A 120,294-nucleotide genomic window follows, 5' to 3' on the forward strand; every position below is an offset into this window, starting at 1 on the left:
GGGATGCTTTGATGAATGTTATGGGTTGAATCATGTCCCCTAGGGTGTAAGTGGAAGCTGTAACCCCCAGGACCTCGGAGTATGACTTGGTTTGGAAATAAGGTCATTGCAGATGTCTTCGAGTAAAGATGCAGTTATATAAAAGTAGGGTGGCGTTTAATCAATATGACTAGTCTCCTTATTAGAAGGAGCGTGGCCATGTGAAGACACAGATGCCTAGAGAGGGCCATGCGACCAGAGAGGCAGGGAGGGGAGCGAGGGATTTTCAAGACACTGAGGATGGCTGGCAACCACCAGAAGCTTAGGGAGAGGCGAGGGGGTTCTTCTCCCCTACAGGTTTCGGAGGAAACACACCCCACTGAGCCCTTGATTTCTGACTTGGGGCCTCCGGAGCTGTAGACCACCCAGCTTTGGCGGTCGGTGGTACTTTGTGACGGCAGAAGCGGGTACAGCGGGTGACGTGGTCCCGGGCGGCCGGACTTCTGGAGCAGCAAAGGGAGACAAGCCCCATGAAGCGAGTTAACAAATGAATATATAGTCACAAGACATGGCAACTCCGGAAATAGTAGCTGGCCTTTTATTCAGTGTGTGCTACCTGCCTGGCACTGTTCCAGGCCTTTTTATATATCTCTTTTCATCCCCGTACCGAGTCTGTGAAGCGGCTCTCCTGATGTCTGTCTCACAGACGAGGAAACGCAGACAGGAAGGTTGAGCAACCTGCTCGAGGTCGCGCAGCAGGAATCTGGCAGGGAGGGAGTTTGAACCGGCCGGTTTGGCCTCGGATCCCACAGGCTCAGCCGCCGCTCTGCGCTTGGATGAAGGAAGCAAACAGGAAAATAAAGGATCGGGGTGGGGGGCATCTAGAAAGAGAACGAAGGATACTTTAAATACACATGGGACCAGGTCCTTGTCCTCTCATGGGACCTTCAGTCTATCCGGTTTTCGAAGTCCAGGCCCCGCACTTGGCTCACCACCCATCCTCCCCATGGTGGAAAGCGGACGCCCGCGGAGGCTCAGAGCCCCAACCCGGGAGGGAGGCTGACCGGAGCGGGAATCCGAACCCAGCTCTGCTGCTCACTAGGGCTCGGACTTCAGAGTCTTGGCCCCTTCTCCTGGGAAGTGGGACTGGGAAGACAATCCCAAGGTTGCTGGAGGGGCTCATGAAATAGAGCGAAAGACAGCCCCGCACCCTGAGCCCTCAACGGCCCCTCACCGGGCCCTCAGCTCCCCCTCACTGCACCCCGCCCCCAGCCCCTCACTGGATGTTGCAGCAAAACTGACGCCGCCAGCTGCCAGCTCCCCATGCCTTTGCTCATGCTGTCCCCTTTGGGAAGCCTTTCTCTCCCTCCTGGGCTTCCTTCAACTTGAAACATGCCCTGCTCTGCTCTCTACCCTCCCCTCCCCCGGAGTTAGCTGTTCCCCACCAGGGCCTCTCAGAGAGCCCGGAGACCCATCGCCGAGAGAAGTCATCCCTGAAGCAGGAATCGAACTTGGTCTTGCCTCCGCTGACCCATCCTGGAAGTGCTGCGGCGCCCGGCGTCCTCGCTCTGCCTCTGGTCTCCACGGTCTTCTCCCACTTGTCCATTTGCCTCCAGCTGTCCCCCGTCACCCTTCCCTCACCGGCTGTCCTGACATCACCCCCGCCCCCCTGCCCAGTGTCAGCCGCCGCCGGGGTCCGGGGTAGCGAACAGGGGCCTCTCCTCTCTCCCGCTGACGTGCAGATTATACGGCTGTCTTTCCCAGGAGAGAGTGGGTGACAAGAGTAATTAGCCGCCTGCCAGCTAGCCACTCTGAGGAACCAGCTCTGCCCCAGAGTTGGTGACAGTAGGGAAGGCCTCTTTCACCTCCCACTATGGTCAATGCCTCCCTTCCTCCTGAAGAATTCTGGATGCCGGAGATTTGGGAGTCCCCGGCTCTGAGCTCCTCTCAAGGGGGCTTCTCAATCAAGAAGTCCCATCGTGTTACAGAGGCAGTGAGAAAAGTTCTGCCTGTGGTCTTAGAAGGCCTGGGCTCCAGTCCACCCCTTTTTGGCTATGTGACCTTGGGCAAGTCAATTCGCCTCTCTAAACCTGATAAGCACGAGGTGCCTGGGTGGCTCAATTAGTTACCCATCTGCCTGCAGCTCAGGTTGTGACCCCCGGGGTCCTGAGATCGAGCCCCACGTCAGGCTCCTTGCCCAGCGGGGAGCCTGCTTCTCCTCTCTCTGCCTGCCTCTCCCCCTACTTGTGCTCTCTCTCTCTTTCTCTCTGTCAAACAAAATCTTTTTAAAAATACAAAAAGAAATTATAAAGAGAAGGGTCATATTAAATGTAGTTGTATTTTGTCTCTTCATTTTGAACAATAGTTTTGACTTTTTTTTTTTTGAAGATTTTATTTATTTGAGAGAGAGCACGAGCAAGGGGAGAGGCAGAGGGAGAGCGAGACTCTGGCTGCCCCCCCCAAGCAGAGAGCCCTCTGTGGGGCTCGATCTCAGGACCCTGAGATCACGACCCGAGCTGAAGGCAGACGCCTAACTGACTGAGCCACCGAGGTGCCCTTAATTTGGACTATTTTAGAAAAACATCTTTTTGAAAAATATTTTTAAAATTTTACAGTCACCATAATTGATCTTTTGGATGAAAACTGTATTTTATTTCTTTAGTCTTTCTAGATTACACCTATTACTGGAACACGAATTAGTAATTTTGGTGAAATGAAGGCATGAACATTTTTATGGAACAAAACCATAATAATTTATGAATTATGTATATCTTTATTTTGCTGCTTGTCCAAACACAGCCGGTCCATCAACAGAACACCCAAACATACCAGCTTTCGAGCGTATAAAAACCAGAGCTTTATACACACTTTCAGCTTCACCATTGCGGAGGTATATTTGTCAAGGTAAGAGACAGGAACATATTTTAGTTCCACGGCTTGTTTGCTTCATTTTTGAATATTTAGGCATATGGTATGTGGGTCTTCATTTGTGTTCCTGCAAATATTAGAAGCAGATATGTCTTTTAAAATAAAATCTTTATTGATCAATAGTTCTTATACCATAAATCTCACCCTTTTAGGGCCACGCGGGTGGCTCAGTCGGATAAGCGTCTGCCTTCAGTTCAAGTCATGATTCCAGGGTCCTGGGATCGAGTCCTGGGCTCTCTGCTCAGTGGGGAGCCTGTGTCTCCCACTGCCCCTCCTCCCACTCATTCTCTCTCTCTCTCTAAAATAAATTTAAAAAATTTTTTTGAAGCTCACTCTTTTAAGATGGGCACCTCGTGGGGCACCCGGTTGGCACAACGGATTGAGCCTCTGCCTTCAGCTCAGGTCATGGTCTCAGGGTCCTGGGATCGAGCCCCGCATCAGGCTCTCTGCTCAGTGGGGAGCCTGCTTCCTCCTCTCTCTCTGCCTGCCTCTCTACCTACTTGTGATCTCTGTCAAATAAATAAATTAAATATATATTTTTAAAATGGTGGGCAAGTCATTGGGTTTTAGTGTGTGGATAAAATGATACATCTACTACCACCACCTCATTCTAGAACATTCACATCACCCTCTCCTGCCATGAAACCCTGTTCCCATTAGCTGCCACTCCCCACCCTCCCCTCTTCCCAGCCCCTGGAAATCACTAGTCTACTTCCTGATTCTATAAACTTGCCGATTCTGGATACTTCATATACACAGAGTCGTATAAGGTGCAGCCTTTCATGTCTGCCTCATTTCATCTGCCGTCCTGTCTGCAAGGCTCACCCATGCCGTAGCAGGTGTCAGGGCAGCATCCTTTGCAAAAGCTGAATAGTGTTCCCTACTACGGATAGACCCCCGCATTTACCCCTTCATCAGCAGACGTGGATTTAGATCGCTTGCGCTTTTTGGCTCTTGTGAATCGTGCCGCTGTGAACATTTGTGTGTAATTTTTGTGTGTACATCTGTTTTCGGTTCGCCTGGTCACATACCTAGGAATGGAATTGCTGGGCCATATGGTGACTCCCTGTTTAACTTTCCGAGGAACTGTCAAAATGTTTTGCGAAGCGGCTGCCCCATTTTGCATTCCCACCAGCGCGGCACGAGGGGTCTGATGTCTTCACATCCTTGTCAGCACTTGCTATTGTCTGTCTGTCTGATTATAACCATCCTCGTGGGTGTGAAGCCGTAGCTCAGGGAGGCTTTGATTTGCATTTCCCTGATGACTAATGGTGCTGGGTATCTTTCATGGGCTTCTGGGCCATTTGCATATCTTCTTGGGAGAAATGCTTATTCACGTCCGTGCCCACTTTTTAACTGGGTGATTCAGGTCTGGTTTGGACGTGGAGAGGGCTAGGGCGACAATCAGGACGACCCCAGGACAGAAGCCTCAAGCTTGCTTCTGCACCAGGCTTCTGTCTTTGCAAAGGCTGTTCTTATTTCCTAGGATGCCTCCTCTTTTCGGCTCTACAGCAAAGCCTCCCTGGTAATCCTTCTTTGGGTGCAGAGTGATGACAAGCGACAGCCCTTGGCTAGGGACATGGGCTCGGGAGCTGGGCTGCCGGGTTCATGCCCAGACTCTGCCATGCCTCCGCTGGGCAGACCTGAGCTGTGGACTGCTGGGTTTCCTCCTCTCTAAAACAGGCGATATCATGCCTTCCTTAGAAAGTTCTTAGAAGGATTGCTGAGAACACCCATGCAAAGCCTATGGTGTACTGTCTGCCCCCTCCCCACCCCTGCCCCGGGCAGAGCCCTTCCCATGACGTGGGGGTCACTACTTTGAGGACAGGACTTTTCATTTATGGGTGATGTTCATTGGAGTGAGCCCCTGGGATGTTTGGCTGAAAATCGCCTCCCAGGGTCCCAGGGCAGGGATGATACTCAGGCCAACCCAACCCTGTGCCTTGAGCTCTGGAGTCTGGGGTGAAGGCTGTGGGCTCCCCCTCCTCCTCCGGCCCTGAGGGTCCACCCCCTCCTCCCCACGCCTCCCCTCTGTGTCACCCATGCTTCCTCCCTCCTTCCCGAGTGGCGTGTGACTGCCCAGAGGACGTGAGAAGCAGCTGGAAAGTGATACAACACCCCTTAATTACCTTTGTTCCTTCTATATCCCAGTGCCTAAATTTAGCCAGCGGAGCCTGGGCACTGGGGACCCAGCTTCTTCCCCCACCAACCCCCCATCCTCAGCAGAAGCAGGAGTATGAGTCCCAGGATGGGACTTCTCCCCTAGCACCTGTCCCTTACCGCCCTGGGGGTGGGTCAGGGACATCTCCGGGAGGCCCAGGGACGGGGGGAACACTAGACTCCGGGAGGGACCCTTCCTTCTGCAGCTGCCAGTTGGAGCTACAAGTCATGATGCAGAAGAATGATACTTGCCCGCCCTCTGCCCTTTCTAATGATGGGGCAGCCTGCAGGGGGAGGGGCAGAGAAAGTGGCCAGAATGTTAGGGACACAGGCTCCGAGGTCAGACAAGCCTGGGTTCTCAGTTTTCACTCCACCACCTGCCAGCACTGGGCAAGTCAGCCAGCCTCCCTGGGTGTTTTCTCATCTGGAACATGCGGACAATCCTAGGATGTCCCAAGTCAGGTGGTCAGGAGATCGGAATGAGATGAAAGGAACCAAGCACAGAGCATCAGGCGCGAGCCCAGCAGACTCGGCCGTGGCTGGCATCGAAGCTGCTGGACGTGTCGAGTGGCCCCCACACCTCTGGCCTTGCCCTGTTCCTCCTTCATGTCCACCTGCCTCTGCTTCAGAGGACACGGAGGCCGAGAGAAGTGAGTTGCCAGGCCCCAGGGCAAACTCAGCTTACTGACTACAGGGCTGGGACTTGAACCCAGACCTGCCAGCACCAGAGCCCGCAGCAGCTACGCCTTCCCGTGCGTTGCTTTGGCAGGGGGCCTCACCTCGTCAAAGCTCGTCCCAAGGCCCACTCCTTCCAGGAAGTCCTCCTGGTTGGCTTTAATGCAGGTCCCTCCTTGTTCTCTACGGGCAGAGCATGTCTGGGGCCGACCATGACCCTGTCCCAGGCTTCAGGACAAGTTCTAGAAGAGGAGGGCTTGCTTGTTGCCTCCTTGAGTCTTCGAGGTTGCAGGACAGAGCCGGCGTGAACTATGAGTCTCTGCTCTTTAGGGTAAAGAGACAAAGGGGGAAGCAGCAGGTGGGAAGAGAAATGGAGCTGGAGCAGAATCAGGTGTGGGAAAGTACCCCTGAGACGGGTGACGGGGGCTTCACCCCAGAGCCAGGAGGCCAGGTGGTCCTGGTCAGGGCTGGGGTCGGGGTCAGTCAAGCCTGGGATCTATACCCTCATTTCTGGGTCTCTGGGCCTCAGTTTCTCATCTGTAGAATGGGGCAGTAAATGCGGGCCTCGTAGGAGTGAAGAGGGGATGAAGAGATGGGACTGTGTCCCAGTGCTGTGTCCCTCGTGGCCTTTAGCCCCCTGTCACAGCTAGACAGAGCCTGAACCTCTCCTTTTGCCTGAGGTAGCCACTCAGGTATGGCCTCTCTGCTTGAGCAGCTCTCTCCCTCTCTCTCTCTCTGTCTCTCTCTCTCTCACACACACACACTCACACACACTGTCCCCACTTCTTAGCCATGCTGGATCTCACAGGCACAATCCCTCAGGGACGCCGGATGGGGGGTGGCACAGGGCCACCGTCTCACCTCTCCTGCACCGATATGGTCTCCCCGTGGCCTCTCAGTGTCAGGCTGTCATCAGGCTCACTAGTCTCATTCCCTCACTGATAGGGCCCTTTCCTCATCCCAGGCCACAGGTGAGGACACCCCGGCACAGAGAGGTTAAGGAATGTTCCAGAAGGACCGAAGTTAAATTCCGACCCAGGCAGTCTGGTTCCAGAGTCTGTGCAGGAAACCACAACCCTCCTCTGCCTCCCCTGACGAGACTTTGTCCGGGATGGGCTGGAGTCATTAAAGACTTACAAGGTGGGAGGGCCCTGGGGCGTGCGCCGGGCGACAGCGTTTCTGAGGTAGCGCCTCGAAGGTTTGATTCTTCACTGGAAGCTCCTCTCACTGAGGGGGTTTGTTGACTTGGGTCTTCTCCCTTGTAATAATACCTCCCCCCAGTAGTAGTAGTAGTAATTACACAACCAGGACCTCATATTCTATTAGCCCCTTTTATGCATGAGGCCACGGTCCTAAAACTTGACACGCACTAAGTCACTTCATGTGTGTAGCAGCCCTGAGACAAACGTACTGTGAGTTTCCTCATCCGGATGAGGACACCCAGGCGCAGAGAGTTTAAGGTCTCAGGGGACCCCCAGAGCTGGGATCAAACCCAGGCAGCAGGCTCCCAACATTCCTCCACACGGCGCTTTCTGAACCTCGACCCTCTGCCTCCTTCGGCCGCCCCTGGTGCAGGCCCCCCCTTCTCCTCTGTCCCCACGCTGGGAACCCTTGTCCCCCACCCCCAGGGAGGCCTTCCCAGGATAAGGAGAAGTGGCGGAGGCAGCCCCCTCAGCGCGGGGAGGAGGGGTGGGTCTGGCCTCTGTCACAGCCCAGGATGGTCCTGGCAGACACCCCCAGCTGCCGCCCACCCCGTTCCCCAGTCCTCCCTCTGCAGGAGTGGCCTGGCCAGCTAGCTCCGGAAGCCCCACAAGCCTCTACTGAAAGCAAACAAACCCAGGGCTGAGAGACAGAATGGCCTGAGCTGAGCCCCCGGTGAGGAGGACTGAAATGTTTTTCTAGCTGCCTCCCTTTCTCGCCACGGCTCCCGCCCTGGATCCAGTAAGTGGCATGACCGCGCAGAGCAGTGCCCAGGCCCCGAAGGGCCCCTCGTTTATGCAAGGAGAGGCCGGTTCCCGTAAAGGGCTCCATTAAATCCTGAGCCACCAGCTGGATTCTCCTCTGTCTCTATGTCAGCCGAGGAGCAGAGAGGGGGCTTTTGTCCTGTCGCCTTGTGGAAGTGAACATGACAGGGTCTTCATTAAATGGCAACTTTAATAGTAGAATTATTATGTCCCAGAGACATGGCAGAGATGAGATCACACGACCTTGTGTATTGGGGAACGACCCATCTGGGAACGCCAAGGGGGTTAACTGAAGATTCTCTCACGAATACTATCTATGCCTCTAACAGTGAGGGGCTCATATCTCTTGTTCCTTTGTGAGCCCGTGGGTCTCAGGCCGGGGGACAGGGGCCTGAGTCATGGCATCCAGAACGCCAGGCATGTCTGGATAGGGGTCCTGGCAGAGTGAGCCAAGCTCTCTCACAGTGTTGTGTGTTATCTGCAACAAAAGCACCTTTTCTTCTTTCCTGCCTTCCTTCCTTTCTTCCAGCGCATCTCTAAACATCCTATTGAAACTGCGGGAAGAAGACTCTGGAAAGGGTCCGGTGAGCCTGCGGTGGAACTGTAGCACAGCTGAAGAGGTGTAAATACCCCTGGGGTTTTCCTTTTCTTATTTTCATTTATGGATGTCAGCGGCGGAACAATGGGGTGTAAGTGCTTTTGAGGTTCACTGCTGAACTGCAATGTTGTTTAGGCTTATATTCAGTTGAAGGAGATAGAAAAGTCCATCACACAATATAGAAGTTATCTTTTTCTCCCAGGTGAACAACATTTGGCTGAATCGAGTCTAAGACTGATATGGCAGCTCCACAGGTATCAGAACCCAGATCACTTCTTGGCTGCTCGGTACCTTATGATGCAAGATGGCTGCTCCAGCTCCAGCAATCACATACCTATTCCAGCCAGCAGAAAGGAAGACGAGGCATAAAGGGTGCAACTCAATGGAGAGGAATGGCCATGTGCTTTCTGTCCCTATGCCTCAGGTAACCTGGGACTGTCCTTGCCTTGTTACTGTTACTCTAGCTCCCAGTCACACAACCAGAACCACCCTGAAAGCAACAGCCCAAGACCTTATTCTGGCATTCAAGGCCGTTGGCCCTTGGGTTTCCTCATCTACCACGAATGCAACCTTTGCCCAACCACTCTTACCTGCCTTCTTAATTTCTCACTTCCCCAGATCGTGCCCTCTGCCTGAATGCCCCCTTCTGGACCTCCTCTGCCAGGGAACTTCTGTTCAGCCCCAAAGAGTCACCATGGAAATGTTGCTTTCTCAGGGCAGCCTCACAGCGCCCTTCTCAGGGGAACCAGAATCCCTTTCTCTAACCCTCCCTTGGGCTTCCGGAGCCTTCCGTCATCCCTCTATTTATAGCCTGTTCAAGTCAGGTGCCACTGGACACATTGCTGGGAGGGAGGGAGGGGCCCTAGGCTTGGAGAGCAGGTTCTGTGACCTGCCTGGGGGAAGGGCTGGGATTTTCCAGGACAGCTCCTCTGGCTTGAGGTCCCTTCATTCACAAAGCAACCTCACCACTGCTGACTGGGGGGGGGGGGGGGGGGCAGTTGTCCTGTGCCCTGGGGCCTAGGTGTGCCCATCCATGACTCCTAAACCCAGTCCTGGGCCTGACCCCGCCTCTGTCACCATCACCTGTACTGACCTGAGAATTGGCGGTGGGGTTAATGTCTCTGTGCTGGGGAGGGTCCTAGTCAGTCCATTTGGGTGAGGAGGCAGGGCTGGCTGTAACTTCGGGGAGTCAAGGGGTGCTCTCCGTGGACGTTCAGCTTCCCTCCTGCTTCCCTGGCAGGTCCAGACCACCTGCCGTGGATGGTGGAGAGGCATCGACCCTCCAGGAAGCCAAGCAGGGAGAGAAGGGCCCTGCAGCCCCACGCTCCATGTCACTGTCCTGCTTTCAGCCAGCTCAGCCCCTCCTGATTCCACAGTACCTCTTAACACCAACCCACACTGGATCCTTCAGCCTGTCCAGACCATCACCCCTCCCCATCCCCAGATCACAGGCTTCCTACCTTCATCCTTCAGGGACTCTCCCCACCCTGGTTCCCCAGTGGCTCTGCCCCCCTCCCCCAATACACTGACGAATCTGAGTTCTGAGTCAGAGTGACCCCTTCTGCCCCAGCCCCCACCTACACACCCACTTTCAGATAAAGACAGGGACGCCAATGCCAGGACCTGTCCCAGCTGCCAGCGGAGTGCCTCCCCCTTGCCCTTGCCCTTTCGTGAGCCCCCAAACCTGGCCCTGACCTCCTGGAGTGAGCCCTTGACCCTTGAGTGCCTGGAGAATCACTCTGTGGAAGACTCAGCCTCGTGGTCACCACGGAGGCTCACAGCCCAGCGGGCCAGGATCGTCCTCTTTGCGACAGGCCACGTGGCAGGCTGAGTCCCCGAACCTGCCCTGAGCCTCACCTGAACCAGGACCGGGATCCAGCATTTAGATCCGACAGGCCTCCTGTGTGAGCTTCGGCAAGCTGCTGACCCTCTCTGAGACTCTGATTCCGGTTTGGCACACGGGGCTCCCAAGGGACCAATGGGCCCGCACCTCCCTGGGGGTCTGAGACCCCTCTCTTCCCTCCCTCACCCTCGGACGAGCAGGGCAAGAGACTCCTTCCTTCATGGGGCTGGGGTAGAAGCAGGAGGGAGGACTAGTGTGCCTTCTAACCTTTCCCCAGGAGCTGGCCTCCAGCTCCACGGAGCTTAGAAACCACCAAGTGGGGTGGGGTTGACTACCTGGCTGGCCTGGGATCTAGGTGTTTGGTGCCAAGGAGGAGAAACAGTCTAGGGCGCCTCCTAGTGGACACCAGGAAAATGTCCACCCTGGTGGAGGGCAATTAAGAGTTTCAGGTCCAGCCCCTTAAGCAAAAACCACCCCCATCGGGGAACCTCAGTTTCCTCATCCACAAAACAGACGATAAGCATACCACCACCGCAGAGGACCACAGCGAGGCTCCTGTCGGGTGGCCGGGCAACGCCGCCTTGCACCCTATAATGTTTTCCAAGGTCTGGAGAGGCTGCTCTTGCTCTAAGGGCCGCAGTGAGCCGGTGGCTGAGCCAGGGTGAGGAGCCAGGGGCTCAGCCTCCTGGTCCAGCGATCCTTCCACTCCTGGGTGCTGTCCAATGTGACCTTGGACTCCCCGGGCCTATTAATTCCTCTTGGTGGCTCTGGGTGGTTTCTGATGTTTTAGCGCTATTAACACACCTGTCCCAGGAACTAGCTAGCTTATGACCGCATCCAATTAACCTGCCTGCCAACAGTGATGTCTTTTCTGGCGCCCGTTCCCATCTCTTTCCAAAAGACAGAAGTCTTTCGTGAGCCTGGAGGTGGATGTGATGTCCCTCCAGCGGGGGCCCCTCGAGTCCTCTGCCAGGAAGCAAGGCCGACCTGTTCGGCCAGCCCCCACGGCCCTGGTGTTGGGATCTTGCTGCAGCACCAGGTTGGAAACGGTGTGTGTGCATGTGCACGTGCGTGCGCGTGTGTGTTGTGGGGGGCACTGAGGGGAGAAGGGGGATGTAAAAGGGGAGCCCAGAGCTCCAGGCTCAGAGGGCCGTTCTATCTGATCTGTCATGGAGGGAGAGGGGCCCTAGGGAAAAACCACTCCCGCATCTCAGTTCCTTTTGGGTGTTGTTGGGGGCGAATCTGGGGCATGGAGAGACTGACTGTTGGGGAATTAGGCCAGCCAGGTGCGGTGGCCCAGCAGCTGTGCGCAGACCGAGCGGCTGGAGCTCTCCCAGCTCCCTTGTGCCGGGTCCCTCTCCGTGCTGCCCCGGAATCCTCTCTTATGTCCCTGGGAAGGCCCCAGGGCTCCCCGGAATCTGACGGGGCCCCACTCATCAACCCACACCTGCAGTGACACATCCAGCTTCTAAGAAACTTCCTCGAATACACAGACCCAAGGCAAAGACAGGGACTGCGTGACCACAAGACCCGGGAGACACTCGCACAGACTCGCAGCCACAAACCCACTCAGGCAAAAGGAAAGGGGAGGGTCTAAGGGGCAGGCAGGCCCTTGGGGAGTGGGCTGAGAGCTAGCTGTGTAGAGTGGGGGAGGCCATGGCGGTTTCAAGCAAAGGGAGCTCTGCCTGCTCCTGGCCAGGATCACCTTGTCCAAATCCCCACCACGAACCAGCTCAGCGGGCCTGAAGCTGGTAACCTGAGCCGAAGCCTGGACAGCCACATCCAGGAGGCCCTTGCCCCTGCCTCTCCTGGTACCCCAGCTCTAGGGGGCTTTACTTCCTCCCTGCTAACCCCTCACGCACTCTCTGGCTGCAGCTCTCATCGCCCACTCTTCCCCTCCGCTCCCCTCCCCCTCTCGGGGCCAATACCCTCCTTGCTTTGGTCACTTGTCCCTGGCCTGCCCTCTCCCGCTGTTTCCACTTTTGCCTTTATCCCTGTCTGTGACAAGCTGCCACTCATCCCCCAAGGCCCAACTTTGTGCCTCTGAGACGCTTTCCTGCCGCCCCTCCCGCTCTCCCGGAGACAAAGTCAATCTCTGCCTCCTGGGGCTCCAGGGGACACTTGCTCAGACCTCTGCCTTCACTCGGAAGGCTTCCTGATGTAATGTTCCGGGAATGCACCTGACTCCTGGCCCTGCGGAGAAGCTTGTCTTTTCTGGTGTGTACCGAGGGCACCAGGAAGCCTCGCAACACTTTTAACCGAGCTGAGCAAGGATGGGATTTGAGATTGAGAAAGGTCACCGGGGGTGGCTTTGGGGGAGAGCAGGCGACAGGGAGAGGGCGTGGAGGGGGCGGGCAGGTGGGGAAGCAGGCAGAGTCAAGATATTCAGGGTATAACCTCCCCATAGCCGGTGTTTCCCAAGCCTGGCTGTGCGCTGGATCCCTTGGGGGAAATTTAAAAAAAAAAAAAAAAATCCCTAAGCTCTACCCCAGTTACACCTAAATAGATTCCCAGGGGTCAGGCCCAGAATCTATTTTTTTTTTTAAGTAGTAAAAAAACAACATAAAAGTCTTGACCATTTTTAAGCGAACAGTTCAGTAGTGTTAAGCACATTCACCTCATTGCAAAACTAAGATCCAGAACTCTTTCCAGAAGCTCTACACTCGTTAGGCAGCTCCCTTCCAGGCCCCCCAGCTCCTGGCAACCTCCGTTCTCCTTCCTGGTCCTGTGAATGTCACCTCTTTAGATGGGTGAAATTATATAAGTGGAATTAACTGGTATTTGTCTTCTTGTGACTCAGAATCTATATTTTTTTCTCCAGGATCTGTATTTTCTAAGCTCCTCTAGCAGTTCAGATACAGCTGGTGTGAGGTCTGGAGTTTGGAAACCAATGTCCATGTTATGCAAGCTGGAAGGTGCCCACTCTGTCACGCTGCTCTTAGCAGCAAAAATAAGACCCTAGGACCTCTGACCTTGAGTACATGTTCCCTGTGACCGCAGGGGAGAATTTTCTTCCCTACAGGCCCTTGTCGTCTATGGAAGTCAGACCAGCTAATAAGCCAACACCCCCAAATGATTATTACTTTTCATGGCCTATTTTCTTTTAAAGATTTTACTTACTTATTTGACACAGAGAGAGATCACAAGTAGGCAGAGAGGCAGGCAGAGAGAGGAGGGAAGCAGGCTCCTCGCTGAGCAGAGAGCCCGATATGAGGCTCCATCCCAGGACCCTGAGATCAGGACCTGAGCCAAACGCAGAGGCTTAACCCACTGAGCCACGCAGGCGCCCCAATGCCCTATTTTATATAATGTATTGGATCGTGGCTACTCCAGTCTGGTACCAAACCAGCAGCATCAACACCCTTGGGAGCTGGTGAGAAATTTGGGTTCCCAGGCCCCTCCTGGCTGTGTGTACAGTGATTTTGGAAAGCCCAGTTTCGGGTTTATGGAGTGAGGTCTGCTGGGAGCTAGGGGAAGGAGGCTTGACCCCAGAGATCCCCCCAACCCGCCCACCCAAAGAGGGGTCGTTGACAGGCTAGGGACGTGGCCCAGACTGAAGGAGGCTTGTTTTTTTTCCCTGCCATCCCCTTCCACTGACCTTTGAATGAGGCTCTCTGTCCCTACATGCCTGGCAAAGGCCATCTGCCCCAGGGTAGCCCCCGCAGGCTTAGCCTCTGGCCCTCGATCATCTGCTCATGGTCAGCTCTCCCCAGCCTTGGCCACACATTCCTAGGCCTTCGGCGTCTGCCTGGGGAAACCGTTGTGTCCTTTGCAGCCCGGCTCAGGGAGAATGGCCCTGCACTTGGCCTGACCCAGACCCTTCCAGCAGGGTACCCACTTTCGCGACATGCCCCATCTGGTCCTCACGATGACCTAGAGAGGGCGCACTTACGTGATGGCTCCCTGAGTACCTATGAAGCAGCAGGCACTGGGGAGAGGACAGGTCCTCCCAGGACGCGGTGAGGATGCCATGGGGATGTTTCACATTCGGCAGGTGGGGTAATGGAGGCTCAGGAAGGTGAACTGATTTGTGCACTGCTCCATAACTACTAAGTGCCGGCATCAGGATCTGAATTTAAATCAGCCTGTCAGGTCTGAGTGCTTAACAGAGAGGTCTCTGTCCTTGATGTCCTTTTACAGAGGGAGACACTGAAATTCAGTTTTATAACCTGTCTGAGGTCTTATCTGCTAAGTGCTGGACCAGAGTCTGGAACTCAAGACTGTGTCTGCCAGGCCCTGAATTCTTAACTGGTGAGTCCTCTTTCTTCCTCCCTCTCTCCCTCCCCCTCCCTTTCTTCCTTCCTTCCTTCTTTTCTTTTTATTATTATTTATTTATTTGACAGAAAGAGAGAGAGAGAGCCAGACAGCACAAGCTGGGAGAGTTGCAGAGGGGGAGGAAGAAAGAAGAGCAGGCCCCCCGCTGAGCAGGGGGCCCGACACGGGGCTCGATCCCAGGGTCCTGGGATCGTGACCCAAGCTGAAGGCAGATGGCCTAACCGACTGAGCCCCCCAGGCGCCCCAAGCCTGCTTTCTTCACCCCATCATACAGACGTGGGAGCCGAGACTCCGAAGCTGAGGCGTGTGACTCTCCCGGGCACTGGTCTGTCTACGCTGTTTCCTGCTGCCTGTGCTCATCCCTGGCATCGGGCCCCTCCATCCGGGCTGTCATCTCAGCAGTCATGACGCTGACAGTCAGGGCACCCCTGAGCCACAGCTGTAGCCCAGAATGCGTGGGGGGAGCTCAGCACCTTGGGGAGGAATGGAAGGGAAAGGGACACTTCCCAGCCCCACGGCTGGGCACTCGAGAGGGGGAGAAGATCGCACACCTGGGCTCCGGAGGTGGCCGCAGACAGCCACTGTTGGGGGATCAGGAAGCAGCGGAGGCGAAGATGGAAACTGACAGCCACTGCTGGGCACCCAGCACAGTGGGGTGGAGGCTGGGGCGGGACTGTGGAGCTCCTGGGGCCACCCCCTGGCTGGCCAGGCAGGAAGGGTACAGCGGCTTCGAGCAGGCTCCCCATAAGAGGGCAGGGTGTGTGGGAGCTACAGCATGATTCCGAGAGCCGCGGGACCCCTTGCTGGGTGAGTTGCTTGACCTCTCTGGGCCTCAGCTCCTCATTTATGAACTGTGGACGGTAACAGCATCTCTGGAAGGCAGAGAGCCTTAAGAGCGTATATCCGGAGCCCAGAACCCAGTACATATCACCACGGGGGCTGCCCGAGGCAATTTGCACCTGGCTGCTGTGAGGGGACAGACAAATTATAAATAGGAAAAGCATGGAGGGCCTGACATGCAGCAAGCTCCATGTCACTAATAGGTATCATTACCAGGAGCAGGGCTGGCTGTGTAATTTGCAGAGCCCAGTGCAAAATAAAAATGGGCGGGGGGCTTTTAAAGCAATTATTAAGAATTGCAAGACAGCAACAGCAGAGCAGCGAACCAAGCATGTAGCCCTGTGTGACTATCCAGTTGCACTGGGGAGCTGGCCCTGACTGGGGCCCAGGACACGTGGGGGTCCTTATAGCTGCACAGCCATCTGCTCTGGGGAAGGCTACCCACCTGCTCAGTGCTGGAGCTGGGCGGTGGTTTCTCCACTCCTGCCTCTGCTGGTCTCCAGATTATTCCAAGAAGCCCCTCCTTGCGGCAGGTGAGCTCCTGAGAGCCCCCTCTCAGTAGCCCAGCCCCAGATTCACTTGTCCTGCATGATCGAAGCACTTGAGTCTACCCTGGGCTTGGAAGCCTTCCCAACAGCCCCCAGAGTCTTTGCGTGTCTGGGTCTTTGGAGATCATTTCCATGTGCACCGCACCCCCCCCCCCCCGGGGGGATGAGAAGGCTTTGCCCAAGGAAGCACAGTACATGGTACACAGCAGGGGACTGCAGGGGACACAGCAGGTTCTGTGGTGGGAGAAGTGTGGGCTAAGAGGGGACATCAACCCATAGGTCAGCCTGCGCTGTCCCCGGAGGTGGGCACGAGGGGGTTTCCATTCGCTTGGCTTCTCTGTGTTTTCTGCAATTGCTTTTGTACAAATTGCTTTTGTAATAACAGGGGGAAAAATCATAACTGAACCTTCATTTGAGGAAAAGCAGCATTATCACAGGACCCAAGAAGACAAGGCTTTGCTACAAAGTGTATTCAGAAGGAAGACAATTAAGAATACAGAGATGGTGAGATTAGAACAACCAAGGTTGTGATAAGTCCTGCGGCTCAGCCCTCACCCCTCAGCCCTGAGGGGCTCTGAGATTGCAGCTGGGGGATGGCATGCGTGCGTGTGTGCGCGCGCACGCGCACGCACCAGTGCGTGTGTATGGTGTGAATGCGGGAGTGTGCCAGTGAAGCCATCCCAAGGTGGGAACCCCAGCCCCGCCAATGGCCCTGCTGCGTCTCCCTGTTGGAGCTGGTTTCTTCTGTATTAAACCAGAGGAAACAAGGTTTGCTTCACAGCCTGTAGTGGTGGGGATTAAAGAAAAGAAACCTGCACAAAGAGCACACAGTAGGTGTTCAGCCACTCGCAACCGCCCCCTCCCTCCCCCAAACAATGACATAATGCCTGACAGTTTCAGAAGCCGGTCCTTACTGTGGTCTGTGGCCTGACCCCAGCGGGGAGCCGGTGGCATCCGCAGGCGAGGCCAGGGCGTTCTGGCCCGTCACCATCCAGCCGGGCCCTCTTCCTCTCGGTCCTCTCCCTCCCCCTCCTCCAAGTTCACCGCGGCCAGCCAGAGCCCTTGGAAGGACCCTGGAGCCGCCATTTGGCGGAGCGCGGAGACCCCTAGTGGCCTCATGGGGGATTGCACCTCTCCGTGTGACACCTCCCACCGGGAGGGGGGCGCCTCTCCCCACCTGGGTCTTCCCTCAACCGCTCTCAGCAAACGTTTCTTGAGCCCCTGCTAAGTGACAGGGCTCATGCTAGGTGCTGCGGTGGCAAAGAGGACGTGATTCTCACCCCAGAGGAGCCCACCTCCTCCAGAGCTGCTGAGGCTGGGCTACCCCACTCCTACCCCCACGTACAGTCACAAAGAAGTCAGGAATCAGCGCGGAGCCTTTTGGCAAGACACAGCATCTCCGTTTCTTGCTCTCCACATCTGCCTCGTGGGAGTGGTGTCCCACACAGCCCCTGGAATGAGCAAGAGTTTAAAAATGATTATGATATTGGGACACCTGGGTGGCTCAGTCAGTAAGCATCTGCCTTTGGCTCAGGTCATGATCCACGGGTCCTGGGATGGATCCCCACACTAGGCTCCCTGCTTGGCGGGAAGCCTGCTTCTCCCTCTCCCTCTCTCCTCCTGCTTGTGTTCCCCCTCTCTCTGTCAAATTAAATTAAATTAAATTAAATAACTATGATACTAAAAGCACAAAAAAGGACAGATGAATTGAGCTGGGGGTCACACCCCTTTGCTCCCCTTGAAGCATGTTGCAAACTGCTAGATACTTGCTTGAAACTGTGCTCGTGATGTGCCAGGCACTGGAAGAAGCCCTTTGCAGGCGGCATCTCACTGATCTCCAGCCCGTGGATACAGTAAGCCGATGCTCAGGGAGGTTCAGGTGAGTAGGCACAGTGGGGATGTGAACCTAATCTACCTGGTCCCACAGCCCATGCTCTGGGGCAATAAGGCTGTCCATCTGCCTAGAGGCTGCCTGTGACTTGCCAAGCAAATTTACTCACCTCTCTGGGCTTCAGAGCTCTCCTGGGTCAGGCCAGATGTTTCGCAGTGTTTGTTGGTTGTGGGTGTTGGGTTTATTTGCTCCGAGTACATCCCAGGCCCTGGGATTTTTAAACTTCCCAGGTCGTTCTCATGGGCATCGAGGGTGGAGGAGGACCTTCCAGGCCCAGGTATAGCGACTGGACTTCCTTCTGCTAGGTGTGAAGCCTGTGGAGCTTTCCGCCCTCCCCCTGGGCTCAGGTCTTCTCAATTACCTTCCACTCCTTATTTATTACATAAGATTTTCTCCTTTAAAGTGTACAGTTCAGCTATAGTATGTTCACATGGTTGTGCAACCATCCCTTACTACATTGAAATCACCCGAAAAAGTCCCTAGGCTGGGCTCATTATCCCTCCATCCAGCCCCTCGCAATTATTGATCTATTTTACGACCCTACAGATTGACCCTATTCTGAACAATTTACATAAATGGAATCATACAGTCATATATGGCCTTTTGTGTCCCGCTTCTTTTGATTACCATCCTTTCTTGTTTTGTTTTGTTTTTTTTTTAAGTCATCTCTACACCCAACATGGGGCTCAAACTCATGAGTCACACGCTCTTTTGCTTCTGCCACTCAGGCTCCCTACACTGTATTTTCAAGGTTCATCCATGTCCCACTACTTTATTCCGTTTTATGGACAGATAATATTCTCTTGTCTGGATGTACCACACCTGAAAATCCATTCGTCACTTAATGGATGATTTTAAGGCTCTCATATTCTCTTGGCCAAGAGAGGTGACTTGATTTACCCAGGTGGGCGGGGGGGGCAAGAGAGGCACCAGGGAGTCAGGACACTGCCTCTGGAGCCTGTATGAAGGAAAATCCAGTGGGGAAGGGTTGTGAAAATCAACCCCAAAGACCTCCCAGGGGCACAGTGGGCACCCCTGAGCACCTCTGTCCCTCCACGTCTTTCAGAGAAAATCAGCAGGGACCTAGGCAAAGCTGCATTGTCAAGGCATGGCCGAACAATGGAAAACAGAGGTCACTGCAGTGTCTGACCATATCATTTGTCACGCAATCCAAGGGAATACTATGGAGTCAAAAATGACGCATTCTCAGCCAACTTCTATTACCCTTATGACACCAAGACCGTGTGCGCATGTCACCCGTGCAGACTCACCCAACCCTTAGAGCCACCCCGTGAGGCAGATGCTCTTAGGAGTCCCATTTTAAAATATTTTATTTATTTATTTGACAGACAGAGATCACAAGTAGGCAGAGAGAGAGGAGGAAGCAGGTTCCCTACAGAGCAGAGAGCCCGATGTGGGGCTCGATCCCAGGACCCTGCGATCATGACCTGAGCCAAAGGCAGAGGCTTTAACCCACTGAGCCACCCAGGTGCCCCAGGAGTCCCATTTTAAAGGAGGACACAGAAGCAGGGACCGGCTAAGGAAGGCGCGCGTTCGCTGTCCAGCAGCTAGAATGCAGTGGCGCTGAGATTTGAACCACCATCCACATGCTTAACATCTCTGTTCTACCCCCTCTCTGAGGGTGGGCAAAATGTTTACCAAGGGGAGAAACCATTCACAGAATATTGGCTCGGCCAAGGAATCGGGTTAGGGCAGAGTACGTGAAGTGTGAATCAAGACTCGAAGGAAATACCCCCCACGGCAAATAGAGAAGGAAGCTCTCTACCCCTTTGCAGTGGGGATCATTTTTGCTTTCTGCTTTGTGATTGTTTTCCCAATTTTCTACAAAGGAGCGTGTTTTTGTTCTCAGGAAGAGAAGTATTTTATTTGGCTCCCTTTAAAAAAATAAACAGCTTGCCTATTTTGCTGGCGGGGATCAACCCGGGGTACCCCCAGTTGAGGGCAATTTTGCAGGATTTCTCGAAGCTGCAGATGCCGTTGTCTGTTGACTCAGCAATCTTGAGTCTACATTTCATCCTACAGGTCGAGCTGCTTGGATGCTGTATGAGGTTACTCACTGCAGCGTTGTTGATGGCAGCAAAAGAGCGGAAACCACCTCAGCACGCCTTTTAAAGAGATTTTGGTTGGATAAACTCTGGAAGGAATAATATACAACTGTTAAAAAAAAAAAAAAAAAGACCAAGGAAGCGTCCTAGACTACTAGGGAAGGAGCACTGAAATATTTTTAATGAAAAGGGCATGATTCAGAATGGTGTTTTCACAATGTTACTTCTGTGTCAGAAAGAAGGGAAGGGAGAAAGAATATTTTGTATCTGCTTGTACTTTATCCAAGAGGTGCTGGACAGCAGGGCGAGAATCGAGAATCGAAATATCTCCCATCCAGTCCAGTAGAGAATAGGCTACAGCTGAGACACCCAAGAAACGGAAGAAGGGCTGCCCGTAGAGACAGAAGAACAGGGTGAACAGGACAGGGGTGGGAAGGAGGCTCTGCCTTTTTTGACTGTTTTCATTTTTCAACCATAGGATCATATTGCCTGGTTAAAAAAAAAAAAAAAAAAAGGATAGTTTTTAAAGAGACCACATCCAAGGTGGTGGCTTCCAGTTCCCGCTCCCTCCACCAAATCCCCCCACCCGGGGGAGCATGGGGACAGCTTGGGGAGGAGAGGGTTTGGGGGATTGTGGCGAGCTCTGGTTGTTGGGGACAACCCCCTTGGGGCTGTACCATCAGTCTCTCTGTCTGGCGCTTCAGCTCAGGGGTAAAGCCTCAGACCTTCTCGGGGGCATTACCTCCGTTGTATTGGCTCAGGTATGCAGAAGAGGGCAAATTGTAAGGGCGAGGGTGCTCTTCTACTCCTCAAAGACCGCTTAAGCTTTCTATTGGGAACCAAGGGCCTGGGGCTTCCTCAGTTGTCTTGGCGTGGCATAGTGCTGGCACGTAGTAGGTATGCATTGGGTAGGCATTTGCTTAATTAATTGCTCTCTCGCTGGCCTGATTAGCTCACCCTTGGGGTGGTAAGCCTCTTACTCACCCAGATCTGCCCCAGCGGCTTAAGCCATTCAGTTGCTGGTACGTGGGGCCATATTACTTTAATCAGATAATCAGATTACTCCCTTCCCTTGCATCTGGCCGAGACCGGGCACTACAGAAAGGGAAAGGAAAGCCTGAAGTTTCCATCCCACTGGGTAGACATTTATCCCATTCCTGCCATACGCAGGCCCCAGGCCTAGATGCAGCAAGGCGGCATCATGTTGGACTTCCTCTCCTGGGGCATCCATTCTCTACAGCCCCTCTGCCGGGGTGATTTGCCGTTGCTAACATTTATGAAGCAGGCACACATGTAAATCTCTGTGCTGAGCCCTCTTTGGCATGCAGCATCTCTCTTGCATGGAAAAGTGCTTTCATTATTCAAGGCCTATAGGCCCAAGCGACACGAACCTAACTCAAACTCACTGAAGCAAGAGGAGATTTTATTGGCCCACACCAACTGAAGGTCAGTAAGGCTTCAGGTATGGTGTGATCAAGGCTCTGGCTATTTCCCCATCTTCTTCTGTATCCTCTTCGTGCTCATGCTGGGTTCCCTCATGGCTGAGATATAGCCACATAACAGCAGGGTCAGTATGTTTCCTTGTCTGTGTCCAGCCGAAGAGAGACTAAGCTTCCTGGGGCTCTGTCTCAAGAATAAGGAAGAGTCTGGGGCACCTGGGTGGCTCAGTGGGTTAAAGCTTCTGCCTCTGGCACATGTCGTGATCCCAGGGTCCTGGGATTGAGCCCTGCATCAGGCTCTCTGCTCAGCAGGGAGCCTGCTTCCTTCCCCCTCCCCCACCTACTCGTGATCTCTGTCAAATAAATAAATAAAATCTTAAACAAACAAACAAAAAGAATAAGGAAGAGTCTTTCCCAAAAGCTATAAGCGAGCCTCACCTCCCATCTCCTTAGCAGAAACTGGCTTACACCTGTCCATCCCACAATCTGGCAGTTCTCGAAACTAGGGCTGCACAGCATAATCACACAGGAAGTGTTTTGAAAAATTACCTGGGGTGCCTGGGTGTTTCAGTCATTAAGTGTCTGCCTTCAGCCCAGGTCATGATCCCAGAGTCCTGGGATCGAACCCCACATCAGGCTTCCTGCTTGGCAGGAAGCATGCTTCTCCCTCTCCCACTCCTCCTGCTTGTTTTCCCTCTTTTGCTGTGGCTCTCACTGTCAAATAAATAAATAAAAATATTAAAAAAAAAAAAAAAGAAACGAAAAAGAAAAATGATCTGGTGCCCAGACACTACCCCAGTTCTGTTAAGTCAGAAACTTTGTGGGTAGGACCCAAGGATCAGCATTTTACAAAAGCTTCTTAGGTATTCCTAATGCATGGTAAGGACCTCAAGGTCAGGCTTTCGGCATCGTCTCCCAAGGAAATCATCTGTCCAGTGACAGAGAGTTGGCCAGACTGAACCAGGAAAGTTCCCACCTGCACCAGGGTGGCTGGACCCCACCCGCTGCCCACAGTATAGCAGCAATTAATAATTTTAATAAGTCCTATAATTTTCTTGTGAATAGCATAATTATATTGCTTGGCACTTTGTGTGTGTGCTAAAAGCATTAATTTGTTCAATGTAAACATCTAAAATATGCCACGATTATTGTAAGCCTTTTTAGCCTGTCTTTGGTTTTTTTATTCAAGCTGGGAGCTTCCCAAACTGGAATCGGCCCAGACCCCTCTCTGCTTCTGCAAGATTCCCAGCCCAATGTCCGGCCACGGGCCAGCTTACCCAGTTCTGGACCCTTCCCGGTGCGGAAAGTTGTGTTTTTGACCCCAGCTCTTCATCGTCCCATAGTTGCATTATGCATTATTAGCCTGTTACCGTGGCCTCGTGGTGCCTGGATGGACTCAGTGCTCTTGACGTTGAGCTTGATCATGTGAACTGCTTTGGCCAGCGGGCTATGAGCTGAGTAGAGGCTGGAAAAGTGCTTTTATGGCTGAGCTTGTCCCTTTGCACATCTGCCACAGGTGCTGGAAGAACATGTCCCAGATGCTTGCTGACCCTTCAGTCTGGGCTCCAGGATGAGCCAGGCATCTGGGCTCGCCACTTAGCCAAACCCAACCAAGCTGTGACCCATGAGCAGGAGAATACGCGACTGTCTTTTTTAAAATCCCTGCGTCCTGGGGTGTTTTGTTGTGCAACAGTATTGCCATCTGCATTGCCTGCTACACTTTGCAGACTGTGCTGTGGGCAGACATACCAGCCCCAGAGGACATTAGGGGCCCAGCACAATGGCAGGAGTGTCTAAATGAAGGATGTTCCCCTCCTGGGACCCAATGATAGCATCTAGGGTTTATGAGGGTTGGGGTCAAGCCTCAGTTGAAGCACAGTGATTACAATCATAGGTTCATTTGGAGTCAGACTGCCCACTGGGTTTGAAACCCAGCTCTGCCACTTATGTGCTGTGTGACCTTGAACAAGTCCCTAAACTTCTCTGCGTCTGGGGAACCCCATCTGTAAAATGAGGGTCAGAACAATACTACCTACCTCTCTCACACAGATTAAGCAAGTTAGCTTGTGGAAAATGTATGGCATGTGCTTGACACATAGTAGCAAACACAATGTAAGTGTGAGCTCTTAATTATTAAGTATTCTCTGTGTTTTCCATTCTCGCAACAAGGAGCCAGAGAGCCTTATCGTTGTTCCGTGGCTAAGGGACTGAGGTTAAGAGACGTCAGCTGGCTTGTCCAGGATTACACAGCGCGTGAGTCACTGAGCCAAGGTATGAAAGCAATTCCATCTGATTCCAAAACACTTTTTGGTCTCCATATTGCCCGCATTTCGTGTGACCTTGGTGCACATTAGGCCACGATAAATGCCGGCAAATGAATGAACAGCACAGTGGAAAGCAGGCTGGACAGTGATTAAGACTCCTTATCCAGGGCTCTCTTTACTTCCTCTGGCTTTTAACTGGGCTGGGGACTGGCTGGTGAGTGGGGACCTCCACTGGAATGGTTTGTGGGGAGTGGGGTGTGATGGCAGCCTCGCTGGGTTGGGAGGCAGGGTCCTGCATTCAAGTCTTGACTCTGCCACATCTGGCTGTGTGTCCCAGGGCCAGCTAATTTCCAAACACCTGAGACTCAGTTTCCTCCCGAGTCAAAGCAGGGTCCAGCAGGAAGGAGGGTCAGGGAGCAGCAGGACAGCAAAGCCAGGACAGCCTTCCGAGCCCCAGAGCCTCACCTCTGTCCTCTGCCACCTGCAGAAAGACTCCCTCCTTCCCAGAGGGAAATCTGAGCCCAGCTGAGCTGGCACATTCCGGGCTCCAGATCTCTGTGTCCCCTCTGCCTCCCAGCCCAGAGCGAAGGCCTGTCCATCCAAAAGGCAAGGAAAGGGGCCAGGCCTCCTCAGGGCAGCAGCATGCCCTGGGTTTGACCCACAGGCTGGGCCCAGAGGGCTCCAGGGCCAGATATGACCAGGCCTTTCCCATTGGAGAAGGGCAGGCAGAGCCTAGGGAAAGAGAAAGGACCCAGAGGCAGGGATCAGGTCCCCGCTCTGGCTGCTTAGCCCCACAAATCCTAGTTTCTTTGAAATGGAATCGTAATTCCTACATCTCAGAGCTGTGCAGAATCTCCAAGGGAGGTCCCCGGAGGGAGTAGCCCTCTGCTCCAAATACACAAAGGTGACAATGTTCACACCTCGACTTAAAACCCCCTCTGTGGCCCCAGGTGTCCTGTGGCTCAAGTCTGAACCCCTCAGCCTGGCCCGCAGAGCCCCACAGTGAGCCTCATCTTAGCCCCCACTGCCAGGGCTAGTGCTCCAGGACTCAGTTTCCACGTTTGAAATGAGAACAAGGAGCTCAAAGCATTCTTCAAGCAGGGAAGCACTCCAGCCCAGCCCCGTAAGAAATTGTCACCCCAACTCAGCATCACGCATGTTGGGGGGTTTCTATGTGATGCACCATGAAGGGCCAGCATCACCCACGATCTGGGCCCCATCATCTGAGTCCAGCAATTCTACTGGAAATACAGGACAAGAAGGAACGCACTTAACAAGACAAGAGCAGAAGGGCACCTGGGTGGCTCAGTTGTTGAGCATCTCCATTTGGCTCAGGTCATGATTCCAGTGTCATGGGATCGGGCTTCCTGCTCTGCGGGAAGACTGCTTCTCCCTCTCCCTCTCTCTCTGTGTCTCATTCTGTCAAATAAATAAATAAAATCTTAAAAAAAAAAAAAAGACAAGGGGGACACAAGGAGACAAATCCTGATGGTGGTCCATTTTGCAAAGCAAGAGGTCCAGTCTTCCCGTGTCATTGTCGTAAGAAAGGGGTCTTCCAGACCACATGGTCCTGACTGCACCCTTGCTCCCACGAGTCAGCCTAAAGGACAGTTAGGGGACGGTGAGGGCATTTGAATACGGCTGTGCACAGACAAATAAAAACGTCTTGACAGGGGAGAGGTTGAGATAAAAACCAAAAAGCTGATTGCAATGCTTTTTAATGCTTTAGCTGATTGCAATGCAACACAGACACTATGATCTCGTTTTGATAAGAAAAAAAAAAGTTACATATGCATAAAAAAAATCTGGGAGGACAGAGGCTAAGATGGTCGATGGTACAGCCCAGATGGTAGGAATAGAGGGGATGTGTTTTCTTACGTTTGCTCATCGGTGTGCTCCAACTTCCTACCATATACGACACAGCTTTGGTGATTTTCAAAAGTTATTTCAAGGTAGAGACGTGCTCTGCTCTGTCCCTGTTCTGCCGGTTTCCTCTGGCCTCAGCCGCATCTCCCAGCTCCCGCCCCATCTGGGACACCATTCGCAAGACCTGAGGGCTGTCGTCTGGGGCCCTAGTCCCCTTCCCTCCCTCCCTCCCATCATGTGTCCTTACAGCGGAGCGTTCCCTGAATTACAGGAACCCTCAGGCCCCTCGCCCTCCTCCTCCCTTGCAAAGAAGCGACTTACTAGATGGCCCAGGTTGGGAGGAGCTCTTTTAGAAGCCCTTACTGGTCTGCTCCTGCTGGGCAGTCGGGAGCCTCCTGCATCTCCACTTTGAGCCAGGGTCTGGGTGGTTTCCGTGAGGGAATGTCATGTTCAAAGTTGAGAGGGTAGGAAGCCCCTTGGCCACAAATCTGAAGTCACAGCCATAGGGAAAAAAAAAAAAAATATATATATATATATATATATATATATATATATATATATATATATTAATTTCCTTTCAGCATAACAGTATTCATTGTTTTTGCACCACACCCAGTGCTCCATGCAAACCGTGCCCTCTCTAGTACCCACCACCTGGTTCCCCCAACCTTCCACTCCCCACCCCTTCAAAACCCTCAGATTGTTTTTCAGAGTCCATAGTCTCTCATGAAATACTTTGATCTTTATCTGTCTGGCTGTTGTGTGTCTGTCTCTCTCAGGTGGTTCCAAACTTGGATGGAGAAGAGGAGTGTCCTTTTTAGGATTCTCTTAAACCCACCATGCTGCTCTCCCGCTGTGGTCCCCAAGCCCCCAGCTCACCTCTAGGATCTGGTGGAAGCCGATCCCTTAGAGACATCGTCTAGAGGTGGAACCTCAGAATTAAATCTCTACTGAAGAGGAGAAGAGTAGGAAGCCCCTGGGTACAGCCAGAAGTGGAGGTACGGACAGTAGGGACAGCACATCCAGGCAGAGGAGACTTGGGGGGACAAAGGCAGAGGCTGGTGACCCAATGGGATAGAATGAGGAGCTGAGAAAAGACTGTGCCTTGTGCATGGCTCACGGGGGGCTCTGTGGGCCAGGCTGAGGGGCTTAGACTTGAGCCACGGGGCACCCGGGGCCACAGAAGGGTTTTAAGTTGAGATGTAACACTGTCACCTTCGTATACTTGGAAGATCTCTTAGGGCCTCTCTCTCAGGACAGATCCAGGAGCAGGGAGAGCCACAGTGGGATCGTTACCTCTGAACGTTTACAGAGAAGAGGAAACAGAGTCATTTAAAAGCATGAACGACAGCAGCCTCCACATTCAGGCGAATGGAGAACTTTGTCTCGGGAACAAATCACTCCTTGTTAGCAGGGGCTCCGAAGTGGGTTTCTTAAATTACGCCCGGGTTTGGGGGGGGGGGGGGGCTTGGGTAGTGGCTCTCAGCCCAGTCAGCCCCAAGCCCCCTTTGGATGAAAATATTTTGTAATGTGCCCTTCACCAAGCTGAAATGAAATTCATAAATAATCACACAAGCTTTAAAAAAAATCAATGTAATACTCTAACCATAATATGGAGGAGAAATAAAAGGAGAGTCATTTATAATAAAATAATTTCAGGATGAAAATGCACCAGCCGTCTACAGCAGGAGATAGGATGACGTGGCCCCAGGCTTGCTCCTAGAGGTGGGGCCACCGGGAACACCACGGCCACAGAGGCAGACGGACCCAGGTGGTTCCAGGGGTGACTCAGACCCCGTGAGCTGTGCTGTCGCTGCTGATGTGAAATGGGCAACAGGTCTTGGCAGAATTCCGAACAAAACAACGGAAAATCTTCTCTCTCTGTGTACATGAGAGTTGCATTCCAGGAAAAGTCTGTGTGTATTAAAAGCATGCAAAAATTATTTTGTGTTTTTATATAAGCAGGTTACACACACACACACACACACACACACACACACACACACTATGACAAAGGAAATGCTCTTACAGATTTCCCAAACTCCTCCTAAGGGGCTGTCTTGGCCTCCTTGAGCGTCATTGTCTTAGATATTGACAGTAATTGAGGCCAAAATGTATACACTCTGCAGACAACTTTGCCTCCTGGTGGTTGAGAGGCGGGTGGGGGGCTGTGGATCTGGGGAGGAAGGTCCAGAGAGGGGGCTGGTGAGCAGGGCCCCAGAAATGGCATCAGCCCTGAGCCAGAGGACGCGGCTGGCTGGGAAACCTTCTCTGTGATGGGGATGGCCATGTTGAATGGGGCAAGATCTGTGGTTTAGTTGTGAGTTGTTCTGATGCTGTAATCCCTACCCCTTCCCTCCCCAAACCTTCCATAAAGTCAGTTGCACACAGTGCTTGGTGGGGAATAAGTAAAAACGAGGGTTGGGGCGCCTGGGTAGCTCAGTGGGTTGAGCATCCATTTCTTGGTTTCAGCTCAGGTTGTGACTTCAGGGTTGTGGGATGGAGCAAGCCTCATGTCAAGCTTTGCACTCAGTGCAGAGTCTGCTGGAGAATCTTTCCCTCTCCTCTTCTGTCTCTTAGATAGATAGGTAATTCAATAAAATCTTAAGAAAAAAAAAAAAAAGAGGGCTCATTCACCCTAACTGCCAGGCCCTGGGGGCTTTTCCCACATCAACTCCTGGGATCTTCAGTTAGCCCAGAGAGGACAGGCCCCACTTGTCCCTGTTTTATAGGGAGAAAGCCCAAGCCAGAGAGAGAGAACACCTCACCCAAGGTCAGTCAGCCTGTCAATGGCAGAGCTGGACCTTGAACCCTGGCAGTCTGGCTCTTGGGGTCCTGCTCCATCGCCCCATCAACAAGGGTCTGGGCTGTGTTCTGGTGAGACACCATGGAGGCAAACAGCATCATGGAGCTGGGGAGGGGAGCAGAGAGCCCCACGAAACAGTAACAGGAGACTGATCACAAGCATCCCTGAGATGCTTGGAGACACAGAGAAGGATGCTGGATTTCCCCCGGTGCAAAGAAGAGGAACGCAAGCCATTCAACCGGGTCTTTCAGGGAGGGCTGACTCCAGGGAGACGGAAGAGCCAAGCGTTCCACCATGCCCTCCCCACCCCATTTTGAGACACCCCAAAGCACGGCAGCACGAGATTACACCCAGGGCCCATGTGAACATTTCTGTTTTCTACACACTAACCCATCTGCCATTTTACCTATTCCTGCCCCGTTTGCTAATGACTGTATTCTTATGTATCCACTGGCTGAGAAAATAGAACACAAAAGACCACTGTGAATTCAGAAAAGCTTTTAGTGAATTTGAACGTTATCAATCATGATGGTGTCCACATGCATTTGGAAAACATTACATACGTGGAAGACAAACGCTTTCCAGCTGCCGTGCTTGGGAAACCTACAGACACGGCTGGCTAAGTGCACAGGTGGGAACTCTGTCAGCCACTCAATCCCCCAGACCCCGGAGCACACCGCTGGGCAGGCTCTGGGTCACCGCGACAGTCCCCATATGTGATATGTCACCTCCTCCCTGCTGGTAGGTGCCTGGAAGACGGGCTTTGACTGGGTGATCTTGACCCCACACAACTTTGAGTTCCTGGGCCCAATTGGAATGTGTGGGGGAAGGGCGAGGGGCGTTCCCCACACCAACAAGCAATTCTACACCAGCGAGGTGTTCAAGAGTTCCACTCAGTTCTAACATGATCGACATGGAGGGAGCATCAGATTCCATGGAGGAAGGGCTCAGTCCCAGAAGACTAGGCTCCCCTGTGGGTGCCAACTCCAAGTCCACCGTGCTCCCTGTGCTTCTGACCAAAGGGCTATGTATCAGAGGTTCCCACAATGCCCCCACTTCTTGGGTTCCATGAGTTTGCTAGAGTGGCTCACAGAACTCAGGAAATGCATATGCTCACTAGATTACCCCTTGATTGCAAAGGATGTGAAAGACGCAAATCAGAAGTCAGATGAAGTGACACATAGGGAAAATTCTGTCCTTGTGGAATTTGGGGCCCAGTGTCATGGCACCCTGGAAGCATTCTGGTTCCCCAACCTTGAAGCTCTTCAAACTCCGATTTTGGGTTTTTATGGAGGCTTCTTGACGTAGGCGTGATTGATGAACTTGATGGTTACTGGTGATGGATTTGACCTCCGGCCCCTCTCCTCTTCCTGGAAATTAGGGGGTGGGTATGGTTGCCCTTAGGTGCTTTCTGAAAGTCACCTCATTATCATAAACACAGGTATGGTTGAAATGGGCTTGTTACGAATAACAGGACATCTATTTCACCTTTCAGGAACTAAGGACAAGAGGCCAAATATTACAACAAAAGATGTTCCCAAGGCTCTTTTGCTCAGGAAATTCCAAATGTTTTGAGAGCTGTGAGCCAGGAACTGCGGATGAAGACCAAACACCTATGAGAAACATATTCTGGTCATCTGGATGACTGAACATCTATTTCTCAGGACTCCCAACACCGCACACTCACTATGGAGCAGCTCAGTGGGGTGGAGCTTACACCAGCTCCCTCCAGGGGGTGAGCTGACCTGTCCAGCCCGTACACAACAGACTGGAGGCCAGGCCAGAGCAATCGGCTCTGACCAAGGGAGCCACTGCAGTGGATGGGGGAAGGGAACAAATTAGAGACCCATTCCTCAAAAGGGGGCTGGAAAGTTAGTTAAAACTGAAAGGAGTTGACCATACCAAATGCTGGCAAGAATGTGGAGCAACCAGAACTCTCACACTCCGTGAATGAGGGTGTAAATTGGCAAAATCATTTGCAAAACAGGAAGAACTGACCAAACCTAACAAACACATATCCTATAAACCAGCTATCTGTCCCCAGGAATGCACTCAACAGCAATGGGTGTGTGTGTAGGCTCACCAAGACGTATACCCAAATGTTCACAGCAGCAAATATCCATCAACCATAGAATGAATAAATATAAGGTTGAGCCTTGTGAAATGGCCTTTTTCATAGATAAGAAGGTTAGAGATTAGCAATTTCATTTGACTGAGCCTCATAGATTTGGCATATTTCTGCCGTGGAATACTACACAGCCATGAAAAAGAGTGAGCCATTGCTTCCTGGAATGCTATGACTGCAACTCACAGATTTAACAATGAATGAAAGAAACCAATCACAAAAATAAACATACTCTGTGGTTTCATTTCTTTGAAGTTCTAGAACAGGTTACATTATCCGTGGTGACAGAAGGTCATAATGGTGGTTTCCTTGACCTTTGGCTCAGGTCATGAGCCCAGCCAGGGTCCTGGGATTGAGCCCTGCATTGGGCTCTCTGCTCCAAGGAAAACCTGCTTCTCCCTCTCCCTCGGCAGCTCCCCCTGCTTATTCTCTCTATTTCTCTCTCTCTGTCGAATAAATAAATAAAACCTTAAAAAAACTAAACATGAAATTATCACAGGATTCAGCAATGCCATTTCTGAATATTAAAAACAAGACAAAAGGCCCCAAATGGAATAGCTTATGCTAAAGCCCCAACCACCAAACCGAGGCTTCGCTTCTTGACGGTTTTGGCTCTCCCAGAAATAAAATCTTAGGCCAGGAAATCAGGAATCACCTGATGGGTGATGAATCACTGGATTCTGCTTCTGAAACCAGGGCTGCACTGGATGTCCACTAACTTAAATTAAATTAAGGGGACAAAAAAAGGACTCACCTGGCCAGCCCTCGTTAGGAATCTGCCCCGTGCCATCCCCTAGAGGAAAGGAACTTAGCAGTAACCAATCCACTTTTCCTTGTTCACTCCTTTCTGCCTATAAACGTTTTTCATACATTTTAAAAAGATTTTATTTACTTATTTGACACAGAGAGAGTGCACACACAGGCAAAGTGGCAGGCAGAGGCAAAGAGAGAAGCAGGCTCCCTACTGAGCAGAAAGCCCAATGCAGGGCTTGATCCCAGGACCCTGAGATCATGACCTGAGCTGAAGGCAGACGCTTAACCCACTAAGTCATCCCGGTGCCCCAGAAGTCTTTCATTTTGGGCAGCTCCTCAGGCTCCTTTCTATCTGCTAGATTGGATGCTGCCAGATGCAAATCAATTTTTGTTCAAACTCTTAAAATTTTTAACATGCATCAGTTTCTCTTTTACCATAAATACATACCCCAAAGAGCTGTAAACAGGGACTTGACTAAATATTGGTACACCCATATTATATACTTCTTGTTGTTATTGCCAAAATGTATAAACAACCTAATGCCCACTGACACATGAAATGTGGCTTATAAATGCAATGGAAAATTACTCAGCCTTAAAAAGAGATGCAGTTCTTTTTCTTTTTAGAGTTTATGTATTTAAACAATTTCTACACCCAGTGTGAGGGTCAAACTCAGGACCCCTAGATCAAGAGCTGCGTGCTCTACCAACTGAGCCAGCCACCTGCTACCATAAGGATGACCTTGGGGCACCTGGGTGGCCCAGTCAGTGAAGCTCTTGATTTTGGCTCAGGTCATGATCTCAGGGTTGTGAGATCGAGCCCCGTGTCGGGCTCCTCACTGGCTGTGGACTCTGGTTAAGATTTTTCTCTTTCTCTCTGCCCCTGTCCACCCCTCGCTAAAAAACAAAAACAAAAACAAAACAAAACAAAACAAAAAAACCTTTAAAAAATAGGTATGACCTTGAAGACATTATACTAAGTGAAATGAACCAGTCACAAAAAAGACGAATCTTTTATGAGTCTACTGGTAGGAGGTCCCTAAAGCAGTTAAATCCATAGACACAGAAACCAGTGGTTGAATGGTGACTTGGGGCTTAATGGTTATAACGTTTCAGGATAGGATGATGAGAAAATTCTTGAAATGATTGCACGGCAGTGTGAATCCACTCAGTGCCCTGGAACTGTACACTTAAAATGCTTAAAATCATCCATTTTATGTTACGTACATTTTAGCATGCATGCACACGATTTTTTTTTAATGACTCAGAGGGGCCGGAGGGATGGGCAAAATGGGTGAGAGGGAGTGGAAGACACGGGCTTGCGGTTACGGACTGAGTAAGTGATGGGACTAGAAGGCACAGCATAGGGAACATAGTGATATTGTCACTGCATTGGATGGTGACAGATGACAGATGGCAGCAGCTAGACTTGGGGTGAGCACAGCGTAAAGTATAAACTTGTGAAATCACTATGTTGCACACCTGAAACTAATGTAACATTGTGTTGTGTGTTGGCTATACACAAATAATGGATTTTTTAAAAAAGATTTTATTTATTTATTTGATAGAGAGAGATCACAAGTAGGCAGAGAGGCAGGCAGAGAGAGAGAGAGAGAGGAGGAAGCAGGCTCCCTGCTGAGCAGAGAGCCCAATGTGGGACTCGATCCCAGGACCCTGAGATCATGACCTGAGCCGAAGGCAGCGGCTTAACCCACTGAGCCACCCAGGCGCCCCAAATAATGGATTTTTTGTTTTGTTTTGTTTTTTGAGAGAGGGAGAAACAGAAAGAAAGGCGGGGAAGGGCCGAGGAAGAGGGAGAAAGAGAATCTTAAGAAGCGGACTTCACGCCCAGCCCCGGGGTGGGGGCTCAATCTCAACGACCCTGAGATCATGACCTGAGCTGAAATCAAGAGTGGGATGCTTTAACCGACTGAGACACCCAGGTGCCCTTAAAAATTTGTTTTAAAAACTAAGAAGGAGAGGGGGTCTGCGATCCAAATCCAGCCCAGCAGTTTCCTCAATGGGCCCCAGAGGCTGTAGTCTGGCTGGTTCTGTCCCCAGGTTCTCTCTCCCAGGGAGACACATAGCAAACCTGCCTCCAGTGCCCTGTGGAGCAGAAGCTTGCCTACCCTCTGGACACCGACTTCAAAAGGCAGGGAAGTCTCTGAAAGTGACTTTGGAGCCCATTAGGAAGCCGCTGTCAGACGTAAATTTACCAAAGATTTACCAAAGATGTCACCTTCTGACTCATACCTCAGGAGGGGATGCGTGACATCAGTCTGTCTGATCTGGGGACCAGTGCGCAGTTTCAGCTAACTCTGTTCACGTTTGTCCCCGAGAGCCTGGTGCAAAGGGAAAGCCCCTTGGTTGAGCACCTACTATGTGCCGAGTGCACCGGGCCTGGAATCCTTATCGCTGCCTCCCCAGGGCAGTTCGATTAGACCCATTTTCCTGACTAGGAGGCTTGAGTCTCAAAGAGGGTCTCAACAGTCAGAAAAGTGGGAGCGGGGTTGGACTTTAGAGCCAGCTTTCTTGGCCCCCAAGCCTGCTTGCTGACCTTCCTGCTTCAGGACTGGCCTGGGAGAAGCAGGGAGCTTGTTAGCCAACCTGCACTTTCCCAGAGGAGGCAGGAGAGCGGGCAAAGTCCACGCTGGCAGGCCTGTCAAAATAGAAGTCCCGGCTCACCCTTCACCCTGCCTGGCTTCTTAGTCCAGAAGTCTGTCTGGCAGAGGTGGCTTCTGGCTAGAGGGACTTCCAGTATCTCCCACAGCAGGCTGAGGGGGGGTGGGGCAGGAGGGATGGGGGGCTGGGGGGGGCTAGTGGTACCAAGTACCCCAAATACAGGATGCCTGGTATTTGCATTTCAGATAAAAGGCAGTAATTCTGTATATGTCTGTGTGATATTTGTGGCATATTTGTCTTAAAAAAATTATTTGTTGCTCACCTGAAATTCAAATGTAATTGAGCATCTGGTTTTTCTATTTGCTAAATCTGGCCACCCCACCCCACCCCATCACCAACCCGTTTTGGATCTCTGCTCTGATTCTAACGTGTAGGGGAGGGGAGGCTTGGGCAAGTCACCGGCCTTCTTCTTCTCTGAGTCTTGGTCACCTCACCTACTTATAAATCCCTCCTGCCTCGGGGGCCAGGCCGACTGTTTCCAAGGCAGTGAGCATGAGTCACAGGTCCCTGGGAAGGCATCATCGAGCTGTCTTGTCTGTAAAGGGATACAGGGCCTTTCTCACAAAGAGATCATTTGATTATTCCCCTCCTGGGGGTCTGATCCGCATGAAAAGTGTTTCAAGAGTCTTCTTGCCCTGGGGTTACTGGCAACTGGACCATAGCAGAGGGCCGAACATGGGCCGGTGGTCTCCGAGGTGTATGCCTCTCTCTGTCTTCTGTCTTCTTGCCTCTCCCCTCCTCCTCCTCTCTGTCTTCCTCCCTGCACCTACTCTCCCTGCCTCTCAAACAGAAAGTGTTCATTCAACACTCAGCAGGTGGTTGCTGTGGGCCTACTATGCACCAGATGCGTGCTCTGGACACCGCGGTGACCCAGAGTCTGCCCACACCAAGGTTTGGGTTGGGGGGAGGAGGTGGCAAGACTTGATTACTTAAAGGAACGTGCCATGGCAAAAGAACACATCAATTAAGGAAACTGATCTCCCTCCTCGAGGACGTATTCTGGGCACTGGATCTAAGGAGTAGGGCCAGGGGGTGCACCCATCAGTGGGACAGGCACTTGCAGAGAGACCTCTGGGGAACAGCATGGCTGGTGTAGCTCATGTGGCCCGGAGAATGGAGGACAGAGCAGATAGTGGCTTGAGACGGGGGTGCACCTGCTGGCAGGACCAGACGTGCTGGGTGGTGGGGACCGTGAGAGGAATTGGAGTTGTTAGCCCATCCTAGAACCTAGCAATTCCACATCTGCGCAACCATCTGTAAGAATTTCCTATCACTGTGATAGCACATTGCCACAAATTTGGTGGGTTAAAGTAAAAACGAATCTACTACCTTATAGTTCTGAAGGTCAGAAGTCCAAAATGGGCCTCGCTGGGCTAAAATAGAGGTGCCAGCAGGGCTGGAAGCTCCAGGGGGGTGAAGATCCATTTCCTGGCCTTTCCCAGCTCTTAGAGGCCATCCTCATTCCTTGATTCATCTTCAAAGCCAGCAATGGCTCTTCAAGTCTTTCTCTTGCTGCCATCTCTCTGCTTCACTCATTGGACTTTCCTTTTCTACTTACAAGGACACCCTTATAATTACCAGTAGACTCACCCAGATAATCCAGGATCATCTCCCCATCTCAAGGTCAGCTGATTAGCAAACCTAATTCCATCCTCTGCCTTAATTCCCCCTTTGTCATGTAATCTAACTCATTCACAGCCTCTGGGAATTAGGATGTGATGTCACTGGAGGACCATAATTCAACCCATCACACTGTCCAAGAGAAATAAGCATCATGTCCACCAAAAGACTTGTACAAGAATATTCTTAGCAGCCTTATTCCTTAGAGCCCCAAACTGGAAGAGACCACATATCCATCAATTGCAGAAGAGAAAAAAAATCACAGGATAGTTACGCAATGAAATATTACACAGTAATAAAAAGAAAAAGAATGAGCTACTGATTCACAATAACATGGATTAATCTCACAGACTTAATGTTGAGCAGAAGAAGCCAGACAGAAAGGAGTATGTACTACTGATCTTCCTTGACTTACGGCGGGGTTATACCCAATAAACCCAACATAAACCGAAAATATCATTAACACTGACATTAGCTCCCATTTTGGGCAAAATCCTCTCATGCAAAGCCTATTTTGTAGTAAACTGTTGCCTTCCTCATGTAATTTATCGAATAGTCCCCAGCATCACAAGAGAGGGTTGCACTGCGTGTCGGTAGCTTAGGAAAATATCAAAATTGGAGACTTGAAGTATGGTTTCTACTGACTGTGTATTGCTTTTGCACTATCATAAAGTTGAATAATCTTAAATTGAACCATGGTAAGCTGAGGACCATCTGTATATGATTCCATTTGTAGTGGGGGCGCCTGGCTGGTGCGGTTAGTTGAGCACCCAACTCTTGGTTTTGGCTTGGGATTTCAGGTTAGTGGGACCAATCCTCATATCCAGGTCTAGGCTCAGCTTGGTGTCTGCTTGAAATTCTCTCTCCCTCTGCCCTCCCCGCCAAAATCTTTCACTCTCTGTCAAATAAATAAAGAACTTTTAAAAATTTTTTAAAGATTATTTTTTATTTACTTGACACAGACAGAGAGAGAGAGATAGAGAGAGGGAGAGAGTAAGCATAAGCAGGGGGACAGGCAGGCGGGGTAGAAGCTGGCTCCCTGCTGAGCAGGGAGCTCGATGCGGGGCTTGATCCCAGGACCCTGGGATCATGACCCAAGCCAAAGGCAGTTGCTTACTTAATTGACTGAGCCACCCAGGCACCCCATAAATAAGTCCCTTTAAAAAATGATTCCATTTGTAAGAATTCAGGAACAGACAAAACCAATCTATGACATAGAGGTCCGAATAGTGATTACTTCTGGGTGGCATGGGTGGGTATTGAGCACACCAGGAATTGGAAATGTTCTGCATCTTCTGCAAGCTATACATTTTGCTGTAAACTCCAAAAAAGGGGGGGGGTATATATTTTAAGAGCAATAGGAAACCACAGCAAGATTTTAAGAAATCACATGACATAGTCTGATGTCCATTTATAAAAGGTCACTCTATTTATTGGATAGAAAATAGATGAGCAGTCAGAGCAGAGAGGAACCTTTTGCAGCTGCCCTGAAGAGGGACAAACATGTCCTAGACTGGGTGGTAGAAATGGATAGAAGTGGGTAGTTTCAAACAGTTAGAAGGAGGAACCAAAAAGACCTGATTTAGGACATAGTTGGATAAATGGATGGGAGGATGTAGAAAAGGGCTGATGGAGAGCTGTGTGGATGGGTGGATGGGTGGAAGGATAGATGAGTAGATGGATTGTGTGGGTGGATAGAGGAGTGGGTGGTTGGATGGATGGATGGACGGCTGGATGGATGGATAGATGGATGGGTGGATGGATGGATGGATGGATGGACGGATGGACGGATGGATGGGGTGGATGGATAGATGGATGGATGGACGGGTGGGTGGATGGATGGATGGACGGCTGGATGGATGGATAGATGGATGGATGGATGGGTGGATGGATGGATGGATGGACGGGTGGATGGATGGACGGACGGCTGGCTGGCTGGATGGATGGATGGACGGGTGGATGAATGGATGGATGGATGGATGGATGGACGGATGGACGGATGGACGGGTGGATGGAGGGATGGATGGATGGACGGGTGGATGGATGGATGGATGGATGGATGGATGGATGGACGGACGGGTGGATGGATGGATGGATGGATGGACGGGTGGATGGATGGACGGGTGGATGGATGGACGGATGGACGGGTGGATGGATGGATGGATGGACGGGTGGATGGATGGATGGATGGATGGATGGATGGACGGGTGGATGGATGGACGGATGGACGGGTGTATGGATGGACGGATGGACGGGTGGATGGAGGGATGGATGGACGGCTGGCTGGCTGGATGGCTGGATGAGTGGATGGGTGGATGGATGGATGGATGAATGGGTGGAGGGATGGATGGATGGATGGATGGATGGGTGGATGGAGGGATGGATGGATGGACAGGTGGATGGATGGGTGGATGGATGGATGGATGGGTGGGTGGATGGATGGATGGGTGGACGGGTGGATGGATGGATGGATGGACGGCTGGATGGATGGACAGCTGGACGGCTGGCTGGCTGGATGGACGGGTGGATGGATGGGTGGGTAGGTAGGTGGTAATGGACAGACTAGGTGGAAGAGTGGGTGAGTGGATGAGTAGGTGAGTGGCAAGATGGACGGGTGAAGAGGCAGTTGGGAGAATGAGTTGCTGGGTGAGGGTGAGGACAGATTCTCTTCTATTGTTATTTGTGTCCAGAAAGTGCAGATGAGGTGCCCTAGTCAGTAAGCACGCAATCTTTCCCCTGAGATATCTGTTTACACTCCTGTAGTTCCCCAGTGCCCCAAGGAGAAAAACTAGTTACTACAATACCCATCAGGGAGCAGACACTTACAAACAGGCTGGTTTAATGAGATGCAAGGATCCCCCAATCCTCTGGGAATTACAGTCAAAATGCTGGTGATACCCACGTGAATGGAGGATGAGGCAAGAATAGAAAAGCCTCCTAGTACTTCCCCTTGGAAGCCATCAGTCCTCCTTTTCCTCCCTATCACCTTCACCCAAACCACCTTCACCATCACCTCCTTCAGCATCTCCACCCCTACTGTGTGGGTTTGTTGACACTGCAAACTGCGCTTGCTCAGGTAAAAGGTATGGACTTGTAGGCTCCGCTCTTCAGGAACAACTTTCTCCTCCTCCTCCTCCTTCTTCTTCTTCTTCTTCTTCTTCTTCTTCTTCTTCTTCTTCTTCTTCTTCTTCTTCTTCTCCTCCTCCTCCTCCTCCTCCTCCTCCTTCTGCTCCTTCTTTTACAAATTGCTTCTTGCACAGGACCTCAACACATCCCAGTGGTGGCTGGCCTTTTAATCCCTGGGTGGTTTAACCCCCACTTCCAGGCTATTTGCCCGCATGACCCATTCCTGTATCTCATAGCAGGACGAACAAGAAGGAAGGGAGAGCAGCAGTTTACAGAGGGAGCAAGGGCTGAAATCCTGCCAGTAGGGGCCCCAGATAATCCCAAACTGGGTCCAGGTGCCCTAAACCCCAATTCACATGCATTCCTTGGTCCTCACAACCAGCTCATTTCTCTCCCTGTGGGAGTCTGACAGCTCAGCCTCCCCAGAGCTTTTCTCTCACCTCCCCAGGCAGGCTGAGTTTGTGCTATTTGGGTAAACAATATTCCCCTTGGTTGTCAGCTGCAGGCTTATTTACCTGGTGATGGGACCAAGTGATTCCTTCCCACCCCAACACAAGTGCTGAGACTCGGGGGCGGGGGGGGGGGGAGGGGAGGGGATGGGGAGCCTCCGGGAAGGGGACTTGGCATCTCACAACGGCTATGGGGACAGTCACATTCACAACTACACTTAGGGGCCTCTCTGGACTTCTGTACCTGGGAACAAGCTAGAGCTAAAGTCACCATGCCCCCGAGCTGTGATTTCATCCAGTTATCCTATATCCTGCCTCTAAGCTAAAATAGAGTCATTGGATCTTTTGCAGCCATGAGCAGATACTCTATACTTTAAAACCCTGCATGCTTTGAGTCCCCCCAGCCTTAAGCCCATGTGCTGGCCCTCCCTCCCTCAGGCTGTGAGGAAAGGTGGTCACTGAGTCCCCCGTGCCATGGGACAGTGCATTCGGGGGCTTGCTGCCCAGCTCCAGAATGCTGCAGTTGTCTTCCTGCTGGCAGCTCTGCCCTGATGCAATCGCTGGCCCAGCCATCCCATTCTGCAGCTGCTGGGAGCTGAGAGTCTGGGGCAGGGCCCAGCTGTGCCAGCTGTCGGCGACAGATGACGCTGTGGAGCTCGGCCATGACTCACATTCCAGTACAGGGGAAATGTGCAAAAGTTATACGATGCCTTTGGGGTGCCAAAAATCATCTTGGTTTTGTCTTGCAAAATGTTCAGCTTGCAGAGCACAGGGCAGACGGAGGAAGGGGGTGGGAAGGAGGCGAGGGGAGCAGATCGGTCTCCAGTCGACGCTGCCTGTCACACACCCTCCGTGGCTCTAATAACAACACTCAGCATTTAATCAGCCCCTTTGTGGAAGCAGACGATGTCACACTCATTAATTAGTTAATCTGCACAGCCCCCCTGGGAGGAGGAGCCATGTTATTATCCCCACTGGGACCCAGAGGGAAACTGAGGCCAGAGTGGGAATTTGGCACCGAGCTGAGAGAACACAGGCTGGCAGCTGGACCAGGACCAGTCTGTGGCTTATGGCCCCTTCTGGCAGCCTCACTGTTGTCCTCCTGAAGGAAGGAACAGTTCTACCAGGAGGCACCATCATGGCTCCATTGAATTGGAAATTGAGACCGCCACCTGGCCATTTGGGGATCTTAATCAGACACACACACACACACACACACACACACACACACGGAGAGGGTGTAGGGGTGGAACCAAGGGACCCCAAGGAGCACCTCCTACATCATCCTGCCCAGTGGTAAATGTAGATGGAAGCATGTCGTGATGCTTTACTGCTGGGATCACCAATGGCTCCGGCCCCCAAGGATGAAGACAGGTCAGTCCACCAGGAGAAGAGCCCTGACTAAAGGAGACCCAGGCGGGAGGCCAGTGGAACGTGAAATAAGGAGTCAGAGGACAGAAGTCATAAACACCTTTTAGGAGTTTGCAACTGTTGCAAAAATAAAGAGTTCCGCCCCCTCCTTGGGTTTTCTTCCTGGTTACTAGAGTCGCTGAGGATGAAATCATTAAGCCCTCCCTCCATTTCTTTTTAAATAGGAATGATCGCAATTAAAAAAATATTTTTCATATCTTTCCTTTTCCTTCCCCCCAATATTTATAACAACAGTTAAGTCAAAGTTATATTTATATCAAACTTTAATGTACACACAAATTGCCTGGGGAGCTTAACCTGCTTAGATCCTTGAGCCTGAGAGTCTGCATTTCTAACACAGTCCAGATGGAGTCAATGATACACTTCAATCAGGAAAACTGAAAAAACAGGTTGTTGGTGGTTAAATGTACCCTTTAATTCAGTTGTGAGATGCCCAGACGGACTCACTTGAGGACAGTAGACTTGAGGAGAAACGGACATCGCCTAGAAAACCTTGGACTTGGATCTTAATCATGACCCTGACCATGGAATATTGGAGCTCGTTTGGATAAATGGAAGAAGGGTGTGTATGTGTGTGTGTGGATGCATGTGAATTTGTATGCACAGGGCAGCCAAGGGGTGGAGTGTAGTTACTACGATCGACAATGGTCCAAGGTGGACCAGTAGGATTCTTTCTTCTGGGAATCTAGAACTTGGAACCAAGACACAGTACATTTGGCAGTTTGGATTCTGATTAATTACAAGGTTCTGGTAAAGGTTCCTAAACCGTTGGTGATACAGTCAGTCCGTATAGCTGCCCTGATCCTTGCCCTTCCTGAGGCTGGGTGTCTTGTGTGTGTGTGTGTGTGTGTGTGTGTGTGTGCAACATTTCCTTGAGTCCTCTCAGGAACCCCACCCCAATATTTGTCCCCCCACCCATCCCATTCTCTCTTTCTTTCTTTCTTTACCTAAGCTAGAGTTTGCCTTCAGAATAACAAGTAACACAGAATTCCCTCTAGAAATAGCTTCTGCTCTGGACTCAGTCTTCAGACCTGAGTGTCCAGGTCATTTTCAGGCTGATTCTTCACATCAGACCCCCTTACAGCTGCTTCTTCTCCACTGTGGCTTTGCACTGAGCCACAGCCAATCATCCTGTTTTCCTGGGATGGGAAACACTTTCCAGGGCCCAGGAAACACTTTAGAGGCCTTTCCCCTGCAGAAACGCACTACTCCCCTTTCTGCCTCTGAAGAATTTCTACTGGACCTTTGAGACCCAATTGGGTCACCCAGTCCACAAGATCCAACTCCCTCCCCCGGGGCTTGCTTACGAGTGTCCCTTGTAAGGAGCCCTCTCTGCTTAGCTCCCACCCACAAACACCTGAACTGAGGCTGTCCCCCCTGTACACTGAGCTTCCTGAGGGCAGGGACTGGCTTCTGCTTCTCTCTGCCCCCTCCCTCTCCCCACTCCCCACCCTTATTAGCACGTTGGGGACCAAGAGTAGCTCTGAGGGAAGGTGTGTTAAGTAATTTACAGCTTGAATGAATGGGTATGTGTGTGTGTGAGGCCAAACAGGAGGGGAGATTTTCTTCATTTACCAGGAATTCACAATTGAGGAAAGGCCCCTTTGGATGCCAGGCAGGATGCTGGGCCCTGGGGGGATGAGGAATGGGGGAAGGACACAAGTGATGGAGTGTTCCGACCTCACACGGACCACTCAATCACCCCGAGGAGGTGGAACCCATCTCTCTCTTTCCTCCCCCTAAATGAACCAGTTCTCCAGTGATCCTACTTGCTTTTTTACCTCTCCCACGCTAAACCCGGTCACGCGGGGCCCGAAGGAGGTGGACCCAGGCGTTCCCTTCCCCGCGTGCTGCATGGCGGGTCCTGCCCCCTCTGGCCGCCTACGGAGCCCCAGCTGCAGTCCGAGCCCAGCGCCCACCGCCCCCACGCCCCGGGCCAGCGCCTGCGGAAGGGCTCGGCTCGCCCCGGCCTCGGCGCCGCTCCCCTCCCTGGCACCAGGGGGCGCTGCCGCCCCACGACCGTCGCCATGGTCACCGCTGGCGGCGGAGAGGGGTTTACGTAAAGGACGCAGCGTCCCCCGGGGGGCGGAGGCGGCCTTCGCGCCGGCGCCGGCGCCCTGCGGAAGCGGCGTTAGTGAATCGGGGCCTTGGGGAGCCCAGGATGGAGGTGGCGGTCGCGGCGGCGGCGGCGGGCCGAGCCCTGCGGAGGGCGGGAGGTAAGGGGGGCAGCGGGCACGGCACGGCGGGCCGGGCCCCGGGCGCGGGCGCGGTGCAAGCGGCGCGACGGTCTGGGCAGTGTCCAGGGCGCGCGGTGGCCGACCCGACGGGACAACCGGCAGAGGTGCGGCTGCCACGAGCGCCGGAGGCAGGTGTGAGATCCATGGAGCTCCTGGCACCGGTGCGGGGATGGTGACACCCGTGGCGCGGGCGTGGGCAGCGTGGGGCTGGCACAGGCAGCGTGGTTTCCCTGGCACGGGTGTCAGAAGACTCACCCCCATCCTGGTATGGTGGTGGCCGCCCAGGTGTAAGGCGGGTGCCGCCCTCCGTGCAGGTAGGTGGTGGGCACAGCACTAAGACTGATTCGGGGTGACAGTGGCCAGTTCGTAGGCGTTGTAGCGGTGCACCTGGGATGGGTGCTAGGGTGTTGAATGGTTCTGGCCTGACATGGTCTGGCGTGAGGGCACTTGGACTTGGAGAATTGGTGTCCTCAGCGTGACAGGAGTTCCTGGTGTGACTGTGAGAGATGGCCTTGGCACCCCATGGTGCCGGGAAACTCCGTGGCTCCCAGAGCCTGGTGGATGGGAAGGATAAATGTCCATCCTGCCACTTTAGTGATGATGAGGGGCATGGCCTCGGTCCACCGGACCCCGAGGAAGGAGAAAGGCTGGGAGAAGGTACTGGTGTCCTTTATAATGGATCTGAAAGAGAGATGCCAGGAGGTGCTTCTACCACGAGGAACCAACGGTGACCCAGATGGAAACCTGACCAGGTACTAGCATTGTCCTGGGCTCATGTGTTCATCTGGCTTCAGAGAAGGAGGAAGGGAGGGGATGGTTCTCAGCCATGATCACTATACTTGAACATGGGTCACGAGGAATGTGCAGGACTGAGCGGTGACCTGTGTCAGAGCACGGGGAAAGGTGGTACACCATCTGTCTGTCGTGTCTGGACCCGTCTTCACTTTGGGTTAATGGTTCGCTCCGGGGTATCTGAGAGTTGCCTCTCTTCTTTGATGCTTGGAAGCCTTTGGGTCCCGAGGATTGTTGCGGGGCTGGAGGTGGGGGGGTACTTGAAAGATGACACTGCACCCAGTGGGTGTGTGCCAGGATGCATCTGCTCCCACCGGTCTTTTGGGAAGCTTTGGGTGAGGGTCTCACTCAGCATCACGTGGTGTCTACCTCGTAGAGGGGCAATGTGCAGAGCTCCAGGGAAGTCTTTGGATGCGGGAGACATCTTTAGGACTTTGTGGCTCTCTGGGGGGCAGTGGAAACGGGGTAGAAGAATCCATGGGGTGAACTTGGGCCGGGCCTGGGGAAGGCCTTTAGGAGTCCAGAAGAACGATGCAGAGGGTGTGGGAGATTAGGGTGGTCTCGTTTGCTAAGGTGGGCGCTTGGAGACGTTGCTGAGATTCCTTAAAGCTGGTGTGTTGTCTGGTGCACATGGAGCCAGAGGACTGACACTCCTGTCTCAGCTGTGTGACCTTGGGCGGGTGACTTTACCTCTCAGATCCGTGTCACCAAGTGGTCGCGGAGGAGGAAAGGAGATGGTGCTCATGGAAACAGTGAAAAGCTGAGCAAAGGTCAAGGATCCTCACCAGGTAGGGTGACCAGGGTGGGAGGCGCTGGAAGCGGAGGCCTGGAATGTGACTGGGGAGGAAGGCAGCCGGAAGGTCCAGCGCCTGTCACAGGGAATTAGAGGCCCTGAGTGTAAAGGCTCCTGGTGGGGGAAAAGTGGGATCTGTTGACACTGTGAGTCAGCTGCTGAGCTGGAACCAGGCCCCAGGTCTCCCGAGGACGGTCCTGAGCGCGTGGCCGCAGCAGCGGTGCTGTCTGTCCTGCAGGAGCGGCCTGAGCAAGAGGAAGCCCTCGCTTGCGCTGCAGATGTACCTCGTGGCCGCATAGGGCCAGGACGTGTCTGTGGTTGACTGATCTGGGGGACCCGTGTGGCAGGGAGACTTGGAAATGTGTGTGTCCTCTCTTGAGAATTTCCTTTGGCTCCGGGTTCTGAGGATGGGGGCAGGGAGTGTCACATCAGCGTTCTGGGGGCTGTGGCCAGCAGAAAACAAAGGGGGGTCAGAGCCACAGAGTGGACACAAGGGCCGGGTGGGCCAGCCAGAGAGGCTGGGGCACTGGGGGGTGCCAGGGGACACGGGGACAAGGAGAAGGGGCATATGGGCACTCTCTGAGGGGTGTGGCACGGATTCCCCGGGACGTCTCACCCCACATGGCCCCACTTGTCTGAAGGGCCTTCCCACATGGAGAAGGTGAGGGAGGCTGCCGATTGCTTTGCCTCCTGCCTCCAGGGGCCTGGTTCCTGACAGCAGACCCCACGGGCTCAAGGCCCACTGCTCAAGCCCTCCACGCGAGGCACTGTGTTAGCCAGCAACCCAAGCTCCTGCTTGCTCCACGAGGCAGAAGGTTTTTGCCCCACGTCCAGGCTGCAGTGTCAAGCCTCATGGGTAGAAGGAGGCCACCGCTCCGCCAGACCTGGGATGGTGAGCTGCCTTTTCCACGCTGTGGGACTCACCCTGCCCGGTGGCTGCTGGGTGGACACAGGCCTTCCCAGGCTGGTGGGAGGGGTCCGAGGCCAGTCTCACAGGCTCCCTGCAGCGCCCTTGTCTGCCTCCCCTGGGAGTGGCCCACACTTCAGCTCCTGCCTGGGGAGCTTTCCACAGGGTAAGCCGGTGAGGAGGTATGCCTGGGGCCTCTCCGTTGTGAATATTCAGGTCCTCAGCTCGCCCTCCACGCCTCAGCCCAGCCCGTTTGCTTTGATTTGTGGCTCAGCCTTATGGTCTTGGGCTTTTGGAGCCCTTTGCAGCCGCCCCTTGCCATCTGCTTGCGGTGCTGGGACTCTGCACAGCGGAGCGGGGTGGTAGGAGGGGCAGCTAGGAGACAGGGAGGAGTTGGCGTCTATTCCCCAAAAGCAGAGCTGAGCTTTCTTCCGAGTCTTCAGGGTCCGAGCCTGTGGGGAGTCCAGCCAGGTCACCAGCCCTTGTCCTGGGGCACAGATGCTGCTTTTGAGCAGATCACAGCTGGGGCAGGGGGCCAGTCCCATAGGCACGGACCTCAAGGGCAAGCAGCTCTCAGGAGCTGCGACGTTTTCAACTCTGGTCCTCAGTGCTGTTTCCATTGCTTTGTCCATGTTTCTCCAAAAGTTGCTTAAGTCAGCTCCTGGCAGCCCTCGTTCCTCAGCTGCCTCATACATCGTGGTGCCCGGTTCCTCAGCTTCGGGGTGCCAGGGAATTGGGCATCTCTGGACAGAGGATTCTGGACCAGGGCTGAGAGTGCCAGGCCAGCCGGCCACGGCTAAAGGCACCGCCTGTCGCTGGAAGCCACTCCTCCCCCAACCCTCCTGCCAGGGACCCGAGGGGGGCCTCGGGCTGAATCACCTGTTGGCCCAGCGCCCCACCTGAGTGCAGCTTCCCCCTGGAACCGCTTTCCGTTACGCGCTAGTGGACTGAGCAAGGAGCGCTGGGGGAGACATCAATGAGCGTGTGGTCAGAGGAAGATAAATCTTTTAAAACCACCGAGCCAGCCTGGGACATTGCCGGATGTGGTTACCTCCCCAGCGGGCAAGGCTGAAAACCGTTCATCTTGATTTTCAAATTTCCTTTCTGATGCCGACTCTGACTGGGCTGGATCTCTCTGGGGCGGACTGGGGAGTGTGCGTGTAGGTTAGGAAGACCCAGGAGACGGCAGGCAGGACCCCTGGGGACCCTGGCCGTGGAGGTGGAGGGGAGTCTGTGGCCACAGGTGAGGGTGTTTGGCGGCACGCCCCAGCCCCGCCCCAGCCCCGCCCACAGCCGGGGCAGGTGGCTGAGAGGAGCAGGGGTGGGGCTGCCCGGGGACCGCACGTGTGTGGAGCCGCGTGTGTCCGTAGCTGTCTGTGGGAAGTGAGGGCTGAGGGGGTGTGGAGCTGTTGGTGTAGGAACTTGTGGGCTCCTGTGTCTGGCTGGCCCGGTGTCAGTGGGTGTGAGGAGCAGGGCGTAGCTGGTCTCCACGGAGCAGGAGAGAACAGTGGGAGCAGGGGTGGGGGTGCCTTCCAGCTGGGGGGTGGGTAACGTCTCCGGCTGTGATTCCTCCAGGAGGAGCCTTCTTGCTTCCTCCGTGTTCCTTAGAAGGAAGCCCAAGCTGGAGGTGTGGCTCTCCAGCGCCGGTATGGGCTCACTCACGCCCGCTCCCGGGCTCCCGCTCGAGCTGCCCTGGAAGGCAGTTGGGGATGGTTCGCTTGGGTGGCAGAAGAGAGCCTGGTAGCTCTGAGCATTAAGACTTGGGGCTCTGCAGTCAGCCAGAAACGGATTCGAATCCTGGTTCCTCTCTATACCTCAGTCTTGTCATCTAAGATGGGGACAATAAAACCTCCAACCAGGGTGGTTGGGAGAATTCCACAACCTAGTAATGTCTGGTGAGAGGAAAGATCATGCTGAAACAAGAACACACACACACACACACACACACAATGCTCTTATAGTCAGAATGTTTCCTACAGAAAAGCAGTTACATCATGATCTGCATATGTTGGTACCGAGGAAGATGTCGTAGGTCATGACCTTTTTCTTGATGAGAAGGTAGCTCCACCCAACCCTTGGCGTGGATAGAATCTTGCTTATCTGTCAATAGAATCCTGCACCAGAGTAATGTCAGGACCCCTGAGGACAGTTTCCACTTGGAATTCATCAGTAGTCCTCTCTCGAGCACCTGCCGTGAATCGGGTTCAGTGGGGCCACAGAGAAGAATTCGGCACCCCAGAGCCTGTAAGATACAGACTCTGCCTCCAGGCATTCAAAGCCTATTGAGAAGTTAGGGGGGTGAAGGTCTCTGTGGCAATTCCAGGAGAGGGGCCACTAGAGGTCAAAGGAGAGTGAGGAACTTGAACGAGGGAGGTCAGCAGAGACTTGGGTGGCGATGGCCTTTAATCTGGGCCATCCAGGTGATGGTGGAGGAAGTGGTAGCAATGGGAGACGTGGCTGGAAATGTGAGGCGCTGGCGGGCTGTGGTCTGGCCTGAGTGTAGGGCACACAATATGGAAGCAGGGGAGGCTAGGGTTGGCAAAGTGACTTGGAGCTGGGTCCCCGGGAGCGTGACAGCAGGGGTGTGGGTTGGGTCTGTGGAAGACATGGGGAGGCACCGAAGTGTTCTGAGGGAGAGGGTAGGGGCAGGTAGGTACCCCCCACTCTCCATAGATGTCTGGCAGCAGGTGCCGGGCGGAAGGAGGCCAGCTGGCGCTAGGACAGTTTCCAGGTATGGAGGGCCCTGCGGAGGAAAAGGGAAGGACCAGCCTCCCTGATTGTGGAGCGGAGATAGAAGCCGAGAGATCTGTCAGTTTGGTCAGTAAGGGTGGGCCCAGGGGGCCAGGCCGCGGATCAGAGCTGGGCCCCCGAGTCTTGGCCCAGGATGTGTTTCCCTACATGTGCCTTTCAGTTGTCTTGATTCCTGTCTGTTCCAGCCTGGGAGCAGGAGGAGAGGCTCTCAGGAACCCCTGTGAGGCTGGTTGTTCTGCCTGCAAGGCTGTTCTCATCCCTGAGGACCCATTGAGGGGGTTCCAGTGTTCCTGGCATTTATTTCCAAGTGTTTGATCATTTTCTCACCAAATTACCCCTTGAAATTTCGCCTGCCTGAGTTCAGCCCAGGAGGTTACTATTCTGGGAAGTTTCATCAAAACCCTTGCAGCGTTTGTGAGTTCTCTGAGCCGGGGGGCAGGTGGGAGGAGAGCGGGGCTTGCCTTCACCTGTGTTCTGGGGGCCGCCACTCCCAGCTCCCCGAGATGCTCCTGGCCGCAGGGCCTGCTCTGCCGGGGGCTGGGGAAGGGGAGGCAGGACAGCGGTTCTCATTCATCCCGAGAAAGCCCCTTGTCGTCGCCTCTCCTGAAGCCATTTAATTAATTTATGATTGATGTTCCTGGACTTACTGGAGGTTCATTTATTATTGATGTGCCTTCATTATACCCCATTCACTCTGTACTTTTGAGCACACGGCTGCTCCTGCTGGGCCGGCCACATGGTGGGCTGAGCGCTATGGGGCTGCTGCTCTGGTCCTCACGCCCTTCACCCCTAGGGACAGAGCCTGGCTTTTGTCAGACTCTCTCAGGTCTGGGGGTCCGAGCAGACCCCAGGGCTTCTGTGTCTGGGAGCCTTTGCTCAGCCACAACGTGGTAGTAATAATAATGGTTTTCATTTTAGGAACCTGGGGGACCGAACAGGGCATGGTGCGTTCTTGCACACTCTGCGCCTCTCTGGCTTACAGGAGGCTCAGGGAGGACACGTGGCAGGGAGACGGGGAACCAGGTGTGAGCCCAGGCCCCTCGCCTCCCCTCTCCAATCCCTGCCTCTCCTTTGGGCCCCACACGGGGCGTTCCCCTGCGAAGCCTTTCTTCTGCTCCCCTGAACTCCAGTGCCGGCCTAGCTAACAGTGGGGCCCGCCGCCCCCCCGAGAGTATGTGTTGTTAAATGTTGGTGGCTTGTCCCCCCTCCCTAGCCCATGGCCTCATTGAAGACTAACAATAAGGGCCAGATAGTGCTTCCTGAGCAAAGATGCCAGGCTGGCTGTGCTAAGCACTTGTCATGCATTAGCTCATTTAATCCTCATGACCGCCCCAAGGGGCAGGTGCTGTTAGCCCATTCTGTAAATGAGTTAGCAGCATGCTCTGGGCACTCAGCTAATAGGTGGCGGAACCAGGATTTGGGCCCCGGCAGCCTTGAGATCCAGGGCGCTAAGTGATTCTTCCCCTGCATTCCCTCTCTCTCCATCTCCTTGGGCCTGTTTGTTTGTCAGACGTCTGTATGTTTATCCAGTGACCACATCGTCCTCCCTCTCACGTCTGGCCTGACGTGTTGGCCTGCACGGGGGCCAACCCTCCCTTGCTTTGGAGACCAGGAGTGCCCACTCACGTGGGATGGGTGATTTTAGGGAGACAGCAAGGCGTGTGGAGGGCCCTGGGCGGGGATTCTGCTCCTGGCCCAGCTGGGCAACTTCGGGTGAGTCATTCAGCCCCTGAGCCTCAGTTGCCCTGTTTGCATCTTAGCAACGGTGGCATTTCTTCTCTCCCTCACTGGCTGTGCCCATGGTCAAAGGTGATGCGGGGTAGGAAAGATGCTGTAGGAATCAGGGGTTGGACTGCTTGTGCGTGAGTTCTGAGAGTCGGCACGAAGGCCAAGAATGCGTCAGGCTGGACGCAGAAACCCAGGCCAGGGGATCTGTACCCACCTTCTCAGCCACCCTGGGTGGGCTGATGCGCTCCATGGCTTGCCGGCTGGCAAGGACTTGCTCCAGGACCCCTGCATGGCTAAGAGCTGGGCGGGAGGTCCCTAGAGTGGGTGCCAGGCCGCAGTGTGGTGTCCCGGTTGGCTGAATAGTCCCTGGGTCCCTGGAGGTGGTCCCTTGAGCACTGGGTCCTTGGGCTGTGTACAAGTTCATGGGACTCTGCCGGCGGCTCTGGGCCCTCCTACCCCTCTCGTCTGGGTAGCCTGACTAGGCCAATTCAGGCTAGGTTGGGTGAGGAGGATAGATGCCAAGCAGCTGCTGGACTTCCCCTCACCCCTCAAAATATGCGGAAAGCCCGGTGAAGAGGTGAGCCCTGCGTCTGTTCCGGAAAGCGGTGAGGCTGGCTGCCTCCCCATGGCAGGGTTCCCAGGGCGTTGGCTAGGAGTCCGCTGCTTTCTCATCAGCCTGGGGAGCACGGCGCGGGCTGCCAGGGCCCCCAGGGCCTGGAGAGTCGGGCAGAGGTCTGAGACAGTAGGTGGGGGTAAGGCAGGCCTGGCATGGCTGTTGGAGTCTGTGGCCGGGCTCCTGGTGGGTGACGTCCCGCTGCACTTCCCGTTTGGGGGATTACATCAGGCTCCCCGGGCTCGCCCTTTGGCCAACTCCCACCTCATCCCGGCGCCCACGCGGCCCTGAGATAGCTGTCCGGCTGCAGCTTCGCGCCAGCCGCAGAATCTGCCAGCAGCCCTGGGCCCGGCAGCAGACGGGGCTGTCCGGGCCCGTCCCAGCTCAGCAGCGGGCACCGGTTACCCCGCAGGGGTGGCCTCCCAGTGCGCACCTGCCCGCAGCCACCCTTCGATTCCTTTCATTACCCATCTCTGACTCGTTCCCACTCTCTCTCTCTCTCTCAATTCAGCGTAGCAGAGGCCTGCAAGTGTGGACTTTAGCATAAAGATGGAGCTTTATTTGAGTCCACTACTGCTTGGGCAGGTCACTGGACCTCTGAGCCTCAGTTTCTTCATCTCGAAAATGGGAGCTCTCGTGGAATATGGCACACGGGGCCGCTGTCAGGCCCCAGTGAGCTACCACCTTGGAAGTTCTGCCCGGTGCCAAGAACATTGCATGGACTCAATAAATGTTACCTCCTGTCATTAATCACCACGACTGTTTCGGTGCTTCTCAGTCAACACAGGTGGGCGCGAAGCTGAGAGGACCCTCCCCTTGCTGAGGCTGTTCCCTTTCTCCTCTGCAGCCGGGCAACCCTAACACTGCTCCTACGATGCAGGCCGGCCCCCTGGGCTTCCGCCTCTCCCCTCCCGCTTCTGGGTCACTTCTCAGGGCTGGCAGTGTCCCACCTTCCCTCTGGCATCTTACCCTGTTCCCGCCCCAGTCCTCTTTTAGGCTGGCTCCCGTCTCCCCGCCCTCCCCCTTCCTTTGTTTCCTCTCCTGTTTGGTCTCCTTTCCCTTGGCACCTGTTCCTTCCGGCCGCTTTTCTTTGTACATCTTTTCCTCCCCCGAGGCCTCTGGGGGAAGCCCGTGTCTTTCCTCAGAGACCCTCCGACCCTCTTGTGCAGAGTGGCGGCCTCTGAAACCCCTCCAGTTGCATTCGGCTGTGGAAAGCTGGCCCGGGGGTCCGACTGTGCATCCTGAGGGTGGGGGTCGCGACTCTGCCCCCTCAGCCAAGAGAATTGGCAACCTCGACAAATCCAGACTCCCGTAGCGTCCACCTCCAGGCCTGGGAGCCTGCTGGGCAGACCGCCACTCCCGGGGCTGCAGGAGGTCCCTGCTGCCAAAGGGAGCGGATGGGAAGCCCTGGTGAGCCCACCGTATGGGGCCCCGAAGCCCCGACCGAGGCTGGAGTGGGTCCCAGCAAATCCTCTTCGGTTCTAAGGGCAGGAGGCCAGAGTCAACCCCCAGTTCCTGGAGCCAGAAAACCAGGCGCATCTGGAGTCTCTTTCCTTCTGGGAAGTCAAGGAATTTGTCTCGGGAGGTTGCTTTAGTTTCATACCTTTGACAAGAACTTGGTCTTCCTCCACCTCCTTCCCTGCGGCGGGGGCCACGCTGGGGAGAATGGTTTCCCCACTCTGTCCACCGGGGCCTCCTTGGGACATTTCTCAAGCACCTGCTGCAGGCTGAGCTCATGCCTGGAGCTGGGGGTAACAAGTTGTCGCCTCGTCCTCAGGGAGTTCCCAGGTTGGGGACTGAACTACAATAGGACAGAGGAATAAAAGCAACGTGAGCACACGTTTCCGGCCAGTCCTCTCCGCCGGGTGCCGTACTGAATGCTTTACGCCTAGTGGTTTGTCGAATGCAAAGACCATTGACAGCGGGCAGTGCCCACCGTCAGGAAGGAGGCCCTGGTATTTTGCAGGAGAGGGGCAGGCCAAGGACCTCAGCTTCCTCAGAGAATTGAAGGGACCCGCTAAGGGCTGTAAATTTGCCACTGGCAGACTGGGACTCAGACCCTCAAATGTCTGGGCTCATCTCGCATCGGTTTGGGGGATCCTCTGAGCCATGGGATGAGCGGGCTCCTACAAAAGGAAGGCTCTCTTTGGCCACCCTGTTGCTGGGAGAGCAGCCTCCCCCACTTCCAGGAAGCCCTGTTACTCCCCCTGTGTAGGCCATTGGGGGCTTGCAGCCACCTCCCCGTCGGACCACCCCTTACCCCTCTGGCCTTGGCAGGTGGCTTTGGCACACACAGGATTGTTCCACTCATCCCGCATGCCCCCTGCCAGTAAGGTTGAGCTGTCGCCGGTTGTTCTCCATGCTGCCTGCCTGCCCTACTGTACCATCTGATAAATGGGCTAATAGAGGGCCCCTGTTCTCTGGAGCGGCCTTCCCCACTTCTTGGCCCCTTTGGAGAGCCCGACTCCCTCCCTCCCCCGGGTGAACCCTATTCAGCAGGCTTCCAGGCAGCGGGTCACTAAGCCGGCGCCCAGCCCACCACCTGCTCAGTACTTTATAAAAGTTTAACCTTAATGGTGTAACGAACTCCCATCATAAAGCAGCTGGAGCAGTGCATCCTGGGATGCATACATTATAGGAGCCCTCTGAAGTTGTAATTGGAAATGGCAGCAACTGGAAGGTTGAAAGAGGCCGGCCTCGTTGGGCTGCGCCCAGCTGTTCTCTGCTTCCTTTCAAAAGGCACACAGGACTGAGTCTGGCTGTGAAAAAAGAACGTCCTCAGACCAAACCGAGTTCCTGGTTCCTCCGCCCCACTTCCCATTTCCTGCCCCCCGACTGTGTCTGCAGAGCCTGTGGGCTTCGGAGGTGGGACCCCCACACAGGCCCTGCGCTCTGGCTCGGTGCCGGTGTGGTGCAGAGGGAACAGAGCTCGACACACGGCACACACTCGGTGGAGGATGGGGTGGTGCTCAGGTTTACTGTGTCCCAGGCGGAGCTACCGAGCGACTTCCCCAGTCTTCCAGGTCCCTTCCATAGAGTGGAGAGTTCGAGCCCACCTGGGTGGTGAGATTTCAGCCAGGAACCACCCCCCCCCCCCCCCCGGGACTGCTGGGAGGCAGGGTTAGGAGCTCAGGCTCTGAAGCTGGGCCATCTCTTTTGCTGCGTGGCTTGTGGTACCTGAGACCATAACCCAGTCATTGGACCTCTCAGCTGCACCTGTAAGATCAGGGAATCACTGACCTACTTCTGGGGACTGTCAGGAGGCTGGTGTGGGATGCCGCTTGTTAACGGCTCAGCGTGACGCTGCCTTAATGGGGGCACACAGATCACCTGGGGAGCTTGCAAACGCAGGCTGGCTGGGGTCCCAGATCTGCTCCAGGGATGCGGCTCATGGACCACACCTTGAGTGTCTGGGACATGGTGTTTGACCCATCGAAGAGCTCCGTGAGAGCTAGCTGGGAGTATCCCCCAGGCGAAGCGCCCCACCGCCTCTACCTGCTGCCCTCTTGGCTTTAGTTCGGTGCTCCTGAGTGTGGCCCGTGGGCCGCCAGCAGCAGCATCTGGGAGCAAGTTAGCGACACAGAATCTATGTTCCCGGGGACCCGTGGTTCAATCAGCTCCTGGGTGCTCCTCTTGTTTGCTGTGGTCAGGGAGGCACTGCTGGGCCTCAGTCTCAAGGTCAGGGCTTTTCGGAGTGCGGGCTGGTTCACCCGAGCCTTGGAACGGCCTGGAGTCAGCCATGGTGGGGCTTACTCCAAATATAGATCCCTAGGCCCTACCCCAGACCAGTCGATTCAGAATTGCTGGGTGGGGCCTGGGAATATGCATTTATCCATGTCCTCACTGGCGTTCCAGGTGAGAGTCCCTGGGACTCGCTGGCTGCCTGACAGTCACTGGGAGTCACCGTGGAGAAGAGCAGGGCCCCCTCCTGCCCCACCCCTCCACTTTGTACAGGAGGCTTTGCCTCTGCTTGGGGGGTGGAGAAGGAGTGCGAGCTGGGGGCCAGGAGCCTGTCCCACCTTGGGGGCTGGAGCTGCTCTGTTTTGGGCTCAGTGACGGGGTGTTTGCACAGTAAGAAGAGGGGAGCAGCCACTGGTGGGGAATTGGTCTAATGAACTCACATACGCTGGGCACATGGTGTAATCTACAACGATGAGGGGCGATGGGTCCAGGGCAATGTTTAATGAGGAGAAACGTTCACCTTCTCTACTCTGTGGGAGAAAGTGGCAGGTACAGAAGGATCCCATATTTGGACAGAGGAAAGATTAGACGGATGTTAATAGTTAATCATTTTCCTAGGAGGATCATGGTGACTTCTATTTCTCTCCTTCTATTTTTTTGTTTCTGTGTTCCACAGAGAACATGTATTTGATAATAAGAAGAAAGAAGTAGACACAGATAAGCGTGGGTGGCCCAGGGTCCTCGGGTCACCTTTGCCAGTGACAGGCACAGACTGTCACGACAGTGCTTCTCCCACTGGAGCAACCTGCTGAGGCGACTTTCACCATGGTCCCCGTCACCTCCAGGCTGCGACCTCAGCACCCCTGCCCCATCGTTCCCAGTGTTTCTCCCACGTTTTTTTACTTCCTTTCTGCTTCGAGTCTTCCCTGGAAGTGGCAGGCATGGAGGGCCCTGCACGCAAGGGGAGCGGGGAGGGGAGTGCACAGGGGGAGCCCCCCCCCCCCCCGCCCCCAGCCTGCAAGCCTCTGGCAGAGTTCGCTTTTCATCAGGGGATCACCTAGGCAGGCAGAGTCTGGCACACAGGATGTGTTTGGGAAGTCGTGGTTGAATGGTGGTTTGGATGCGGGGCGGGGACTGGACAAGACGCATAGCACGCCCACAGTCTTCTCTGGGCTTAGGGTTTTTGTCTCTAAGATTTGTGGAGGCTTGAGCTCTGCTTCCCCCCAGGCCCTTCTGGTTCCAGCCTGTGGGGAGTCATGGACCTTCCCACTTCTGCCCCCCTGTGCCTGGTTTTCTAAGCAAGTTGTGCTGTCCAGGAAGACCCCACCTGTCTGTCCCAGCTGCCCCGTGAGAGTGTGTGCAGAAGCAGCTGCGCAGGGCCGGGCCTCCAGGACAGGGGCAGCGGCAGGGAGGGAACCCGTGGTGCTGGGAAACAGAGCAGGCCCCAGTACCAGGGGGCACCGGGCAGTCCGGAAGCTGATGGTGGTCTCTTGTGAGCCCCGGGTAGCCTCTGTGCTGCCTGTGGGTCTGGTGTTTGCTTTCCGGCTCCTTCTGGCCCGGGCTGCCTTGATCCCAGTGGCCACTGCCTGGCTTGGCGGCCGAGACCCACTTCCATCAGGCCCGGGCAGCGCCGAGTCTCTGGCCCTTTCAGCTGCTGTTTTCCAGTGAGTGGTTGGGGGGGGAGGGTGGGAGAAATCCATTCAAGCCATTTGTTTTAAAGACATTTAAGAAAACCCATGGGGTTTGTGTGGCCACATCTTTTCGTCTTCTTTCAAAGAAATGGATGGGTTTCTGGGCCTCTCCCACCACCGGCTTCCCTGCCTGGCGAGTGGAAGAGGCCCAAGCTTCAGAAGGAATGGTGGAGAGGGGAAGCCCTGCCAGTGTGGGAAGATCAAAGGGGTGGGGAGTGGAGAGGTAGGGGCAACCTGAACTTGAGCTTCATTTCCCCACCTGTGGAGGGTCACCTGTCCAGGTAACACCAAGGGTGCACCTGCCCTTCATGCCCTCCTCCTGAGTGTGTTTTTCCTGGCCCAGGGAGCTTGTAGAAATCAGCTTTGTCACCCAGCCAGAGGCAGGAGTTGGGAGCTAATGGTGGTGCTTAGCACACAACCCTGCCAAGGCAAAGGTGAGGGAGGCAGAGCTCTGTGCCCGGCTGGGGTCTGGCCCAGGAACAAGGTGCATTTGCTTCCGGGGTTCTGGGAGGCTTTCTATGGGACAAGAGAGAACAAGTGAGTCTTACTTTCCTGCCTTTTTCTTCCTGTTGGTGATCTGTTCAGCCCCCAGCCCCAGTGGGAAAGCCCTCTCTGTCCGGGGTCCCCAGCATCATAACTTCATGGCCTCTGGCCTGCGTGAGGGTGTCCTTGTGCACTGTGAGCTCCTTGGGAATAAGGCTTGTCACCTCTATGTTCTAATCTAATCTAATCTAATCTTTCTAATCTAATCTTTTAGATTTTTAATTTATTTATTTGAGAAAGAGCAAATGCATGAGTAGGGGGAGGAGCAGAGGGAGAGGGACAAGCAGACCCCGCACTGAGCACAGAGTCCACTGTGGGACTCCATCCCATGACCCCGAGATCTTGATGGGAGCCGAAACAAAGAGCTGGGCGCCTAACCCACTGAGCCCCCAGGCACCCCCCAGAATCTCCTTCTTAAGGTCCCGTTGAATGCATCTGAAGCCCCAGCTGGCGGTCCTAGGCCCTGGGTCTGTTCTCCTGCCCTGGTCTTGGAGCCCACTGAGGCAGTGGGGTAGGGGGAGGACATGCTTAGAACAGCCCGTGTCCCATGCCTCGGGCAGGAGTCCGACTGGAAGGGAATGAGGGAATGGGGTGGACAGCGAGGCACTGGTCAGAATGTGCCCGGGGACAGACCCAGCCCGAAGCTGTCCCAGGCGGGATCTCGCGGACCCCCTCCCCTGCGCTCAGACAGCCTGCAGCCGTGAAGTGGCTGCGAACACCAACCGGTCTGGCTGGTTTGTGGGGACCAGGTTTCTTGAGGGACAGGATGTCCTGCTGGGAGCAGCCTTTGTGCCTGTTCTTTCTGGCCTTCCCCTTTCAGGCTCTCGGGCTGGCCCTGTTCTGGCCTGTTCTCCTCCTTGCCCTCTTGGCCCTGCCCTCCTTGAGCTGTGGGGCAGCATGTGGTGGGGGTGCCTGGGCGGGCATCAGAAACCAGGGCCTCCCAGGCATGAGCGGTTGGGGTGGTGTCTGTGACCCAGGCGCAGTGAGACCCTGGGGGCGCCGAGACCCTGGCAGCAGGATACCCAGTGCCTAGGGGGACAGGTCCCAGGGCAGGATCCGGCAGGGGCGGTGGCAGTCACGCTTCCACCTCTTCCCCTCCCCCCGTGCAGAGGGTAAGGGCCCGGAGGCCTGAGGAGGCCTCCGAGCAACCGAGAGGACCAGGCTTTATGGCACGGCTCCTTGGCACTGTGACTCCTCCCTGCCACCGCCGCCGCCGCGAGGCTCCCCTCTCTGGGAACAGGAAATGGGGGTGGGGGAGCCCGGGTGTTCCTCTCGCCCTCCGCCGGGAGGGGCTGAGAGCCCCACTCCGTAGGTGTCGGCAGAACTGTCACCCGGCGGCGGCGGGCGCCCGGCTGGGATTTCCCCGGCTGACTCACCCCGGCCTGGCTGTGCCGCGGCCCAGGCAGGAGTGACTCGTGGAGGTGTCTGAGTAGCGGGGCGGGGTGGGGGGCGTCCTGGGAATAGGAGGGCCTGTCCCCCCAGGGAGCGGGAGACCCTAAGCTCTCCATTAAGCACAACGACCGCAACTCCTCCTGACCAGGGAGGACTGGTGAGGCATCTTGGGGTCTGAGCCCCAGCAGGGCTGCTCCCCGCCTCCCTGCAAGGGTCCTCCTCACCGCCCCCCCGGGGTGAAATGCCTTCCCTCCAGAGAAGAGAGAAGCCATTGATTCCCTCCAAACCCAGGCGCTTCACAGACAGGCGCCCAGGGGAAGAGGGGGACAGTGGGAGGCAGGAAGTCGGGCCAGCGCAGTGACCCAGCCAGGGGCCAAGGACCCTTGGAGAAAGGGAAGAAACTGTAGGCTGTCTCCCCCGCCTCCCACCAGAAGAATTCACAAAAGTCTGTGAGGCCCACAGATGCCCTGGAGCACATCTCGGGGCCCTCCTCGGCCCCAGCTGCTGGAGCCGCCCTCAGCTGAGAGCTGGCAGCGGGTTGGAGGTGTCACAGTTACGGTGTTGGGGGGGCCTGGGGGAGGACTGTGCAGGCAGACATGCGGAGCGTGCGCCTTGCGAGCAGGCCTGTGGGGGTGGCGGCAGCAGAGCCGCGTAGGGCAGGCTGGCTCCGGGCTGGGGTGGGAGGTACCGTTTGGAATGATTGCCCCAGAGTCCCTGCCTTCCTCTTGCTGATGGGTGGAGAGTCACCCCCTGATCTCTCGGGGCTGGACCCGCGGGGGCTGGGAGCCCCCAGGGGCTGAGCGGCCAGGGCTGAGGTTCACGGGGTGTCATTTGGGCCCCAGGCACAGCTCAGTCCCTGTGGACGAACTCCTCAGCCCCCTTCTCACTGCCTGGCCTGGTGAGAAGTTGAGCCATTTCTGCTGGCCAGGTGCCACAGGGCAGCCCCAGTGTGTCTGATGAACGGGCCACTTAAACCCCTGCAGGCACGTCCGGCCCCTTTGGCCACACTAATCCCTCCACGAGCAGTCACAGGGCAGGGTGGCCCAGGGAAGGAATGTGGCCTGTGGGCCCAGCCTCCTGAGTGACAGCCTCCTAGGGGCGCACCCAAGAGGGCAGGGCTGCAGTGAGTCTGACTGGCTGTGGTGTGGACAGGCAGAGTGCAGGGGAGGCCAGGCCTGAACCGCTGCGGGCCCTTAAGGCAGGCCCAGCCCTCTAAGGGCAGCATTCTCTGAAGGACACAGGACAGCCCTGCCCGGGAGCCTGCTAAGGACCCGGGAACTGGGCAGCGGGGCAGGGTTCCAGGTTGTGCTCCTGGCCTATGGCTGACCGCTGTGTTGCCTGGGGCAGGGGATCTGCGTCCTTGGCCCCCACCTTCCTTCCTAAAATGATTGTATGTGACTTGGGCTCAGAAGGTTCCTTCATACGCAGATGTTCTCCTGTCATTTACTAAGCCCCCCGCATTAGAGAACCAGGGAGGGCCCCAGGATCTTCTCCTGGCACCTAGATAGCCAGGTACTCACACAGTGAGGGGCAAGACAGGGATACCCCCACCCCCACCCCGGCCCCTTGGACTCTTTGTCTCCTTCTTCTTCTCTGGGGTGATGAGACAAGTGAGATGATGGCCCCGGGTTCCTGCAGATAGGTAGTCGGGCTGGAATTGTACTCTTGTCATCACCATTATTGTGGAGTCGCCTCCCTAGAGTCTGCAGGGGAGGCTCCCTGGAGGAGGCGGCATGGCTTGTGTCCTGGGCTGACTTCTTTGCCCCGTGGTCAGATTAACTAAGTGGCAAGAGGTCGGGGTGGGGGGGGGGCAGCCGGGGGCTCTGGGTGGGCAGGAGGGGGGCCCTGGCACCTCTTGGGCTTGGCCAAGCCGCCGGCTCCCATCTGCAGAGGGGCGGCCCACCCTTCATGAGTTGGCGGGGAGACCTCAGAACTGAGGAGTGCGTGTCCCCAAACATCTTGTTCACAGCAGATGGCAGCCGCGACTCCGTTTCTCCCTGCAGTGCCGGTTGCATTTCCCTTCCCTTTGCTCACCCCGCCTGTTAACTTTGGTGTCTGCTCTCCAAGTTGGGGAGGCAGCCCGCAAGTCCCCGGAGCCGCCTATGACTGTGGGTGCTCAGATCACGGACAGTCTCCACAGGAGAGGAGATCATAAGTCCGCATTGGCTTGTCAGGGAAGCCAGGCTTGCCCTATTTCACGTGTGCTGAGTCCCTTTGGCCCAGTGGGCAGCAGCAGGATCTCAGAGGAGAGAGGGAGCGGGCTGGGGGTCTGGCCTGACGTCTCGGGCAGCTGCTGAGCACCGGGCCCTGAGCCAGGTGCCGAGGACACAGGCGGAGGGTGCAGTCCTGCCCTCCAGGAGCTCCCAGCATAGTGAGGACCCAGGGTGCTCACAGGAGCAATGCAGGGACATGGATCAGGTCTGCTCTGGGCGTTGTAGGCTTCTGGAGGCTTCACAGAGGCTGTGGTGTTTGGGCTAAGCCCTGAAAGGCTGAGGAGTTCCCAGGCAAGCAGTATTAGAAAGGGGATTCTGTGCAAAGGCACAGAGGCATGACGAGCTCTGAGCCCGCAGAATGCTTGGCTGTGGCAAAAGGCCGAGCAGAGGAAGGGTGAGCTGCCTCCTCAGCAGGGGCTGTTCAGCCCCAGGGTGGGGTCTGCAAGGGGAAACCACTCTCCCCCAGCTGCTTGTTGGGTGGGGAGCCCTGTACGGGGAGCAGGGGTGGTGCAGGGACTCTGGGACCTGGCTTGCGGCCGTGCTGAGTGGGGGCCTGTGGGAGCAGCCGCATCCTGCTGGAGCAGCCGCCCCTGGACAAGTCTGCCTTGGAGGCTGAGGCCAGGGGATCACAGAGTGGCTGAGTGGGTATGCCCTTGGAGGCTGAGCTGCCCCGGCTTCCAGAGTGCCGCCCCCTGTTCTGGGACCTGCCCTGGCTCTACCCTACACCCGCGGGGCTCTGGACACAACCTCCCTGTGTTGAGACCCTCATCTGTGCCAAACTGCGCTCGACACGTTTCCCACATGGGCCTGTCCCATTTGCCCTTCCCGAGGGCAGCTCGGGCAGGCGCTGCTGGGCCGAGTCCCCCAGCCAGGCTGTGGCCAAGCAGAGGCTCCAGGCCCAGGCCAGTCTGACCCTCCCCAGCACACGTCCTTCTGGGTGATGGTCCCTGTCCCCTAGAGAAGGCTCACGGTACTTGGGGATTGGCGGCCAAGCGTGATAAGCCCGGTTTCCTGCGGACTTGTGCCCTGCCTGTTGGCCTCTGCTGCCACCTCCCCTCCCCTCACACTCAGGTTTCTCCCCGGGGGCCTGAGCAGCCGGTGGGGGCCATCCCGTTGGGCTGCAGGCCTGGCAGAGCGGGGGCCTGCGGTGTTTGCTTTGCCCAGCCCTGCACCTGCTGTGTCAGTTACACCTGGCTCCCTGTTTGTCCCTGGCTTTGCCCTCCAGGAGGATGGGGTGGAGTGAGGCTGGGTGAGAGTGGCAGGCAGGTGGTCCGCCACTTCTGGGCTCCCAGCTTTTCTGCCTGACCCAGGAGGGCTGCCCTCTCCGTAGGAGTCGCGCCCTCTGGGCCCGCTACTGCCCCAGCCAGGCCTGGCCTCGCCCGCGCGGAGCGTGTGACTTGGCCGGGCCAGGCCTGGCGTGCCTGGCGTGCCAGGACGGCAGTGGCAGCTGGACAGGCAGCAAGGAGCAGAAGAGGTCCCCAGAGCCCTTATGTGGGGCACTGGCCTCAGAGTGTGGGGGCGAGGGGTGGCGTCAATGGGACTTTTGTGTGCCTCGGGCAGGAACACGGGGCCCAGGCCAGGAGTATCCTGCACAGGCCATCTGCCCCCCTTCCTTCCTGGAGCTGCTCCTGCTCATCGGTCCCCACCCTTCCTCCCCGGGAGGAGAGCTTGCCTGGACTCAGCCAATCCCTGCCCTGCCCTGCCCTTTACCCCTTCTCGGATGAATCAGCCCCAGAAACTTGACCATTTCTTCCTGGGCCCTGGCCTGCCTCTCTGCCTGCCCTCTTGACAGCAGGCTTCCAGCATTGTGTCTCGGCTCTGACTGAGCTTTCTGCTCTGTGGGCAGTCACTGCCCACGGGACATGCTGCTGCCTCCTTGAGGCCACGGGCCTGATCCTTGCGGCCGATGGGAATAGATTAGGTAGATTGAGGCAGGGGGTGTCTGGCATCCCAGGGAAGAGGCCCTTTCTTTACTGCAGCTGGGGCCCCAGGGAGAGACTGGCCTTAGCTGGGTAGGAGGCTAGCACCTCCCTCCCGGCAGTCCTGCCTGCAGCCAGCCTACAGAGGGGCTCTGATCCTGCAGGGGTGCGGAACCTCGGCCTGCCATGGGGCACCTGCTTTGTGCAGTGACATTTAGCAGACCCACTGCTCTGGCCCATGGTCTCCCCACCACTTGACACCCGTTAGATGAGGGGCGCGGACAAGCAGGCTGTCACCAAGAGGCTGCGCGGCCCCCTCCATGGGCGAAAAGCTCCGTAAACAGAGAGCGGCCCAGAGCGTGTCATCTCTCAGGCTTGGGGACAGCCTTCCCAGGTGGGCACAGCTTGCTGGCTAGAGGTTGCCTGGTCACTCCCATCCTGGCCCTTGGGGAGCTGGCCGAGTGCATGTGGCTCCCAGCTGTGGGGAGCCCAGGGCCTTTTACGGCCACCTCTGAGCTGGGGAGGATGACCGACGCGGAGCAAGGGCTGTGACTTGTTTAAGTCACCGTAGCCCCCAGGCCCTGCATAGCCTTCCCTTCAGCAGGTCAGGGGTGGTGCTGCCCCAGGATGGACAGTCCTCATACACCACATGCTGTTCCTGCGACCACAGTAACAACCCCTGAAGTGTGTCATGCTGCGCACCTGACTGTCGCTCCTCCTGGCAACTCTGTGGGTCCCGTACCTGGCGACCCCGTTCCCGGGGAAGGAAACCCCGTCTGTGTCGTACTTGACCCCACATCGCTTAGACATCACTGATCCCCCTTTCACAGGAGCCGGGGTCCAAGGGGTGGCGACTTGCCCACATGTACTCATGGTTGGGCCCAGGACCAAGCCTGGGTTCTCAGACACCAGGCTCCATGCTTGTCCCACTCTGGCCCTTGCAGTAAATCGAAGTGTTAATAAACGAGCACATTGATACATAATTAATCCCACCTTGGATCCCTCTGTTCTTTTCTCTCTGGGGAGCTCTGAGCACTTCCCAGACGTGATCTCATGCATCCTCCCGAGGCCTAGAAGAGGTGGAAGGAGGTTCTGGGCAGAGGGGGGTGGCTGAGCTTGCCCAGGGGGCCATAGGTCAAGAAACCAGCCCCCTCACCATCCAGGCTGCCCCTGCCTCTGGTCCTTCTGGGGTTGTGCCTGCGTGAGCCAGGAGAGAATCTGGCATAAGGTCCCTGGGGGCAGGGATGTAGAGGCGCAGGGCTCTGTCTTTAAGCCCATTGCCGAGGCTTTTCCTAGAGTTTTCCTTCCAGGAAGCTCCCGCTACGTCCTGTTTGCTCTCACACTCCGAAGAAGTGGGCAGAGAGCAGACAAGGGTCATAGGGAGGGAAGCAGGATGAGGACCTCTAGGGCAGGCCCTTTACCAAGCCATCTGCTCCCCTGGTGGCCCGGGAGGCAGCCCCACTCTTCTCTGCGTTGTCTGGAGAGGAACCCAGGCGGAGAGACTTCCTGTGGTCGCTCGGTCACGGGCAAGTCAGCAACTGGTTAGGGTTTGCACTACGTTCTGGCTGACCTCCCAGGCTGGTACGCTGAAACCGCTGGGCTATAGTGTGGCCGTTCTGGCCCGTCTCCCTCCCGGGGCGCCGTGAGGGGCTGCAGTACGTCTGAGTCTTCCGAGGAGCTGCATTCCCAAGCCAGAGGCTTGAGAACTAAACAGGCAAGTCCTGGGGAGAGTGGAAATGCCCTTGTCACTCACCTTGTTTTTGGATGAAGATGCTGAGGCTCTTAGAGGGAAGCCAGAGCCCCCCTTTCCTTCTGGCTGACAGCAGGCAGTCTGGTTCCTCGACTGTAGGCCACAAGGGTCCCATGGGGAAGTCTGGTGCTGGGAGAGGGCTTGAGCACCCGTGGAGGTGCCACCTTCCTCCCCGCCGTGTGCTGTGAGGAATTGGGCACCATACAGAGGGGCAGACCCTGGTCATTGCTCTGCTGTGCTCTCTGTGTCCCTTGAGGATACCACCCAACACCCCCTTCTTGCCACAGTTTTCTACATCCGCAAAGTGAAGATGGTACCTTTCTCCCCTGTCTCACCCGCGGTGTGGTCATTGGCTGCCAGGGAGGCCCGGGCCCACCTGCTGCTGCTGGAGGGCCGTTCGGGATGGAGCTTGAGTCCGGCAGACGGGTCCAGTGGATGGGGTGGAGCGGGCCTGGGGCTGGAAGGCAGGAGCCCTGGGTTCCGGCCTGGGCTCTTCTCAGCTCCTCCTCTTCCAGCAGCAGGGACTCGGGGTGGGGGGGTCCTGCCTCCTGCAGGTCCCCTGCCCTGGGAGCCACACCTGTGGTGGGGGCAGGTAGTAAAGAGGCTGACAGACTGTAAGCCCGAGAGTGCTGGATGCTGGTGAGTGTCCAGAGCAAAATGCAGGAGGTGATAGAGAGGGGCAGGGATGGGCACACCTTAGCCGGGGCAGAGGAACGAGGTTGGAGCTAAGAACTGAGTGACAGGGGGCGCCTGGGTGGCTCAGTGGATTAAGCTGCTGCCTTCGGCTAAGGTCATGATCTCAGTGTCCTGGGATCGAGCCCTGCATCGGGCTCTCTGCTCGGCAGGAGCCTGCTTCCTCCTCTTTCTCTCTGCCTGCCTCTCTGCCTACTTGTGATCTCTCTCTGTCAAATAAATAAATAAAATCTTTAATATAAATAAATAAATAAATAAATAAAATCTTTAAAAAAAAAAAAAAAAAAGAACTGAGTGACAGGACAGAGCCAGCCACACAGACATGGCAGGGGGCAGGGGGGACGTCCAGGCAAGGAGAGGCCCGAGGGCCTGGTTGTTGAGACATGGCGCACTTGGCTGTGCAAGGGACAGAGAGAAGGCCCGATCGCGGGGGGTGATCTGCAAAGGCGGCCTAGGAAGAGGGGAGGGCCGGCAGGCCCGCGGGAGAATCCGTCTTCATTTCCTAAGTGGGGAGACTGGAAATGGTGGCGGTTATCCTCTCTCCGAGCCTCTGTTTCCCCTCTTTATGTGGGGTTGGCATCAGCTCTGCCATGGTCCCCACCTGGGTGAAGGCCCCTCTCCCCGTGGTCGTGTTTGTGGTCAGGGATTGGTGGCAGGAGGAGTAAGGAGTTGAAGGTTTCGGGGGAAATGCCTCCAAACTCTAGCTCAGTACCTGCCCCCTGAGCAGTGGGAGCAGAGCTAACGACCCCCCTTTGAGCAGGTGCGGGCTGGCGGGCACCTGGGCCTGGCGCCCACCTGGGGTTAGACCAGGCTGAACTGGAAGTCCAGGAGAGGACGTAGATGTTGGGGTGGGGAGGGCTGCCCCAGGCCCGAGTTCGCAGGGTGCTGCTCCGGAGTCCGGGAAAGCCAGAGGGCCATCCATCCTTCCCTGTGTGCAGGCCGAGAGGGGCCCCCCGGAGTCAGGGTCACCTGGTGTTTGTCCGGTTACACGGACCATCTGGCTGGGGCGTCCCTGACGGCACCCTCTCCCTTGCTGCCCCGTCCCATCTGTCACCACTGCCTGCTGGACCTCAGTGCAGGTCCCCACCTCTCTCCAGCCCCACGCCTGCTATGGCCCGTGGTTGCCTGCTGTTCTCTAAATGCAGCTCAGACCCACTGGGCCCACTGGCCTGTCCACCTCGGGCCTCCTTTTTGCTTCTGTCCCATTCATCTGGTCTCTGCTTCGTCCTTCCAGGTCCTCCTGCACGGGCCCTCCTGGGTCGCTCTCCCCTTGTGGCCTCTTCCCTCTGGCTTGTCCTGCAGACCTCAGCCCCTGCTCCCAATTCTTAAGGCAGCTGGTCCTCGCCTCCTCACTCAGGCTTTGACGGGTCGCCCCCTAGGAGCACGCGTCATGGAATTTTCCCCGGCTGTATATAAAGATTAGCTTCAGGTCTTTATTTTTTCTCTGGCCCATGGGCTCGGAGAAGCCTGGCCGCACGTCGTCAGCCCCGCCGTGTGGCAGGTACCCCGATGACTCGCGGGGTAGGTGGGGACCGGCTGCACGCACGCATTTCGTTTTAACGAGCTGTCCCCTGTGTTCGCGCTGCCCGGAGCCCACCCCGGAGCTCCTCCTGCTCCTTCTTCCTCTTCCATCCTCCCTGCCCCAAGCCAGGGAGCCTGGAACCAAACCCTGGCCATGTGGGAGGGTTGGGGGTCCTCCTAGCCGCTGGACCCCGGGGCCACCTCCTGTCCTATGCTCCTGGGGTGGGCAAGCCAGGGGCTTGGGGCCTGGGCCTGCCAGGGGTCTGTCACGGAGAAGAGGGCTCGCTCATGCCAGCGGCTGGAAGAACGAACAAGGGGCCACACTTTCTAGTAAAGCACTACGAGGGCGACTCCATGAGGCTTCCAGTGTGACGAGAAGTCGGAAACCAAGTGGAGTCTCGGTGTCACCGTGGGACCAAGGAAGTGGGGGAGGGGCCCCAGGGTCAGGTGATTTGGGAACCTTCTCTCCTGAGCTTGAGGCCAGAGGTGGGTGGCCTTGGGGCTGAGTCGGCAGCCTGGGGCACCGCATCTCCTTTGCCGGGCGGCCGAGACTTTGGTCTGCTGGGACCTCGTGTCCTACACTTGCCATAACATGGTAGAAATGGCGGCCATGGGAGGCTCGGGCCTGGAAGCCACAGCTGTCTCCCTCAGTGTTGGGGCTTTCCTGTTCCTGGCCAGGGCCCCGCTTCGTGTCGGCCGGCTCCCAGGCTGCAAGGATTTTCTAGTCAGACAGGCTCGGTCTAACTGGCAGGGAGGGGGTGCCCGGGAGGCCCCAGAGCCCACGATTCTAGGTCATCTCCTGCAACATCCAGAGGCAGGAATGATATTTATAGCAGCCCGTGGCCACCAAGGGTGGGGAAGTCAGCTGGAGCTGGGACGCGGGCCACCCCCTTCGGTCCCCTAGCTCTCCCTGGGTCCCTCACTGCCCACCCCCCACGCCGGAGCCTTTCTGGGACGAGCAGTGAAGGGCTGGGCCTCCTGTGAGCACAGACACGGTCACCCTGCATCCCCAAGCCCTGGAGGAGATGCGGTGCCACTTTCTGCCCGGCAGGAGCCCCGGCCTCTGCCCGTCTGGCCAGGACCTTGTCGGTCTCCACGGTCCCAGGTGGGCTTCCTGTTAGCACTCAGCGCCTGGCCCTGCTCTTCTCTCTCTGTGCTGTCAGCTCCTTGTTGAGAAGTTCCATCCTTGGAGCCACCAGCGGCTTTGCTGACCTTCCTGGAGCCAGCAGGGGTCAGTGAAAGGCCTGCCTCATCTCTCCCGGTAGCAGGCAGTTCAGGGGGCGGTGGATACCTGCCCCACGCTGGCTGGGAAGAGGCTCTCCGGATGCCCATTACCTCCCTGCTGTGTCCTTGTGAAGCAGGCTAGAAGGGCGGCGGTCCCAGCCCGGGGTCCCCAGCACTGTGCCGGGCACACAGCCCCAGCTTCCCCTCCTGCCACGCCCAGGGAGCAGGCCAGGAAGCAGAGGCCACCGAAGTGACAGCGTGACAGCGTTCAGGCCCCAGGCCCTGAGGGTGAGTCCTCTGGGAAAGAAAGTGACGCCAAACTCTGGAGTCCTGGGTCAAGCCAGCCAGGTCCCTGCTCTCTTGGAGCCTTTACCTACCCACGTACAAAGTGGGTCCTCTGGTCCTGCCCAGGGGTGAGCAGACAGAAGAAGGCTGATGCTTCTCAGCTGCCTGATGCGGTCACCCCCGTAGTGGGGGCCTGGGCTCCTCTCCCAGGCTTTCCTCATTTCCAGACTGTTGCCTGCAGCTTCCAGGCCCATCCCCCCCAGGCCAGGGGAGAGGCAGGGGCTGCTGTGGTTTCTCCCAGGGAGCCCCGGCATGAAGGAGAAGGTGCAGCAGACAAGACCAGGAGCCCATAGGAATGGGGGCCCAGGCTCCCCCAGCCCTGTCGTGGGCTGATCAAGCAGGGCAAGGGCCCTGAGCTTGCCTAGGGAGGGGCCCCTGAACTGAGGGGGGCCAGCTGGAGGGGAGGAAACCCCTGGACTTGCTCTGTTCCCAGCGGATGAGAGACAGAGTCAGGAGCAGGAAATGGGCTTGTCCGATGGGCAGAGACGGGCGGGGACAGGGGTTGGAGGGGGTGGGGGGGCGGTTGGTGGAGCTTTACAGCCAGTGGTGGCAGCTTTAATCTTATTTAAAGGGCATTTCAGAGCCATAAGATGCTTTTGAGGAGGGGGTTGATTTCATTAAAACTGTTAACTGTAGCTCATGCCAGCAAGCACCTCCTCTGGGACGGCCCCTGCTCTCAGCACTGCCCAGCTGTGTCCTCACAGCAGCCCTGGGGAGGCACTGTGAGCACCGTCCCCGTTCACAAAGGAGGAAGCAGAGGCTTCTGTAGTTGATTTGTCCTGGCAAGTGGTCCCTGAAGGTCACAGCTCAGTGGACATCTGAGTGAGTGGAGGACAAAAGCACGTCTCGCCCTTCCCTCCATCCAGGGGCAGAGGACCTTCTGAGCCCCTGCCCCTTCCTGGAGGCCCCAGAGGTAGCTGGGGCTTGGGTCCAGCTCTGTCATGGCATGGGAGCAGGGAGGGGTGTCTGCCAGGGAGCCAGTCAGCTGCAGGTCCCAGTCAGAGCTCCTGCCGCCGTGTTTCCTGTGACCCCCTTTTGCTCTCAGGGCTCAGGCCAGGCGGACTCTCGTTTGGGCTCCTGCCTGGAGCCCCAAGACCCTCTCCTTGGCGTTCTACATCCCAACCAGGTAGAATTCCAAAAGTCAAGGCCAGAGAGGACCTGAGAGGTCATCCTGTCCATTGCCTCTTGAATGTTTTTAAGCACCGAGACTGTTTTGTTCCAATAAAATGTTACGGGGAACCCCCACATGTAAAGCAGCTGACATCAACTCTGACTGACACAGCACGTCAGCCCCAGGAAGCCCCAGCCGTGCCTGTTTGGCCACTTCCCCTTATCTGGGGGTCCCTGAGGGTTTCCAGAGCCCCACTTGGAATAGTATGGACATCCCTTCATTGGACACAGGAGTGGAGGGCCCCCTAGGGGCGGGGCCCAGGCCTGGGCCTCTATGCTGTTGAAAGCCCCCCCACCCCATCCCTGCCATCCAGGTTCTTTGGGGCAGAAGACGTTGGCTCTTGCTGTCACATACGGGAACCCTGCAGATATCCTCCCCCGGGAAGGAGCTAGTATTACATTGTCACTCGATGCCTGCCTGCTTCCTTGATGCCCAGGGAATGGTAGAAGTGAAACCCAATCACCCAGATGACTGTCCTGTGCCCTAGATGGCCATGCCGCCCACAGAGGCGGCCCCGCCGTGGACCCATGGCCCGTGCAGACTCTGGGGGGCCTTGCCCCTAGTGCAGCCCCGACCCCAAGACCCAGCGCACAGCCTGAGGAGGCACAACAGGACGGTGCCACTTGGGGTTCGCTGGGCGTGGGGCAAGCTGTCGGGCTGGGTGTGGCCCACTGAGCAGTCTTATTAGCAGCCTCACAGGGAACCTCTAATGAATTAGAAGGTGCTAATTCCTCTCAGAGGTGTTGCCAGCACCCGGGACAGGGAATCATCTCTCTGTGAAGCTCTGAGAAGCCAGACCCGGGCATTGCGCTGAACTGTCTGGTAGAGGGTACGGTGGGGGGCGGGGGGCTCCCAGCAAGGGGCTTTCACGCAGGCTCTGTGGGAGACCAGACAGGGAGGGGCAGGGGGTGGCCGAGTGGGATGCTGCACTGAGCAGGGGGCCATGAAGAGTGGGCCTCTGCCCCTTGGGGTGTCCTGAGTTTGAGCAGTGGGACGTCCTGAAACCGCAGAGCTGCAGGGAGTTCTAGCAAGAGCACACAAGCACATCCTTGGCTCAGCCCCATGGTACAAGCTGATGGGATGGTGAGTCCCACCTCCCAGGCTCGTTTCTGGTTAAAGGAGGCGGGACCAGGGAAGCCTCAGGGGGAGCAGGTGGAGGTCGCAGGAGAGGGAGGCCAGGGCAACACGGAGGCTGGCAAGGGTGAGGGAGATGTGGGTCAGCCTGGGAGCCAGGGATAGAGCTGGGCCCCCTCTGTTTAGGGGGGTCGTCTTAGATGGCAGAGAAATTAGCACTCCTGCCCCACCTCAAGGAGCAGGGGCTCAGTGCAGGGAGGAAAAGGTCTGAGCACTCAGGAGACATGATGGATAGAGGACACGATGGCAACTGGCGCTGTCTAGGAGCGAGTGCTTTGTGTGTACTCCGTCACTTCCTCCTTGCGACCCGCTCCGACGCAGGCCACCTGCACCATCCCGTTCTGCAGATGGGAAGTCTGAGGCTCAGAGAAGTGACAGTCACAGACACCTGGAATTAGGATTCACTGCAGGGCTGGAGGGAAGGCAGCCGTGGGCTCCTTGGGGGACCATCCCCCTCCAGGTCCGAGCACTGGAGGGAGGGAGGGCTCCAGGGAAGCCGGGGAAAAGGCCTGTTTCAGCATGCGGGAGGACCAGGGGCAGTCGGGAAAGGCCTCCCACTGGGTGGAAACAAGCCTGGGGCCCAAGCCTGCCAGCCTGAGCCATCCCCCACCCCAGACACCCCAGTTCCCAGGAGGAACTGGCCCGGGGCTTGGAGACAGCCAGGCAGCGCCATCAGAAGGTGCAACCTGGGCCTCTCCAGGGTACCTTTGTGCCAGGCATAAGAATGAGTGTGGAACAAGGGCCCTTTCCTAATTTCAGTAAAATAAATAGCCTGAAGAAGAACTGAGAAACAGAACCTGGCCTGGCCAGAACCTGGAGGACCCCTTTCACTACTGGAAACGGGTCCTTTGGGCCCTGGCTTCACCTCTGGGAAGGAGGAGCAGGGGGAGGGCCGTGGGGTGAGAGGAGGGCCCGGGCCCTCCCTCCTCATTCCTCAGCAGCTAGTTCCCTCCCTGAGCAACTAGCAGGAGACCAAAGGCCCCAATTGATTCCCAGGGAGCCGGCTGGTGTCAGTGACAGGGCCGGTGGCAGATGGCAAGTCCTGTTTGTTGCAGAAGAGCAGAAAATAATTAGCGTCAGGATGAGAGCTGGAGCCTCTGTGATAAATGGAGCCCTGAGGGGGCTCCTCAAGAGGCCTGGGAGCACAGCCTGCGGCTTCCTGGCCTGGCTCGGCCGCTTCCTGAGTGAAGTTGGGCAAGTTGCTTAACTTCTCTGGGCCTGGGCTCCCTCATCCTTAAAATGGGGTAACATGAGCACTTACCTCATGGGCGTGTTAGAAAGATGGAGGAGGCAGTATTTGTGAACTCGCTGTCCTATCGGGCACGAATCAAGTGCTATATAAGGTTAAAAAAAAAATAAAATAAACAGGTGTTGGGGCGCATGGGTGACTCAGTCAGTTAAGTGTCCAACTCTTGGTTTCGGCTCAGGTCATGATCTCAGGATCCTCGCTCAGCCAGGCGTCTGCTTCAGAGCCTCTGCTCTCCCTCCTGGCCACCTCCACCACTCACATGCTCTCTCTCTCTGAAATAAATAAATCTTTAAGACAAACAAGCAAGTGTTAAAATACTTGTCGGGGCCACTTCTGGGCCCAGCCCAGGATGGCTAGCAGTCAAGGCCCCCAGCAGCGAGGGCTCCTCCTCTTCATTCTCCTCTCTGAGCCCTGTGCCCAGCCCCAGACCGCTTCTCCGTGGGAAGGGCTGTGGTCGGCAAGCAGGCGGATGTGGCTCAAAGCCTTACTTGGCTCCCGACTCCATGGATTATGTAATCTTCCTGAGGCTCCGTCTCCCCTCAGGTGACAGAACAGTCGCGCGCACCTGCAGAGCTGTAGTGCGGGGCAGAGGAGGCCATCCTGGTGGGGAGGGACGGGGAGGTGTTTGTTAGTCAAAGACTCTGGGGACAGAAGGGATGGGGCAGGGGCGTGCCCCTCCTGCGCCCCACCACACTAGGCACGCCGTGTTAGTCCCCGGGCCCATCGTGTGCTGAAACCCAGCCCCAGCCCTGGGCAGACTCGGCTCTGCCTTCTGCTCGGGCACAGCTGAGGCGTGAAAAGCAACAGCTTTTGGGCCCCTAACTTGGGTAGCACACACCCGGGCCCAGGCTGGTGGCGCACGCGGCCCCCAGCCCACGCGTGCTTGCTCTCTGTCGCCTCCTTTGGCTTCCTCCCCCTTCCCATGCCTTCCAGAGCCCTGCCTCCATGTGGGGCCGCAGACATGGCCAGGAGAAGGGGCATGGGGGGGCATGGAAGGACCGTGCAGGTCTCTGTGTCTGTGCATGGGAATAAGAAGTCGGACAGAAGGAGGAGGAGATTTTTTTTGTTTTTTGTTTTTTTTTTTTCCTTTCAAGTAACTCAAAGAGACTGCTTGAAATCCCAACTCCTTGTTGTGGGATCTTTGGGCAAATGTTGCACGTCCCCGAACCGTGGTTTCTTCATCTGTGAGGCTGGGGTAACAGCCTGGTGAGGCTGGAATGAGGCCACATTTACAGCGTTCACGCTGTGCTCTCTCCCGGCCCCACAGCCTGCTCACCTCCAGACAGGCCGTGGGGGCCCCCTGGGCTCACGCTGCCACGTCTGCGCAGTCGGCCAATACCCACTCTCCCACGCGGTGGTGGGACCGTGAGTCTGCAGCCACACAGGGACCTGGAGACTGCTCTGTGGTTTCCAGGGCCCTGCCACCTCACTCTGTGAGGGGGAGGTTGGAAGCCAGCTTGTGGGTTCAGAAGTGGGCATGTAGTCGAGGCCTGCTCCCCAGAAGCAGCATGGCATGGTTAAGACATGGGCCCTGGAATTAGGCTGTGTGACCCTGGGCAAGTCACTTCACCTCATCCGTAAACCACAGGTAGCAGCAGTACCCGCCTCCCGGAGTTGTTCTGAGGACTGAGTTATGGGTATGAAGGGCTTAGACCAGGCCCAAGACGTGGTAGGCTACTGACAAATGCTAGAGGAAGTGAACCAACTGGTTCCCCACCTTACGGGTAGGCCGTCTCCTCCCCATCAGCCTGATACACGGGAACCGGCCTGCAGATTCAGGAAATCAGAACCAGGTTACTGTGTGTCGACCCCCTGCCTCTGCAGGTGCTCTCGAGGACACCACATGAGTGAGCAGGAAGGTTAACTAGCTCTCTGACTAGCCACAGAGCTGATAAGGTGGCAGGGTTGGGGTCTGACCACCACCGAAGCCCATGCTCTGGTCACTGCTAAAGAGGGCATGGGCCATTGTGCCAGCACAGTTTGGCAAGGCGGTGGCCCATTAGTGAGCCCGTCCCAGCCAGGATGGAGCCTCTCGGGGCCACCAGTCACCTGGCATGGAAGGACCAGGTCAGTCCTCCCCAGGTCAGACACCCTTCCCCACCAAGACTAGAAGAGCTCCAGCCTCCCAATTCCGGAACAATCTGAATCGGACCCAGAGAGCCTGGAAGGCAGCAGGTGCCTGTCCCTCTCCCATTTGGAAGCACCTTCCCGTTTCAAAGCCCTTTCAAATGGGGAATCCCATTCATTGTTGGGTAGGGAGGGAGTCCTGGGCCCTCCCCTCAGGGAACCAAGGATCAACACACCCCGCAGAGCTCAAAGAGACCTTACAGACTACCCAGTTTCCTTTTTCTCTTCGGCCACCGGGAAGCATGGCTGGTGTCTAGTACTAGTTTTACACATGATTTCTATGAGACCCTTTATGTCTTCTTAGCTGTGTGCAACCAATTCCCCCCCACCTTCTGTTTTAATTGCCTTAGTTTTTGTGCTGAAGTTGGTTTGTTCTTAAGTTCATACCCCACCTCTTCACTGTTCCTGGTTCCTCTAAGGCACACGCAGCCATTTATTGTGAAATCGAGTAAACACCAATCTAAGTACAAAACCACACCCTGCCTATTGGTAGCCCAGGCTCCTCATTCTCCAGAAGAGGAAACTGAGGTCTGGGAGGGGGACAGTGACACTCTGGCCTGGAGACAGTGCTCTTGGTCAGAGCCTGGCAGCTCTAAACGTGGCTAGGCCTGGCCCCGTTGCCAGCCTCAGCAGGCAGGGGTAATTGGAGGGGCCCCAGGCAGGTGGGCTTGGGTCTGAGATCTCCTGTCTTTTGACTGCTGATTGGCAAGACTAGTGGGGCCCCTGCCACGGGAGGTGGAGAGCTAGCCATGGACGACTCTGTTTGAAACGGAACATGTGGGTGATGCCTTCTTGGGGACAGATCTCACGTGGACTGGCCAGCTTCCGACAGGGTCACGCGTCAGAGCGTGAAGGAGAGCTCTCTCGTGCGGAGCTGGAGTGGGCTGTACGTGAGGAAGAAGGGCGGGAGCCAGCTCCAGGAACCTGGGACTGTGTGTCCTCGTCGTGACACCATAGGGCAGGATGTATGGGGAAGTCGGGAACCCCAGGCGCCTTTCTGAACCTGCTTCCTCGCCCATGGAAGGGGGCGACAGGGCTGTTTCTGAACTCCTTCTACCTGACGTTGCTGCGCTGGATGTGAGTCGGGTGGCAGCAGGTATAGGCCTGTGCCTCTGGTGACAGGGCTCCTGCTCTTCAGGAGGTGGGGGGGTGGCCTCTGAGCCCAGGGCCTCCTTCTGGAGTAGTGCTGCTGGAGGAGCGCTGGCTGGCCACTTCCTGTGTGACCGCTGCTATCCTCAGCTCATCTAACCCTGTGACAGTTCTGAGATAAGTACTGTTCTTAGCCTGTCTTAGAAAGGAGGAGCTGAGGCACAGAGAGGTAAGTAACTTGTCTAAGGTCACACAGCCTGTCGATCCAGAGCCAGCACTCAGGCACAGTCTGTTTTTAGAGCCTGTGGACTGAGGGCCCTTGTCTTCCTGCCTCCCTGCATCCCGGCCGTGAGGGTGAAAGGTCATTAGTCCTGAACTCAGGGCACAGGAGGTGCTCACATGATGGTGGGACCCATGGCCCAGACCTGCTGGTTGTCCCTTTCTTCCAGCCCGCACCGTGCATCCTGTCTCCTGTGGGGGCTGGGCTCAGCCCGGCTCCAGTGACCTGGCCCTGCTCCCGTCTCCCAGCAGCCCTGGGCCATCCGCAGGGTAGATACAGCAGCCGTGCCCTCCTCCCTCAGCTGGGGGCTCTCGGCACCCTGCTGGTTAGTACCCCTGTGAAGGGGCTCTTCTCCCCAAAACGTACTCCCAGGGCCACCCCCCAGGGGACCTTAGGATCAGAGGGTGAGGCCCAGCCTGAGGTGCTTTAGCCAACCAACCCCCAAGGCCTGGGGTGAGGGCAGGTGAGCCCGGCCAGGCTTAAACCTGTTCAGTCCAGCCCTTCCCACCAGCTGGAGCCAGCCGTGGGAATCAGCAGCACCTGGCCAGCCCCCAGCCCCCAGTCACAGAGCACCTTGCCAACAAGTCCCCAGAGAGCCCCCCAGGAGCTCGACGATGACAGCCCTACGGATAGACTGTGTGACCCCAGGCAGTTCCCACTATGGCCCTCTGAGGGGGTGGTGTCATCCCCGGTTTGCAGACCAAGAAAGCAAAGCCCAGACTGTGAGATGGTGCTCAGGGGAGGCACTGGGGTGGGACATTTCCCAAAAAAGCCAAGCATATGTGGGAAGAGGTCTCTTGTGGCTGGAGGGGAGCTGTTGCAGTGGCTTCGTGGGGATAGAGCGGTGGTTTGGGGCTCGCAGTGGCTCAGGAGGAGAAGGGCTGGTTTGGACTAAGTTGTGTTCAAACCCAGGGGCACCGTCAGACAGCGCTGCAAGACCCAGGCCCATCGGGGCTCTGGTGGAGCCGGAGTGGGGATAGGCATTGAGGAATCAGCAAGGCTACTCTACGGCCCTGTGCCCAGGGCCACCTGGGATGAGCTGTCTGGGGGTCCTATAAGGGGCAGCCTGTTCCGCCTGAGAAGAGTGGGGGTTGGGGGCGGGTGCTGCCAGGGACAGTTTCAAAGAGGCCATGACTTGACTGGCCTGGAAGGATGAGTACGCAAGGCATGGAATCTTCCAGTGAGGGGTTTTCAGGGAGACAGCAAGTTCTGGGGGGAGCTGGGAAGGGAAGGTGGGGCAACGGGAGATGGGGCTAGAGTGCCGCTCTGGCCGGAAGGGGCTGCCTGGAGGCTGTTTCGACGTGCTTGTAGCCAACTGTGTCCTGAATCCCCAGGGGTTGGAGAGTATCTTTCTGGCCCAGGACTCAGAGGGGGCCAGGCGCCGCACACGGTTGCACAGCCTGCCAACCAGAGACTAAGACCCTTAGCCAATGCCCGAGGGGCTTGGACTTTATCCCACAGGTTTGGGGAGCCATGGGAGGTTTCTAAAGTAGGAGATAGCTTGTGCATTTTTTTTTAAAAAAAGACTTTTGTATCTTTAGAGAGAGGAACTCCCCAAATGGCTAACATTTAACTTAGGGGCCTGAACCAGCAGCAGGGGGCAGAAGGGGACCCCCAAGGGCCACTCAAGTCAAACTATCTACGTGAGGAGGGTCTTGGTACCCCATTCAGACCTGCCTGAGTTGGGGTCTAGCTGGGGGATATGGGGAGCCCCCAGCAGTGTCCCTGTTCCCTTCTGCTAGAGGGGGTACCATGCCTGCCCTGGAGGTGCCCCCAGATGGGGGGAGGCCGTGTGCCCCACAAATGCATTTGTTGGGGGGGTGTCGACCCTGTGCCCCAGGGAGGAGAGCCAAAGGAGGTGCTTTGTGGCAGCCCCAGACCAGGAAGTAGCCTCTGCCTGCCCCCCCAACATTTCCTCCGGATGAAATCACATCCCAGCAGGGGAACAGGCCCCCATTGTGAAGGGCTGGGGTCTCAGAGAAAGGGCGCCTTTCAGGCCCTTAAAAATAGCAGCCCTGAGATGGATGAGTCCGCATGGAATGGAGTGGCCCATCCTCTCCCAGCAGCATGGGCCCTGTCACCCCCATCCCACACACCCGTGACCTGTCGTTGACCAGCTGGAGCATCTACTGGCCCAGGCGGGGGAGGGGTGGCTGGTCCATGCGGCCGTCCCTGGCGTTATCCAGCATGTCTGGGGCCTCTGCAGACGGTGTCCCCTGCAGTCCTCTCCGGAATTTTAGCAGGTGGGGTCGAGTGACATTTTACAGATGAGGAAACTGAGGCACAGATCGTAAGTCCCACGGCCAGCGGGTGGTGGGGCCCAGGTTCGAAGCCAGGCAGTGTGGGCACCCAGGCCTGTGCCTAGGATTCTGCAGTGGTGCGCTGGCTGCGGGGCTGGGCTGGAGGAGCAGGGTGTGGTGCCCAGGCCTGAAGTGGGGCACCTGGTGGGGTCACATGATCTAGGTGGACACCAGCGCTAACCACGGCTGCTGGCCTCAGGCTGGTCGCCCCCCTGAGCCTGGTCAGAGGCTGCCACTGGCTGTAGCTCTCGGGCGTCTTGACCCGTCTCAAGCTGGGTCTGCAGGGCTGGGAGCCAGGCGCTCCCCACCTTCCCGCCAGGGACCAGAGAGGGCGGGGCCGTGTGTGCTTGCAGGTGTGGGCTAAGGAGCATTAGCCAGTCTGGACTCCCAGAAGTGAAGGGGCTGGGGGATGAGGGGGTGGGTGCCCATCCAGGGGATTGTGGACAAGATGTTCCAGGCAGGACCTCCAGCCCCCAGCCCCCAGCCTCTCTCAGGAAGGCACTCCCCTTCAGCCACCACCACCACCACTGCCACCACCGCAGGGGTCCTTCAGATTAGGGGTTTAGAAGGGATTGGAAGAGCTGCACCTGCTGGGACCTCCCCCACCCCCACCCCCCACCTCTGCTGGCCTGACCTCTGGGTCATGTGAGGGGGCTCCCTGAGTCCCGCATTTTTCAGCAGAGCCACCTGGAGACAGGGAGGGGCTGTAGAGAGACGGGGACTGAAACACCAGCTGTGGGCAGCTCTGGCCTGCCCCAGCCAGGCTGCCACCGCACGGTGTCCTGGCTTTTTCGGTCCGGGGGTCGCTAGCGCTGGTCAGGGACCCTTGTCAGGGTTGCACCCTGCTGGAGCCCCACACCCCCGCCCCTGCCCGGCCACTCTACCACGCGGCTCTGGCTCTGGGCTCTTCATCCTTCTCCCCACTTCCCAGAATCCGCGCTCTGACTCCTCCTTGGAGAGAGTGGGATGACATCACTTCCTGAGGGGGGGAGGAGTAGGCACGACCCCGCCAGCCTAGCCCGCCAGCCCGCCCGCCAGGCCGCCAGCTCACAGGGAGCAGCCTGGCAGCGGCTGGCTGAAGTGGCCGCACCAGAGAGAGCACGACAGAGGCGGGCCAGCCTGGACATGCCGGCTGGCCACCTGGCCCAATAGCCCCTCATCCAACCTGAGGGCTGTGCCCACCAGCCGGGGGATACTTGGTCACTTGCTTCCCAAGTGATGCTGGTCTCCGAGGACACTCGCTTTCCCCGGAGCCGTCACCGGGGAGAGGAGGACTTGCCACCCACCTCTGGACCAGGTGTCATGTAAGCCTCTGGGCCTGGGGGCAGCTGCCTAGCAGCGGGGCACACACCCCCACAGCAGGGGTTCCTCAGCACAGTCCAGCACAGGGCAGCCCTGGAGCCCCTCACCAGTATCTCCCGGACCACCCCCTCCATCCCATGTGGGGAGCCTCCTGGCCTGCAGTGTTCCCTTTGCTCCTAGGGCTCTGGGGCATGGGGGTCCTAGACTCTTAGGTCCAAGCTCCACCCCGAGCTTGCCTGTGGCTGACTTGAATTCAGCTTTAGAGAGCTCTGAACTGGGCAGCGAAGCGTACGTGGCTCAGGGTAGACACGGGATATGTGGGTCCCAGGAGGATAGGGTACCCTGCAGGACTCCCTGCCCTTCCAGCAGAGGGGCTGGGTAGCCCCAGTTGTGCCTCTGACCCTGGGTCCCGGCTGTGTCCCTGCCCACCAAGAGGCATAGCTGTGGCCGGGCATTCTGTCTGGTGAGTGCGAGATCAAGTGCCAGAGCACGGGCCCAGGGCTCCAGCAAAGCAAGAAACTGAAGACCTCATTCAGCACATCTTTCCTGAGCGCCTGCTATGTGCTGGGTGCGCTCTCTTGCCTCTGTACTTGCCAGATCCATGTGTACCCTTCCCCCCACCCTCCCCAAGTTCTTCAGCCCTCAACCTGTCTTGTTCAGTTTGTGCTGAGGGACAGGCTGGTGCTTGGTCTGGAAAGCTCCCCTCACACACCCCCACCCCGCCAAGGCTCCACACACTGGGCTGGATCTCCTGGAGAAGAGACAACAGGGGAGCTGGGGGATCCCCTGACCCCATGGAGGGGGAGGCAGGCGGGTAAGCCCAAGTCATTAATGGAACTAAGTAGTTACTATTGTAGTAACTCCCGGGAGAGCCAATCCCAAAGGGCCGGCACCAGGCTTGGGGGCAAGAGAGCCCTCGGGTGAGGCGGCAGCCCATCTCTGGCTGCTGAGTTCCTTTACAGTGGCTCTGAGCGGCGAATAGGGTTGCAGGTGGATCCTGCCCAGGGATAGCTCAGCATTTGCAATGGTCTGGAAGCAGCTCGGCTGTGGGGCCTGGGAGAGATGCTTCTGTGCTGGGCACACCTGGCCAGGAGTGCAGTAGCCCCAGGTGCCCCAGCGGCAGCCACAGGGCCCTCCGCTGTCTTTCAGGAGGTGAGCACCAGGCCCGCTGATTCTCTGCAGAGCTGCCAGCCATGCCCGGGATCGTGGTGTTCCGGCGGCGCTGGTCTGTGGGCAGTGATGACCTCGTCCTGCCGGCCATCTTCCTCTTCCTCTTGCACACCACCTGGTGAGTCTTAGGGCCATGCCACAGGCCTGGAGGAAGGCTTTCTAGCCGTCTGACCTGACCCTGTCGTGCTCCCGGCTCCTAGGAGTTGGTGTCTGGAGTACCCATCGCTTAGGGAAATACCCACGTGGAGCGCAGAGACCCTGCCTGGTCCCCTGCCGGACCGGGCACCATCACCGGGCAGGGCTGCCGCCGCTGTCCCCCCATGGCCAACAGCTGGGCTCCCTGCCCTCATGTCCCTGTCCCTGGCCACCCATGTCCTCAGAGGCCAGGTGGATGGTGGTCCTGAGCCCGAAGCAGTGCAGCCCCTCCACCTGCCGCGTCCTGCTGACCAGGGTCCATGGAAGGCACCTGGACTCCCTGGCCCCCTGTGACACGTGCATCTCCCCAGGTTTGTGATCCTGTCTGTGGTGCTCTTCGGCCTGGTCTACAACCCGAACGAGGCCTGCTCCCTGAACCTGGTGGACCACGGCCGCGGCTACCTGGGCATCCTGCTGAGCTGCATGATCGCCGAGATGGCCATCATCTGGCTGAGCATGCGCGGGGGCATCCTCTACACAGAGCCCCGCGAGTCCATGCAGTATGTGCTCTACGTGCGCCTGGGTAAGGGCCGCCCCGGGGGGTGGGGGCTGCTCCCCACCCCCTTCCACCCCCCCCCTCCTGCTCCATCACTCAGCCGGCCAGCATCTGTGGGGCCCACCCGATGGGCCAGGCCCTGGGCCAGCACCAGCGGCCAGCTGAGAGCCAGCAGACTTACGGGGCTTGTGGTCTAGACCGGGGAGGGCAGACTGTAGCCCGAGGGCCACATCCAGCCTGCCGTCTGTTTGTGCAGATAAAGTTTTATTGGCACCCAGCCACACTCATTCATTGACGTACTCACTGGTTCTGCGGCAGAGCTGAGTAGTCAGGACAGAGATGAGGACCCACAAAGTCTAAAATATTTTCTCTGGCCCTTGCAGGGGAAGTTGTCGGCCCCTGTTCTAGGCCAAGTGCCTCTCTTCTGCTGCTTTGAAAGCCTCCACCAAAGAGTGCCCCCCCTTCCCTGGAAACCCCTCAGGGATCCGGAGCCGCTCCCTAGAGGGCCTGCCTGTGTCCTTTTTCTGGGCTTGGAGTTCAGCTGCTAGTCCCATCTTTCTGAGCGAACATTTCTCTCCTGCTTCCGCGAACTGTGCTAAGCCCTTCCCCTTGTTAGCTGAGGGAGGAGCCATTACTGGTCTCCCTTTATAGATGAGGATTCTGGGCCACCCCCGCCCCAGCCCAGGGAGGTTAATTAGCGCCCTCAGGGTCACATGGCCAGTGTGCGTGTGTGCGTGTGTGTGCGTGTGTGTTTGTGTGTGTGTGTGTGTGTGTGAGAGAGAGAGAGAGAGAGAGAGCGCGCGTGAGTTGAGATTAGAACCCAGGTTGTCTGTCTCCAAAGCCTGGACCTCAGCTGCCTCAGGTGCTGCCTGCGAAGCTGGGGCCTCAAAGGCTGCCTGTGCCCCCGGGGGCCCCCCTGGCCTGCTGGGGCTCCTCGCCTCCTGCCCTGAGTGCCGGAGCCTCCTCTGGGAAATAGCAGTCTCCGTGAGATGAACCGTCTCTCATCTCATTCTCCGCGCTCCTGTAACGCAGACGTTGTCACCCCATTTTACAGATGAGGAAGCGGAGGCCCAGGGAGATTAGGTAACTTGCCTAAGATACGTCTGATACCAGAGTTCATGGACATAAGTCTAAAATCCCGAAAGAGCAGCGAAATGCCTCTTCATCCTCCGCCTTTCCAGTCCCCTCTTAGGGAGGCGTCGGGGCCTGAGGGTGCTTCAGCTAGAACAGGTGGTGGGTACGCTGTAGAAGGATGGACTGGTGGTGGGACAGCCACGCTCCCTGGGCTCTCTCTGCCCGAGGCCTGTGCTGGGGGGGGCGGGGGTCTGGTGCCCCTGCTGCAGAGGGGTCCTTCCGGGGCAGGCGGACTGGAGCGCCCTCCAGCCTGTTCCCTGCTCTCCCCGCAGCCATCCTGGTGATCGAGTTCATCTACGCCATCGTGGGCATTGTCTGGCTCACTCAGTACTACACCTCGTGCAACGACCTCACTGCCAAGAATGTCACCCTCGGTATGTCAGCCGTCTCTAGGGCCGGGAGGGACGGGGTCAGCTCGGAGAGGGGGAAGCTCAGGCACATCCCAAGGGAAGCGGTTGCCGGACAGACGCCAGGCAGGGTTGTGGCTGAGGCTGTGGGCTTCTTCCTAGGCCCGGCCTGCGCCCTTAGGGGCACCTGGTGTGGAGGAGGGGTGGGCAGCAGGGGAGGGCTCCTCGGCTCCTCACCAGGAGCCCCTAGATCTGCCTGCTCTGTGCTGAGGGTGGTCCTCGGGGTCGTGGCTCAGCATGGGACAATCAGGTGGCCAGAGGCCAGGGTTGGGGGCTGCTGGGCCTCGCTCTTGGGCCCCAGAAGCAGACTGATTGGGAGGCAACAGTGCCCCTGAGCCAGGGAGGCTCCCCCAGCACCCGACCTCTTGCTTCCCACTGCTGCCCCGCAGGGATGGTCGTCTGCAACTGGGTGGTCATCCTCAGTGTCTGCATCACCGTCCTTTGCGTCTTCGACCCCACGGGCCGCACCTTCGTCAAGCTCAGAGCCACCAAGAGGCGGCAGCGCAACCTGCGGACCTACAACCTCCGGTGAGCAGACAGGGTGGGCGGGCAGCCCCGCGGAGGTTCACGGAGGGGCGGCCGGGCTGGCCCTGTGCCTTCCGAACCGCGTGCCGGGCCGCATGCCGGCCTGCAGGAGCCGTGCGCATGTGTTACAGTCCTAGCCTCTCCCAGCCTCAGTTTCCTGGTCTGTAGAGTGGGAATCACAACAGCTCCTGCCTCTGACGGCTGCCGTGAGATTTGAATGAGCACAAAGCGGTTGGTGCTGTGCTCACCATTTGGTACGTGCTCGGCCAGTGGGGCCGCTGTGACCATTGGCTCCACCTTCGGTGCTGCTAACGCCAGCGGTCATCATAGCAGGAAGCAGGCCTGAACCAGGCCAAGCAGCACGCACCCTCACTGACAGCAGCTCTGTGAGGGGGCTATTAGCATCACCCCCTTCACACAGACAGAGCAGGAACACAGAGTTGTGTGACTTGCCCCAGTGACCCAGCTGGGAAATGGCGGTTCTAGGCCCCAGCCCGGGTGGTCTTGCTTTAGGGCCCTTGCTCCTAACCACTGGGCTGGGTGGTCTCTGGGATGAAGGGGGCTGGAGAAGGTTAATCAAGGAAGGCTTCCTGGAGGGGGTAGGTTTTGCACAGGGTTTTGAAGAAAGGGGAATGCTGTGCCATGGTAAAGAAAAAGAGGGAATCCAGGGTCATAGTAATTCCTGTTTAGTCAAAGAAAAAGATGCGTGGGGCAGGGAGCTTCTCCTGTGTCTTAGGCCCTGCCCTGAGCCCTTTCCCACCATCAGTCCGTTCAGTACTTTTGCAGACCCTAGTGCCCTTAGGAGGCTGATTCTATGGACGAGGAGTCTGAGTTCCAGGCAGGGCAGGTCACTTGCCGCAGGTCACGCTGATGGGGAGCAGACAGGCACTCCATCCCCAGGACAGGGGATTTGGGGGACCTCGGTGGGCTGCCCAGGCCCCCAGGCCCAGTGGGAATTCTGCTTTGAGCTCCCCCTAGGCCCTCCACGTCAGCTCAGCGCAGCAGCCAGAGCCACACCCGTGCCTGGGCTGGCCACCTCCCAGCCCAAAATACCAGGTCTCGGAGCCAAGGCCCCAGAGCCCGTTCTCCCAACCAGCGTAGCAGGCCATCACCACCCATCCCGTTTTGCTCATTCTGAGCATACGCCCCCACCTGACCTGGTTTCTGGGCTTCTGGGGCCCTGGGGAAAAAAAAAAATCTCCCCTGCCTGACTCTGGGTAATTGCCTTTGGGGCCAGGGAAGCTAATGCCTTTGCAGCTAGGGGCTGTCGTTTTAATTAGAAAGTTTTCCTGCGGTTTCGGGCCGTGTGGGGCTAAGTAAGAGGCCTCAGAGCTCACGGGCTCTGACCTGTTGCATTTTCTCCAGCTGTCTGTGGGGGCCGGGAGGGCAGCCTAGGTTGCGGCTGGGTTAATGTGGCTACCGCTCAGCCTGGTCTCCACGGGCCCTCCACTGACCCTCTGAAACCAGCAGTATTTCTAACAAGGACATTTTCACGCCCGCCCGCCCTTCATCCACTTCCAGGTTTGGGGACGGATGCACGCCCCCACCCATGCTGCACTGACAGATTATTTTAGCATCTGGAAGTCAGGAACCTGTTTAAGTCCTGGGCCTTCTCTCCTTTCCGTGAAATCTGGTAGGGGTGGAGAGATGGGTTCTTCCCAGCATGGCTCACTGGGAGCCTTGACCTTGGATCTTTGCAGGGGTGTCTGCACTCCCACGGGGGTGCTGGGTCCATGAACTTGCTCTTCAGATTCACTCTCTCTCTGCCTAGTGTTCTTCTCTGCAGCCTAACTGATGCATCAGGCCAAACCTCGCCCTGGCTCCTTCTTCCTCCTAGTGGGCGAATGGGGGAATGCAGGAAAGCCTACAGTCAGCACTGCCCTCAGCCAGAGGCCCAGCAGGAAATACTCTTTAAATGTTGAAAAGCACCTTAGATTAATTAGAAAGGGTTAAAGAGTGTGATGCTCTGGGATCCCGGCCTGTGGCTTGTCAGCTCACTCTCCCTTCATCAAGCCCCTGGCAGGGGGATGTCGCTTTATGATAAGACTGCCCAAGTCCCTAAGAACTGGTAGATCCCAGAAGCACCAGTTCCCTTGTACCCTTCGTAACCTGTTCTAACCCCCTCTCTAGCTCTGGAAAGCCCTGTGGCCTTCCCTGTCCCTGTGGGCCACTTCCATAAGGAAGCAGCCCTTCGCTGCAGAGGGAAGCCAGAGGGCTCAGGAAGGAGGGCCTGGCCTGTCACTCCTGATGGATACTAAGTGCCTTGCAGGCATTTGAGGCCACCCATACCTTCCTCTCTGGACCACCAAGCAGCAGCAGCAGCAGGGACCAGAGGGAGGGGAGGGCACATGTCACAAAAGCTTGTTCAGTCTGGAAGCTTACATATTTGATGTTGGTTCTCCTAAATTTATGCTCAGAACACACTGACTTCAGAGTACTGGGTGGCTCAGTCCATTAAGCGTCTGCCTTCAGCTCAGGTCATGATCTCAAGGTTCTGGGATCGAGCCCCACATCAGGCTCCCTGCTCAGCGGGGAGTCTGCTTCTCCCTCTTCCTCTCCCTCTGCCCCTGCTCATGTATGCGCGCGTTCTCTCTCTCTCTCAAATAAAAGTAAGTAAAATCTTTAAAAACAAAACAAACGAACACACCAACTTCTGGGCTCCCAGCACTGGAAGGACCTCGGAGGCTAACTGGCCAGCTGCTCCGCCTTCCAGTGCAGTGTCCTGGACACCCCGACCCCCCATCATAGCAGCTAGACACATTGAGGCTGGGGGTGGGAATGGACAGACGTCAGCCACGCAGATGACCAGTGTGGGCCCTTGTCCCCTCTAATGTAACAGATCCAAGGAGTCGGGAGATGCAGAGCCTCACGTGCCCATTAAACTTCCCCCCCAATACAGAGAAGGTTGTGTATCTGAAATCCCTTCCAAGGGGAAGCAAGTCTGTCTGACAGGTCTGCTCCAGTGACTTGGCCAAGAGGCCCAGCACCCTGCTGCGGGGTCCCAGGGCTTTTAGTTTGAGGCATTGGACACCTGGGCGACAGAGTGGTCCCCAGTTTGGGCTCCTACCTATGAAGCCTCCCTGGGGCATGCTGGTGTTCAGTCGGCCAGAAGCTGGGAGTGTGGCCAACCACATGCCGTTGTAGGCCAGCAGGGGTCCCCCCCCAGGGGACCTTGGCCAGGCCCAGGCCCAGTCCCTCCTAGACCCCCTGCTGGAGAGCCCTTTGGTGGGATCCTTGAACAGGCTGCCCTGCTCCCGTCGCAGCTGGGTCGTGTCCCTTTTGGCCCCGCCCCCTGACCTCACACATACCAGCTCTCTCCCCTTGCAGGCACCGCTTAGAGGAGGGCCAGGCCACCAGCTGGTCGCGCCGGCTCAAAGTGTTCCTCTGTTGCACTCGGACGAAGGACTCGCAGTCAGTAAGTACTGGGGGGATCGCCTCCCACCGGCTCGCGTCCTACTGTCGGCCACTTAGGAGCCCTGGCTCCTTGGCAGAGCCAGGTGGAGCAGGGCAGCTAGAAGGGCCTGAGCTTGAAGCAGGAGTAGGGAGGGGGACCTGGCACTCACTGGCCTACCGACTCCCTCCAGCACGGGGAACAGCCACTTCCTGGCTTGGTCAAGGGGATGCAAAGGTTTCAAGACCTTTCATCCACCCCCTTGGAACTTAGTTTAGGAAAGGAGATACTAAAAAATCAGGGTGACCTGAAAGCAAAGAAAAGCAGTATGAACATTCCCAGCCGCAGAGGCCTCTGGAAGGCCCGTCGGGGCGGTCAGGTGCTGAGCCCCAGACGTGTACGTGCTTGGAGGAGGGCACAGAGGGGCCCAGTGCTGCTGGAGAAAGGCCAGCTCAGCGGAGGGTGGCCCCTGGGGGGAGGTAGGGCCCTTGGGGTCCTCGACGCAGACCCCCCATGCACCCTGGCAGGGCCCTTAGAGACCATCTAGTGTCCCCCCCCGTCCCCTGCCCCTCATTTTTCAGATCAGACAGCTGAGGCCCAGAGAGGTGGTGTGACTTGCTCAGCGTCCCACAGCTAGTTAGTGGCAGAGCCAGTGAGGTCAGGAGACCACTCCTCCCTGAGCCAGACAGCAAGTGCCCTCCATTGGAAGCCACTGGAAGCCTGAGTGGCTCCTTCCCTCCAGCAGCCCCTGGTGAACTGTAGAGTGAGTAATCAGGTATAAGAAAGTCCTCCGCTCCTCCAAGGTTCCCTGGTGGGCGGGGATCACCCCATGGGCCTCTCTGGGGGGTGGTCTAGGGGAACATACCCACCCCTCCTGGGCATGTGGCAGACTTGGGGCTGATGTCAGAGTGCTGCAGGGTGGGGTGGCCCAGGACCCGGGTCCCATCAAGCGCTGGGGGTCAGGTGCAGTGCACGTTTTGATCACTCTGTGCTCTGTGGCTTAAAATCTGAACTGAGTGCCCAAGTGACAAATCAGGCCCTTCGTGTACAGTTCCGTATTTGTAGATGCAGCCGTATAGGCCCCTCGCAGGGCGGTCAGCGGAGCCCGGTGGTAGCTAGTGCTGTCTGGCCTCGTCAGGACTTTGAGTTTGCAACCCTGGAGTTTTGTTCTCTTAAAAGTGTCAGGCACTCACAGGTGAAACCCTGAGAGTGGGAATCACTGGCCATGAGTCTGCACCCAGCACAGCCTTTCCCAACAAGCTAGGGAAGAGGTTTCTGAGGCCGGGAGGAGGCCTGGCCCACTGACGGGCATGGTGGCCTCTGCACGCCTCCTGCCTCCTGCCCTCCTGCCCGAGGCCAGAGGGGCAGCCAGCCCAGTGTCACAGCCTTCTCCAGGCCCATCATGAGGGTCCCCGAGCCTAAAGCCGTGGGCAGGTGGGGGGAGGGGGACTGCCACCCCAGAGGCTCCGCCCCGTAGGAGGCCTTTCAAGGTCACAGCTGGTGGGAGGTGGGAAGAAACTCAGTGTGGGGAGGCGGCAGCCAGGAGCTCAGTTTTGGCTTCTCTGCTAGAGAGACAGGCGGAGGAGAAACAAGCCGGGCCGAGCAGGCCTTGATTCCTAGTGGCTGGGGAAAGAACAGGAAATGGCTCACGTTGGCATCTGTGCATGGTAGGCGGTGATGGTGAGTGCCATAGGAGCTCTGAGGACAGAAGAGGGCCGGGAGGTGGAGGTTTGGTGGCTGTCACACACAACTCTGGCCAGGTCTGCAGGGCCCAGAGCCTAGGCTAGGGCCCTCGGGGTCACAGTTACAGAGGGCCCGGCGGGATTAGACCCAGCTGGTGCCGAGCAGGTGCCTGGGGCGAGCTGGCACTGAGCCTGGAGCAGAGCCCCAGACCAGTGGGATTCACGTTGGGTCTCTTGCCCTCTCTCCGCTCCCCTGCCCCCACCTCCCCCACCCCCCCGCCCACGGACTTCACAGGATGCCTACTCCGAAATCGCCTACCTCTTTGCTGAGTTCTTCCGAGACCTCGACATTGTGCCATCTGACATCATCGCCGGCCTGGTGCTGCTCCGGCAGCGGCAGCGGGCCAAGCGCAACGCCGTGCTGGACGAGGTGAGTGCCATCTCTCCTGCGGGCCTCTCCCTGCTGCCCTGCTGCTGCTATGCCCGCTCCCTGGGGTCCCTCTGGTCACCCCCTGATGCCCCCTCTCCTCCTGGCTCTAGCTTGAGGGTCTTCTCGCTGCTGGGCCAGCCGCGGAGGCTTCTGACCACAGGGCCCTCGTGAACGATGCTTGGAGCCTCGGCCCTCCGCACTTGCCTCCGTCTGCCCCCCGCCCCCAACCAGCACCCTGACCCCCACTGGGGTCTCCCAGCATCCTTTCCAAAGCGCGGTACCCTCGGCCTGGGCAGGAAGGTCCCTGGCGCAGGCTGGTAGGGGGTGTTTGATGCTTTCAGTGGAAAGGGAGCAACTAGACATGTGAGGAGACCTCGGATTTAGGGACAATGGCTGGGTCACGGAAGAGCTAGAAACCACACCCTCCTTTGGGTGTTCAGGCCCTTAGGAAGCAACAGAATCAGAGCCCGGGGGGACCTGGACCCCCTATCTCAGCCGTGCCTCCTGGACCTGGGACAGCCACCTTCACACCCTGGTTTTACAGGCGAATAATGACATTTTGACCTTCCTGTCTGGGATGCCAGTGACTAGAAACACCAAGTATCTCGACCTCAAGAACTCGGTGAGTCAGACCCCCCGCACCCCCTCCCCACCCTGGCTCCTTTTCCCTCTGCCGGGTGGCCTGAGCAGACCCCCTGCCGGCCGCCCCGCAGCATGGGGGGCTCCCGCAGCTCTCCGCCATCACCTCCCTCCTCACCACCCCTTCGCCTCCCCTTCCTCCTGAGGACCGCCCCCGTCATGCTGGTCCCACGGTCAAAAGCCTGGAATCTGCTTCACCACCCTCCGAATGTCTGGCCCTGGCTTCTTAAGATCGTGAGGTTGGGGGGTGGCGGGGCGAGCTGCTCAGACGGTTGCAGCCGCTGTTGTCCTGGAAGGCAGCACGACACAACGCACTAGTTTCGAGCTCTTTTGAGCGGTGGAACCTTTTCTCAGGCATCTGTACTAGAAACCCGCTGTTCACAGGTCAAGGTGGGACCTGCCCTGTGGCCAGGGGAGCTCTTCCCCACCACAAGGGCACTGTGCTGCCCAGGCTGAAACTGCAGCCGGCGTCCTCAGGAGCAAAGCGATTCGCCGCTGTCACTGTGACCTTGAGCAAGGCCTCTGTCCCCTCGGAGCATGTTTCTGCATGGGTGATGGTGCTGGGCACACCTTCCAGCCAGAGCTCCAGTAGGGAGGAAATGAACCATTCCGAGTCTGGCTCCCCAGTCGGGGACCTATCAGAAAGGATTCCTCCCTTGTATCTAAATTGCCTAGAAAATCCTCCAGTCTCCATCTGTCCCCACTGTCCAGAGTGGGTGTGCATGTCCCCTCCAATCACGGTGCCCGAAGCAGGTGCCCAGCCCAGCCTCGCTTACCCCAGGCACCCCGGGCGCTCTCACCATGTGAAGGGGGAGGTGGCACAGGCAGGCCACCGAGCCTTGAGGTACTGGGCTCCCTGCCTGCCGGCACCCCACCCTCCAGCTGGAGCCAGAGAGGATAATTACCTTCTCCAGATCATTCCTAAAGAGCAGATAGAGCTGGCCCGGCAATGGTTCCGCCCCTCTGGGCCCTTATTAAGGTGCTCCCTACTTCACTTCAGAAGATGACTAATCACCCTCTTTAACTTTTACAAGGTGACTAATTCCCCCTAAGTGCAGGAGCCCTCCAGCGTCTGGCACACCCCGGACACAGGAAGCCGCTTTGCGGGGACACCTGTGCCTCCCACCTCCTTCCAGCCCATTGGGCTGATCACAGTAGCCACTGGCCTCAGATGCCAGGTGTCAGGCTGGCGCCTTTCTCTGCAGAGATCCCTGTCTGCTCCAGACATCCCTGGGGAGCCTGTGACTTGGCCCATCAAACGAGAGTCTCCCCATATTTGCAGACAAAGAACTTGTGGGCCGAGAGGCTGTTGATGGCTTGTCAGGTCCCCCAGCATCTACAGCGCTGGCCCTGCTGCTCAAGGCCTGGACACCCCCAGCTGGAGGGCTTAGTGCCTCTCAGGGTTAAACTTTCCTTCCCAGGCCTGTGATGCCCTCTCACACCTCCCTCTCGCTTCCCTTCTCTGGAAATCGATCCAGGGCTCCGAGTGTTTTTCTGTCCCCAAATCATTAATTCTGACGTTGGAGCAGCAGGACGGGTCCCAGGAGGTTCCGTGCCCTGGTTGCATGGAGATAATTAGGGAAATGCAATTATCATCTGAGGGGAGCGGTCCTTCCTCCAAGGCGGGGGCGTGGGGGGCCTGCAGTCCCTGGGGAGGCCAGGAGGGCCGCTCCCTCCTCCATCCAGGGGAGCCTTTGGGCCTGGAGGCTGGAAGGGCAGCAGTGACCGCCTCCGCCTCCTTTCTTCCAGCAAGAGATGCTCCGCTACAAAGAGGTCTGCTACTACATGCTTTTCGCGCTGGCCGCCTACGGGTGGCCCATGTACCTGATGCGGAAGCCTGCCTGTGGGCTCTGCCAGCTGGCGCGGTCCTGCTCGTGAGTACCCCCGTCCCGTGCTTCGGCTGGCCAGCGTGTGCAGACAAGCAGAGGTCCTGAGGGCCAGCGTGTGGGAGACTCTCCCCGGACAGACTGTGCCTGCCCAGCCCCCCAGGGTCTGTGGCTTCCGTGGCTTCTCTTCCATGCCACCTCTGGGCCTCAGCCTCTCTACTGCTGCATTATCCTTAGGCGGGGAAGAGCACGGGCTTTGGAATCACACAGTGTTTGGTTTGAATCGAGATTTCGTCATTTGCAGCCAGAGGCAAGTTGGTCTACCTCTGCGAGACTCAGTTTCTTTGTCTGTAAAGTGGGGATGGCGATACGTACGTCCTGGAGTTGTTCTGAGAGGATGGGATGCGACTGGAGAGCGTCTGGCATGCTAGCTGCCTTCCCCTGCTGTCCTCCGCCCCGTCAACCACGCCACGCCCCCTCGACCTGTATCTTTCTCTCCAGCTGGTGTCCTGTGCTCAGCTTGCTGAAACAAGGGACATGCCTAGTACAGGCCCAGTTCATGGAGACCTCTGGAAGGGCATCAAGAAGGCCCTTGAGTGAAAGACTTTGACCCTCTTCCCAGGGACTTGGCAAGGCACCTGTCCCAGACCAGCCCACCCCCACCCCCTCTGGGTGCTGGGAGGACTCTCTGTCTCTCCTAACTGGGCCAGAGAAGGACAAAGCTCTGGAAGGGCCCCTTCCCCGTCCTTGGTGTCTCCACCCTCAGCCTGGCCCAGACAGAAAGAGGACAGCTCCCTGGCTCCCTGGTCTGGAAAGCCTGGCGTTCTATCAGTGACGCCCCTGCCCTTGGGCAGCCACACCCCTCCCGCGGTGACCTTACTTTCTGCAGAGAGCCGTGTGGCTCTCTGGACCTTGTTCTCCCCACCCCCCGTGATTTGCAGAGCGAGTGGCCGGGCCACCCTGTGCTCCCTCCCACAGCTGGCGTTCCTCTCAGCGTCCTTGGGAGTCACTGCGAAGCATGTCAAAATGAGTCCCAGACCAGGAGTCTGGAGACCCGGGCTCTGACGGGCCCTGCTCTATTACTGGCAGGCTGGGGACGCCGTCGGTGCGAGCGGTGCCCTTCCTGCCTGCCTAGCGGGTATTTCAGAAGCCAGGCAATCGTGGGCAGGCAGGGCCCTCGGGGGATCTGCAGACAAGGGGTGGGGGGCCCAACTGCGGTTTGTCAGCTTCTCGAGACTTCGAGGAACAAGAGGACGGGTCCTCGAGCTCAGGTGTCCGTCCCTGAAGGCAGCACGGTGGCGGCCACATGCTGAGAGAGAAGAGGCAGCTGCCTGAGAGCAGGGGTCTGGCCTCCAGCCCCGGTCCGGCCCCCACTTGGCCCTGCAGTCGGTGGAGCCCCCCCCCACGGGCCCTGCGGTGGTCACCCAGTACAGGCCCTGTTGCTTCCCAGACTCAGCTGAACCCTGAGTTTTCACAGAGGGGCCTCTCCTCATTAGGAAGTAGGTAACAGTCCCTTAGGTGCTGCTTAGGTGAGGACAAAGCTCGAGACATCCCTGAAATTCAGGATTCTTCTTAAAAATCTCAGCTGTCCTCTCAAGGCAGCAAGCCCACCCGGGCCTTGAGTTCTGGCTCCGGGCTCCTCCACCCATCCGTTGGCCACTGGCTCCCTCTGGCGGCCCGAGGAACAGCTGCACCCCGAGCAGGGTCCCCTGCTCAGAGGCTCAACTCGCTGTTCATTTGGGGGAGGCCTGCTGTGGGCCTGGTGCCCGGACGTGTCTGTACCCCTGGCACAGTAGGCCCTGCCCTGGGACCCACTGCCTGGTGGTGGGGGGGGGTACAGACAGCACACAGACAAGGACACGGGGCCTGTAGGAGCAGAGGGACACTTGGGCGAAATAGAAACAGGTGGTGGTGTCAGGCTGGGAAACACAGGCAGGGGGCTGGTGGTGCTGGACGGGTTGTCCCGGGCGAACCTCCCCGTGACATACGTGTGAGCAGAGGCCTGAGGGAAGTGAGAAGTCCTGCTGTGCAATCTGGCCTGTGCATCCTTGCAAGGACCCCAGCTCTTACACTGGGCAGGAAGGGCATCACTGCAGGGTTTCCAGTGAAGCGACATGGCTCGGCTTACGTCTTAGAGGGTTGCCCTGGCTTCCCATTGAGAATGTCGAGACCAGGAGTACATGGGGGAGACTGGGGCGGCCACCATGACGCTCCGAGGCAGAGATAATGGTGGAGGGGTGGGTGGGTGCCGGGAAAGTGGCCGGAGTCTGTTCTGAATTGGAAGACAGAGTGAGCCGATGTGTCGACCGACCCACGGGCTGTGGGACGTGAAGTGGGGCGGGGACCTGAAGCCAGCTCCAAGGACAGGGCTGGACAATGAGCAGCAGGGCGCAGGGAACTCTGGGAGCATGCAGGGGTGGGCCAGTGGGGGGGGGGGGTAATGGGCCCCTGAAACGTGGGAAGGGAGCATCTGGAGGTGGGAGCAGATCAGGCGGTTTGGTCACCCAGAGGGCGTAGCTATGACAGGAGGAGCCAGGGAGGCCCGGCAGTGAGGGAGGAGCAATCCAGGGGTGAGGCGGGGAGAGCACTGCAGGGAGAGAGAGAGGCCCACCGGGTCCTGTGCCGTCAGGAGGCCGAGTACCATGAGGGCTGTAGGACTTCTCCAGGGGGGTTCCGGAGAGGCTGACTGGAGCCGTTGCTCTCGGGGTCTCTGAGCCCCCTGCCCCCCTCCCCTTGCCAGGTGCTGCCTGTGCCCCACGCGGCCCCGCTTTGCCCCGGGAGTCACCATCGAGGAGGACAACTGCTGTGGCTGCAACGCCATTGCCATCCGGCGCCACTTCCTAGATGAGAACATGACCGCGGTGGACATCGTGTACACTTCCTGCCACGACGCGGTAAGCGGCCACGCCGGGCCTGTGGGCAGCGCTCCCTCACCCCGGCCTCTGTCCTCGGCGGGTCGCGGGGGTGCAGCTGGAGCCCCTCCCCTCCTCACCCCCTCGGGGGCCAGGCAGTGGTCCCTGACCCCAGCCCCAGCCCCGGGGCTTCTCGGCCCAGCCGTCGGGGCAAGGGATGCAGGGACTCAGCAGCGAGGCCCTGGGAAAGGGGCAGCGGTCCCTCCAGACTCCACAGGCAGGACAGCAGCACTCAGGCGGCCTGAGCTGGAGGGGAGCCTAGAGGGAGCCCCAGCAGCCTTGCGGGGGCCCAGAGAGGAGCTGGCTCCTCGGCCAGGAGGCCTGCTTAGGTCACTCTCTGAGTCTAGGCCCATCCCAGGACCCCTTGACTCATGAGCCCCCCTTATCCTAGGTCTATGAGACCCCTTTCTATGTGGCAGTGGACCATGACAAGAAGAAGGTGGTGATCAGTATCCGGGGAACGCTTTCGCCCAAGGTATGCTGCCTGTGGCACCCAGCCCAGCCCTCACAGCCCCTGAGGCCTGCCCGCCTTCCTCTTCCTGTCCTCACCCCAGCCCTCGCCTGTCCTCTCTGTCCACAAGGATGCCCTGACGGACCTGACCGGGGATGCCGAGCGCCTCCCCGTGGAGGGGCACCACGGCACCTGGCTGGGACACAAGGTACTCCCCCTTCCGGGCCCCAGAGGCTCCTTGCCTCCTCTGCTACCCTGCCAGCGCGCACACCTGTCCTGCTGTCGGGGGGTGTCCTCCCTGCTTGCTAGGCCCCCAGGGAGAGGTGGGTCAGAGGAGCCTGCATTCATCTAGAAGGTCCACCGTGGCCCAGCAGTGGCCCACAGTCCTGCCTGGCTCAGGTCCTGTCCCAGAAGAGCCTAAAGAGGCAGACGGGAAAAGATTGGTTTCTGTGAGATGCACAACTCTCCTGAGCCTCAGTCTTGTCATCTGTGACATGGAAATGATGTGATAAAGTGTGCACCAGCCCCCACAGCCAGGTTGTTAGGAGGGCCAAAGAGGAAATGGTTGGGACAGGATTGGTGAGTCTCCAGTCACCGTTTTTGCTGGTCCCTAAAAGGCTTCACTCCTGGGGCGCCTAGGCAGGGTGGTTGGTTAAGCCTCTGATTTTTATTTTTAATCTTTTTTTTTTTAAGATTTTATTTGTTTATTTGACAGGCAGAGATCATAAGGAGGCAGAGAGGCAGGCAGAGAGAGAGGGGGAAGCAGGCTCCCTGCTGAGCAGAGAGCCCGACCCGGGCCTCGATCCCAGGACCCTGAGATCATGACCTGAGCCGAAGGCAGAGGCTTTAACCCACTGAGCCACCCAGGCGCCCCATGTAGAATCTTTTTAAAAAATTTATTTGAGAGAGAGAGAGAGAGCGCGCACACACACGAGCAGGGGGAGGGGCAGAGGGAGAACTGAAGGCAGATGCTTAACTGACTGAGCCACCAAGTGTCCCCAAGCGTCTAATTTTTGTTTTCAGCTCAGGGTTGTGAGACCAAGCCCAATGTCCAGCTCCATGCTCGGCACGGAGTCTGCTTAAAACTCTCTCTCCCTCTCCTTCTGCCCCTACACCCTGCGTGCGCACCCTTGCTTCTCTCACACTCAAATAAGTAATAAATCTTTTCCAAAAAAAAAAAAAAAAAAAAAAAGGCTTAAAAGATCTCCCTCTCTGTTCCTCCTTACCCAGGGGATGGTTCTCTCGGCTGAGTACATCAAGAAGAAGCTGGAGCAGGAGATGGTCTTGTCCCAGGCCTTTGGGCGAGACCTGGTGAGGCTTCCTCCCTGCTCCTGAGCCCTGGCCATGCCCACGATGCCGCCTCCAAGGCAACGCTGGGGGCAGGGTGTGTGCGTGGTGGTGCCCCCCCGCCACCCACAACGCCCCACAAGCCAGACCCCTACACTGTCCTTGGAGTCCTTGGATGCTTGGCTTCCAGCCCCCTCCTCACCGCTCGGTGACCCCTTCCTTTCTCTCGTACCAGCAGTTCTTGGGCTCCCCTGCCCAGCCCCAGCCAGGTATGACCCCCCTGCTCCATGCTGGGCACTGGAGGTACAGAGATGGTTCTGGGCAGGGGCTTCAAAATACAGAGCAGGCAACAAAGATAAGTAATTTCAGAGCCCATAGGAAGGGTGTTGCTCTGGGTAGAGTGATGTGGATCCTACCACCGACCCAGCCTGCTCCCTGGACAGGCAGCCCCCATGGCAGCCACCCTTCCCAAAGCCAGGCACTCCCTGGCCTCAGGAGACCCCAGTCTAGTTGTTGGGGCACAGAGATGGGGGAAGGTGAACCAACGATTGCTCTAGAGGATAATCTCCATAGTACGTACCCTATTACAGTAGAGTACAGTCAGCATGTATAAAGGTCTTCCTTGTGTATAGATACAAGCGTCTAGGAGGGAGTGGGCCTCTCCCAGAAAATCAGGAAGGTATCAGGAAGGCCGAACAAGGTTTTGAAGGATGCATAGGAGTTTATTCAAAGAGTCTCCCCAAGAAGTTGCTCTGAGCGTGTCTAGCTTGGCTCTTCCCCTGCCCCAGGGACCACACAGCACAGATTCCGTGTCAGGACTCTGGGAAGACCCCTCTGTCCGACTGGTAGCAGCTAGTCCAGCACGTCCCTAGGGCTGGGCGCTCACCTGTCTCTCCGTTTCCAGGGCCGAGGAACCAAACATTATGGCCTGATTGTGGTGGGCCACTCCCTGGGTGCGGGCACCGCGGCCATCCTCTCCTTCCTGCTGCGCCCCCAGTACCCTACCCTCAAGTGCTTTGCCTACTCCCCACCAGGGGGCCTATTGAGGTGAGCCGCCTGGGGCCTGGGAGCTGGCTGGGGTTGATGGGGGCCAAAGACTTGGGAGCTGGCCTGGGCAGTCTGACTTCCGGTGACATGGGGGCCTGGGAATGGCCTGGCAGGTGGAAGGAGGGGTGCTCCGTCAGAGGCCAGGCAGACCCCAGGATCTGTGCCCGGCAAAGCCCCTCACTTGCAGGAAAGGTGTGACTGGGAGCAGGCAGCCCAGCCTGGCCCCTGGGAGCTCCCCAGAGGGCCATGAATCCCTACACTAACCCTAGGAGTGCTAGAGCAGGGCTCCCTCACCGCCCCTGCCTCAGCACCCCCGGCTTCCTTTGCAGCGAGGACGCCATGGAGTACTCCAAGGAGTTCGTGACGGCTGTGGTTCTGGGCAAAGATCTTGTCCCCAGGCGAGTTGCAAGTCACAAGTCACTCCCTTTCACCACTGTCCCGGCTAGCTGTTCTTGCCTCCTCGGGGCCTTTCCCTCAGATGCCCATCTTCCCCGGGAATCCCAGAGCCCCTAGAGCCCCCAGAGGGAGAGGACAGGTGGCCCCACCCTGCCTGACCTCCCTTACCTGGCTAGGCCCTGCTAAACTGCGGACTCACCCCTGCCCACCCCTCCCACCCCATGACCCCAACGGTATGGCCTTCTCCCTTGTGTGGCTGCTGTGTGCCTGCCTATCTGCCCCCATACCCCACACACCTCCCAGGCCCTGGCCCAGCGAGGCTGACCCCTGGCTTGCTTCCTTCCCCAGGATCGGCCTCTCCCAGCTGGAAGGCTTCCGCAGACAGCTCCTAGATGTCCTCCAGCGAAGCACCAAGCCCAAAGTGAGCCCCCGCCCCCTGTCCCCCTCCACCCTGCTTGGGCATGCTGGACTGTGGGCACCTGCCTGTCCCTTGGCACAAAGCACAAGAGGGCCCAGCCATGTGAGGCCAGGCCGCGTGTGGCTGGTGTCATGGGAACCCCGGCCAACCAAACTCTCAGCACCTCCAAACCCATCTCGTCTCCCCCACAGCCTATCCTCATACAGAGGGGGGCAGTCGAGGCCCAGAGTGGGTAAGGGACTTGCTTTTGCTCACACAAGCTGTCAGGCCTGGGACCCAGGGCTCCTGAGTCCCGACCCCATCACCCAGTGCTGCCTAAGTTAGGAAAAAGCAGGCCCGAGGCTCAGTGCTTCGAGTTCATGATGGGAAGGCCACTGCTAGGCCTGCTGTGGTTCTCCAGGCTCCACGAGTCCAGGTGCCACTGCCGGAGGGAGTCTGGGTGCAGTTTGTTCTGAGGCTCTGCTGGAGCTAGAGACAGGCCCAGCCCTGCCTCCTCTCCCATCAGGTCTTTGAGGACACTAGGGGTCTTCCTGTGCCAAGACGGCCTCAGTGTCCCAGGCGGGTGTGGGTGCTGTGGCCAGGTACCCCGAGGCAGGCAGGAAGGGGCCGCCCTGGAGCAGCATGTCCTCTCTGACCCCCGACTCCACCACACCCATCATCTCTGCCCAGTTTGGGCTGTTCCCAGCCTTGGTGCCCATGACCTTCTGGCAGGCAGCACCCTGGGCCTGGCACCTGGTGGCAGGGGTGGGCAGGGCAGCAGAAACGTAGGGGCCCAGGTATGCCTGGAGGAGCCTCGTTCTGGGAGGCAGAGCTGCTCCTATCTGACCCAGGCTTGCACACTCATCAGGGCTGGGGCGTGGGTGGCCAGAGGCCACCCCAGATGCAGCCGGGCCTCGTAGGTGCAGCTGGAATGAACTTGGGGTCTGCTCTGTCTCTGACTCAGTGCATGACCTAGAACGAGCCCCTTCCTTTGCTGGACTGTTTCCCCGTCCTCTAGATGAAGAGGTGACTGGTCTTCCAGCCCCTTTGTAGCCCTGAAGTTCAACACTGTCCCATCATCTGTCCTTGGCATCTTTCTGGCCATCGTGGCCACTGTATGCCTCGGCCACTGCCTCCGCAGGTGGGCACTGCTCTTCCCTCTGCCCCATGGCCATCCTGGCTCCCCCCAGTGACCTCTGAGCCCCCTTTCAAGGCCCCTCCTGCTGCTGCCCACTAGCCAGCCCTGCTCAACTCTTTCCCTGTCTCCCCCAACCCTGCTCCACACAGTGGCGAATTATCGTGGGGGCCACCAAATGCATCCCCAAGTCAGAGCTGCCTGAGGAGGTCGAGGTGGCCACCCTCGCCAGCACACGGCTCTGGACCCACCCCAGTGACCTGACCATCGCCCTGTCTGCCAGCACCCCTCTCTACCCTCCTGGCCGCATCATCCACGTGGTCCACAACCACCCAGCAGAGCAGTGCTGGTAGGTGCTGCTTCTGACCCTGACCAGGGGCATGGGGGATAGAGCTGGCCTTGCTTAGTGACCCCCCACCCCTCGGGGACTGGGGGCAGAGGCAGGGAGATGATGGCCCAGGATGCTCTGGGCCTGCATTGCGCTATCCTTGGGCTCTGCAGGTGAAACAAAAGACCCATCCAGAGCAGGACCCCACCCTTTGCACTCCGTGCCCTCCACCATCTCCTGGTGTCCCCCAGGGCAGTTCTCCCCACTTATGGCCCATGTGAAAGCGGATGCCCTTGGGGAGGTCACCCTGAGGCCCCAGACAGCTCCCACAGTTATGTGCCTTCCTCTCTGGGATTAGTCGGCAGCACTCGTGAGCAGGGGTGGGGATGAGAGGGGAGAGGGGAATGGGCCAGCAGTAGCAGGCTTCTCCCTCGTCCTGCTCTTGCAGGGGGCGGGGCCTGACTCCTCCCTCCCAGCCACAGAAGGCTTGTGAGCCAGGCCTTGCCCAGGGCGGGGCAGGTGTGGTCCAGGCCTCCAGCAGGTGGTAGGCTATGTAGGGACTGTGGCTGAGGTCCTAGTGAGGCCGAACAGGGAGCCCGGGGACCTGGGGGCCGGAGCCAGGCTAGGCTGCCACCCACCCTCAGCCTCCCTCCGGCCCCTGTGCCCCCCAGCTGCTGTGAGCAGGAGGAGCCCACGTACTTTGCCATCTGGGGCGACAACAAAGCCTTCAATGAAGTGATCATCTCGCCGGCCATGCTGCACGAGCACCTCCCCTATGTGGTCATGGAGGGGCTTAACAAGGTGAGCCCCCCGGGCAGCCTGGGCAGGGACGCCTCCTCAGAGCCCCGCTGTGCTCTGTGGCCCGGAGCACCTGGGCTGTCCCCGAATGACAGGCAAGGATGCGGATGCTCAGAGAAGCGAGCCAGAGCTCGTCCTCTGGTCCCTGCACCCCTGCTGTCTCCATGGCTGTGTAGGCCCTGTGGTGGGAAGGGGTCGGGGAGACTCCCAGGTACCTGGCCTGACACACGCACAGCTAAGCAGGGGTGCCCTCCGCCATCACCTGGCCACGGAATGGTGACCGGAGTGGAGGAGCATGCCAGCTGTGGTGCCTAGTGTGATGGTGGGGCCAGGCCCAGGCCTTCCTGGTGGAGCGCGGACCTAGGCCGGAGGGGGGCAGGCAGGAGCAGGGCCCAGCCGACCCAACGAGGCTCTGGCCTGGGAAGCCTGGCCTGCTGCCCCACCCCCACATGATTGTCACCCCTCCACCACCGCCACCAGCTTGCCCGACCTGTCCCCAGGTGCTGGAGAACTACAACAAGGGGAAGACGGCCCTGCTCTCCGCTGCTAAGGTCATGGTAAGCCCCACTGAGGTGGACTTGACTCCTGAGCTCATCTTCCAGCAGCAGCCGCTGCCAACCGGGCCGCCCATGCCTGCTGGCCTCGCCCTGGAGCTGCCCGCCGCAGACCACCGAAACAGCGTCAGGTGAGTCCTGCCTGCGCGCCCCAGCCTGCCCCGAGGGTACGCACACCCCAGGGGTGTTCCAGGGCACAAAAGCTTGTGCGCATGTGGATCCCGCACCTGTCCTGGGCCGACAGGTGTCTACAAAGCTCTGCGCACAGGCACGGGAAGGTTGAACTTGACCCTCTGCTCAGGAGCTCTTGGGCTGCTCCCACGGCCCCCTGCTTGCCATCACTGAAGCCCCCAGGGGAGAGTGGTCGCCTGGGGATGCACCGAGCTGGGGCCACAGCCCACAGAAGCACTCACAGCCATCTAGCCCACACAGATGGACACCTGTGGACTTACAAACACGCAGAGAGGTGTGTTCGTGGTGATGCTTACACATGCATACACATACATGTTCAGAAACCGTAGCTCTGAGCATACGGGGCCCCACACACACGTGCTCGTGTAGAGGACATACAAGTCAGAGGCCGAGCTACATAGACCAAAGGGCCGCTAGGGTGGGCAGCCATGCACGTGAGCACGAGACTGCACCTATGCCCAGACCAAGCCACACGGACACAGACAGACACCTGCACGCTACACACGTAACACCGGGCCCCATGTGCCTGCTCCCGGACCTGCATGTGCTTTGATGGGGGCTGGCTCTGAGGTTGGGAATCTTCCTGGTCCACCCCCTGTGGGGACCTTTCCAGGCCAGGTCACAGATATGGCTGGGAGGCTGCTCCAAAGGGTGGTTGCCACCTCCAGGCCCTTGATGGGGACACCTGGACATCTCTCCAGCCATTTGTATATTTCCTGTGGCGGCTTGACCATGTCTGCTCAGAGGTGCGGCATCCCCCTCCCCTGCCCCCGCCCCCTTCACTTCCCTGTCCGTCCAGCAGAGGGCACTAACCCATGGCGGAGGCAGGAAGTGACCTGGGCCACCCGCCCCTGCTCCAAGACACATCAAGGGGCACTGGCCCTAAGGGTGTGAGAACCAGTGGGGGCAGCTCTAGGCAGTGCTTTCTCCCTTTCTCCCTCCCTCTTCCTCTCTCTCCCCTTCCACCAACGCCTGGTAGTGACCTGGGTCAGCCAGTCTGGGCCCCAGGCTCCGGTGAGCGAGCGCAGAGTCTCGCAGCAGAGCTCCAGAGCTCTAGGCTCTCAGCGGGGCCTTAGACCTTCAGTGCCCCCACCCACAGCATCAGACCTTTTGCCTTCTGTTTTGGGCTCTCGTGAGGTGTTTTTTTAAAACAAATTTCACACTGTTGAACAACTGATAATAAATTAACCCCGTCCCTTCCCCAAGCTCCCTGCAGCCTGGGAGTGGGAGGGTCCCCCCAACCCCCGGGGTCTCTGCCCCTCCTGACTGTCACAGCCCTGCCCTGCCCTCCGTAGGAGCAAGTCCCAGTCCGAGATGAGCCTGGAGGGCTTTTCAGAGGGGCGGCTGCTGTCCCCAGTGGCGCCGGCGGCGGCTGCGGCGGCCCGCCAGGACCCCGTGGAGCTGCTACTGCTGTCCACCCAGGAGCGGCTGGCGGCGGAGCTGCAGGCCCGGCGGGCGCCCCTGGCCACCATGGAGAGCCTGTCGGACACTGAGTCCCTGTACAGCTTCGACTCCCGCCGCTCGTCTGGCTTCCGCAGCATCCGCGGCTCGCCCAGCCTCCACGCTGTGCTGGAGCGCGACGAGGGTCACCTCTTCTACATCGACCCCGCCATCCCGGAGGAGAACCCGTCCCTCAGCTCGCGCACCGAGCTGCTGGCGGCCGACAGCCTGTCCAAGCACTCCCAGGACACGCAGCCCCTGGAGGCAGCCCTGGGCAGCGGGGGCGTCACCCCCGAGCGGCCCCCCAGCGCAGCGGCCAATGAGGAGGAGGAGGAGGGAGGCTGCGGCAGCCGAGGGGCGGCCCCCGGGGGAGAGCTGGCCCTGCACAACGGGCGCCTAGGGGACTCGCCCAGCCCTCAGGTGCTGGAGTTCGCTGAGTTCATCGACAGCCTCTTCAACCTCGACAGTAAGAGCAGCTCCTTCCAGGACCTCTACTGCATGGTGGTGCCCGAGAGCCCCACCAGCGACTATGCGGAGGGCCCCAAGTCCCCCAGCCAGCAAGAGATCCTGCTCCGTGCCCAGTTTGAGCCCAACCTGGTGCCCAAGCCCCCGAGGCTCTTCGCTGGCTCCGCAGACCCCTCCTCAGGCATCTCACTGTCGCCCTCCTTCCCACTCAGCTCCTCGGGCGAGCTCATGGACCTGACGTCCACGGGGCTCAGCAGCCAGGAGTGCCTGGCCCTGGACAAGGTCCGGACTCCGACTCCCACCAGCCACGGGGCCAGCCCCGCCAAGCGGGACGACCTGGTCATCTCGGCGCGCTAGCACCCCTGGCGTGGCTGCAGGCTGAGACCCCGGGCTGAGCAGGGGGCCCCTTGGGCTCCTGGTGGCTGCCCCCAGGGCCAGGCCGCTTTGAGGAGAGCCCCCCCCCCCGGGGGGCCAGTTTAGCCTCAGGCACGGGGCGCTGCTGCTGAGCTGGGGGTCTGCAGCCCTACCTCAGCTTAGGACCACCGGAAGGCCGGGATAAGGGTCCTTTAGATGGGGGAGGGATGGGAAGCAGGGAGGAGCCTGGGGCGGCCTGCCGGGTGGGCTGGGCAGCCCTCCGCCCTCTCAGCCTACCTGTCCCCCACAGGACGGGCAGTGGGCATGCCGACTCCCCATCACTGCCCTCTGGCTGCCCTCCCAGGACCAAGATGGAGAGCAGCCCTCTCCCCACATACTCATATCTGTGGTCCAGGCTGGTGTCTGCCCTGGCCACCCCCCAGATCTGGTGCCTGCTGGCCAGCCCCCTGGGGTGACCCCATGCCAAGGTGGCCCGCAGTGCTGTGTATGTTTACAGATGTTGCTGGGCCGGACTGAAGAGGTTTCCTGGGCTTGCAAGTGCCCCCCCCACCCTATGATGGGTTCTGAGCAGGGAGGGGAGGGGGCCTGTCCCCACAGAGCCCAAGGCAGCCACGGGGCCTGGAGGGGCCTGGAGGAGGGTGGGGTCAAGACTACCCCTTTTCTGCTTGGTGCCCCTCATGCTGATCCCTCTGGCAGTGGGTCCTGGGCACCCGGGCCTGCCCCACCTGCCCATTACTTCCTGTCTTGCCTTCTACCCCAGGGGTCCTGGCTGCTCAAAGGGCAGAAGGCACAGGTACGACCACCGCTGGCTTCAGAGTCAGTGCCCTGGGCAGAAGGAGGACACCCAAGTCCCCCTTCCTTTGAGGGCCCCATGTAACCGCTCTGTAGCACCTCGCCCCTGCACCTAGGCAGCCTCAGGCCCTGGGGTCTGAAGCCAGACATGTCCCCACTGCCCTTGGGTCCCCCTCCTCACCGGCCTGAGCGCTGCCCCAGTGGAGCTCTCTTCCCCACAACCCTCCACAACCCTCCACATCCGTCCTGTTGGCAGGAAGTGGAGACGAGAGGAGGGCATTGCAGGATCTAGCTAAACGGGGAGCAGGAGGGCCAGGGGCTCCGGGGCTTTCCCCCCTTAGCTGGAGGCCTCCTGCTGGGCTGGGGACGCAAGGCGGAGGTGGTGCATGCCGGCGGGGGCCACGTGTGTGTGCATGTGCATGTGAACAGCTCCTGAGGAGGGGGCCGCGGGGGCTCCCACCCCACCTGCTTGCTGCCCCTCCCAGCCCACCAAGAACCTAGACTAGGATGGGGGCCTGGGCGGTGGGGGAGGGGTGCACAGGATGAGCTCAGTTCCATACATTGGCATCCTCCGTGTCCTACTGCTTCTTGGACCCTGGGTTTGGAAAACTGGTGTGTGCCCCGGCGCTGACCGCCTGCTTGTGCCTTCGTCTCCCCGGAGGCAGACTCCCCCATGCTGCCCCACCCCATAGCCTCTCTGGAGCTGCTAGACTCCCCTGACCAAGATCCCCCCCCCAAATCTCATGATCACTGGTATCGGGGGCCTGTGTCCTGATCTCCATCCCACGGAGCTGGGACTGGCCTGGATGCTGCTCTGGGACCCCCCTGCCCACCGTGACAGATGGAGCCAGAGTCCGGGGAGCTGGGCCTCCCTCCCTCTCTGACACCCCCGTTCACAAGACTCCAGGATGCCCCTGCTGAGGGGCCCGCTGCCGGCAGAGCCTGGGCCCAGCAGAAGCAGGATGGAATCAGTGGCTCTTAGAGTTTAGAAAAAAACAAATCGTAAATCAGAGTAAAGTTCCAACAAGCACCTCAGCCAATGGCAGGGAGAGACTTGGTGTCTGGCCTTTTAATTCCTCCTCTGCCGGGGTGGCCCCCGGGACCTCTAAGGGGGCGTGGTAGCCGCCCATGCCCAGGACTGAGCCATCAGGGACAGACTCCCCACCCCCACGGCTGCAGCCACACATGGTTCCAGACCTGGGGCTGGGGCAGGCTTGGACTCAGCCTTGGAGGCCGCAGGGTCAGCCCACCCGGAACCTGCCCTCTCCCCGCCACACCCCCTGAAAGAATGGGCCTGCTGCGCCCCTCTCCCTTCCTCCCCATGCCACACTTGGGGGCCTCTGAGCCTTGGGTGGCTCAGACGCCCCCCCCACCAAGTCTGCTCCCGGAACGCAGCACAAACTCCCAGCCGTGAGCTGGCCTGTTCTCCCCGGGGTCTGGGTGACCTCCATATGCAATCGGCAGTGAGCACCTGGGCCCAGACACTCAGGCACTGTCCGTGCCATTCTCCCGCAACTTTTTGTACTTACTGTATGAAAGATCCACACTAATATTGCTGTAAAAAGGAGAGACAAATTAATATAGCTTATTCTATAAATATATCTGTATATAAAGGTTTCTGTATATTGTATAGAGCTGTGTATAAACTGCGTGTAGAAGCACGCTGGCTGCCTTGAGTGACCTCTCTTCCCAGCTCGGGGGGCAAGGGTTGGGGGGTCTGCTGCTGAGCTCAGGGGTAGGAGGGGCCCCCTGAGACTGGCTCGTGCTGCTGTTGATGCCCTGGTCTAGGACCACACTCTGAGCCGCAGTGAGGAGCCAGAAGACCCTGAGAGCCCCACACAAATGGGGCAGTCCCTTGTTGAGCCTTGCCCATGTGGAAGGTGTACCGGGAGATCCATGTTCATGACCCCATCAGGGCCTTGAAAGATGGGACTTGTTAGTCCCTTTCTCCTCCCTGAGGGGTCTGGGGCACAGAGAGGGTAAGTAAGCTGCCCAAGACCACAGAGCCAGCATGTGGGGCGCTGATCTGACAGTTCCCACCCTTCTGTCCAATACCGAGAACCAGAGCAGAGGAGCAAGGACTCCCCTAACACACCCCCTGGCAGGGTAGCACTGAAAGGCAGGGGCCACTGGAAACCTTTGCTGAGTGCTTCTTTAGAAGGGTGCAAAAGAGTTGACCAGGCCCACTCAGGGCACCCCAGGGACCCCAGCTCGTGCAGGCTCCAGGACAAGTGAGGCCCAGGGGGCTGCTGCAGGCCTTGGGTGGGCGGGGAGCTTTTTGGGTCTCCTGCCCACACCAGGCCAGGCCCGCCCGCCCCCTTCATGCAGCAGGTGGCGCTGTTCCTCCAGCCCAGGGAGATGGCAGCTTGGGCCCAGACCCTGAGCCAGCCAATTTTTGACTTGACCTTGACCTTCCCCTTCCTCACACTGCCCACCCTCTTACCCCCTCGAGAGTCCCGAGGGACCCTACTTGGTGCCTTGGGGGAAGGCGACAGAGCAGTGCCTGGCCCCCAGTGCCCCCAGCCTCTTTGAACAGAAGAGGCTCAAAGAGGCCAAAGACCTGCTTAAGGTGACTCGCGCTGTGGGGACAGCTGCAGGACTAGAATCCCGGCTGCCTGGTTGAAGACTCTGGCCTCCACCCTCACTTGATGGTTTTCCGAGGTTCTTCCTCAGAAACTCAGTCTCACTGAGTTTGCAAACCGTCCTGTCCAATTCGTGGTTCAGAAGCTGAAGAAACCGAGGGCCAGAGAGGTTGTGACTTCCCCAAGGTCACACAGAATGTGTGGGAAAAGGCTCTCACGAGAGCAATTCTGGGAAGGGCTGGAGCAGCGCTGTGCCTCCCAAACCCACGCAGGCCCTGTGGACAGGCCTGTCCACCTCAGCTGGGAGGGAGGTAGGAGGTGGGAGGGGGCTTATCCTGTAGGGCTCCCCCCAGCCCTCTCACCCAGGTCCGGGGAAGCAGCACCCCGCGCCCCCCCCACCCCCCTCCGCCTCACTGCCGCTGGGTTCCCACTCAGCACCCCATGGGCCTTCCTCCCTTCCTCTGCAAAAGGGGCTATGGGAGCCCATGGGGGGTCAGGGGTCCCACAACAGGGAGGCCTGGCCATCCGGCTAGCTGATGAACCCCACCCTCTCCTGGCCTGGCCTCCAGGCTGGTACTCTGTGCCTCCAGTACCCTCTGTCTCTGCCTCCCTCTCCCCAGTGCTGCCACCTGCTGGCCCTGCTGAGCGCCAGGAACGATCCTGGGATAGAAGAGCAGCACTTAGGATCACTGCCCTGCCATTTTACCTTCGCCAAGAAGCGGGATTAATAGGCTGACTTACAGAGGAGCCCTCCGAGGACGGGAGGGCAGGCCCTGGAGGATGGCTGAGATGACCACAGGACAGCTGCCCCTGCTCGGCCAGGAAGGAGGTCTTGGTTGTTCACTCCTTATGGCTTGGTGGGGACAGGGTGCAGATGGGGCTCCTCTCTGTGGATGGCTCCCTCAAAGTCCTGGTTATGCACAGTTCCCTTCAGCTCCCTTACCAGCCCTAGTTGCCGCCCTGTCCCAGACAGGCTTCCTTCTGGACTTTGAGGGTGGCAACCTCAGCTTCTGGCCGAGGCCCAGAGTCTGGGACTTTAGCCACTCCTCTCCCCCAACCCAGAGATGGGAACCCCTGGGGGAGTCCCTCCTTTGCTCAGTGGCCGAGTGGAATCAGGGGAGATGGTAGGGCCAGAACACCCTTAACCAGGCCAGCTCCCACCGGATGAACAGGAAGCTCCGTCCCACCCCATCTAAGTTCAAGGCCATCCCAGAGGCCTAATGATCCAACTTAAGGAGTTGGGGTGTTGGGGACAAAATATGCATGTCCCACTCCACACAGAGGCAATGCTTCGCTCATCACCATGGCCCTCAAATGGTGGGCATTTCGGCAACGTGTGGAACCATGGTTGGAAGACCTGTGGGTAGGTGAAGGCTTATAAAGGAGCTCGTTTTCCAGCTGGTTCCGGGCAACTCCTAAAATAAATTCATTAAAAGAAAAAAAATCACATGGCGTAGGCGGGTGTCTACTTTGTCCACTGGCAGGCCTGACGGGGTGGGGGAGGGGGCAGAGCAGAGAATAACAATTGTCTTAAGGGAGGCTGCGGAGGGCGAAAAAACCTCTGGGGTGTATCAGCAGAAAAAGAATAGGCGTCTCAGTGTGGCCTTCTCCCCCCTTCGCGACCCGGCCCCTGCGGGGGGAGCACCGGCAGCACACACAGCTGGGGCCTCCAGCAAAATCCCATTCTATATATGGAGGAGCAACAGCGCGGAGAGCGGCCCCTGGAGGGACAGAACCTCATTGTGAGGCACCCGCCGGCCTGGGCACCCCCTCCCCCAGCCCCAGAACTGTTGTGGCATTGACCCTCCTCAGTGGGCCACCACCGGCCTGCTGACTGGGCCACATCTGGGGCTCAGGCACCGGCTGCCCCTCCCCCAGGGCTGGCCGCTGAGGAAGGGGAGGGTTGCCTGGGTGGGAGCAGCTTCACAGGCTCTCATCCCCGTGCCCACTGAGCAGCCCGGCTCACCCCCCATGCTCCTCTGGGGTGGGGGGGTACTGGCTGGGCAGTGTGGCCCCCTCCTGGCTGCCAGAGCTGCTATCTCGGTCAGCTGGGGGTCCTCCCGCCCCTCTGGGCCTTGCGGTCTCAGTCCCAGTCCTGTCGTCTGTCAAACAGGGGTCGGGTGGGATCAGTTTTCCAGCTCTGACTTGCTTATCCAAGGATCCTGGGAGGCGGTAGCAGCACCACTCCGCAGTGAGATGATTCGCTGGGTCCGAGATTCCAGAATTCTCTGCTTCCAAAGTTTCAGAAATGTAGGATTCTGCGGTGTGAAGACGCCATTGTCCGTTCCTTTCATGTGTATTTACTTAGAATGAACTGCGTTCCAGCTGGTGGTCTTGGTGTTGAAGCCAGGGCAATGACTAAGCCCGAAAACCCTCTTACCTTCCCAGAGCTTCCAATCTAAAGCCAGAAGGATAATCACAAGAACTGACTAAAAATCTTTTATGTGGTGAGGAAAAAGGGCAGGTAGGGGGAATTGCTTCAGAGACGTGATGAGTGAGAAGGAGCCAGTCATGCAGGGACAAGCATTTAGACAGATGGAACAGCATGTGGCAGATGTGCGTCTGGCATGTTTGAGTGAGGGCAGGGAGGCCTTGGGGGCTGTGACTTAGCAATGGAGAGAAAAGGAGGAGCTGAGGCCAGTGGTACGTTAGGGCAGGGGCAGAGCATAAAAGGCCTCAGAAACCAGGACAAGAGGTTTATATATTGTTTTGAACACGACAGGAAATTACTGGTTTTAGCAAAGGAATGACGTGATCTGATTGACATTTTAAAAAGAGTGATTTGAGGGGTGCCCGAGTGACTTAGCTGGTTAAGTATCCGCCTTCAGCTCAGGTCATGATCTCAGGGTCTGGGACCGAGCCCCATATTGGGCTCCCTGCTCAGAGGGGAGTATGCTTCTCTCTTTCCTTCTGTCTCTTTCTTCAGCTCGTGCTCTCTCTCTCAAATAAATAAAATCTTTTTTTAAAAAAGAGTGGTTTGGGAGGTTCTAGAGGCCATCACTGAGGACAGAGGCGGTGCAGAAGGGCCAAACAGACATGAGGAGGCGCTCCAGAGGTGGGGACAGACGGACAGGGGATGGTGGTTTTATCCTGGGCACACTAGGATAGGAGGTAGAACCTGTGGGCCTCCCACTACCATACAGGGAAACAGTGACCAAGAGGCTGTCTTTCCAGGTTTGGCCAAGATCTGGTTCCGAATGCACGCTTTGACCCCAACTACCTTGAAAGCCTCAGACCCATGCCATCCAAGTCCAATACCATAGCTGCCCATGTCTATTTACTCTTGAGCTACTGAAAATTAAATACAATTGAAAAGCCAGTTCCTCCGTCTTACCAGCCACATTTCAAGTGCTCGATCACCACATGCGGCTAGTGCGGCCCTACTGGATCAGCCGGTCACCCAGAGAAACATCCCCATCATCAGGCAGAGTCCTACCGGACAGCATAGGACTGCTCATTCCCGAGCCCGAGCCCGTTTCCTCGTCGGCAAAATGCAGGCAATAGTATGTCCTCGGTGGGAGACCTGCCGACGGTCTGCTCACCAGATGTGTGGGGTCGGGGGCCAGGGGAGGAAATCGCGGGCGTCTTCTGAGAAGCTAAGAGTCAGAAGCCTGCTACCTTCCTGTGCCCAAGGGGAGGGCGAGGACTGCGGGGCGGGGACGAGGCCGCGGACCCCTACTCCGGCCAGGGAGGTCACCCAGCGCCCAGCGCCGCCTGGGGGAGCCGCGCGCGTCCTGCCCTCCCGGGGCCGCGGCGCCGGCCAGGCCGCCAGGGGGCGCTGGGCGCGGCGGGCGGGGCGCGGGGCGTGCAGGGGCGGGGGGCGGGCGGGGGCCGGGCCAGGGCCGCGCGAGGGGCGAGCGCGGCGGCGGGCCGGGCGGGACCGTGGCCGGAGCTGAGCCGGGACTGTCGCGCGGGCCGCGCCGGCGATGCCGCGCCCCCGGGCCGGGCTGTAGCGGGGCCGCGGCCGAGCGCGCGCGGGGCAGGCCGGCCATGGAGGTGGTGGACGAGACCGAGGCGCTGCAGCGCTTCTTCGAAGGTGAGGGACCGCGGGCCGGCCAGGGAGGGGGTGGAGGACGGCGACCCTCCTCGTGCTGGGAACCGCCAGCCGAGCTCCCCGGGGACTGGGAACCCCAACTCTGCTTCGACCACTTTGGGACTCCCCAGAATGCTTCCTCTGGGCTGGGGCGCTCCGGGCCGGCGGCTGCCTGCGGGGCTGGCTCCCAGGGCTGGGAGGTCCCCGGGAGGTTACTGCTCACCTCGGCTAAAGTTGGGCACCCCCTCCCGGTCCCCCCAGCACGCAGCTTCCTAGGATCCGTGTCCCCTCCTATGCTTGGTCCTTCTTCATGCCTTCCAGGACCTGCAGTGCCCCCTAAAACCTGACGCCTCCCACCCCTAGTGCGCTTCCCGCGTTTGGGGACCCTCCACTGTGCTTCCCTGAACCTCATACAGACACAGACTCCCAGAACCCCTTTGAGGCTCAGCCCCCAGCATGCCTTCTAGGATCTTCCATGCCTTTTAGGCTGGCCCCGCAGCTCCCCAGCATGCCTTCCAGAGGTCGGGCCCCCTGCCTGAAGACTCAGGCCCCTGTGCCCTTTTCAGGTGGGCAGCCTTTGCCCAGCCTGACTCCTAGGAGCTGAGACCTCCCCACTGTGCTTGCCTGAGACTAGGACCCCCTCCAAGCCCATCACCCACCTTCTGTAAGGCTTCTCCCTCCCCCAAGACTGAAATTCCCCTTGAAGCAGCCATCCCTCCCTTACTCTGGGCTTGGAACCCCTCCCCAGCATTCCTCCCTGGGCTGGATTCCCCCCAACCCTGAAATGCTTTCCCTGGGCTAGAACCTTCTCAAAGTCAGCATCCCCGATGCCAGCCCCCTCCACACTCTGAGACCCTCCCAAAGTGGTGAACTGCATCCTGCCAGCCCTCTGAGGCTACTTGGGGCTGTTCTACCCATACCAGTCCCTGGAGCTAAGCTTCCTCTGGCTGATACCCCCATCCCAGGAGTGACCTCACCCCCTCACCTCGACCTGGATAGGACCCTCACTAGGACTGGGATCTAAACATCTACACACAATCTACAATGTTTTCTTCTACCCCTGTCCCCCCCACCCTCCAACACACACACACACACACACACTGGTTTTGGAGGTCAGCTCCTACATCTACCCAGACTCCTGTCGCCTTTACCTGGGTAGCCTCTGCCCCTCCTCTAGGCCTTTCCTCTTCCTCCGGGGTGCTGGACCCTGGAGGAATGGGACAGAATGTGGGAAGGGGAGGCAGAGAAGCAGGCTGCCGTGTCCCAGCCCACTTGGCTTCTCAGACCCTCCCTGGAACATCTCCGGCCCCTCTTGGGATCCTCTCCATCAACTTGGGTAGCCAAGCCTCTGACCTCACCCTCTCGCCCCAGTCCCTAAGCCCACAGCCTAGTCCTCAGTGTGCACCTGCCCCCAGGGATGGGGTGGTCCATGGGGACATCGCTGGGCTGGGGCTGTTGGGCTACAGGGCAGTGGATCACAGCCCAAGTTTCCAGCCTAGGACCCAGATACGAGTCCAGGAGGGAGAGAGGAAGGCCTTCCTTTGCCTCAGTGGCTCCCTTTTTGTGCCTTGGGTGGGCCACTTTGTCCACTTCTGGTTGCTGAATAGGTAAGGCCATCTCCTAGCTTCAGGCCTCCTCACTTCAGGAGTCTGGACAGCCCAGCAGACCCAGACCCAAGAAATCAGCCTTGGACTCGATTAAATGGTTGATCCTGGGGTAGTTGGGCCATTTGAGGGTTCTAGACTGTACCCCCCCATCAGTCCCAGGAGCTCTGGTTCTCCTTAGGCACTGTTCATCCTTTATGAATCCTCAAGGGGCCTTGTGGGGGCTGGGGGCCCCTGAGAAGGAGGGAATGGGTGCTGTTTTGGGGGTGTCCTGAGCCCACTAGATTCCCAGGACGGTCATGGACCAGGCCCCCTTGCTTCCTGCAGCTGTCCCCATGTGGCCTGCCCAGGGCCCTGGAACCAGGCAGAGCTCAAGCTCCCCATCTCCTGAGCCAAACTTTCCCTCCTGGCTGTGGGTGGGGGGTGGGCGCTGACGCCACAGCTCAGCCATGCGGCTGGCCTGGTGGGGAGGCTGTGCAGCTCCCTCCAGAGAGATAAGAGGAGACTCAAGAATGTCTGTGGGGAGCAGGGCGGGGGTGTGGGGCTGCCTGATGAGGCGGGTGGAGGGAGCTGGGGGCTGAAGAAGTGTTCCCAGAGCCCGAGATGAGCTGGAGGGTGCGCTGGTGCTGGGGCTCTAGGAGTCTCTGGGGCCATTTGGGGTGGGGGGCAGCTGGCAGGGAGCAGATCTGCCGTGGTGTGGGGGGGCCTCCGGCCAGGCCTTGGTGTCTTCAGGACTGTTAGTGTGAAAGCCAGTGAATGTTGTGAATGTGGGTATGTTGTTCCAGAACTCTCGCCCTTGGGGCTGGGACCTGAGTTCTCATTCTGGTCCTCACTTGACCTTGGTCACTCCCCGTGGACGGTGAGGACAGGAGCAGGGTCTGTGCTTTCAGCTCTGGGCTGGAGATGAAAAAACGCTTTGCTGAAGGGCAGGGGCCAAACCAGACCCCTAGTCTGCCATGGCACACTCTCTCGGAACCCCAGGCCTGTGTCCTGGGTCCTGTCCCATGCAGTGGGCCAGACTGTGCCCGACCCAGGGGTGGTGGGCTGGGGGCTAAGGCGCTTTGGGCCTCGGGTGGGAGGCTGGGACAGGGCGGCCCCCTCGAGGCTGGTACAGCCGGGCCCCCGTGATCGCCCTGCTAATCCCCTAGAAGGAGACTCCTGCCGCCCGGATCTGCGGGCACAGGGCCTGCAGAGAGGAGACCCTCCAGGCGCGATGCACTGGCTCCCGGCAGGTAATAGGGTCATGGTGGCTGGTCTACTCCTCAGCATCCTGACTGGCTGGGGCCTTGGATTCCCGGAGCCCGGTCAGGGACAGGGGCAAGACGGCATCAGAGGAGCCCTGTAGAAGCTTAGAGGTTCTGGTGCGGGCTCGGGCCCTGCTGCTGAGAGCTTTGTGACCCTATGCTGAGCTCCCACCCTCTCTGGACCCCTTTCCCTTACCTGCAAGACAGGAGGGGGTGACAAAGGTCTTGATGATGCCTTTGGATCTGATGAGCCTCGTCTCCCAGCCGTGGGAAGGAGGGCCGTGTTAGAACATGGAAGGGGGAGGGAGCTGACCCCTGGTTCCAAGGGCACCTGGGGCCTGGGTGAGCAGCGCCCTGCCCCCCAGAAGGCAGGTGCTGTGGAAGAAGACTTGGAGACCTAGGAGAACGGGGCTCCTAGCAGGTGCTAAAAAGGCCACTGAGAGGTGGGGGACCTCGACTTAGCCTCATGCCCCACCAGGGCATCCACTCCTTCCAGGCCTGATGGTGACTTCCCTACTTTGGCCTCATCTGCCCTCCGGGGGGTAGACAGGAGGTTGGGACCAGACCAGGGCTTCCAATGAGGTTCTTTTTAGCCACCAAAGAAAGGCAAACTCATGGCCTCCTAATACACAGGGGGTGTGGGCGGCAGGGTTCCCCACAGCCCCCAGAGCCCCGGCATCCTGATTTGAAAGCCACTGACGGAGGGGCTGGCACTGACCCGCTTTCCCAGGGGGCCAAGACTCCAAGGGAAGGGAGTTAGCCAGCATTAACCAGAGCTGCCACCAAGCCCCCAGCTCTCTCTTCCGCCACCAGGGCCTTGGGGGAGGAAGGGTGGCCTTCGGTGGGGGCCAGCCTGTTGCCTCCAGAGAGCAGGAGGAGGCCGCAGGGGGAGGGCACCCGATGATTTTGGGGAGAGGATGTCCTACCCTGGACAGGAGTCTGGGGCTGAGTTGGGGTGTGTGATCGCATGGCACTGGGCCCTACATCAGCCTGTCTGTCTGTCTGTGGTGCCCCAAGGAGTAGGTGGATGGGGGAGGCAGCTGGACCCCTGACTGGGGAGAAGATGAGATGGGGTGCCTTCGGGAGGAGTCCTATCCCCCAGGCCGTCCTCCCTGGGTCCTGAGTCCAGCTGGAGGGGAAATAGTAGTGTGGGGTCTGACTCACCCCCATGTCCTGAACACGCAGCCCAGGACACAGGGCGGCATGGGGCTGGGGGTGTGCAGGAAACGTTTGCAGGGTCAGGAGAGGCAACAGTGGCTCTGTGAACAAAGGCAGGGTGGGGGGTGCATCTGAGAAAGCCAGTTCTCTGGGAGGGCCTGGGGTCAGTGCAGGGTGGGGGAGCTAGGGGAGAGGAGCGGGCTGTCTGTCCCAACCTGCTTGCCGCGAGGCCTCTCCTGAGTCTGGGGGTCTTGGCAGGGTGCCCCTGGCAGGGGTCTTAGGCTGGGCCTAAGCAGGGTATTTGGGGGATAGACAGGTGGGTTGCACTTGGCAGTCTGGCCTCCTCCTGGGGACCTGGCCCCCACTCTCTGATTCTCAAGGGCTTACAGGACTGGGGGGGCCCTGGCAGCTGCTGATTGGCTACTGCCCTTGGACTTTGCCCTCTGATAAGAACGGGGAGCAGAAATCATTAACTGGATCATTAACGGGGAGTTGGTCCTGCCCTACCCAGCCTGTCTGCCCTTCCTTCCCACCTTCTTCCTCCTCACGGCCCACACCGCACCCCGCCCCCCGCCTGCTTTTGGGCCTCAGTTTCCCTCACAGCCTGGCTGTGTGTATGGGGGGGTTCCTCTCCCCTGTGAAAGTCTTCAGCCCCTGCTGGGTGTAGGTAGCCCCTGGGCTGGGGATCAGGTAAGTCATGGCCTTATGTACTCCCCGGAGTGCTGCCCACAGTCCCTCTGCTGGGCCGATCTCTGCACTTCTTTGTGCCTCTACTTCCTCATCCTTAAAATGGGAATACAGCTGTAGCCCCTGTACCTGCTTCTCAGGGCTTCTGTGGAGGTTGGGTGAACTGGGTGTTCTGAGGCCTGCTAAGTGCCCGGTGCGGTAATGCCCCAGAAATGTCAGCCTGGACGGTGATTACTGTCCCTGGGGCCTGCCCCCCCACTTTGAGGATGTAGTGATCCGCGGGGTAGGTCAGTGCCCCACCCTGGGCTGGGGCCTGTGGCTGGTGCTGTGTGCTTTAGGAAATTCCCTCACCCTCTCTGGGCTGTTTGGGCCAAGGACTGGGGGGAACCAGCAGCCTTATGGGATGCACTCTGCAGGCAGGGCCCGAGGTTCCTGCAGGTCTGGCCCTGTGGGGCCCTGATGCCGGCTCCTGGTCCCTGATGCTTCCAGCTGGGGCCCCACCCTGCCCCTCAGCTCCATGGGGAGCTTGGGCCAGGCCAGCAGCAGGGGGGACAGGGCTGATGGTCCTTTGTCTTGTTCGCTGCATACACGGGCCAGAGGTTTTTGCATAAGTTGCCTCCTGGGAGTCCCGGGACTCAGTGGAAGGCCAGGTGGTGTCTCATTTCCAGGAGAGAAGTGCTGAGGTCCGAGAAGAGGGTGGTGGGGCTCCTGTCACAGTTGGGTGTCCGCCTACAGCGGGAGGGGGCCTCTCCTCGAGTGCTGAGGGGTCCTGATCCACCACGGATGGCTGGGCTGGGTGACTTCCATTCAGCCCTGTGACCTCTCTGGACCTCGGAGCCCTCACTCAGATGGTCAAGGTTGTGTGCTGTGTGATGCCAAGTCCTGAGACCCCTGGAGTGCCAAAGCCTGGAGTGGGAGGGGACAGAAGGGCAAAACCCCGGCTTTGGGGGCAGGGGTTGAGTCCAGAGCCTCCACTGACCTGGCCTGCGGAAGCCCCAGGGCATCCTGTCCTCTGCCTGTCTCCAGGCCACATCAGTGGGAGAGCACTGTCTGCATCTGACCTGGGTCCCTCCAGCCCTCATAAGGTACAATGACAGGCTCAGCCCCTCTGAGGAGTTTGGGGACCCTTGCTCTCTTGGGGCCTTCCCTCACTCTCCTCTTGACCATCTCAGCCCCTGGGCTTTCTTCTCCCTCTGTGGTTCTTCCTTGTAGGGTCTGTAGCCTGGAGTAGGGGTAGCCGAAGGTCTGCAACGCTGAGTTGACTCCGATCTGGAGTGCTGTTGGCCTGGGCCTGCCCCTGGGCCAGTGAGCATTTGTGTGCACGATCGTTCGAGTCTGGGAGGTGTGGTGACATGAGAATAAGCACAGAGACGCTCAAGCCTCAGGGCCTTTGCACTGGCTCCCACTCCCTGTGGGTATCAGGAGACCCTCCCCAATTGTCCTGTTGAAAACTGCAGCTCTTCCCGGCTCTCCTGCCTCACCTGCCTCCGCTCTCTGCTTGATTTTCTCCATAGTATTTGTTACCTTCTGAAATGCTATGGAATTTTACCTGCGGGTCTTGTCATCTGACTCTGCCTCCAGAACATCGGCTCCTCATGGGCAGGAAGTTTGTTTTCTTCATTACCATAGCTCCAGAGCCAAGCATCATGCCCGACACATAGCATATGCTCAGTAATTGTTTGAATGAATGAATGAATGGGCACACGTGTGTGTCAGTGCGGGAGGGGTATGCCACTGTGTGTGTGTGGGTGTGTACACGATCATGTGTGTGTCACGGGGAGTGTGCCCCTGTGTACACACATCTGTGGGGGACATGCTGGTGTGTGAATCCAGAGGGACATGGGTAACCCGTAGAGACGTGTCCACGCCTCAAGCTGCAGGGTCTGTACTCCTCCCCTGTGCAGAGGCCTTCCCAGCTTGTGCGAGAGGAATGGGGCCATCGGATGGGAGCTCGCTTGGCCGTGTAGCATCAGGGCTGGGGGCCCTCCAGAGCAAACTGAAGATCCTTGGGGACCAATGTGGGTCCCCACAGAACACGTTGCAGCTTCTGGGCTCAGTTCTGGCTTAGGAGCCTCTTGGGGCTCTAACTTCAGCCTTGGGTCGACCAGAGGACAGGGTGGCAGCTGTGTAGGGTCTAGAGGAGGACAGAGCTGTAGCCCAGGGGTGGCCGAAGATTCCAGGTCCCGTGGAGGAGATGGGGTACTTTTGCATTTTTGGCAAATAAAGGCAACCATGGCTCAGATTTAAGGACCTGATGGCAATGACCAAGGAGCCATATCCTTGTCATTCAGCCCCCAGCTACCTGGGGACATGATGCAGAGATGCAAAGGACAACTTGCAAAGTCAAGCATCTGACTGGAAGGCATTTTGAGTGGGAAGTCTAGTCACAGGTCAAAGCCTGAAGAAGGCACGGCTAGCAGTTATTACATTAATCACAAATCATATTAATAAAGATAGGAAGTTCAAGCCAAAGGAGGTGAGAGCCCACTGTTCCCTGTCCCAGAGTGAACTAGTTTGGAGCACGTCAGTTAGCTCAGGCCACATTGGGAAATAAGTGACAGCACTGGGGGCCCGCTGTGATTGAGGGAATCCAGGAGGGGCTGCCAGAGCAGGGGGGCAGCCATCAAGGGCTTATCCACCAGGGTAGGGGGTGGGGGCCTACAGCCAAGGCTTGGAGGCTGGACTTTGCTGTGGATGTGCCAGAATAACAGCCCGGTACAGGTACGCCCTCGCCCTCAGAGGCTCTCTGGGGCAGATCTGCAGTCAGGTGGAGAGACATGGGAGAGAAGGGTACAGCCTGGGCAGGGGAGGGGAGGGGAGCCCCCAGAGGATGAAAACAGTGATGACTGTTATTTGAGGGATGGCCTCTGGGGGTGAAGAGCTTTCCCGCCCTGGCGTTGAAGACTCAGGACCACTCCGTGAAGCAGGGATTCCTGCTGCACTTGACAGAGAAGGAAGCTGAGGCACAGAGAGGTCAGGTCACTTGCCAAGGGTTGCACAGCAATGAAGCAGGGCCCACATTAGCGGCTTGGCCTCTTTGACCCTAGGGATCCCTGAGGGCATCATGGGGGGTGCTAGGGTGGGCTGTCCCCTGACCCCCACCATCCTGGCTCCCAGCCGTGGCCTGGAGCCCTCAGGGTGCCCTCAGATTCAGACGCCTGGGGTGGGCACTCAGGGACAAATAGGGGGACAGACTTGGGTCTGAGCCCCGTCAGCCCCAGGTTCTGATCAGCGAGGCCTGGCCAGCATCCTTCGGCCCTGGCCTCCCCTGCCCACAGCCACGTGGCCGACGGGATTTCCGCCATGTTTGGGACATGAATTGACAAGTGCCCCATTGACGGGTGGGGGGGAGGTGTGGGCAGGGCACAAGCCTCCCACTGTGCCGGGTCCCCACCCTCCCCCGTTCCCTGGGACAATGGCCCAGACTCAGCCAGTGGCCACAGCTGGTGGGGGGGTGGTCATAAGCATGAGGAGGGGGAAGGGAGGGGTCCAGGGTGGAGGACCACCTGGGCCCCCACCCGCCTTCATCCTGCGCCTGGCTTACATCCCTTCGGTTCTCTTCCTGCCCAGCTGGGTGGCCTTAAAGCGAGGAGGAGAGAAGAGGGGAGGGGGCTTCCTCTCCATAGCCCCTATCCCATCCTGTCTGGGACAGGGCAGTGTCTGGCTCCTGTTAAAAGCAGGTAATAGAGGCCCTAATTAATCCTCAAGGAGCAGCTGGGGCGCAGAGCTCCGCAGGACGGGGCGGTACCTGGAGGGGCCCGGCCTAGCCCTGGGCTCTGTCCCTAACATGGCTGGCTGGAGGTCCCCAGACCCAGGAAGGCCTGGTTCTAGTGTCCCGTGTGCCACTTTGCTCATTCATTCCATGAACATTTATTGCGTGCCTACTGTATGCTTAGATGCTTATACCCCAGAGAGGCAGAGCAGGGCTGGCCTCATATCCCAGGTCCCGCACCTGTAAAATTTGGGTAAGGCCTGTATCCATTCTGAGCCAGCCTCGTCATCTGTAAAATGGAGAGCACGAAAACCATCTCTCCTGGAGGGTTGTTACAGGAGTGAAATATGAGCCATGTAGAGTATCTGCACAGAGTGGCTACTTGGAGAGTGAGCTGTGGGCAGCGGGTGAGCGGTGGACAGACCCTCCACCCTCCTGTGAGGTCTGTGCTAGCAGCCGAGTGAGGAGCCGGATGAGAAGGAGGCCGCCAGTCACGAGAATGGGAGTCAGAGGGCGCCTCTCGGAGAAACTTACATGCAAGCCCAGTGAATGGGAACGGGCTTCCTCCAGCAGAGGAAACAGCACGTGCAAAGGCCCCAGGACAGGGAGAGTTGCAGGGAACTGGTTAGGAGAGGAGGCTGGAGGGAGCAGGCCGCAGGCCACTGTGGACCTCCGGGAGGGCTCTTGTTATCCTGAGCAGTGGAAATTTGTGGAAGGGTTTGAGGAGGGGGCGGGCTGGGAAGCCGGTTTGTGACCTGGTGGTGCCACTTTCTGACTGTGGGACCTTGGGCAGCCTCCCCACCTCCCAGGGAGATCTCGAGGCTCAGCAGGAGCCACACTTAGCTTCCTGCCTGGCAGGTATCTGTTGTTGTCTCCAGAATGTTCCAGAGCTCTTTCCGGGAGCAGTCAAGGACAGGGGACCCCCAAAAGTGTGCTGATGCCTTCCTCCTGGGTTTCTGGGGGCTCTTCTCCGACTCAGGAACCTCTGGGTTCCAGCAAGCCCCCACCCTCACCCTACCCTCCCAAACGTCTGATTAGAAGTTTCCAGTATGGTTTTGGGGGCAGCCTGGGGCCCAGATCCTTTAGGCTGAGCCGTGTGGGGAGAACACCAGGCAGGCCTTGTGGGGTCCCAGAGAACGACAAGATGTGGGCTCAGTGTTCTTCAGGAGGCCCACCAACTCCCCAAACCTGAGACTTCTCCCCCACCCAGTCCCAGTGGTTTTCTCCTCCCTCTTTTGTCCTCCAGGCCTCCCGGCCCCTGGCACGGGAGGGACTCTCCTCCCCTCGACCACATCTGGTTCTCGTTAGGGTCTCCCAGGATGCCTCTGCCTGAGGCCCCCCCATCCCAAGGGAGGTGGGCAAGAGGATTAGGGGTGATTAGGAGCGCTCCTGGCCAGAGGAGGGGGAGGACAGAAGGAGGGGGCCTGGCGTATTATAAATAGCAACACCAGGATTCTGTCACCCCATCATTCACTGTAGATTCCAGGTTCAGTCTCGAAAACCTGCAGCTTCAGCAGCCAGGGCCGGGGTAATGCTCCAATGCTCCCTCCTTCCCTAGCCCCTGAGGGGAACCACCCCCCCCACCAACACACACACACCAGCCCATAACATGGGGCAGCCCAGAATGGCCAGGAAGTCTCATCCACCACCAACCACCCCGTCCCCCTTGGAGTCGGGCCCCTGTGCCTGGGTTTGAATCCTCCTGGCTGTGTTGCCTTGGGCAAGAGACTTGGCGTCTCTGAATAAAAGGGTGGTGTTAATGATGTAAAGCACTGAGAATAGTGCCGGGACCTGGTAGGCAGGCTCTCAGTCCTGCAGACAGAGCCGCTGTCACTATCCGTGTCCTCTTATCATCATCGCCGTTCAGGACAGGGAGGATTAAGTGTCACACTGCACATGAAGAACCCACGGGATGCCTTGCATGTAATAAACTCCTATGGTTGTTAATGTCTTTGTTTCCCGAAGTGCCTGGCATACAGTAGGCATTTAATAAATGGGATCTTCGGGTAACAGGGAAGGATGGGATGGGGACCAGACTGTAGACGGGAATCTAGAACCTTGATGAGCAGACCGGTCATTCCCAGCTTGAGAAGCTTCTCTCGCCCGGGCCACGCTGCTCCCTGGATGGCCACTGGCAGTGCTCGGTGGGTGTCCCTGGTTCCTGGCCTGGTGAGCCAGGGGTAGGGGCCAGCAGGAGGGCCTGTCGCGGGCAGCGCGTGACTCCTAGGAGGGCTTAGCCACTCATTAATCACCTAAGCGGGGCTCAGCATTCTTGAAATGCCGGCTGGGGCCAGGGAGGGGCCTGGGCCAGGGGCTTGTGGGGACCCCAGGGCTCTGGGTCTGTGAAGTGAGGACAGGCATTCTGTTTGCTGAGCACTCATTGTGCGCCAGGCACCTTACATACCTTAACTTGTTTCACAGTCAGCCCTGTAAAGTATTAGCTGTTCATGTCCCCATTTTACTAAAGAGGAGACTGAGGCTCAGAGAGGGTATGTGACCAGCTTAAGGTCACACAGCAGGGAGGACACAACCCAGGATTTGTTCCTGGATCTTCCCGAGCTGTTCCCAGGGCTCCCCCGGGAGAAGGCATGAGGTGCAGCCCCCGCGCTCATGGCTCCAGGGGCCTGTGGGAGGGGTATCTCCTGCCTCAGTGGGGCTGGTCAGCCCAGGTCAGCAGTGTGGGTGGGGCCGTCCTCCATTATCGGGGCTGACGCATCTCCTACGTCAGCCCCCTTATCACCCCGCCCTCCTGCTCCCCCCTGCAAGGTGACCCTGGGAGGGGAAAGGCCAGCGCCTCCCCCTCTCCTCCCCTGCTTATGCCCAAGAGTCCTGGGTGCCTTTTCTGTGAGTTCCTCCCCTTCTCGGGGCTGGGGCCAGCAGGGAGGGCCCAGGAGAGGGCGGTGGAGGAGCGGAGCTCGGGCCACTGTCGTTCCTTGCTGTGAAGCCAGGCAAAGCCCTTACCTCTCTGGGCCCGTTTCATCCTTTGGAATACCAGGGCTGGACACCCTAGGCCCTGTTAATGGGGGTGACGAGCTCT

At 57.8% G+C, this 120,294-nt stretch overlaps 2 protein-coding genes and 1 long non-coding RNA gene across 8 annotated transcripts; 2 read left to right on the top strand and 1 right to left on the bottom strand.

Annotated features, from left to right (window-relative positions):
- The first annotated feature begins 23,545 nt into the window (after positions 1–23,545).
- LOC131822721 (uncharacterized) lies at positions 23,546–27,259 on the top strand. Of its 2 annotated transcripts, XR_009350296.1 has the most exons (4): positions 23,546–23,684; positions 26,116–26,334; positions 26,569–26,760; positions 26,996–27,259. It is a non-coding gene; the product is annotated as an uncharacterized LOC131822721 (long non-coding RNA). The 2 variants fall into 2 exon arrangements; XR_009350295.1 differs by having other exon boundaries at positions 26,569–27,259.
- Positions 27,260–37,086: 9,827 nt separating this feature from the next.
- On the bottom strand, positions 37,087–37,788 carry LOC131822722 (guanine nucleotide exchange factor subunit RIC1-like; the record flags this gene model as incomplete). Its single annotated transcript, XM_059159013.1, has 1 exon — positions 37,087–37,788. A coding segment is annotated over one exon (702 nt), but the record flags the coding sequence as incomplete, so codon positions are not given.
- Positions 37,789–42,390: 4,602 nt separating this feature from the next.
- Positions 42,391–103,898, top strand: DAGLA (diacylglycerol lipase alpha). Of its 5 annotated transcripts, none has more exons than XM_059144110.1 (20): positions 42,391–42,544; positions 78,923–79,061; positions 79,450–79,661; positions 81,041–81,142; positions 81,565–81,703; positions 85,028–85,115; positions 87,069–87,203; positions 87,748–87,825; positions 89,592–89,716; positions 92,409–92,562; positions 92,972–93,055; positions 93,162–93,239; positions 94,262–94,342; positions 95,223–95,365; positions 95,695–95,763; positions 96,110–96,182; positions 97,446–97,642; positions 98,293–98,422; positions 98,920–99,104; positions 100,461–103,898. In XM_059144110.1, the coding sequence occupies exons 2-20, from the start codon at positions 78,967–78,969 to the stop codon at positions 101,425–101,427; spliced, it is 3,135 nt and encodes a 1,044-aa protein (XP_059000093.1). In that variant the 5' UTR covers positions 42,391–42,544; positions 78,923–78,966; the 3' UTR covers positions 101,428–103,898. The 5 variants fall into 5 exon arrangements, with proteins under 5 accessions (XP_059000093.1, XP_059000102.1, XP_059000121.1 ...); XM_059144119.1 differs by lacking the exon at positions 42,391–42,544 and adding an exon at positions 42,629–42,879; XM_059144129.1 differs by lacking the exons at positions 42,391–42,544; positions 78,923–79,061 and adding an exon at positions 80,689–80,717 and having other exon boundaries at positions 79,550–79,661; positions 85,012–85,115.
- Positions 103,899–120,294: the final 16,396 nt, after the last annotated feature.

This window comes from Mustela lutreola, chromosome 1 (assembly GCF_030435805.1).
Source record: "Mustela lutreola isolate mMusLut2 chromosome 1, mMusLut2.pri, whole genome shotgun sequence".
NCBI classification, from domain to species: domain Eukaryota; kingdom Metazoa; phylum Chordata; class Mammalia; order Carnivora; family Mustelidae; genus Mustela; species Mustela lutreola.

What these genes read in the sequence shown, in the direction of transcription:
- DAGLA (XM_059144110.1), top strand. Translation starts at nt 78,967, where the DNA reads ATGCCCGGGATCGTGGTGTTCCGGCGGCGCTGGTCTGTGGGCAGTGAT. An exon ending in ATCTCGACCTCAAGAACTCG is followed by an intron (nt 87,826 to 89,591) that starts GTGAGTCAGACC and finishes CCTTTCTTCCAG; the next exon opens with CAAGAGATGCTCCGCTACAA. An exon ending in AGCGAAGCACCAAGCCCAAA is followed by an intron (nt 96,183 to 97,445) that starts GTGAGCCCCCGC and finishes TGCTCCACACAG; the next exon opens with TGGCGAATTATCGTGGGGGC.